At 55.7% G+C, this 121,896-nt stretch overlaps 1 protein-coding gene and 1 long non-coding RNA gene across 5 annotated transcripts; both read right to left on the bottom strand.

Moving 5' to 3' along the window:
* Positions 1–5,785: 5,785 nt before the first annotated feature.
* On the bottom strand, positions 5,786–105,426 carry LOC144945833 (neogenin-like). 4 transcript variants are annotated; one of them, XM_078874383.1, is made up of 28 exons: positions 104,967–105,426; positions 70,051–70,434; positions 64,251–64,538; positions 63,650–63,800; positions 62,794–62,927; positions 58,370–58,524; positions 57,425–57,545; positions 38,502–38,679; positions 37,999–38,153; positions 34,281–34,435; positions 31,970–32,108; positions 31,393–31,442; positions 24,293–24,434; positions 22,597–22,707; positions 20,424–20,618; positions 19,967–20,062; positions 18,369–18,607; positions 17,623–17,761; positions 17,375–17,482; positions 16,644–16,838; positions 15,853–15,936; positions 15,228–15,390; positions 14,515–14,825; positions 13,359–13,466; positions 12,756–12,980; positions 10,632–10,886; positions 9,969–10,096; positions 5,786–7,612 (listed from the first exon to the last, which is right to left on the bottom strand). In XM_078874383.1, the coding sequence occupies exons 1-28, from the start codon at positions 105,112–105,114 to the stop codon at positions 7,505–7,507; spliced, it is 4,665 nt and encodes a 1,554-aa protein (XP_078730509.1). In that variant the 5' UTR covers positions 105,115–105,426; the 3' UTR covers positions 5,786–7,504. The 4 variants fall into 4 exon arrangements, with proteins under 4 accessions (XP_078730509.1, XP_078730511.1, XP_078730512.1 ...); XM_078874385.1 differs by having other exon boundaries at positions 18,369–18,547; XM_078874387.1 differs by having other exon boundaries at positions 7,520–7,739.
* LOC144946015 (uncharacterized) lies at positions 70,791–101,000 on the bottom strand. The gene is made up of 3 exons (XR_013639736.1): positions 100,934–101,000; positions 97,813–97,871; positions 70,791–70,984 (listed from the first exon to the last, which is right to left on the bottom strand). It is a non-coding gene; the product is annotated as an uncharacterized LOC144946015 (long non-coding RNA).
* Positions 105,427–121,896: the final 16,470 nt, after the last annotated feature.

Below are 121,896 nucleotides of genomic sequence, written 5' to 3'. Positions count from 1 at the left end.
CAATTAGCACGGTTGGCTACCTACGGTACAAAATCAGTTCAACGTGCATACGTAACCCAGGAAATGCGTAGAAGTGGTTTTCATTCCACACTTGATAAATGTCCTGATGCATTGTGAAGTCACATCTCTCTTTGGAAGAGTGGATAGCAGCACATCCTGGGCTAACATGAGTGGCGAGCGATATTTGGGGCCATCCATTTAGTACGTACGCATGGAGGAGGGAGGGGGGTTAACCCAAATGCGTACGCTTGCGTATGAGGGTCTACTGACAGTGTACGCATAGGAAACGGAGGGGGGGTGAAGCCTCGATAATAATAATTTGTCTACATTGGCCTTCAAATTAGTTAGATAGTCCGGCGGTGGACTATCTGTTTGCTTAAACACATTAATATTATTCATCCTTGATCGTTTCTGCGTGTATTCAATATCGGCCGTTCTATAGGATTCGGTGGGGGGTGGGTAAAAAGTCCGCGTGTGTCCAGGGAGGGGGGGAAGGGTCAAGTTTTGACAGATTTTTGCTACCTACTCAATGGATGGATAAAATTATGTTCCAGACGAATACAACTTGTTATTGCTAACTATATGATCAGCATAATTGAGATGTGATGTGTATATTACTACAGGGAAGATGTATTGTTTGAAGTTATTGTACTTATTGCAGGTATTATAAAGTTGTTTTTCGCGCAGATATGTGTGCAACTTTCTTACATTTATACAAACAAGGAACCGGAGATATTTTTGGGGGTATTTTAAATACTCTACATAGCAGTTTTAGTATCTTGCATGTAAAATGTTCATGATTCAATACACTAAATAAAACATGTTAAGAAGAACGATTGATTTCCTATTTGTACCATCGATGCAAGTGTAATGAGGGACAGAGTCTGTGTGTAGGGCTTCTCAATGCATTCTCTTTGGTTCTTTCGGTAAAGTCACGTAGGTATAAAATAAAATAAAACATTTTTTAAATAAAAAAAATTATTATTATTTTTATACCGACGTGACTTTACCGAAAGAACCAAAGAGTATGGAACATTGCAGTCACGAAAACTTAGAATCTAAACCTTCTCAATGCAGTTATGACCAAAGTGAACTCCATTGTGTGCAGGTTTCTCATGCTGTGCATGAAATAACAAAGTGGGAAGTTTCACGATCATTTGTCACATCCAAAGATCGGCCAAAATCGGCCACGTTTTTTTTTCATAGCTTCGTATTTCAATACAAGTTAATTTCTATATTGTGTTTAAGCATAGTGCTCTATACATGAAATAAAAAGTGTGAAATTCGCAATCATATATTCACATGGCAAAATTGGCCAAATTTTCATAGGTTATTATTTCAATGAAAAGTTAAGTTCTCCATTGTGTTTGGGCTTATTATGCGATATATTAAATAAAGAAGTGGGAAATATAACGTGAAAAGATATCCATTAACTAACCTATATTAGCCATTGAACTTAGGTTATTATGGCTATTTGGCATATGAGGTAACTCCCGTCCCACGTTTCAACAAATCCCACATCAGTAAAATCATCAGCACGTGTTCTGGCCTTCAGTTGACCGTGCCTTGGTGGAGCGAGTGTCACAAATCATCAAAAACATCCGCACGTCCCCACAGTCCTCTCACCGGTGCTAGAGATAGGTCAGCCGCCTCCGCAAGGCAGAGAAAAATCCACGGACAATTATCTCCCCATTCCTGTTTAGAAATGTAGGGGATTGCCAGGCTAAAACAATGCGCTTACAGGTTACGGGCAAAGGCAAATCCCTGTAGAAACAGCACTCTCATTTCTGTCTCCTCATGTACCATCTCACCGAGTGATGTCAAACCACTTAACTATTGTACCAATTACGCTTGGACAATGGTAGCGGCCCTGGCAGAACGCCCAATCTGAAGGTCAAGAGTTGAAACGACGGGGGAATAAGGTTCATCGCGTCCATCCCACCGCTGAATCAGAACCGCCAGCCGACATCGGCACTGCCCAACGCCCCCAAACCCACACTCGGCGGTGGAGTCGGTCGGTGTCTCGGCCTTGCTGTGCGCTGCGTTGCACCACTATCCGAGTAGTTAACCTCGCATTCAATGAACTTTCAGAGCCAGGGTGAACATCCGACTCCAACGTATTGAATGAATAGAACGAGGTAAAACTCATGGAAAAACACAGCACAAAATACAGCATCTGTTAATACTTGCAATATCAATACAATGAAAGAACACTGCAGCATAACATTGTCTGAGATAACTTTATTCTGAATAATAGGTCCTGGATGGACCAGGCACCTACATTAGCACTGAATAGCTATGCAACGAGAATAATCTACTGTCTTAAATAAGGTCACTTTGTGTAATCACCATACTGCAGCCCAAATGTACAGCACTGCAAGTAACACTGAACTGTGGATGAGATACTTCTTCGTCCTTGCTCTCAAGAACGCATTAAAGTTACATGGGCACAAGTCTGGCTCGACTCATCCAACTACAAATAACATTCACAATAATGCAAGTGGCAGACTTCGTTGTAAACTAGGCCTCATATTTATCATAACAATTTAACAGCATTATAAAGGCATGTACAGCATTATAACAGCAATCCTAACAGTATAACAGCATTCCTAGTATTATAAGAACATAAACGAACTTGCAGACAATGCTTCTTAAAGTCCCACAATGAACAGATGCGCCCATCTTCACTGAGACGCTATTTGTGCCTCCATTTTGTACTCTTTGTAATGGCCGACACCCCTGCCTTGCCTCGTGGCTTCGACACCATTAACTCGTAACTTTCTGGTCACATTACCATCATATCAGGAAGATCCGGTATAAACACACCCCCATGTCTGCCGTAAAACAGAACATTTGGACACTAAATCGTGCAGTGGCCCACCGCCAGGCCTCCGGTGCGGCACATCCAACAACGTTTAACGTCGTATTAAGAATGCAAAACGTCAGGGATGCAGTGACAGTTGAGCTGCGCCACAGACTAACATCTGGAACGTGTCCTGTCGTCTCTTGTGCTCGATTTGGAAATAAAAGCTGCGTGCACAACTGTTTCTTCGCCACGTCGGGCGGGTGTTGGCCTCCTGGGCTTCATGCAGGCCAGGCCGAGCAACCGTTTCTGCTTCAGTGATCCTTATCCACGGCGGGCGGGTTCTTCCCTTTTGCCGAGAGGAAGGCAAGGGTCAGAGTTTACCGGCTAGGGTGGTGTCGGCAAGTCGCTCTACCCATCTACGGTGGTGGTGGGTAAGGGCACGCAGGATGATGGGTTTACATGCCACCGTACTCCGGGACTCCCCAAGTTAATAGTGGGAGTATGAATGCCAGCAAATTAATCCCACATATGCCGGCCACTTGAAATGTATTTAAAATAGCCATGCGTACATACATCGGTACTTGATAATTATCAATCTGCATTTCGACAATATTGCATATAAAGAGTTCAACAATGCACTTCTGTTACGAATAGATTGCCTGCTAACTTTAAATGGATATTTCACATTCCCCAGGGCACGTGACCCAAATTGTACACTCAGATTGCTTCCGAACCGCTCCATTCCTTTGCCAATTTCCCCAAGCTCATTACCATAAACATGATGGGGATTTCATTACTGCAGGACAGATCCATCATGCCCGGCACTCGCCACGTTAGGGTTCGGTCAGTGATGAATGTTAAGTGCCAGGTAATGTCGCGTACGCCTCGAGACAATTACATTCGACCGTCCCCACCGGGACGTGTCGCTTTCGCACAGAGTGGAGCTTCCACCCGGAATAGTGGTTGGATATCCCACACAGCGTGGTGTGTATGATACAACAGTGGTTGGATATCCCACACAGTGTGGTGTGTATGATACAACAGTGGGTGGATATCCCAGTGTCGTGTGTATGATACAATTGTAGGGGATGTCCGAGCCATCCTCACACACTTGCACCACAGACAATCTCCGCACTCAACATAGTACACACCAACCACACGCATGGGAATGCACTCGACGGGGGTCAAGGGTTAAGGGAAACTGACGTCACACGGACTCGGCACGCGAGACAGAGATGTGGATTGAGGAGGGCAGAGATGGAGGGTTTAAAAGGGGCTGCGTGTTCGGGGTTGGTTATGAGGAACGAGTGTGACTGTGGTTTGAAGAATAAAAAAGTGCTTAACCATACTCTTAGGTTTCTTCGGTAAAGTCACGTAGGTAAAAAATAAAATTAATAAAAGTAATAATATAAATAAATCGCGCCGTTTCGGAGGCAACACAAGTCTCCGAAACGTGTTTTATTATTGCTGAAGGTCCGGCTATGGGAGGTCGCTCCTTCTCGGCTTCTGCTCCCGTTGTCTGGAAATCTCTTGGATGCAAACTCCTCCGTGCAGTTTCAGCCTCTGCCCTTTTTCATGTTCATATGGCCACAATGTATGTCGTTTTAAAATGCTTTATTTTCCCCCGGCATAGACGCGGCTGCCATCTATGCCGGTTGTAATTTGCGTCGTGTGTACGATTCATTAACGCCTTCACCCCCAGGGCCGGATTAAGGTTCTTGTAATCCCTCGGCACTATTGATTCGGAGGCGGTCGGTGATAATTTTCTACAAATTGTTACCGCTGCTGCCCCACGTCACTACTACCGCCGCTGTCACTCCGCTCATTCAATGCGGGCTTCGTCCAGCCGCTGGAAAGATGTCGCGACTGATAGGTCCATTATTTGGTCTGTGCCCTAATTCGATGGGAGCGTGCTGTGGTACTGCAGATAAGCATATTTAATTTGAAATTATTTGTAAAAAACAAGGCAAGCCAAAAAATATTACAAGCGTAAATTTCTTCAACTCTTTTTTTTTACTATGATTATCATATCAGATGACGCAGCAGCTTTATAAGGATGCCGTTCATTTTCATCGATAACAAATTAAATGTTCTGACGGGACAACCGCATGGCGAGCGTCATATTGCTTGACTTTCGTTAAAGATTTGACTCTTATTTTCGGTGCAAATATGCCTCACTTCCAACGAGTCAATGACTTGTTACCACTGCAAAGAAATTGCAACGAGCAGCCAACTAATTGTGGCAAAAAATTATTTAAAACACTTCTAAAATACAAACTTTTGTCAAAATTATTGCATCTAAAAATGAGTTGCCATATTCCCCCAGTTTACCTTATATAGATATGGTCAAAGCCCAAATATCTGACAAGATGATCAACATATTTCCGAATGTTTACATTGCTGTAAGTATGTAGCTTGCCATCTTGGGAATGAATTGTGAAGGGGAGCGTTCTTTTTCGAGGCTAAAACTGTCCCCGATCAACCATCGGACAATGTCGCCTTTGTCTTTACTCGCACGACTCTATTGAGAATGTGCGAAAAACACCGTTTTGAAGATGTCCTTGCTAATTTTGCAATGAAAACAATCTCGAAAAGTTCCTCTCCGGTGTTAATTTCTCTCACCTTATGAAAAAAAAAAGATTGACATGACCCTGCCTCTTCGTGTATACACTGTTGCCATCCTTGCTATATTAATATATCTTGGTTATATTTTTTTATCATACAAACGAAAATACACGGTCACATCTTTTTTTCGTAGGCCATTAAGTTTTCGGAGGCCCTAGGCACAGTGCCTACTGAATACGGCCTCGCTCACCCTCATGGTGTGTCCTGGCGGCCCATCAGTTACTAGAGCAAAAGTGGAATGAGGCAAAAAGAACCCCAGCAAAGTGATAAAACAACCGCGCGACGCTCATCGTTCATCTTACCAACACGGGGGAAAAAAACACCTCGGCGTCCATGTCTCTTGCGGAAAGACAATTGCATATTCATTCTTTATTTCGATTTGTGGGGGTGTGTGGTGGGGGCGGTTTGCACGACAACACGTTTGTTTTAAAGCAACTTTTAAACAAAAAAACTAATTATAAATTTAGCACAAACCCCCCTCTCCCCGCCCCCGGTTCGCTCCGCGTTGCGTCTATGCCGCGCGCTCGTGAGCTGGAGATCGCCAATGGCCACGCGGGTCATGACTCCCGGCGTGGCCGGCATGGCAGGGCGACACGAACCCAACACGCTCGGGGTGCGGTCACTCCCTTTAACCGCAAATTTGATTTTTCCAAATATTTTTTGATTGAATCCACCCCGTGGCCACTCCCTTTAACTGCATATTTGATTTTTCCAAATATTGTTTTGATTGAATCCACCCCGTGGTCACTCCCTTTAACCGCAAATTTGATTTTTCCAAATATTGTTTTGATTGAATCCACCCCGTGGTCACTCCCTTTAACTGCATATTTGATTTTTCCAAATATTTTTTGATTGAATCCACCCCGTGGTCACTCCCTTTAACCGCAAATTTGATTTTTCCAAATATTTTTTTATTGAATCCACCCCGTGGTCACTCCCTTTAACCGCAAATTTGATTTTTCCAAATATTTTTTGATTGAATCCACCCTCCGGTTACTCCCTTTAACCGCATATTAAATGTTTCCAAATGGTTTTTTTATTTAATCCACCCTGCGGTCACTCCCTTTAACCGCATATTCAATTTTTCCAAATTTTTGTTGTTTTAAATCCTTTAACAAAAAAAACATGTTTATACAAGTTATTTTAAAACACTTACGTAAAGACTAATTCTATACATAGTATAACTTACAAAAAAAATGATAACAAAAAAAACGAAATATTTCATATGAAAAATCCGTTTCACTGCGTATAAAAAAACACAACAACACGCACGGCGATATTGGGAACACGATCACGGCGGACCTCACGGTACGGCTTTGTACATGCACCGGCGGTGCGCGCGGCGGTAGCGGCGCGACAACGTCGGAGGCGGTAACACCCAAAGCTGCTGGCAAATCCCAACCGTTAGCCTTTATGCAATGTAGCAAAGCACTCGTTGAACAACAACACCCACTGAATAATTATGTACATTTAACAATTTATAAAAACAACAACAACAATAACTGCTATCTACAAGCTTTAAAAATAAAAGTACAAGTATAAACGGGGCTTGAGTAGGAAGCAAAACACCTATTTATAAAATGTCCTCCGACGTATAAAGAAAGTTCACGGCATTATTCCCCATTTGCCGTCGCCCGGGCTTGCCTCCCCGGGGACAGCCGGGGCAGGAGATCGGCCTGGCCCCAGGGGCAGGAGATCGGCCTGGCCCCAGGGCCCCGCTCGGCTCCTTCTTCCGTCGGCGCTCTGCCGCCGCAGCTCGACTTCCTCCCCCGTGGCCGATCGCCCGCGTGCCACCCCCCCCAGCAGGGACGGAAGGCGTCTCTCGAAGGATCTCTCTGAAGACGCTGCTCTCTGAAGACGCTGCTCCGTCGCGCGCGCTACACGCACGCTTGTCGGCGTCGTGAACATCTTGCGGAGCGACGCGATTTCCCGAGTTTTCAAGATCTCCTGGAGAGCGGCGGCTTGCTTTATGGTTCCCAGAGCTATGAAAAACAACGCCGGAACGACGTGCAACGCAAACTATTAACGCGACTCTCGTTCGCTCGCCCAGAGATCCATTTGTAAAGAAATGGGTCAGATTCCCGCGGAGGTTATGGCGTTGAGGTCTTTCATGAGGCCCTCAAGGTTCGCCATCTCAGCGCTGAGGTCGTCTTCGTCGTCGTCGTCGTCGTGCCCGTAGGTCTGCAAGGAAGGAGGATCGCCACCAAAGCCACAGCGTGAGGCGGTTTACGGGTCTCATGGCAATGCCGATTCGCTGCCGTCGGGAGGAACGGGCGACTGGTTCGAGCAATGTGACTCACCAAGCCGGCTATCGTCATTGGCAGCAACAGCGAGAGACAGAGAGAGAGACAGAATCACGGGGAAGAGAGTGAGACAGACAAAAGGGGGCATGGAAAAAAGGGCGTTAAATAAATGTAGGATCAGACAAAAATAAAATAGGTAAACAATGTGAAAAGAGAGAGAGAGACGAGAGAACATGGTTAGAACATGCAGCCTCCACTGCACAGGTTCATGGATCGTAACAGTTTTGTTACCACAAGAAACTTTGATATATTAGCGATGCCAAACGGGAAGTGTGGGGGTGGGGGGAACGAGGCTCGAGATCACACGGCGCAGGAGCGAGCGCCAGAAGCAGGAGCGGAGGGTGCAGAAGCAGGAGAGAGCACCAGAAGCAGGAGCGGAGCGTGCACGGGCGTGAGAAGCAGCAGGAGGAGGATGAGGAGCAGCGGGGGAGATGATGGGGGCAGCTCAGTCCACAACAAGCAGTGCGCAAAGCAGCATAAAAAGATTTAGTTCAACGACAAAAAACGACTGCGTGCTGACGCATTGCCAAACCTTCCAAGAGATGGCAAAGCGGGGAGATTCGTTTTCTAACTGATGAAAATTAAATTTCTTGGCAATCATAAACCATTCCCAGGTACGGAGTTGTGGTGCCGCGGTTAGCGCACTGCGCAATGGAAACCCCCCCCCCCCCCCCGTGAGCCGAGCTTGATTCCCAGTCGTGGCTAGCTGCAGTGTTGATATCTGAACGGGCCATGACCCAGCCCTGGCACTTGACCAATTTTCACTGACCAGCGTGGTGAAGCATGGTCAAGCAGCCCATGTCACTGACGTGGCATGGGGAGACCTTTATCCAATGTTTTGCTTTTATACTCCCATATTTACACGATCTAATCCAAAAGAAAAACCTATATTATGGATGATATTTGTCGCGAAAGCCTACGTGTTAAACTCCCAACTGTAATGTCCACTTGTTTGCTGCGGTCAGATTATTTGGCTGCTATAAATTTCCAGACATGTCAAGACACTTCGTTGCGCTATCATTTGTGGCCAGGTCGCTTCTGAAATAGAAGCTAATAGCTCAGTGGGCTTTATTTGGTAAAATAAACATAGCTATATTTAGTGATTTCCTTATCTTTCCTATACTTTGCACTCCTATCGTATTTTCGTACAGTTTGTTGTTGTAACTTTCTGACCCGCTCCTACTGGACATCTGTGAAAAAAATATCTTTTTAGCCCATCGGATTCCTCCTGCAGTATGAATAAAGATTGAGATTCTGAGCCGCATGCGAACGGGTGGCCACTTCTAGCTCAGCCTGCAAATGCTCAGGGCGCACAGCAGCGCCGACCCACGGACTCTCCCCCTTCCCGCACCTCTCTCCAGGGCAATGTTCACCGCGGCTCAGCTCCGAATACTCTCGCCACGCCGCGAGCGGTCGTACGCAGAAAACATCCCCTGCGAAAGTTTGCTTCAACGCAAACTGGGACCCCGCGAGAGTTCACGACCCGGAGCGAGCGACGGCACGGCAAAAGTCTCGCCGTCGCTGCCGTACGACCACAGGGTTTAACCGCCGTTGGAGGATGTCACAATCGCTTTTATTTTATTTCACCAGGTGATGTCAACGAAGTGGCTTATCATGTGGACATTTATAGCAGCCAATTGATATAAACGCACATTGATTCTAAATGTGGAGGGAAAAACCGGAGGACCCGGAGAAAAACCCACGCGACCACGGGGAGACAGGCATGCAAACTCCAAATATACAGCAGGCATTAGGGTTGGGAGCGAACCCATGCACTCCTGTATACCAGGCTAGGTAGTTAACATTTCGCCACCGTAGTGCTCCACGATCTGTACGATCAGGCGTGTTGCCACCACGACAGATGTATCCCTCCCACTCGCCCCCAAACCCCCCCACTCGTGATGGGGTTCTCCGGACCCACGAGTGGTTTACATGGGGGTCATCTGCTCAGGGTCAGCGCTGGGGGTCAGCGGCAGTGTATGCCGAAACGAAACGCGCACGCGGAACCGCCCATGACGCGCACGCCGAGCGGGGCAAACGAACGCCACTCGACGGCGGTGCCAACAACGCGCCCGTTGCCACGGCCGTACGGGCCGTACGGGACGAGCGGCTCGCGTCGCGAAGCGGACGACAAAAGCGGGCGAAGCGAAGCGGCGGCGAAGCAGGGGGCGGCCGCAAGAGCAAAAAAAATTAGAGCGGCGAAAACGACGCGGCGGCGGCGCGCGGGAACTCACGCTGTCCGAGTCCTCGAAGGTCTGCGAGTCGTGGGCCGACGAGTCTGGGGCGCTGGGCAGGATCACGGGCAGCGGCACGCGCAGCCGTCCCAGGGTTCCGAGCGTCGCCACCTTTGGCGAGCCGCTCCCTGCAACGACGGGGAACGCGTCGCTGCTCACGGCTCTCGGCGTTCGGGGCTCAGAGCGGAGCGCTCTCCGCACGCGGATCGATCGCGGCTCAATGCAACAGCCTTGGGATGCGTAGAGATTATAAATACGGGTGTACAAAATGACATTTACCGTGGAACTCCACTGACAATGTGCAAGAGGAGGTCCCTTATACTGGAGGAATCCGAGGAGCTATAAAGCTCTTTTTCACGGATGTCCAGTGGGGGCGGGTCAGAACGTTACGACAATAATTTCAGCTCGCACAGCATTTAATTTGTTTCTTTATTTTCAGAAATGAGTTGCGTTACTGGAGCGAGACCGCTCTGACAGAGACTGGCAGTGGCAGAGGGCCTGGTTCAGGCACAGGACCCGACTGAGTGACACCACCAGGGACGAGTCTGAGATCCTCACAGCGGGCAGAAAACTACGTCGACTCAGTGAATGGCTCCCAGCAGGTGACGGGAGCGGGCCGTGTTGCACCTGCGTGGTGGGACAGAAGTGGGGGCCGTGTCTCACCTGTGTGGTGGGACAGGAGGGGGCTGTGTCCACCTGCGTGGTGGGACAGGAGGGGGCTGTCGGAGGGGCGTAGCGCCCCGTGGGCCGACACGAGGGGCACCGCGAAGCTACGCAGGGGCTGCGTGGGCCGCACGTGTGCCGTGGGCACGACGGGCCGCGGCTCCTCGTACTCTCCGCTCGACGAGCCCTCCCCCGCCGGCGGGAGGGGGGGCAGCCCCCCGCTCCGTAGCTCCTCCACATCCACTCCCACGATCTCTGCTCGCGCCGAGGGGGGCCACGCGCGGGAGGGGTGGGTGCGACGGGCGTACGTCAGGAGAGCAGGACTCGGATTGGTCAGCCCCCCCCCCCCGCTGCGTCGGACTCAAACGATGCAAACTCACTTACAATTATCGGTGGCTTCCCGGGCGCTGACTAATATCGTTGCTGTTATTCCGCTCGTTGGCTCAGGAAAAGCCTCGCTGAGCCTCGTTACTTTTTTTCCTGCCAAGTTTGCGATCCCAATTGATTAATGTTTCAGCATTGGGAATGTTTGGGCCTACACCAGGTCACGTGGTGTGGTGTTTGTAGCTGATTTAAGGTGTGCAGTTTGAGAACACGAACTGCACACGGAAAGACGCCCGAGTCGGGCATCGAACCCAGGCTCTTTCCTGCTGCGAGGCACGACATGTGTTACCACTGCGCCACTCTGCCGCCCAAAAAACACAATTTACAACGTGGGGGAATTTTGAAGGCAAAGAAAAAAAAACAGTTTGTTGTGGATTCACGAATCTCAATTAACTTTCCTAGGGATATTTGAAAACAATTTGGCCGACGCTTTCACGGAGGTCTCCAAGTAAAACGGTATTTACAAGACTCTATTCACAGCACTGTACGGCACATTTGGATTGTACCGATTCGATGTTGCAAGTCCGATTTACGATAAGATTTACCGTAATTCCAAGCAAATTAGGGCGCTATATGAGGCGTCCGTGAAGCCACGAGAAACGTATGAGTGGTGAGGGCCTCTAGCAGTCACCACAAGTAACAACACCATCATCAACATCAACAACATCAACAACATCAACAACATCAACATCAACAACATCAACACCATCATCAACATCAACAACATCATCAACATCAACACCATCATCAACATCATCAACATCAACAACATCAACCTCGGCCACCAACTGGCTGATGATGTCATGCCGGCCATGTTTGTCTCTTACTGGCAGCGGGAGCGATGATGACGTTTCATCGAGTAACAGCTCTCATGCGCGTGAGAGCCACAATCTCGCTTTGACCCCTCTTCACTTTGACTCACGATCCGTTTTCTCCCACGGCACGTTCGTGATCGCGCTACAACAAGCAGCCTTCTGGATTCACGAGAAATCTTAAGATCGTTTTGTGTACTCGGGCACTGATGCATTTTGTGAATGGTTTAGCGATACCGTAATTAAAGTAAAATTAATAGTGACAGTTGGCCGAAACACACCTCTGTGAAATGGAATGGTCGATTGCTCAAAGTGACCTCTATACACATTACGGGAAATAAGGGAAGACAACATAAAGCCTCTTGCAGATTTTCCATCTTAAGGGGCCACCCTCATGTACCACGCAAACACCACAACACAAAGATCCCACATATCCCCGTATAGCCTTAACAGACTGTTGGGGCAAGTGCTGTTCTCTGGACGCACCTATGAAGGCCGGCACGGTACACAAGGGGGTGGATGGCCAGCACCACGCACGACCTCCTTTGTCTCCCCAGTGGTGATGATTTTACACACCACACCAGGTACTCATTTGAGGCTGAGTCTACGTAGGGGAGGCCCAGGACCGGTTCAGATAATCGTCACTGGTGTTGGCCGTGAGCGGGAATCCAACTCGGGTCGCCGGGTTCGTAGTGCAGCGCGCTAACCGCAACACCACCGCTCTCCGTACACCACAACAGAACAACAAAAAACACAACACGCAACACCACCACCACGAGTCACAGCGCTGCCCTCGTTATCGGCCTCTGCATGCTTCATACCATGCACGGAATGCAACACACACAACACACACAAACACGACGACCACAACACACAAACACGACGACAACACACGCGTGCGCCGCGCCCTCGCTGAGGAAGGCCTCACCGACGAGGTGGCTCCCTCGCTCCTGCGGGGCCCCGGGGGGGGAGCCCGGGTAGTGAGCGCCGTAGTGCGGCGGCTGGCAGGGGGGGTAGTGGTGGCGCAAGGGGGACGCCGGGGGGGACGGCACGGGGGGAGGGGCCGGGCTCGGCAGCAGCGCGGCCGAGTGGCTGAGGTGCGTGTGGTGGTGGTGGTGGTGGTGCTGCTGCTGCTGGTGGTGGTGGTGGTGCGCTGTGAGGGGTTATCAAGTTGGGTCAATTTGACCGTTTGGGTAGTAGGCAACCAATTTTCGAAAGGGGCGTTATTGGTAAAATAATGCACGGTGTTTATACGTATTTGAAGAAGTAGGCGTTGGAAGATTTTGTGGTTTGAAAAGGGTGGCGGTGGAGTATGGATAAAATTAAAAGTAAAAACAGAAAAACATCCGCAGAGACAGAATGAGATGCACAGAGGGAAGGGGGCGAGGGACAGGGGGTGGGGAGAGAGAGAGAGCAGGAAAACACACATATTAATAAAACCAAACATCGACGTGATAAAAATAAAATCAGAAACACAAAGGTGCTCGCGACGATGGGATGGCAAGAAGAGTGGCGGTGTGGGAGTACGTACGCGCCGCGTGTTTGTGCTCGGAGGGCACGGCCAGTTTGAGGCGCATGGCTTGGCGCGCCGCTATCGAGCGCTCCAGAGACGACGAGATGCCGTCCTCGCCTCGCTTGCCTGCGCGAGGGGCACAACACGCGCCGCCCTCAGCCGGGGCCGCCACCGCCTCCACCGCCGCTTCCGGGCGGACCGGCGCCTCGAGGTCGTGCCCGCCCGCACGCCCGCACGCCCACGCGCGGTGACTCGGGACCCCGTCGCTAGCCGGAGACCCTCGCTACGGCCGCCGTCATCGGCGCGCTTGAGCGCAGCGGCACGTGGGCCGAGTGCCACGTGACCGCGTGACCCGCGCCGCGCCTCTGGACAGCCTCTCTGTGCGACGGAGCTCGCCGTGCGGCCGCTGCGTGCGACCCACGACGCTCGCTAATGGGGCGGCAGAACAAAGCTCCGCCCGCGCTCAAGACGAAGCGCATCCTTTGGCCGCGCCGAGTTACCGAAATAAAACCCGCGGTGCCGTCCTGCGGGGCCGACGCGAGCGGCGGCCTGCGCCCTCCGGGCCTTCGAACGTGCAGCCCCCGAAAGTGCGTGAAGCTCTCAGAAGGTGATGACTTAGAACTCGTTCCGTGAGACCATCCACATGAGAACCTGGTCTCATTATCACTGGTGGCTCCTCATATGTATCATCGTTATTCTTGTAAGTGGAGGCTCCCCATTTAAACCAGGGACCTCACCGGTCCACGCTGATTGTCTCCCGGCATTTATTGCAGTGGTTTGCGGTTTGAATCTCACGGGCCGGCCGTGACTAACACTGCGGGTGTGTGTCAACCGCAAAATACAAAGAAGAGCAGGGCCCGTTGGATGTTGGCCTCATCGTCCAAATTTGAGACATTACCTGCAAGTTACTTGAAACATCGGGAATACAAAACCAATCGTCAGTGCCAAGGGCTCCCGAGCCCCGACTCGGTGAGCGCTCCCCTCCGGCTACACGCGGCTAACCGGCTAGAATCTAAATCTACAATAAACAACAAATACACTGGGCCCCCCCCCCGGCCCCCCCCCCCCCGCCCCCCCCCCCACCATCCACTCGACCGCCTCCCCCACCGACGTCGTGCGCGGCGGCCACGGCGCTCGCAGGAGGCCGGGCCCCGGCGGGGGGCGGCTTCCGCACCTGAGTAGGAGCCCCTCTGGTGGTTGGTGTAGGCGTCGCCGCGCTCCACGTCCGGCCCGCCGCCGCCGCCGCACTGCAGAGCCGCCGAGTGCGGGTCGGCCGGGCCGGACGGGCCGGAGGGGCACGGCCCACCGCCGCCGCCGCCGGGCCCGCCGCCGACAGGGCCCCCGCCGGCGCCCGGGCCCTGGGCCTTGTCGAGCGGCTTGAGGGCCACGGTCTCGTGGTGGATCCACAGGTCCGGAGGCTTCAGGTCCTTGGGGCTGCCCTTGCGCTTGCCCGAACCGTTTGGAGACTTTGGCACGGCCCGCTTGCTGTGGAGGAGGAGGGGGGGGACGCGCGAGGGGGTGACGTCGCGTACCGCGGACACGGTGCGGCTTGGGATGGACGACACACCTCAAGACATTCCCTCCCCTCTCCACGTTCACGGCAAAATGTGGAGGCTACGTGGACGGTACAGGGGCAAGGTAGATTCAAATCAGAGCAAGGTGGTTAGACAGTAAGAGCCAGAAAGATCCGATAAGGGCTCAGTGATTACCCAGAAGAAGGCAGAGGGAGGAGGGGAGAGGGGGAGGAGGAGGGAGGGGAGGGATGGAGAGGGAGGGAGGGTCTGACTGGAGCCGTGGTTCTGCTGAGAAGAAGGGAGAGTGACGATGACGAGGTGGAGGGTGAGCACGAGGCCCTGGCTGCAGCCGTGAGTGCGTTGGGGCCCTCACCTCTTGACGGCGGCGGCCGAGCGTCGCGTGCACACCACGGCCACGACGATGGCGCAGATGACGGTGAGGCCGCCCACCGTCACGATCACGATGATGAGGAGGTTGTTGTCCAGCGCCGAGCCGCGGCTGCTCTGCAGGGGGTGCTGCTGCCCCGTGGGGCCGTCTGTGGGGCGGGGCGGGGGAGCGGGCGGGGTGGGGGGGCGCAGCGTCTCGATGACCAGCCTCAACAGACTGTCGGGGCAAGTGCTGTGTTCGCGAGTAGCACCCACGAAGGCCGAGGGGGTGGGTGGCCAGCACCACGCACGGCCGCCTTTGCCTCCCTAGTGGCGACGTATACACAGGTACTCATTTGAGGCTGAGTTGACCCAAGGCAGGGCCCAGGACCGGTTCACAAAATCGTCACCGGTGTTGCCCGTGAGCGGGCATCGAACTCGGGTCCACGGGGTTCACAGCGCAGCGCGCTAACCGCTGCACCACCGCTCCCCAATACACAGCAACGCACGCACAGCGGCACGCACGGCACACGGACTCAAACGCATCGCTCGCACGGCGCGCACACGGTCGCGACGGCGCAACGGCACCGCAGGTTTTTTTGCGCAGAGGAGAGGAGAAGAAGCGAGTTTACCATTAGAAGTGGCACGGTTTAGGAGACTGGGGCTCCCAGCCCAAGCGATGCCACTGCCTGGAGCGCCCCTGCCAGAAGCTGGTGCTATCAGCAGGGACATCCCGGGGGGGGGGGGGGCAGCAGGTCGAGGGGGGAGGGGAGGGTGGGCGGGGGGGCATCCGGGGTACGCGCAGGTGTGGCAGAGCAGGGGGGGCGAGAGGGGAGGGGGCGAGAAAGAGACGATGCCACCGCGTTAAAATGAAGCAAGTCTCCGTGTTAACACCGTGCCGTCAAGCTGCGGGGCTGGGGGGGTTGGGGGGGAGGCGGGGGGGGGGGGCAGGTGGGGGGGCGAAGTGGGGGGAGGTGGGGTGGCAAGCAAACGACACCAGCAGAGCCCAGAAGCAGCAGGTCCTCACCGCCGGTGGCCACGGGGGTTTGAGAGAGGCGCTCGGCCACCCGCGCGCGTCTCTCAAACCTTGTAAATGACGGCTCTGTCGTCATTTACAGATTCGGGACAGCGCAGAAACCCGTGCTGCTCACGTGGGGGAGATTCCCCTCCCTCTCCCGCCCCCCCCCCCACTTCATAATGAGGAACACGCACCAGCCCATCCCTCCTGTGCGCATTATAGGGGTCCACGGCAGACGCTGCGGTCGTAGCCGCCCTGCCGTGACCCCAGATGTGACCCTTGGGCCCCCAGCCCGGCTGCATTCAAGCAGCGGGGCGCCGAGAGGAAGGCTGGAAGCCAGTCGGAGTCACGACGTGCGTGCGTGCGTGCGCGATAGAGAAGAGTGCGGCGGCCGCTGCTGCTGACCTCGCGGCGTGCGGAAGGTGACCGGCTCGCTCATGGGGCCCATGCCCTTGGAGTTGCGCGCCTGGATCTTGAAGAAGTAGAGCGTGTCGAGCGTGAGCTCCTGCACCTGGTGCGAGAGGCGGTCGCCCACCACGGGCTCGATCACCCAGTCGTGCAGCTCCGCGGACTTGTCAGTCGTGTAGTAGATGATGTAGCCTGCAACGTGCGGGTGGGGGGGGGGAGACACGGTCAGCGGTAGAAGACTCCGCCCACCCCCCCCGGGGTCCCCGCGTCGTCGCGACCCAACAACGGTGGCCTCCGCGTGACCGTCGCTCCCCACCACAAGCCGATGGGAGAGGTGGAGATGTTCAAATCCCTTCAGATTCGGTTGCCAATGAGCAGCAAGTCAGCAGTTTGTATAATATCGCCATTGCACACATGTAACGGTATTATATAATATAACACCGTCACAAACACACCACGCTCGCCAGGGCCAGTGCGTCGCTGTCCCAGTTCACAGCGTGCGCCCGTTAAAGCGGCGACCGTGGCGACCCACGGGGGTCGGCGGGCCTGAGCCGAGCCCTGCACCGCGACCCCGACTTGCCTCCCTCCTGTGCCCTGGGACTCACCACCGCACGGCAGGGGACTCGCCGAGAGAGCAGCGTCGCTGGCGCGTGCGCTCGCCCAGGCCCGTCTCGCCCCGGGGGGGGCGCTGTCTGAAGCTCCACCCGTGCGGTGCGTTGCCGGCTCACCTGTGATTTTGCCGTTGGCTTCGGACGGAGGCTGCCAGTTCACGATGACGATGCGCGGCTTCCCTTCCTTGCTGATGATGGTGAGATCCTTCGGTGCGGACGTGGGCACTGGCATACAAATGAAAAGAAAGAACGGCTACATTTCGTACGGGAGGTGAGCGCGCTCGCCCCTCGCGGCCGCCCCCCCCGGCCGCACCCCCCCCCCCCACTGCCCCCTAGTTGCAACCAGATTCCTCGGTGCGACGTACCGGCCTCCAGGGTGGTGCTCTGCGCAGTCATGCTCCAGGTGCTGGATCTGCGTCCGCGCGTCACCATCACGGAGAACTCGTAGAGGGTGCTCGCCTTCAGCCCCGTCACCAGGTAGCTCAGCGTCGTCGAATTTGCCATCTGCGGCGGCAGCACGCGCACAAAGACAAAGATCCCCCGTGGAGCCTTCGCAGAATGTTGGGGCGAGTGCTGTTAGCTCAACAAAGAGGCTTATCATCATGTGGAAGTGTACAGGAGCCAAATCCTCTAAACGCGTGACGTTGATTCTAAACGTTTGGGGAACAAACGGAGGACCCGGAGAAAAGTCCACGCGACCAAGGGGAGAGAGACACCGCAAACTCCAAATATACAGCAGCAGGCGTCAGGTTCGAGATTGCACCCACGACCTCCTGTAAATCAGGCGAGGTGGTTAACATTTCGCCACCGTGGCGCCCTTGGTAAAGAGGAGGATCGCAAGAAGGTGGAGCACAAACGGTGCAGCAACACAGCCGCCGAGAGGATTGCACGCGGGGAAAGAAAAACACGCGAAGGAAAGAATACGTGAAGGAAAGAATACTTTCCTTCAGATTCAAACGTAATCACCGACTCTCGAGCCAACGCCTCTGCAGTAACAGGACCATGAATGGGAAGGAAGCTGAACCCAAACTCCGGGCACAGGAGAGGCCACCCGCCCACCACCCATAGCCCCAGGTTTGCGGAACGCGCCATACCCCCCCGCCCGGCGCACCTTGTATTTGGCGTTGTTGGTGAAGTACGTCTTCCAGCGCGCGGTGTAGTAGCGCGCGTCCGGGATGCGCTGGTTCTTGGGGAGGGAGTTGTCGGCCCAGGTGATGCGGATCGTGTCGGGCCCCAGCACCAGCGCTTGGACGCCCACGGGGGGCAGCATGGGCGTGGGCGGCTCGGGGACTGCCGTGAAAGCGTCCGAGAAAAGGTCAAACGGGTCGGGCTCCGAGGGGTCCATCGAGTCTGAGCGGCGGAGAGCGGTGGGGGGCAGCGGGGGGGGGGGGCAGCGGGGGGGGGGGGGGGGGGCGGGCGCCGCACGGAACAGACGAGCGGGCGGAGAGGCGGCGACAGGACGGACGGAGGCGGGGCCAGAGGAGGCCACGCGGCGGCGGCGACCACGCGGGGTTCGTGCGGGGGGGGGGGGCCACGGAGTGACGCGGTGCGGACGAGGGGCGCGCGGCGCACAGGGGAGATGTGCAGGGCGCAGCAGCGGGAATGCGAGCGGCCAACACGGGCGTTGCGCGTGTGCATGCGGTGTGTGTGCAGGGCGTGTGGTGTGTGTGCAGGGCGTGCGGTGTGTGTGCAGGGTGCGTGCAGGGCGGTCACGGCAGGGGTTGAGGGGCGCGCAGTGCACGGAGGCAGCGCGACGCGGAGCGGGGCGGCCCCGTGGAGACACGTACGTACGCCCGCGTGGGACAGAGGGTGATTCAGATCGCACCAGAATGGATGAAAACGTAAAAAAAAAACCCACAGACAACGAAGGCGACAAAACACAGCAAGGGGCGTAAAGATGGTAAACGAAAAGATGTTAACATGGAAAAAGAGAGAAGTCACAGTTAGTCACGTGTGCAGTTAAACAGTTCACAGCTTGGCGCAGCAGCGCGGGTTAGAACAGTTACAACAATATTCACACAACACTGCACAATCCGCCACACACGGAGGCGCAGAGATTAAGGTGTCATTAGCCTCCCCTTCACTCCCCCTGCCACTCGTCATCCCGACGATGGTCGTGGAGTGAGGAGCCCCAAGTGCTTCTAGCAGGTCCCCTTTCTGAAGGGAGGGGGGGGGTTTCGCCCTCTGAAATGTGACGGGTTCGCGACCTGCGTTTCCCTCGATGATATTTTGTACGTTCTTGAACAATAAAAATTGAAGAAAAGTTGAATACAAATATATTTTGAGCCAATTATTAATGACGACTGTTTATGAATGTGGAAGGAAACTGGAGCACCCGGAAATCAACCCACATGTGCCAGGGGGCGACAGACAGAAGCGACAGATGGAGATTAATCTACACTTTGCTGTACGGCCTTCTAGGGTGAGTGAGTGTACCGTGGAGTGAGTCGATATTGCTGTGAGTGAGTGAATGAGTGGGTGTATCTGATTAGCACCGTTGGCTATGTGTGGTGCAAAAGAAGTCCAACATACATACACACACACACACAAGTGAGTGTCACTGTACGTGAATGTATCTGTAAGTGAGTGTACCTATGAGTGAGTGTATCTATGAGTGAGTGTATCTGTAAGTGAGTGTATCTGTGAGTGAGTGTACCTATGCGTGAGTGTATTTGTGAGTGAGTATCTGCGAGGGGTGAGCGCGCGTACCCGTGATGGAGCGGGTGGTGGCGCTCTCGTAGAGAGGCACTCCCTGGCCCATGTTGTTGAAGGCCCTCAGGGAGATCACGTACTGGTGGTTGGGCTCTGTGACCGCACGGCCGGGCACACAACGGGGGTGGGGGAGGGGTCACGCAGAGTGGGGCCCACGCGGAGCCTGCACCTCGCCCTGCAAACTGGGCCACGGGTCGCAGCGCTCCGACACGCGTTCCCGTCGTGCCGGCGATTTTTTGTTCGGCACGACGTCCGACGTTTCGCTCCGGGCGCTGGGAGCTTATTCAGGAGCTTCATGGACAACGGCAAGCGACGCCGGTTGCTACGGCACGATGTTTTCATTTTGCTGTCAGTTACAAAAGCGAACTATCGGCATCTCTCTCCTATTGGTATCTGTCGCACCCTCAACAGGCCTACGCGTCGCAGCAAGAAGGGTGCGGAGCGAGCCCCGTACCGAGTCCCTCGATGGTGAAGTAGCGCTGCTTGGCATCCACGCGCACCGTGTCGGCATAGGGGCTGCCCACGCCGTAGCCGATGAAGTAGCCGCGCACCATGACGTCGCTGCCGGCCGGCGGGGTCCAGCTCACCACGATGTTCGTCGTGAGGGGGCGCACGTGCAGCGAGCTCGGTTGCTCGGGCACGCGCGACTCTGCCCCCGGGAGAGAGACGCCCGCTGGTGAGCGCGGGACGGCGCAGACGCGCGCGGAGACGCGGGAGTGCGAATACCCGCCTTGTCCAATGTAAAAGCGAATCGATTTTCTTACTTTCAATCCTTACCGAAATTACCTTCCATGAGTGACCCTAAACATCCTTTGCGTTGCCCTCCACCACCTGATCAGTGCTGCCCTCTAGCGGTGGCACACCAACATAGCCGCTCCAGCTTCTCCATGTGCTGGACGTGTCAACGTTGAGCTTCTTTCGCACCCTTACGTAGCCAACCGTACTCATCGGAGGATTCTGTGATGAAGGGCCATTGCCCAACACTTCACCGATTTTATACTTTTAATTTTAAGGTAACAGTGTGATTGACGAATGTGTTGAGTTTCCAATATATTTATTATAATTTTTTTACCGTGGAAGGTTTGTAGACATGTCACGGTCAAATCCCGCCGGTTCATGGTTCCTCCCGTGAGGACTGCTGCTCCTCTCCCACCGAGTACGATGACAATTCCCACGACAAGCATCCGACTATTGGCTTAATAATAATAATAACAACGTATCGAGCACGTTTTGCGCACGGCTATCGCGAAGGCGCAGTCCCTGCTGCAGTTTCACAGTCGGGGAGCGACGTTGCTCGCTCAGTGCCGCGAAAAATGAAAGCAACGCGCCGGTCATTTTTCACCATTTGAGATGGGTTTTTTTGCCAATTCCATTTAAGCTGCGCGTTTCTATTCATTAAGTTATTTAGCAGCTATAGGAGGAAAATCGGAGAAATCCCGTGCGGAACAGGTGGGGAGAGCTTGCCACGCTTTGTGAAATTCTAAACTCACTCGGACCACCCAGACTCTCTGGGTTTCAGAGGACCAATGTTATTTGTGGTCCTAGAGGACCCTCTGCCAATCGTGGCCGCACCATAACGGACCCCTTGCCGTGCGTGCTCAGCCACCGGGCGGGGGACAGCCGAACCGAACCCTGGCCGGTGGGGGGGCGTGGGGTGGAGTTAGAGGTTGCGCCAGACACACAACCGCGGCGGATACGGTCACGGTTTCAAGGGCTCATCACTCGGCAGCTACACGGTAGGGGGGGGGTGGCCTACGCAGTGGAGACGGGGCCACGGCGACTCCCGTCGCGAGATCCTTCAGGAGGGATCGCTCTCGCAGGAGGGATCGCTCGCAGCGGCGGGCAGCAGCGATGACTCAAATGCTCGCGCTCGCACAATGACCCGACGCTGAGCCGCGACAACACGGGAATTCACGAGGAGCAGCTGTGCAAATTGAGTGTAGCGATACGGTTACAGTCTTGACGCTCGGCCCGTGCCCAGTGCCAGTAAGCCTCCATAGCATTTGCAAGGATCAGCAAATCCTCTTGGACTTTGCGGTGTATATTCTGAGATGTGAAACGATGAGTCGTGGAGATCAAACATTAAATATAACAAAGAGGTTTTCTTCGGTCAGATTGGTGCTTTCTCAGCCACACGTGTGTTCATTGCGAACGCTACCCAAGACGCGGAGATAAAACATATTGAAGGAATGGAAATAACCACAAGCAGAGGTGTGCTGTTCACACGCACGACTCCCATCATGCCTTGCATGCATATCATGTGACCAACACATTACATGCACAATGCTCTCAGCCTTGTCTAGACCACTCGCTCAAAGGAGCTGAACAAGTGGTCATATTATTGTTGAGACCACCAAATTCGAATAATAATTGTCGAGTTGCTGGTCTAAACAAAAATACGACAATAGGTGAACGTCGCGCATGCAACGTCTCGGTCACGTGAATGCAAAGCATCATGGGAGTCATGCCTTCCTGCAGTTTACAAGCAGTTTAACACTTCGGCTTTCGCCAAAACACCTTCATGACAGATAAGTCTACGTGTTTCTGGCTTTCTCACTCACGGAACGCGCGTGAGACTGAAATAGCGAGGAGACGTGCGCGGGGAGGGCAGCAGCTTCGGGTCTCACCGTCCAAGTCCTCCTCGAAGGTCTCGCTGGAGACCCAGTCGGAGGAGGGCCCCGTCCCGTTCACCGTAAGCGCCGACACTTTGAAGCTGTACTCGGTGCCGCGCTCCAGGCCTGGCGAGCACGGCGGCCGTCGCAACAAGAGCAGCAGCAGCACATGCAGTCACAGGCAGTCACAGGCAGTCACAGGCAGTCACAGGCAGTCACAGGCAGTCACAGGCAGGCAATTAAACACTGGCGCTGGTCTCACACGTGGTGCGCTTCTGGTTGATCCGCAGCGACTCGTGGTGGCGAGATGTGTTAACTACCTCGCCTGGTATAGAGGAGGTCGTGGGTTCAATCCCAACCCTGATGCCTGTATATTTGGAGTTTGCGTGTCTCTCTCTTTCTCTCCCCATCGTCGCATGGATTTTTCTCCAGGTTCTCCGGTTTTTTCCCTCCACACTTAGAAACACGCGTTTAGAGTATGTGGCCGCTATACATTTCCACGTGATAAGCCACTTCTCGTTGGGCTATCATTTGTGGCCAGGTCGCTTCTGAAAAACAGCAACATAGCTCATAGGGCCTTACCCGGTAAAATAAAAAAAATAGTTGAGTTTAGACTCTGTGAGCGAGCGACCGCCATCAAGTGACAGGAGGCACCCCGTTCGTAGCGATCGGAGCACGTCCGCCAACACCACACGGCACCGCGCCGCGTTGGCCAACGGCTCTGGAAAATGTGTTCCTTCTCCAGCTGCTTCAATTGGCATGTGTCCACTCCTTTACGCCGCCTCTCAGTGGTTCTTGTTGCATGACGACCGAACAGAAATCGGTCTTCCTGAAGAGCTGAAGGGTGGCGAACACCGCCAAAAAAAATAACGTTTTTTTTGTGTGTGTGCAGTCTTTGGTAACTGGATTCTGTAATAATGCTTTTGCTTTGCAATGTGGCTGTACCACATGTGCCTGGCCAGAGTCAAACTCGGCATCTATTGGCCGACATTGCTTTATAACGTCAGGATACCGATAGGCATTGCTTTAACAGGGCAGGCTTCATAGCTAACCATTGCGCCAACGCTCCCCGCCCCCCGTCATGTGTCATGCAGCATTAATGGGAGCTGGCTAACAAGCGTGTGTTCCGAGGGCCTGAAACTCTCAAGGGCAGCATCTTTTTATAAACACGAGAGAACATTGAGTGGGCATATCATCGCACAACGTGCGGGTCTTGTCCTTGCTCGGTCGTGTGAGTTTGCGCGCGTTTCGCTGGAGCGTATATATGTTGCACGTGTGCAGGCGCGTGCGCAGGCGCGCGTGCTTGCGCGCGTGCTTGCGCGCGTGAAACACGACGACCCAAATTCGATTCCCGCTTACGGCCCAACATCGAGTGGCGAATATCCGAAGTGATCTCCGGTTCGTCTGCAGGTCAGGCGAGCCTTAAATGAGCACCTGGTGCCGGAGTGTAAGCTTCACCACCCCTGAGGGGGAGACCAAAGGCGGCCGGGCGTGGTGCCGCGCCGGCTTTCACCGGTGCTCGCTAACAGCGCTCGACCCAAACGGTCTGCTGAGGCTACAGGGTGCGTCAAGGGTCTTGGTCTCTGCAGGCACACGCACGCCCGCACATACACGCACGAACACGCACGAACACGCACGCACGCCTGCACGAACACGCACGCACGAACACGCATGCACGAACACGCACGCGCGTCCTCGCCGAGCATCTCACCGGCGAGCTGGTGCCACAGCTGGCTGCTCTCCGTGACCTCCGCCTCGCTGCGCCGCCCGGTCTTGCGGTGCCGGATGCGGTATCCGACGATGACGCCGTTGTGCGCGCCGGGGGGCGGGGGCTGCCACCGCACCAGGATGGCCTGCGGCACATGGACGGCGGTGAGGTCCCAGCGGGGGGGGGGGGGGGGGGGCTCCTCCGAGGGTGTCCCACCCACAGGGCCGTGGGGCTCGTCACCGAGCGACGCTCTCTCACACACACGCGCTTCGAGAGCGCGGCTCGTGGACTTCTGCGTCTCGTGGATTTGCGCGCACGCGTACACACGTACACGCGTACACACGCATACACGCATACACGCGGCATCCTGTGCCGGCACCACAAACCCACCGGATTGTGAGATGGTATGGAGCGGGCGTAACAGCAAAGTGGGCTTTTGTGACCCTGAGTGAAAACGTTGCGTGGTATCCCACTCATATTGCGGCGTAGGTTTTCTCCGGTTCTTGCAGTTCACGGCACGAGTAGAAAACCACTCAATCAGAATATCTCTTTATACTGGAAGATTCTGTGGCCAGTGACTGGCCACACATCTCAAGGCAGAACTTTCATTGAGTGAGTCGAGGGGGTCTGCCCCATGCTCAAATGAGTGTGGGATAGTGCCCATCCCTGCTGGCAACCTAGAGTGAGTTGTGAATGTTCCACATTTCTTTCGCAAGGGGGCTAAATTACTCGATCTCATGCCCTATGTCACGTGTCAGTTCTGCTCATCATTTATACCAGCACACCGAGTCCAGACCAATAATGTTCTTTCCAAGAAAACTATAGAAACTTTTTTTTTAAACTGGTGTAGGCTAATAAGTTTCAAAGACAATGCATATATTATCAGAGCAGGTTTGTTAGCATGTTGACCACATGTACGTGTGGTTAATGCAAACTTTATTCCTTGAAAAAAGTAGCTATTTGGTGTTTGAACATCTTAACAACTGTTTTATTGCCAGAAAGGGTAAAACCTATTCTTATTATTCATACACCTCGACTTGTTTTTGGGTCACGTTTCACCCACGCAGGCCTCCGTTTTCGCACGGCTTCGCCAACTCTTAAAGACGAAACAACAGCGATTCATTCTTCAATCACCAAGGCTTCCGTTCGGAGAGATTACAATACGAAGCTGCAGGGCAAATCTGAGAACACCGTGGTTTTCGCTCTGTAATATTGACCGCACGGGCAATTCGCCAATTGCCCCGACGTGTTCACAAGTCAGTCAATACCACCCTCGAGAAACCTGCACTTGATGAGAAAACTCTCCTGCCTGCCCCATCGGTCGCGAGGCACGCGTACAACCACGAGGGCAGTGGCCGTGCGCAGGCGGTGCAACTGCACCGACGGAGCCCACGGGCCACGGGGGGCTATGAAGCGGGGGGGAGGGGGGGGCGATTCCTCCCGAAGCGTGCATGCCGCCGATGCAAAATCAACAGTGCTCACCGTTCCGTGAAGCTCAAACACAATAAACAAACGAGAGGCGGCTGATGAAAGGAGAGCGGTGGGAGCCGCTACCACCAATCACGCTCGATCCGCGATTCGAATCGTTTGCACCCTGGAATCTGCGCCGCGCGACGTCGCGCCGTACTTAGTTAGCCCCCCCGCCCCTTCCCACCGAGCCTCGAAAAAAATAAAACCCCTCGGGGTTTCGGACGAGTTCCAACCTCGTCGTGAGCGAAGGCAATCAACGCCGCCATCGTCGTCGCCGCCGGCCCAATGGCGTGCACACAGCGGCGAGGAGCGTCCCCCTCGCCTGCCACGCTCCGCGTCAATCCGTTGGGCAAGACGCCGCGAGGCTGCGGGCGCGCGGGCACGTGGCACCGTCATCCTCAAAACGCCCAGGAAACCCGAACCTCCGCTGGCTGGATTCACTTCCCCCGCAGTTGTAACTCACACGCGGCCCGATGACTTAATAATGCGATTATTAAGCTGCATTTCTTAAGTGGCCTCAGTGCAGGCAGAGCGGGGGTGGGGGGGGCGATGGAATACGGAGCTGTAACAGGAGAACCATCGCGCTATTATTATTACCACTCCGGTGGCTTCCATCACGACGAGGGCAGCGAGGTATTTCCAGGCCGTGTTTCCGCGCAGCAGTCGATGCCGTCCGTAGAATTTTCTTAACCCCGACTGCTTTGAACTGCCCGAATGTCAATCTCCAGAAATTAATTACTTTCTATTGGCTTAATGTACAATGGGCTCGATTTAGCCCCAGTTCATAAAATATTAAAGTGCTGTTCAAAGCAGCTGTGCGGTTACAGGGTCTTCTTCCTCTTCCTCCCGAGATCGCGAAGGTCACGGGGTGGGGGGGAGAGGGCGATCGACCGCCGAGTGCCCAGGCAGAGAGGAGGGTGCCTGGGCGCGCGGTGCGAGCGTCTGTCCCTCTCTCGCCGGCGGCGCTGACGCACAGCGACAGCCACGCTCAAGTCGCGCAGGAGGACGTGGTGCCATGCATCCTTCACGTCGCTCGTCATATTTAAGCCGCACGATCGCCGCGTGTGGCAGAGTGTTAAGTGCCTCGGTGGATCTGACAGGCACGGTCGTCGTCTCTTCTGGAGCGCAGAGCGAGCGGAGCGGACGCGGAGGGCGATGGGCTCCTGCCGAACGCTTTCCCACTGCCAGGTTCCACTGTCCTATCGACACTGGGGCCCTGCTGGACCGTTGGGCCGCTTTGTCAGAATTGCCTCCTCCTCAGAGGGCGCTGCCCCACACCCGTCCCTCACACCTCCACCGACACGAGGCGGCCGCTGAGAACCCGAGACGCCTGCATTATTGATGCACGCTGCTGCCTCAGCAGTTCCGCTTTGATTGGCTGAAAAAAAACACTTTGCGATTCATTTGTTGAACGCTTATCATCACGAGTGCATTGCTAGCTGCACTTTAACTACAATTGACCACGGCGACTTGCGTTGCTTATACAGTAGGTACGATCCATCAGCAATCCAAGGGGAAATATACTCGGAATCCAGTTGATGCCGTAAACAGCACGAGGCTGATAATGCCGTGGTCCACACGGCTCAAGCAGTAACGGCTACAAGAGCGTGGAACGTGAACGTCTCTCGCGCTTGCCCGACGGGGCCACCCTACGGGGCTGAAGCTCAAGGCCCTGAGGGGGGGTGGCAGGAGGAGGTGGGGGTAGGGGGGGGGAGGCCTTGGATGCTGCCTCTGCAGAGCTCGAGGTTTTGGCCTGTGACAGCGGCGATATTAAATATTTATCTTACCCCTCCGAGAAAAATAAGAGGAGGTGAAATGTCACCTTTCAGATTAAATGACGACTTATTTTCCGCTTGGTAAAGCGCCATCTCCCATCGTTCGTTTGGTCCGCGGGCTCCGGCTCCCCCTGGGACCTTTTGGAGCGGTGACCTGCCCGGGCGCTCGCCCGCTTGTTCACCGAGGCTCGTTGGTTCGAGCCCCCGGCCGCCCCCGGTTAATGCCGCGCGGGTGTATTGACCGTTAAAAAAACTACGCGACAGTCTACTTCACGGTGAACACTGAAGATCGCGTGAGGTTATTAGGAAGGAGAGGGGAGGCCGCCACACGTGCCGCCGTTATGATCGAAATGACTTCGTCGGACGGCGCGTCCACGCTCGGCGGCGTTCGCACCCCGTGCAGGTCACGCGCAGCTCACGGAAACACGAGCGGATTCAACCACTCGCAAAGGTGTGCTTTGCGGGTACAAAAGCTCGTGGCCTTACCCAGACCACCAACTCAAAAGAACTCACGTGTTGGGACGGCCACATTTTCTGAATTCTCGAAACGACAAAAATGGCCACCGAGCTGCTGGTCTGGGTGAGGCCGAGAGCCTTTGAACGTGCAATGCCACAACATCCCCGGGTATTGTTTCACCTCGCCGACGATCCCAAAATGAGGACGAAACGTTCATTGCCACATCCACATGCGGTCATCATCCCGGCGACAGTGAAGCATCAGGCGGGCTACGGTCGGCGTCGTTGCGTTTCGCGAGTTGTCTTCAGCGGCTGTCCCGCTCGCGACGGCGGCGCGGCTCTCACTGCCACGGCAAGCGAGGCTCCGGGCGAGCGAGGCTCCGGGCGAGCGAGGCTCCGGGCGAGCGAGGCTCCGGGCGAGCGAGGCTCCGGGCGAGCGAGGCTCCGGGAGCCGCGCTCTCTAACGGCTCGCCGAGCCCGAATGTTAACGAGGGCGGCTCGTGATGCACGAGGAGCGTGGAAACGTTTGTGATTAATAATGCATCGCGGCTGGACAGCGACTCCCCACCCAGACCTCTCGCTTTGCTCCCTCCCCCCCCCCGTCATATCGATTTCTTGCCAGGGCCCGCGTACGCGACGCGTACGCGCCGCCTCGAGATGATTAAATAAAAAAAGTCCCACCACCGATGAACAATAATAAAGTGCAGGGAAAAACGCCTATTGTGTGCGGCTCTCCGGTATTTGGAGTACCGTAATTAGCAAGGAATGGCAGAATATGACTGGCAGGAATGGATTTGCCCTTTGCCCTCCGACCCCAATCTCCAGGGCATCGAAATTCCATCTAAATCAAGGCGGCCTGTTTCCTGTCAGGGCTGCCGACAAGAATCGCATCTCGCGTGAATAAAGTTCATTTCTTCCAGCGACACCCCAAGAGACGCGTGGGGCATGCGGTGTCAATCAATGTGCACGTGAGAGAGTGCGAGGAGAGAGCGAGGGGGAGAGAGCGAGGGGGAGAGAGCGAGGGGGAGAGAGCGAGGTGAGAGAGAGAGGGGAGAGAGAGGGGAGAGAGCGAGGGGGAGAGAGCGAGGAGAGAGCGAGGTGAGAGAGAGAGGGGAGAGAGAGGGGAGAGAGAGGGGAGAGAGCGAGGGGGAGAGAGAGGGGAGAGCGAGGGGGAGAGAGCGAGGGGGAGAGAGCGAGGGGGAGAGTGCGAGGTGAGAGCGAGAGGGGAGAGAGAGGGGAGAGAGAGGGGAGAGAGAGAGGGGAGAGAGCGAGGGGGAGAGAGAGGGGAGAGAGCGAGGGGGAGAGTGCGAGGTGAGAGCGAGAGGGGAGAGAGAGGGGAGAGAGTGGGGAGAGAGAGAGGGGAGAGAGAGAGGGGAGAGAGCGAGGGGGAGAGAGCGAGGGGGAGAGAGAGGGGAGAGAGAGGGGAGAGAGCGAGGGGGAGAGAGCGAGGGGGAGAGAGCGAGGGGGAGAGTGCGAGGGGGAGAGAGCGAGGGGGAGAGTGCGAGGTGAGAGAGAGAGGGGAGAGAGAGGGGAGAGAGAGGGGAGAGAGCGAGGGGGAGAGAGCGAGGGGGAGAGAGCGAGGTGAGAGAGAGAGGGGAGAAAGAGGGGAGAGAGAGGGGAGAGAGCGTGGGGAGAGTGCGAGGTGAGAGAGAGAGGGGAGAGAGAGGGGAGAGAGCGAGGGGGAGAGAGCGAGGGGGAGAGAGCGAGGTGAGAGAGAGAGGGGAGAAAGAGGGGAGAGAGAGGGGAGAGAGCGAGGGGGAGAGTGCGAGGTGAGAGAGAGAGGGGAGAGAGAGGGGAGAGAGCGTGGGGAGAGTGCGAGAGAAAAGAACCCTAAAACGCCACTTTCCTGACACAGTTCAATGTTTATGTTCGATACAAAAGTCACTTAACTACAATCCCTCGCTTTACAGAGATATCCACAAACACTCCCTGGATATTCACAAGATCTTTGTTCAACCAACCCAAGTGAGAGCACACCGAGACAGCAACTGTGCAGCAGCTCTAGGCCCGCGAAACCTGGACACAAACACCACCGATTGAGAGAAGAGGGTCGGTGCAGTCCGGCCGCCGTTCATCTGCAAGCAACCTCGGGGGCAAGCGGAGAGGCACGCATCCTTCTCCAAGCGATGACGGCAGATGCCACCAAGCGTGACACGTTTCTGGCATTTAATTTAAAATATCGCACGTCTCCCCCCCCCCCCCCCCAGCCATCTGTGCTGTCGACTCCCTGCCTCCGCTCAGGTCCAGGCTCGGGACTTTCCTCTCTTCCCCCCCTCCCCGTGCGCGGCCCGTCTCGTCGTCATGATCCGAATGGATACGAAGCCTCCCTCCCGCGCTTTGAGATGCGGCTGCGTTCAATATGCAATGCCGATCAACGTCTTAACTGTTCGGCATAGAACAACAGGTAAAAGTGTGCACGTCACGTGCGTATCGACTGCCATCGCCCTGGTCTATTTAATATCGATTGCTAGGAATCACTGCACCTGGTTAACATGAGCAGCGGCTTGCCAATGTCTCCCGTTTTAAGATGGCGTTGTTCAGCATTTCTCAGCTCACCCTTTCCCGTCGCGACGCCGTGCGTACACGTACGGAAGAAAAAGGCCACGCGCGCGAGGGCGTGGCGCAGTTTGGCGCCAGCTATCGCAGAGTGCGGTCGTGTTGCTACGCTTCTCTGTGGCGAGCGACAACGTCTTGAAAAAAGACGGTGCGGCTTTGCGCGTTCCCAGATTCGGCGTCTCGGAACGGGGAAAGGGCGGCGAAGGTTCACGGCTTCCAACCCCTCTCACGCGGAGCGACGCAAGACTCGCTCTCCGCCACGTTTGGCCGACCACGGCGGGCCCGGCGAGTCCGCGTGAGCGCCGGCCAGTGGCGTCGCGCCCGAGGGGCCACGCTCTCTCACGGTGCCGCAGCGGCCGCGGGCGTCGCTCCGGGCACGGAGCCCGGGGCGGCAGGGCGGTGATTCGAAGCAGCGACCGGATAGCGCATGTTTCAAGTTTATTTCCCTACGCCTCGGTCTTCCCAGAGGTTTTGTATTTTTTTCCACTTTCCATTACAAGGCATCATTATTCCTTCCTTTAAAATGCGGTTTTCAGTGTTACGTAGGAAAGCATAAATCAGAAACCGCCGATAATTGTAGGTTACCGAAACGTTACGCTGCTGTTTTGCCGGCGAGCAAGGCTTACCGCGGGACCGAACGGAAATGAAACGCAGAGGATGTGGAGTGTCTCAAAAGTCTGCACGGTTTATGAGTTGCAGGTTTCCGTGCAGCGCGCACGGAGGAAGTTACTACGCTTGCTGTCGCTCAGACGCATAACCCCGGCCCGAGCCGAGCCCAGCATGAGCCAAGTCTGGTGACAGTGAGTGGTGGAGTGGGGTAGTTGGGGGAGTGTGACCCAAGCTTACCTTGGAGTTGAGCACTTCCACCGTCACGTTCTGGGGGGGTGCGCTCGGCACTGCAAACAAACGCCATCGTTAGAGGCAGCCGAGGAAGGGGTGAAGGGGTGGTGATCAAAACCCTGACTCCACCACCATCGGCGTGATCCAGCAGCCGATGGCTCGCGTGATCCTGGCCTCCATCTCTCCCGTGTCGCTCGTTGCAGTGCGATGATCAACATTGGAGCCAAGGGGACAGAAGCAGCTGGGTGCGCGACTACCCACGTCACCCTCCGTGAGCCTCGCCCGCCGGCCTTGACGGCCGCTCGCTAACAGCGACTGTCCCAAGAGTTTACGGGGATAGACGTGGGACCCCCTCTCCTTGCCAGCGAGCGAACGGAGCTCAGCACCGGACTGGCTCCACATCAGACTGCGCGCGTGCGTACGTGCGTGTTTGTCCGCGCGTACGTCTGCGCTCGTATGCTCGTACCGGAGTGGTGCTGTCCTATGCCGGCCTTCATAGGTGCTCGCTAACAGCACTTACCCCAATAGTCTGTTAAAGGCTACACGGGGGGATCTTTGTTCTTGTGCGTGTGCGCGTGCGTACCATCCGACAGCGTGCGCGCCGTCACGTCTTCGGACGAGAGGCCCGGGCCGTGCCGGTTGAAGGCCACGACGCGGAAGCTGTACTCGGTGAACCTCTTGAGACCGTGGGCGACGAACGAGAGGCCCTCCACGTCCACCTCCTGGGGCGCGTGCGCACGGGGGGCACGAGGGGCGAGCGTTTAGCGGAGACCCAGTCGGTGACGTTTTAAGGTGAAGACAAACACACCGTCACTTACGGCTCTTTGTCCATGGACGAAAGACCACCTCGCACGCAATCTCACGCTTGCTCGACCGCGTTTCACCACCACGTCGTTTGGCGCGATATGTTTTATTTTAGCAGGCTAAGGGCCCACTGAGCTAACAAATGTAGCTCTTTTTTCAGAAGCGATCTTGCCACAAATGATGGCTCAACGAAGCGGCTTATCATCGCGTGGAAATTTACAGCAAGCCAAATATGCTCCAAACGTACGTTTCTTAATGTGGAGTGGAAGAGCCGAAGAACCCCGGATAAATATCCAAGCGACCACGGGAAGAACGTGCAGATTACAAATATAAAGGCGTCGGAATCTAACCAACGACCTCCTGCATAACAGGCGAGGTAGTTAACATCTCCTAGCCACCGTGGCGCCCTCTGCCGATTACTCGTGCTCCTATACACATGGCGGCCGCCGTTTGGGGTTGTGTTACGTGACCTCCTGTTGGCCAGCCTTCCTAAAGGTGCACCTAACCTGGCACAGGAGCTGTGGCGACATCGCCGCCACCTGGTGGCGTACGCCCCTTGTTGTTGTGGACGTGCGTGTGTGTGTGTGTGTGCGTGTGTGCGTGTGTGTGTGCGTGTGTGCGTGTGTGCGTGTGTGCGTGTGTGTGCGTGTGTGTGTGTGTGCGTGTGTGTGCGTGTGTGTGTGTGCGTGTGTGTGTGTGTGTGCGTGTGTGCGTGTGTGTGTGTGCGTGTGTGTGTGTGCCATCCCCTTTGCCTGCAAAGATAATTAATTAACGATCCATTATCGTCCACGGGAGAGGAGCGGTGGGGGTTGAATGGAAACAGCCACTCATCAATCGTAATTCACACTTAACAAATTACTATTTTCAATTTCAAAACTTGTTACGTTCACATTACTGTCCACTTTATTATCCTCGTATTGATGGGGTCTTCCCCGTATTCTTCATGCTCAATAGTCTGGCTCATCAGGGTAACTCACTTATCCATTAGCCTGACGGGAGGAAAACATCCATCAATATCCCGTAAATCAATTTACTCCGTACCTTGTTTTTACCAATTATTATGAAATCATATTATGGAAGGCTATCTAATCACAGAAGCCTACATTTGTACATCAAATTTTAATGATATTAATAAAGACAATTTTGACATGATTAAGCTGCGCATACACTAGAAAATAACAACATTACTTTTGTGGAAATCCACAAACACGACTTAAGAGCGGTTACGTTATTATGCCGAGTTTAAATGCAGGGGGTGGGGTGAGGGATAGTGTTTAAAAACAGGAGCGTGAAACCAAATATAAAACGTTTACCGGAGATGCCCGGCAGACTGAAACACCGACGATCAAAAACCATCCGGAGAGAGCTTTTTGATAACAAAGGTAGCCTGAGGCTACGAGCAGTGCGTTTAGCTCACGGCAAGTGGAGACGACCACTTTGCTCACGAAGGCATCTCAACAGCTGGCGCCACGTCAACACCGCAGGTACGACGAGGACCAGCCTGCACGCCAGGGTGCCGCTATCCCCCCCTACCCAGACTCCGTGGTCGGGCGAGCGCGTGTGGCACAAGAATTCGCTACGCGCGTTCAACTTGCAATCCTGCCGAGACCGGAGGACACCCGCAGGTTGGCAACGACGATCTCGACGGGCTCAGTGTCGTACGAAAACCCTTTCCCGTTCTGAGACGTCTGCAAGATGCGGGGTGGGTGTCCCGTTCACCGCTGAATCTCGGAACGCGCGAGCGGTCCAGCGTTAATTTTAATTAGAGAGGCGTAGCGCCGCTGTTTTTAAAGACATCGTATTCACCGCAGAGAACCGTAGCAACACGACCACACTCTATGATAGCAGGTGCCAAACTGTGCCACACATCCTCCCGCATGGCCTTGCGGGAGCCTCAGTACGTCTTCCGACCTGAAGACGAACCGACAAAGTTATTTGACTTCAGTTTTTCTTCCGATTCCGTTCCATTGACCGTATACGCGTACACGGTGAACGAAAACAGACGATCGCCACGCGGAGCGAAGCGCCGTTGGTGCGCCCGCTTTGGGGCCGCTGAGGCTGCGGCCTGGCGGTGAGGTCGTGACCCCGACCTGCTCGCCGGTGGGGCCCTTGCCACGCTCCACGTGGAGGAGGCGGTAGTTGAGGATGGGCCCGTTGCCCGAGAGCGGCGGCTGCCAGAACACGGACACCGACGTGGGAGACAGCGCCGTCGCCTGCAGGCCCACGGGGGGGCCCGGCACTTGCACTGAGAACCAAGGAAGCGGGGGGGGGGGGGGGGGGGGCACACCGTGAGATCTCCGCACCGTGCCTGACAATCGCAACCGTGCAAGGCTCGCAGCCGTCCCGACTCTACCACTCACAACCATCAGAACACTCGCAACTACTCCTCGAGATGTCAATCAGTCCGTCCACGTTACTTGACCCCCACCGCATCGTTCCACCCAGCAGTAAAACACGGGGTAAGCGCCACGGTTAGACGTGTGGACAGGTCACGTGCGACGGGGTACAGTGTGCTCGTTCGCACCTCCTCCTACACATCTGGTCCGTGCAGACGAGCAGGGGAAGTGCCCGCGAGAGGCGTTCACCACGACTCCCTCGAGTGGAGGCCCTTCTGCCGGCAGCGGTGGGGCCGAGCGAGCAACTACTGGGGCCGCCGCCTTTGCGCCCCTTTCACCTTTACGACGACGCCGACGCAGCGGGCCCTCCGAGGGCCCCAGGTTCCACCCGAGCCCACACCCGGGGCTATGCACTTTCAAATCTAGATGGAAAACTCATTTTTTTAGGACTGCTTTTAGTGTTTAGTTTGTGGTCCATTCCCCACGCCTCCGATTAGCACGGTTGGCGACGTAGAGTGTGAAAGAAGTTCAACGTACGTACGTACACGCATTAAACCTTACCACTACTCCCCGAACAGGGCAGCCTTGCAACCCCCATGCTGTGCCGTGGTAGACGGGCACACATCCCGACAGCGGTTATTGGCCCCATAAATACTCCCCCGCGCCTAACGACGAGTCGGCAGCGAGCCCGCCGAGGACTCGTTCCCTCCGGGCAGTGGAAGACCCCGTGGTCACCTTTCGCGGTTTAGTTTGCAGGTACGTCCCATTTGGGATTTGGGTTTTCGACGCCGGGGTACGTAATTGGCGCCTATTCTGTCCGTGAATTGATGTCGCAGGGTCTGTTCATTTTGCGATTTAAAGCAGATGACACGTTTGTTGTCGATTATGTACGAACTTTAACCCGGTTCTCTCCTCGACTTAACCGCAAATTAATTTGCAACAAAATAATTATAAAATAACAGACCGAACCGGGAAAGGGTCTGTGACATCACCAAAGTAAAATAATTACGAAAAAATTTATTCATGGTTTCCTTTTGAATATGTATCTCAGCAGCAAAACTCTGGGCTGGTTTCAACTTCTTTGAGTCTCATCGGCAGGTTTGCTGGTAACAATCGCTGCTGGATCGCTCAAACTACGGCACTTGGGGCAGAGTGCCGATCCACGTTGCTAATTATCAGACGAGGGTTCTGACAGCTTAGCGCTGCACCTCTTCAGTTCACTCAGACGAGCTTCTGCGGCCGTCTGGAACGCTCTGCTTTCCGATATTAGGAAGTCACTGGGAGCGATGCACTTTCAAATAATGATCTAGATTGACAAACTCATTGCTTTAGAATTGCTTATTGTGCTTAGTTTGTTGTCCTTCCTTCGCGTGGTTGGCTACGCACGATGCACACATACACACAACTCCACATGCCTCGCTTCGGAATCGCTTTACGTGCCTTCGTAGCGTGCGAATGTATTGTAACGTGATATCATTTTAAACTCAGGCAAATGTCCCCTGGTTTCATAATGCATCAGCCGACGTTTTTAATATATTACTCCACCGGCAGTTGCTCCTGAGGCCAAATTGGAACAGCATGCAGCCCAGGAGCATTGAAACAGATTCGGGTGACTCTCGCCCACTTTTAAATGGGAGGCAAATGCGAGAGAACATTAAACATCACCCGGTCGGGCTTTAATCAACCCGCCTCAGCTGGCATCTGCGTTAGAATGAAGCACGATTTGATGGACGCACCGTGGACGGTTAATGAAACCGGCTTAACAGCCCGTAACACAATCATGGGCCGCGCAACGCTGACCAATTCCCGGGAAGGGATCACCGCTAAGTACCGTCTCGGGGGGTTTTTAACGGAGCTTGCGTGGAAACACCACATGTGTATTAAATATTCTCCCCTGCCACATTCACGGGTCGGTTGTTTGTCATTTTTCTGGTATAATTTTTTTTTTTACAACCCTCTGTCGTACTGGCACAAAGGGCTCCGAGATTACGCAAAGGGCAACTGAGACACGTTTGACTGTCCCCCCCCACCCAGCCAACACGAAACACGATGTTCAACAGATCGCGATCCCGCACACGGCGTCTCTTCAGTGCCGGCCCCACGGCCGCACGCACGAAGACACGACGGCAAGGCAGCCGCCGGCTCACGTGGCCGGTGGGGTGTGCCTGCGGGGGGGAGCAGTGGCGAGATGTTAACTACCTCGCCTGGTATGCAGGAAGTCGTGGGTTCGATCCCGACCCTGCCGCCTGTTGTATATTTGGAGTTTGCAAGTTCTCTGGTATTTCCCTCCGCAACATAGAAAACATGCGTTCAGAGTATATGGCTGCTATAAATTTCCATTTCATAAACCACTTCGTTCAGCCATCATTGGTGATGGCCAAGCTGCTTCTGAAACAGAGCTACGTAGCTCAGTGGGCCTTACCTGGTCAAATAAAAATAGTAACTTTTTTTTTAAGTGACCCAGTGGGCTGCGTGGATACATTAAGTGCACCGTTTACGCTGGGAGACGCGTGAGACGCATAATGGGCTAAACAAGCACAGCTGTAAAATCTCCGCGCGACAGCCGTGCACAAACGCTACGTCGTTCCCGCGCGAGAGAGTTTTACACTCAGGAAAAGCAAAGTTTTTGCGGTAACTCATGACGCAACGTCGGCGTGGCTGCCAATGGCTCCGAGCCTCACGGCGGCGAAGCGTCCGCCGTGCGCACACGTCGCTTTGCGCCCACAGTCGATGAAAAAGGTCTCTACATGTTGTGGCTTTGCTCTCCAACACACCGGTGTGCTGTACTGGCAACGAATTGGCCACGTTCTGTTTACGTGACAAACCTTACTAGTTGGCCGTGTCGGGTGGTGGCGGGTTTAACGACACATTTATATATTTAAGCGGTCTAACCCAAGAAAAAACTGTATTATGGAAGGAAGTCTGACTTCTTCAAAGCACGCCTGGGCCCCAGCGAGTCGCACCCCACCCCCCTTGCCCCGTGAGTCACTGCAGGGACTTCGCCCTCGGGGCCGCAGCACGACTACGGGGAGGTCAAAGGCCGTACAGAATTTACAGGCTTTGTGTAAAGCAACACCGGCCTTCTCCACTCTCCGGGAACCTAACGGGGCATTTAAATACCCAGGCATGTACAGTACGTTGAACTTCTTTCGCACCGTACGTAGACAACCATGCTAATCGAAGGTGCGGGGGGGGGGGGGGGGGGACAACAAACTGTGTTTTTTATTTTTTAACAAAACATTTCTAAAAATCTTTTCCGATTAAGTAAAAAAGTCAGTGTTTCTCGCCGTTCAAAACGAGCACTCATCTCCGCCGGCGGCCGCGAGAGACAGCGGAGGCAACTGCGCGATTCTCAAGGCTGCCGGATGTAACAGGTGCTGTTAGCGAGCACCCGTCCAGTGGGACACACAACACAAACACGGCGAGCATTCGGGCCCAGGGCAGCCTTTCCCTTCTCTCATCACCGTCTCACCTTCCGGCTGGGTAGAGATTTTGAGCGGCGCGGAGCTCTCGCCCAGCCCATGCCTGTTGTAGGCCACCACCCGGAAGGCGTACGTGGTCTCGGGTCGGAGGTCAGAAATGGTGATCTGAAGGTCGCCCGTTTTGCTGGTGTTCACGACGCGCTCCCTGCAGCCGCACGCACAAACGGCCGTGAGTCGCCCGTCCGTAGCCTGGGTCCTCATTGTCACCCGTCAGACCAATCGCGAGGGGGAACCTCACAACTTGCGTTCAGCGCTCACACGGACAGAGGAGAACAAGGACTCAAAAAGGGTGCGACGCGTGACAGCAGCAGGACAAACAAGGGGAGAGCTCGCAGGAGGAGTGCGTGAATCATCATGCGATAGTCGGCAAAGCCACGCGGGCTCTCAGAACGCAAACCCCCGGGCTCGTCGAGATCCGTGCCACATCGCCGGTTCTGCGCGAGCGTGTAATTGCGAATGCGCGCGATCGTACGCTCCACAAAACGTCGCGCACCTGCTGGCGCCGTCGCGCGAGTGGAAGATGGCGTAGGCCGTGACGTCGCCACGCGGCTCGGCCGGCGCGCGCCACACGAGGCGCACGAAGCGCGTCGACACCACGGCCGCCACGAGGTCGCGCGGGGCCGACGGCACCGGGGTCGCCCCTCCGGAACCGCCACCGGTCCGAGCTCCAGCTGAACAACGCGATGGCGGGGGAAGGGGGGGGGGTGAGAGGGGGGGGGGGGGAGCACCATGGTCACAGGGTGGAGCAGCAGAGGAGCTGCTGCTGTTGCCGTTGAATGGCGGCGATAGCAAAGTCTCTCATGCGACCGAGACGTCGGCGGGCGACGGAAACTCGCTCGAAGACAAAACCGAAACCACCTCTCGTGCATTTGTACATCGTTGTCGACACAGTTGTGTTGTTTGATATTCTTTCATAAACGGTTAATTTCAGCGAAGGGAGAAATTAAGACGCAGATGCCACATGTTTGTGAAACATCACTTAAAGGTGCGTTGTTAATAAGTAGTCGAGAGAGCGGCTCTGTTCGCTCCGCCAGTAACAACTGTGGAAGCGTTACGCTGCCGGGGCGTGATAAGATCGACACGGCGAAAGATCAGACGGAATCTCTACGCAGAACGGCAGCGACGCCACGTGTGTACACCGCTCGTTAACAAGCAGGGAAAACGTCGGCAGGCGTTTGGCGGAGTGACCGTTTTACTGACTGCCATTCGTTTCTCTTCACGCGCTTATGAAGACCCGCGGCAACTTGTTACTTCTGACGCTCGCGACGCGGCGCTGGACTCGAGTGCAGCGGCGGTCAGCGCACAGCGCGCGCCATCCCAGAGACCGCGGCGATCGTGGAAACGCTGGGACTAACGCGGTAATCCCGCATGTAACCCAAGCCACGCGGGCACGGCCGAGCGCCCGTCCGTGCGGTATCATCACGGCGTGACAAGCAAGGGAGGCGCTCGGTGCTGCCTCCCCACCACTTCAACCCACGCACCCTCGCCCAATCGCTCACTCACTCACCGGCTCACCGAATGTCCCACTCACTCGCTCTCCCATTCAACCACCCACCGAACCTCACCCGCTCGCTCGCCCGCTCTCACGCTTCCAGCGGCATGGCTCGCTGGCTGTGGGCACACCTGTGAGGCGCGCCCGTGCCTGCTGCTCGCTACCGCATCACCGCACTCACGCGGGCACCGTCAGTTCCCCCGTCAATCCCACCCTGCAATTACGCATTCCTCCTGTGATTGTTTTTGCCGACTCTATCCCCCTTAAGGCTCATAGTTCTTGTCACAAACACAAACCGCGGCAGTGTGCGCGCACCCACGCACAAAGGAAATATAGCTGCACATCGTTGCATTTATAAAGCGGCATTGCTTTCACGCTGCAAGATGAAGTGCATTCCGAGCTGAAGTAAAGTAAAACCGGTGCCAGATCTGGAATGGCGCCACAAACACAGCGCTTGCTTTGCTGGATGTGCGTCGGGATACAAGAGACGAGAATCAGAATCAGAATTTGTATTTATCCTGCAGAAATCCGATGAGCTACGCAATTCAGAACCCATTCTCAAAAGAGAATAGAATTTGGATCCTGGGCGCGGTATAAACATGGAATCATGGGGTGGGGGGGGGGGGGCGGCCTGCGTGGAGCCCACCATGGAATTCAGGGAGGGTCCCTGGGGCCTGTGAGGACCAGTACTGCCATTGTAACGTCTGGCCGATGGCTATGTAAAACGGTTAATATCGGCCAAATTACTTAACTGGAATCAATCTGGGTACCAGCTGGCCAGGATCGATTGAAGTGGCTCCCGAAATACATGCTCGAGGCCTCGTACGCGGAACTGGCCAAATCCGATCTCGATTCCGGCGTCGTGATTCGGGCAAGAAGATCGGGCTCCGATGGGCACCGGACGGCCTAGCGGAGGCCCGCTGGCTCTCGCTGGCTCTCGCTGGCTCTCGCTGGCTCCCACTGGCTCTCGCCGGATCACGCCGGATCACGTCAACCATGCGCGGCAGAGATGCATGAGGCTGCTCCGAGGATTTCCGCGAGCGCCGCGCGATGTTCCTGTACCCCCCGGCAACATCCCCATAACAACGAGCTCAACGGCGCCGCTCGGGGTTAAAACTACTCCCAAATTAGGAAACGGAGCAGATCCGTTACCGCGAGCGACGGGAGGACCCGTTACCGCGAGCAACGGGAGGACCCGTTACCGCGAGCGACGGGAGGACCCGTCACCGCGAGCAACGGGAGGACCCGTCACCGCGGGCGACGGGAGGACCCGTTACCGCGGGCGACGGGGGGACCCGCACGTCGCTCGCCACACTTTTGCGCACGAAGGTGGCAACACTGCACGGAGTTCACACATTCGCCAATTAAAGGGGGCACGGGGTTGATGCGGCTCTGGGCTGACAGATGGGACGGCGAGTGTGAGGGGGAGAGGGGGGGGGGCGGTCAGGCGAGCCTGTGAGGAGGCTGCGCTATTATAGGTTTTATGCCCCTTTAAATTGAACCGAGCTCTTCCCAGCTGAGCCGGACGCCACCCTTCCCACCCCCCGCCACCCCCCCCACCCCCCTTATGCATGGCACCCTTGTGGATAGCAGCCTGATTGCTCTGAACTTGCACACAGGGCGCTCTTTATGCTAAATGGCAGGCAGCCGGGGCAGCAGCTGCTTTGCGTTACATGCAAGAGGTGTATTGTTGAAACCACATAAAGACACAAACAAGCAGGTTTTTTTTGGGAGCGTGGGTGGGGCTACGGTGTTTCGGTTCACCTTCGTAAACCACGAGCGGCACAATTACAGCCATCGCGCCGCTGTGAACAAACACCGCAGTGTTTGCTTCAAACACGCCTGACAACAAGCCGTGGCCATGGCGACCAACAAAAAAGCCGTGTGCACGTGGGTAATATCACTGCAGTCATAACGCGACGCGTTCAGAGAGCCTCGATGAATCACCGGGACTCATGCTCGGGAAGAGGTCTCCCCGAGGCGTTTGCGAGGCGAGGAGGGAATAATCGCGGTGGCCCCCGGCGCAAGCGAAAGGAGAAGTAACGGGCCTCTCAGGCTCCGGGCTTCGCTCTCGCGGCCCTGGCAGACGTGGCACTCCGCCCATGCTGGGGGTGGGGGTGGGGGGTGGGGGGTGGGGGGCGTCTCGTGCACCGCGCCTCTCGCCAGCGGTCACCGCTCGTGTACCGCATCGGACCGCTCCAACAGCTCCACGTTGCGTGTTGAACTTCTTTCGCACCGTACGTAGCCAACCGTGCTAATCAGAGGTGTGGGAGGGGGCAAACTAAGTACAAGAAGCAGCTCTTAAGAAATGAGTTTTCAACCTCGATTCAAAAATAGTGAATCGGAAAAGAAGAGCGTTCCAGACGACCGCAAAAGCGCATCTGACAGCGTGCGATGCGGTGCCCGTCTTTGTTCGATGGCGAGCAGCCGAAAGCCGCTGCTGCTGCTGCGAGGATGACCACCGGAGTTGGTGCGATGGTTTACGCTCCTGGACGAGACCAGCGAGGCATTTCGGTTCATTTGTGGCATGCACTTTGTGTGCACATAGCCACGGTGGCCGTTGTGCATTCTGGGTCTCGTTCCTCTAACGCACGAGGCCCCCCTACGCCTGCAGCATCCCGTGCCTCCCGAGAGCACCGCGTTACCACGCCGCCCACCCATCGGGCAGAAGCGGGCAACGCATCGTGACCCAAGTGAGATGATAATGGAGGCACGGTAACGAGAGGGGGGCGGTGAGACGGTGCCGAGGGCTGCGCGCCGAGCGCCCCTCGTGCGAGACGCTCGGGAGCGTTTGTGGCCGTGTTCGGATCTCTGCCGCCTCTCGCAGCGGCGGCGGTAGAGGTGGTAGCGGCAGCTGCCCACCGCGGGCACCCAATTTGTAATGCTCCCTGTAGGCCGGTGCTTCTTAACCTGGGGGTGCACGCCGTACCACCTGGGGGTGAGAGATGCCCTTTCTGGGGGTGCGAGACGTGGCCGTATATTTTTAGAAGGTAAATATCATCTAAACACAAATTAAGCACGGGCACGTAAGTACAGCTACTTTGTTTAATTTTTAACGATTGGGAATCAAAGGGGTGCAAGGCTGCAGTAAAGGTTAAGAACCACTGCTGTAGACTCGTCATTAATTCGCCCAGGGAGGTGAATTGAGCCATCAAGGCCGGTTAAAAGTAAGTCACCCGCCTCTGTGAGCGGTCTGGACACAGATGGGAAATCAGGCAATTGGATCAAAGGCGCAGCAGCATCCGCAGCACCTACACTGCTCATCCTGTTTTACAGAGTCAGCCGGAGGAGTTGCCCAATGCACAGCACCTCTGATTAGCACAGTCGTCTACGTACGGTGCGATAGAAGTTCAACATACATACGCACGAGCACAACCTGTGAATTACACTCCGATCCTACGAAGATAAAAAAGACTTGGCAAACTCAAAAAATCGGGGCCCTGTCAAATCGCCGAGTGCGCCTCCCGCATCACGTAGGGCTGACCGCTGCTATTATTTGAGCTGACAATGAAATGAAATGAACTTTCAGCAGCGGCAGTAACAGCAGCCACACACGTGTCTGCGCTCTGTGGATGTGTAGAACATTCTAGAACATTCTACACATCCACAGAGCAGAAAAATTATGAAACGTCCACTCCGGTCCACTCAAGCACCAAGTCGCATCTTGAGTCGGCAAGGGACCGCTAACACAATGGAGCAACGCGCATTGCCTTTTTTTTTACGTGCAGATGCGATTTGCTCAAATATAATCCTTCACCACCGACACTGGCACCGTCGCGAAGGCCGCAACCACCGTCGCCGACGCCGTCGCGCTCGTCAACCGCGGAGTCGCGCCGCGTTTTCGGCGGGGGAGCGGCAACGGCGGCCACCCCCTGCCCACCCCCCGGGCCATCGCGACCGCCAGGCCGCCCCGAGCGCGAGCCGAGATCGCCGGAGCCAAGACGGCAGCCTGGCAGATGGCTCCACGGGAGCCGAGTGGGGTCCCTCGTGCGAGACCTCCCCGCCACGACCCCCGGGCCAGCTGCCCCACCGCCACCTGCCCCCCCCCCCGATCCCGAGCGCACGCCGCCCCCTATCCCCCGTGCGGCCCCTCGGCCACGCGTGCCCTCCTCCTCCCCCCACCCCTCCCTCCCCCCCCGCTTCTGCATCGCTCTTAATTAAGACGCGTCGAAACCCACACTGGGCCCTCCTCGCTGGGAGGCCGATGGAGGGGTCATCGGTGAGCGGAGCGCAGAGCGAGCGGCAGGAGAAGGGACGCGTCTGTGGGAAAAATGAGCGACGGGGGAGGAGGGAGGAAGCCGCGGAAAGAAGTCGGCTCGCGAGCAGAGAAACGTCACAAAGTGACGCCGCCCCGCACCGACAGCTGCCGAGCGCGGCAGGATGACCACAGAAGCCAGGCTGCCACGGTAAAAACAGAAAAACAAGCATGTTAGCATTAGCTCATTTGACACTTCAAGCAGGAGCTCTCCGGTTGGTTCTGGCGGTGATCTTGGAAGACTTGTTCCAAATGTGCTCTTGCTCTGATAAGACTCGGCAATCGCTAAACAGATATGTCCATAGGCCTACGCGGATTTTCCTGGAGGGTATTTGCTGAACTTCACAGTGAAAGGGTCTTCAATTTTCACGCACCAGTCCGAGGTGAAGACTCACAACCGACCCAAAGGCTTCACGAGATGCGAGCAGGTTGACCCTGTGCGTACCATGTGGTTACCACGTGTTACCAAGTTGTCTGTGGGCAGCTGGCAGTGACACCGACTGCAAGAGCGAGTCACGGTCGCGGGGCCGCGCTCTGAGCGTGGGGCTCTAGGCGGTCTCTCTCTCTCGAGATCCGCCGCCCCGCTGCCACTCGCTAGCGGTGCTTGGGGGGGGGGGGGGGGGCGACGGCGCGGAACAGAATGCAGATCATGACAACGGTCGAGTGCCGAGGTAAACCCAACGGTGACCACCAGATGCACGATCTGTCCCGTTCTGTCCGCTTCTTCCTTCACGCGTCCACCCATGCACGCACGTCGCCCGATCGCTCGCTACGAGATCCAAGCCTCTCGCAGAGAGCGAGTCCCCCTCCCTCGCCAACGCCGCTTCCAGCTCGATAGATCCCTGGCGGAATAAGACACGGCGAGCGGCCGTCTGAAAGGCGACAAAAGTCTTCGTCGCGTGCTGCGGCAAGGGTATCGCTGCACCGACGATGCCTCGTAAGGGCGAGGGTGGTTCAAGGTAGTCACCTCCCGGTATTTTCACTACGTTTAAAAAGCGCCACGCTCCCTCTCACACCCCCCTGCCCCGGGCCGATAACCCACCTGCTCCCATTTTCAAAGCTGCCCCCGTGACCCAGAGTCATTTGTTTTGAATTTGGAGAAATTACCGTGTTCTCTCTGTGCTGTTCAAAGCATGTTAAATGTCACTAAATGCATTTAAGCACCATTCCATTCGTTTTTCTCTCTCACAAGTTTATTCCGCTTGCGCTCTCGGTGCAAAGTCACGACGTGAAGATATTTACGTCACAGAACTCTCGCCAGCGAGCGGTGCACTCCCCCACCTCCCCACCCCGTGTCAGATAATGTACCCAGCATGACGATGCCATCGGCACCATTCGGGCGGCCACTTCGACAAATCCGCACGGGAAGAAGCACACCTTCTAGACGCCCTGCAAAGAGTGTGTGCCACCGCACGGTCATCTTTTGGTCTAATTTATCGAGAGTTGACACGTGGAATTGCGAGGAAGCCGGTTTTTAATTGTGGAGGTTTTTTTTTGTTTCATTGTCTGCGGTCATTGGCGATGAGGGCCGACCCCACCGCCCCTCGCTGCACACGAGAAGCCCAGGTGACTCACGGGGAGGGGGGGTTCCTGGATTCAATCTCACGATCTCAGCAGCGCCGTCTCAGCGCTATGATATCCGCTCGCCGAGCCAACAGGCCACCCCCACCGTGCACGTATAACGCGATAGAGTGCCATGATGATACGTAACATGAGGTTTTGTTACGTTCCATAGGATCCGAAGAATATTCCGGTGAAAGAATCACATTAAAAGGAGCACAACATTGAAAAAGTTAGAGCGATTTTAAATGAACTGTGGTCATTCTCCTGTATTCGCTACTCCCTCTTCTTCACTGTCGCCGCAGTGCCGAGATGTTGACTACCTCACCTGGTATGCAGGAGGTCATGGGTTCGATCCCGACCCTGATGCCTACTGTATATTTGGAGTTTGCGTGTCTCTCTCTTTCTCTCTCCGTGGTCGTGTGGATTCTTCTCCGGGTCCTCCGGTTTTCCCTCCACATTTAGAAACAAGCGTTTAGAGTATTTGGTTGCTATAAATATCCACATGATGAGCCACTTCGTTGCGCTGTCATTTGTGGCCAGGTCACTTCTGAAAAAAAGCTAAAAATCTCAGTGGGCCTTACCTGGTAAAATATTTTTATAGTATTATTATAGCTTCCAAACTTAATTCCAATCAATGTTTATTTGTTTCACGGAAAAAATCCCGTGTAGCCAGTTACCCAGCTAGTTTTGGGAGGCAAAGGCCCGCAGCAGCCACTAACAGTAGAATTATCGTTGGGGTGGTGAGGAGCCCAGCCAGCAGCCAGCCAGGACACTCGAGTACGATGATGCATCATTATAATCGTTCCCAGGAAGTGGCATGGAATTTCTACTGACGGCTCGAGTCCATCACGGGCAGCGATGACATTCGTCTGCGCTCAAATCTGCGAAGTGAAGTCACAGGCGCGGCGGGCGTGTGTCCCGTTGCGTTTCAACGCGGGGGGGACGGGGAGAGGGGTAGACACAAGGCTGCCCCGCTCGTTGCCCAATGCTGCTGCTGCTGATGCCGTCCTTCGTGCGTTGACTCATCCGCATGTAATCAGTACAACACCCGAGGTCAAATCTATTAAAAGTGAAAGGGCATGCGACGCTGATGCAATGCAATATATGTTGCGTGATGAGACACAGTGGGGTTTTTTTTTCCTCTTTGTGCACCCAATGAGAGACATCTGCGTTTGGTGACGATGTCTTCGGTAGAGAGTCACCACGGGAAGTCACACCACTTCAACCGCCAGGTGGTCGGTCTCAGCCACATCAACGCCGAGGCAGAACTGCCATGCTGCGTGTGCGCGCTGCCAGCGAGAGAGAGCCAACGCCGTCGCGATCACATTGGGCACGGCACGACGTACGACAACGCCTCTTCCTACCGATCGCAACACCACGGCGCCGATCGAAATCTTGTTCGCACGGAATCGTTACAGCCCCTCCAGCACGCGCGTGCGTTACCCGCGAGTGAACCTGGCGGGCCCCTGATCACGATTAGCGCAGCGAGCGGCGCCTTTGTCGTGAGCGGCAGCTGCAGTGGAGATGCTGGGGGCGCGCGCCGACGCCCGGAGCAACCTCGACGCGGCTACGTCGCGTTTGTACGCAATCACAATAATCGCCGCGATGAATTATTCACACCCAGGGAAAGCGGCGCGCCCTTACCCTGCACTTAGCGAGCGTTTGCAGAGACAAGCACCAACATCGGCCAGCCAAATTCACCGCGGGATCTTCCTTCCCGCCGGGGAGTGAGCGGGCACGAAGCGTCCGCCGGCAGAGCATCACCCGCGTTGGCCTTTTTTGTGTCGCCACGTCCCTCCTCCCCCCGCCAGCCCGCCCGCTCCCGCATGGAGCACGCCGAGACCCGCAGGCCTCAAGAGAGGTTAAAGTTTAAACCCCGCGCTGACCCCCGGGGGGTTGAAACCGCTTGCCCAAAAAATTACCGCGCCGGCCCTTCAGCGGGCAGGCGGGCACCAGAGAGCCGCCGAGACCCCTGGTGCCGACGGCCACCTTGCCCCTGCGTTGCTCCGCCGCCGCCCGCCGAACGGGGCAACCGCGGACAAAGCGGGCCTCTCGTATCCGCTAACGAGAGGACCGGCTCCGACACTAGTTAGCAGGAAGACGAGCGACGGCGCACTCAACCACGACGTCCCTCGTCGGAGTGAGCGGGAAAGTGCTGCGCTACGGACGGGGCCCCATTTAGCGGGCCGTCGTTAATTAATGCACCGTAATTCATGTCGCAATTGACGCGCCCGAGCCAGACGATACTCAACGATGAAAACAGCAGTGCCACTCGCTAACCCATAACGCCAAACCATCATCTGCTGCCTGACGCATAATTCACAAGCAGCTTTATAGGCCCTTCGAGTAGCACATTAATAATGGATCAGAACAAAGGGGCCTTTGTTGCATTAGATTATTTGTTGATGCAAAATGCCCCGGCCTTATTACCATTCTGTGCGTGTGCATGTGTGTCACCATGCCAGCGAACCAGTCTTGGGCTTCCCCTAGATCGACTCGGCTTCAATGGATGTATACCCACTACCTAATGTAGTGGGTAAACATTAGCACTTTCTAGAACAAAGGTGGTGAGGTATGTTCCTGGCCAACAGCACATCCCTCACGTGCCGTGCCGGGCTTCACAGGTGCTGCTCGCTAACGGCAAATGCCTCAACAATCTGCATTCGGCTATTCGGATTATCTTTGTCGTCTTCCTTTGTTACTCTGTCAGCACACCACCGTGTCTATTTGCCCAGTCCGAATCCATCGCCGTGCGCAACCGTGCCGTGCGTATGCGTGCCATGCCGTGCGTATGTGTGCACGCCCACGTGCTGTGCGAGTCTACTTACCGGTCTGTTTGTGTGCGACGTGACGTGCGTGCGCGCACGCGCCAGTGGACGCGTGCGCCGTGTGTGTGTTTGTCAACGTGTCCGTGTACGTGCGCGCACTTGTGCCTGTAAACGCGCAGGGGTGCGGTAATCGAGAGACGTGTGCAAGGCACGGCGGCGTGGAGCAGGGAATTGTCAGAATGTTTACGTTTGTCGCCTGCGGCCTCCGCAACGACACTCATGATCATATCGTGGAAAGGGCTTCGAGGCCTTTATGCACGCCTCTGCATTGTGCTGTGTGTCTTTGTTAAGCATCTGTGAGCGTGCGTGTGTGTGCGTGTGTGGAGAGGGAGCGGTGGTGCAGCGGTTAGCGCGACGTGCTACGAACCCGGCGACCTGGGTTCTGATTCCCACTTAACCAGTGACGAATATCTAAACCGGTCCTGGGCCTCCCCCGAGGTCGAATGAGCCTTAAATGAGTAGTACCTGGCGTGATGTGTAACATCAGCACTGGTGGCCCGGCATGGTTTTGGCCACTCGCTCAAAGTGTTCACTAACAGCAAATGCCCCAATAGCGCGTTAGGGGCTACGCGGGGGATCTTTGCCTTTGTACCTATATCTCTCGCATCACCTATCGCCCACCCTCCCTTGGTTCCTGCTGGGCTAATCATCTCATGCATAAAACATCGCCGCCTCGTGGTCCTCCTGAAGCGTTGGGGGCTGCTGGGTGGGGGAGGGGAGCCCAGGAGATTAGCTCCCAGGGGCTGTGGGTGAAAATTGATTTGAGCTTCAAGCTGGACAAACAGTCCCCTATGGTGAGCGTGTAAGGGTCTGTGTGTCTGTGTGTCAGCGTCGTGTGTGTATTGGTGGTGTGGCGGTTAGTGTTACGAACCCGGCCATCCCGGGTTCCATTCCCGCTCACGGTCAACACAAGTGACGATAATCTGAACCGGTCCTGGGCCTCCCCTAGGTCGACTCAGCCCCAAATGATGTGTAAATATCGCCACTGAAGAGACAAAGGCGGCCGGGTGTGGTGTTGACCACACACCCCCTCGTGTGCCGTTCCAAACTTGATAGGTGCTCGCTAACAGCAGTTACCCCGACAGCCTATCACGGCTCCAATGGGGATCTTTGTCTTTGTTTGGCCCTTTGTGCGAGGGTCTGTGGGTGTCTGGGCGCGTGTCTGGGTGTCAGCGTGTCAAGTGTCACGTGCGTGGCTGAGACGGCCTCCGTTTGAGTGTGTTCACGAGTGTGAGGCTCTGTTTCAGAAAGCGGCCTGCCTATCACGAATGACAGCCCAACAAAGTGGTTCATCGTCACGTGGACATTGACATCAACAGGCAAATACTCGAAAACACGCAGACTGATTTTCACACGTAGCAGGCTTTCGCGACCAATATCACCCATAAAATAGGTTTTTTGGGTTAGATCGCGTAAATATACGAGAAGGATTTCTCCACAAATCTGGCTGTCGCCTGATGAAGCTAGTTGTAATTACTGACAAAACGTCGTGCTCAGATTGTAAATGTTGTGGATTTGCTCTCCAACACACCGGTGTGCTGTACTAGTAACGAATTGGCACGGAGGGCCCAGAGGAAAAAATCTACGTGACCACGGGGGTCGAGAGAGAGAGTCACACACAAACTCCAAATATACAGCGGGCGTCAGGGGTCGTGATCGAACGTACGACCTCCCGTACACCGGGCGAGGTAGTCAACATCTCGCCACGGCGGACCTGGGCCGCTCGCCCCTCTGCGGCCTGAGAAAATGCGATTATGGCACGGCCAGCAGCAAGCAGCACACGTGGGGTCTGGCAGTGCATACGGAGGAGAGTCTGCTGCTGCTGCTGCTGCTGTTTCCTGTCCCTGGCAAGGCCAGATGCTAGCCATTGCTTGCACGGGCGTGACTAATTAGGCAAAATGAGCGTGTGGGGGCAGGCACCTCTAATTTGAGCAATCCGGCACAACCCCCCCCCACCCTCAACTCCTCCCCTCCCCCCCCAACTATTACAGCCTCATCTCCCCTCCCCCACAGGTACCCCTCCTCCTCACACCCGGCACCCCACCAACACCTCCCCCCCCCCCAATCCATTCTTCCCACTCCCCCCTCCAGGGCTTAGCCGACGCGCCCAGCATCCCAGACTGCACGTCTACCACCCCATTAGCACCCCTTCTTTCCCTTCTTCTCCTCGCCAGATCTCCCCGACAACACCGGCGATGAACGAGTTGCGGATCAGAACCGCACACCCTCTCGTCGGCCTCAACGCGAACGCACGGAGCGGACGCAGGGCGCGCGGGCTGCGCGCGCGGGCGTGGAAATAGGGTCACGGGAGCGCGGCTACGAATGCACAACATTCCGAACTTTAGGCAAAAAAAATATGAAGGCACGATGGGAACGACGCGCGGAGACGTGAACCCACAACAAAGGCGGCGACCGCACACACACACGCGCAAGCGAGGGCGTCCCATCACGACCCCCACGGCGATGCCACACACGCCGCTGGTCATGCACACGCTCAGGACATAGGGGAGCGAGGCCCCCACCATCACTAATAGGGGAGCGAGGCCCCCACCATCACTAATAGGGGAGCGAGGCCCCCACCATCACTAATAGGGGATCGAGGCCCCCACCATCACTAATAGGGGATCGAGGCCCCCACCATCACTAATAGGGGATCGAGGCCCCCACCATCACTAATAGGGGAGCGAGGCCCCCACCATCACTAATAGGGGAGCGAGGCCCCCACCATCACTAATATGGGGGCGAGGCCCCCACCATCACTAATAGGGGGGCGAGGCCCCCACCATCACTAATAGGGGAGCGAGGCCCCCACCATCACTAATAGGGGGGCGAGGCCCCCACCATCACTAATAGGGGAGCGAGGCCCCCACCATCACTAATAGGGGGGCGAGGCCCCCACCATCACTAATAGGGGAGCGAGGCCCCCACCATCACTAATAGGGGAGCGAGGCCCCCACCATCACTAATAGGGGGGCGAGGCCCCCACCGTCACTAATAGGGGGGCGAGGCCCCCACCGTCACTAATAGGGGGGCGAGGCCCCCACCGTCACTAATAGTGGGGCGAGGCCCCCACCGTCACTAATAGGGGGGCGAGGCCCCCACCATCACTAATAGGGGAGCGAGGCCCCCACCATCACTAATAGGGGAGCGAGGCCCCCACCATCACTAATAGGGGGGCGAGGCCCCCACCATCACTAATAGGGGGGCGAGGCCCCCACCATCACTAATAGGGGGGCGAGGCCCCCACCATCACTAATAGGGGGGCGAGGCCCCCACCATCACTAATAGGGGAGCGAGGCCCCCACCATCACTAATAGGGGGGCGAGGCCCCCACCATCACTAATAGGGGAGCGAGGCCCCCACCATCACTAATAGGGGAGCGAGGCCCCCACCATCACTAATAGGGGGGCGAGGCCCCCACCATCACTAATAGGGGGGCGAGGCCCCCACCATCACTAATAGGGGGGCGAGGCCCCCACCATCACTAATAGGGGAGCGAGGCCCCCACCATCACTAATAGGGGGGCGAGGCCCCCACCATCACTAATAGGGGGGCGAGGCCCCCACCATCACTAATAGGGGAGCGAGGCCCCCACCATCACTAATAGGGGGGCGAGGCCCGCACCATCACCAGTTCGGGTTCCATCTTCGACTCAGAGGATGTTCTTCTTAAGATTCCATATTTCCTGCCTTTCTCCCAACAACCTCTTCACAAGTCCGAAATGTTAACCATCCTCCAATGTCATCCATCCCACAGTCGTCGTGATCAACGCCCGTGCTCCGCTTCCCACGATTCCCCACTCCAATGAAATCTCAGCGTACGTTCTGGCGAGTGCCACGTCTCCCCCACGCGGTTCCCGTTATAAAAAGTCACTTCTGTTATTGGCAATTACCTTTCGAACGCTTTTGATTGATTTTTGCCCTCGAGCATATCTCCGGCATTCGCCTCTGGGCCTTTGGCAGCTCGCCGCACGAATTCTGCGCGCGGATATGAATCGCACTGATTACCGTTGCTGTTGATAACGAGAAGGCCTGTCGCTAAAATGAAGAGTCAAGCGATCGGCGCTCGCCGGCGCAACCCTCCATCCACGCTGCGTCTCTCTGCCCCCCGCCCCCCCACAGACAAAGCGTTCAGCTTCTTTTCTTTTTGTGTTCTGTGCGATGTCGCTTTGTGAACGCGTCCATCAGCGTGCACCGAGCGGGCCCTGCTTGCGCGCGCGCGTGTATGTGTGTCGGGTTACGACTGCGCGTCCCCAGGAGAACCGCGGCGATGTTCCCTGGTGATAACTCCCCGCGCGCCCGCGCTTAAAAGTGAGGACTCAAGCCCGGCACTCGGCGTGGAACGACACGGCCAGGGAGTGGGTGGGTGGGTGGGCGAGAACCGGACCCTGCCTTATCAACGAGGATCACAGAAACCCGACACCGGCTCGGGAGAGTCTTAAGAACCTGAAAGGTGCTGGGGTTTTTTTGCACATTTTTGAGAGCACCTCTGTGAGCAACTGCTGCGCATATATATGTACAGTACGTTGAACTTCTTTCGCACCGTACGTAGCCAACCGTGCTAATAGGAGGTGTGGGGGAAGGACAACAAACTAAACACAGAAAGCAGTTATAAATGAGATGAGTTTTCAATCTCGCTGATTTAAAAGTGAATAGCTCCAATGGCTTCCTAATACCGGAAGGCAGAGCGTTCCAGACGTCCGCAAAAGCGCGTCTGAAGGCGCGCGATGCAGTGACCGTCTTAGTTCGATGGTTAGCCAGAAGCCACTGCGAGGATGACCGGAGTTCGTGAGATGGTTTATGCATGCGGAAATCGGGGCCACTGGTGCTACTGGTGCTGCTGTTGCTGCTGCTATCTCAGTAAAAGCAGAGTTGTTACCGTGCGGCGATGGTTTTTGGCACCGCGTTGAGGGGGCGGCGGCGAGTGGAGTGTGGGTGAGAGATGGGGAGTGGGGGGGGTGTTTGTGCCAAACGGACAACTGGCAGCTCACACTCTTTGGCCCGGAGCTCTCAAACTCGCCGCTCCACGGGGGGCTTTAGGCCAGAGCCAGATTTCCACGTCAGCCAGCGCATAGATGCGCCGAGTGCCCCCCCACCCCCCTATGTGCACACGGCTCGTTTGGCACATACGAATTCCGCGTTCAAATAAAATCCACTACTGTCACCTCATCGCTGATGCTATCGCTGGCGCTATCGTTGGCGCTGTTGTTGTTGTTGTTGCCGTTGAACGGAGATTGTTCCGTAGAACTGACGACGTCCTTGTTTGTTATCTTGAGCAGAGCCGCAGGGGGGAGTTGCGAGAGGCGGACGGCACCCACGTCAACAAAGCGGACTGCAGCAGCTGCTCAACCCCAGAGGTGGTTGGGGCGCCACGGTGGCGAGGCGTTAACCACCTCGCCTGGTATACAGGAGGTTGTGGGTTAGGTCCCAACCCTGACGCCTGCTGTATAATTGGAGTTTGCGTGTCTCTCTCTCCCAGTGGTGGCGTGGATTTTTCTCCGGGTCCTCCGGTTTGTTCCCACCACATTCAGAAGCGTGCGTTTCGAGGGTGTTTGGCTGCTATAAATTTCCACGTGATGAGCCACATTTTCGTTCATCAATCATTTGCGATAGCCAGGTCGCTTCTGAAATAAAAGGGCTATTATATAGCTCAGTGGGTCTCACCTGGTTAAATACACATAGTTCATAAAGAGTTTTCGTTAGCTTATAGGTAGATGCTGGGACCAACAGCTGAGAAGCCTCCTCCGGGCGCAGAGCGAGGCTCGCGTTACAAGGCCTACGCCAATATTAGTCTCTCTCTCAGCCTGCCGATGGAACTGCCCCACCATGCCCACTCTACCAATCCCACAAGTAAAAACCCTCGATGCACGCACGCAAGAAACAGCACGAGCGCGGCAACCCGAATCCAAACCGTTCAAAAGAACGTGACGACGGGGAAAGCCGATCGCGGCGGCAGCCGCAAAAAATCGACTCGGACGTTCACGGCCGCGATTTCTACGATCCGCCGTTCGACCTGCGCAGTGAAGGTTCGAGCGCGATGGGGTCGGAGCACGCGTGCCCAACCCGCGGCCACGGGTGGTGCGACGCCTCGGGTGAACGCCTCCCCATGCCACGTCGGTCATGGGGGGAGGGGGGAGAGGAGGGAGTTGTTCGACTACGCGGGCCACGGGTGTTGAAGGAGGGCAAGCAACACGAGTTAGATTCCCGGCCGCGGCTAAGATCAGCGGCGGGGTGATATCTGAACCAGTCCTGAGCCTCCACCCTTCGACCCGCACTGACCAGCGTGGTGAAGTACGGCCAACGCAGCCCTCGTGACCGACAGTTTAGGGGAGGCCTTCATCCGGCAGTGGACTGGAAAAGGGCTGTGAATTATTATGATTCGGTATTTTCTTTCAGGAGACGGTGGCTGAGAAGTGACTCGTCACATCTGTGGACTCAGGAGCTACCTCCCCAGGCTCAGCCCTTTCTCCCCGTGCCCACGCCGCGTCAAAACACCGGCGCGCAACAACCGCGGCACGGCCTGGCCGGGCCGGCGCCGCCACACCGTTACCGCCGCTCCCCACCGCCGGCGTGGAGCCCTGCCAGGGGCCACGGGCGTCAGGGCCTGCACGAGAGATCGGCCCAACGAGCCGGGAAGGCGGCGGCGGCATCTCTCACGGCCGAGAAAGAGGCCGCCTGCCAGCGGAGCCACGCCGTGCGGCACAAGGGAGGCCACATGTTCGAGTGTTTATTTGTATGTGGAACTTGTTTCGTACCGCACGGAGCCAACCGCGCTAATCGGAGGTGGTGGGGTGTGTCGAAACGAGATTTGAGAGGTTTTCTCGTGTAGCTATGAACACATAAGGTTTACGGAAAAAAGTCAAAGCAATTTCCCGCTACAGCGGGCGGAAATTCCACATTCCTTTGGCGGGAGCGAGTTTCTCCACTGGACAACCAGTTGACTTCCCCCAAAAAGCGGTGCTCGTTTTATCATTCTCCGGAAGGGTTATTCGCCGAGTCAACCCTCAACCAGAACGTGAGCTCCCACCGTCCCGAGTGCCGTTCACAACTGCCGAGACGCCGGGGCCGGATCGGATTACCACGAAAGCCGCCACCAACGAACCAGTGAAAAAAGTAAAAAGTACGGCTTTTGCGTCTCGATTGAATTCGTATTCCTTGTAAACAATCCGCCTTCTGGGTCAAACTCGATTTAACTAAAAAATCAATGCAGCCAAGCGGCCTTAGGAACATTAGGGACGACGTGAGGAACACGTGGGGTTGTTGTTGTTTTTGTTGAACACGTGTCGTTGTCGTTGTCGTTGTCGTTTTTAACTGGGTTGGCAAACGACTCGACAACACGAACACCCGCCAGTACCCTTCCACGCACAGGGCGGCGGCGGCGGCGGCGGCGTCGTCGCGTGAGCGCACAACTCTCTGGCGTAGCCCCGGGAACTGGCGCGCGCTCGCGACGAGTGAGGCCGAGTGAACCGTCCCGACGAGGGCTTCGTAATGGGAGCTAATGGGGGCGACTCGGCGTAACCCCCCCCCCCACACAGCCCCCACCCCCCCACACAGCGCCCGCCGCTCCACGAGCAGCAGCAGCGCGGCGGCCAGGAAGCGCCGCCGCATTCCTTCACCGCCGCCGCCACCGCAGGGTTTTTTTTCTTCCCCTTCTTAAAACTGAACACACGGACACGCCGAACACGAGAGCCCGCGCTCAGAAGACAAAGGCTCCCCCCACCCCCCCCACCACCGTGCAGCCTGGAACAAGCGGTTTGGACAAAGTGCCGTTCTTGCGAGCAGCACCTACGAAGGTCGGCGTGGCGCACGAAGGGGGTGTCTCCCCAGTGGCGACGTTTCCCACGCACCACACCGGTTACTCGTTTGAGGGCGAGCGGACCTAGGGGAGGGCCCAGGACCGGTTCAGACAATCGTCACCGGTGTCGGCCGTGAGCAGGAATCGGACTCGAGGTTGCTGGGTTTGCAGCGCGGCGCGCTAACCGCTGCGCCACCGCTCCCCACAACAACAACAACCGCCATTCGCCATTCAGTGGATGTGACGTCACCACGGCGCTTGTGCCAGGCTATGTGCACACCGATCCCCACACGCACACGCAGACACAATCCCAAACACCAAAACAGATCCCGCACGACCATCCAAAAACACGAATCCAAACCGCGACATCGAACGCAAAAGCAGGGGGCACCAACGGCAGAGGGACAAGGAGTCGGGTTTCTCTTTGGGTGCTGGCGTTAAGCGCCGCGATGGATTGGTATTTCTCCGAGCACAGTCAGCTCTCGCGCCATTCCCACGGACAGGACAATTTAACGTCGCGCGATCGCATGTTGAATGCGATCACGCGTTGAACGCCATAACCAGAGAGGGCGTTGTGTCGTTGCGTTCACAGGTAAATACGATCATCGGCGAGCCCGCGAGAGAGAGGGATGCCTGCAAGGACTGCTGGGATGGCCGCAGCTGTGGATTGCACTTTTATTGTTGCCTTTAAAGCAAAGCAGCTGTGCAGTCTGGCTCGCAGTGCTTCTCCCATAACTCTGATTGCTGCCGATAGACTTCCTTAATTTGCTCTCCAAGTTATCGGTCTTGGCCGTTTCCTCCGAATGTAAAGAATTCTAAACGCCTTCACCGGACCGGCTCATGGGGGTGGGGGGGGTGGTGGTGGTGGGGGGACCCACGGCTTGAGTGCAACCGCCGTGAAGAGGCGCTGTTGTTTGCGTTCGTGCCGCACACACCCCCGCGGTAGCCGCAAATGTGGCGAGCGACGGGTCACGTGTTCTTTATTGCGATGTTGTTTTCCTCCTCCCCCCCGTTTTTTTTCGCGAGCCACTTTGTAACGAAGAATTTTAAATGGCTATTTCTTAAAAGCTATTAAGCGCTCGCAATTTGACTTTCCGGGAGGCACAATTACACGCCATTAGCCGCCATTTGTTGCCGCATTTTTTTTTATATAGCAGCAGAAGCAGTGCAGGCCTCATCGTCGAGCAGGCTATTTGAAAGGCAGATATACGCGGCGTCGCGTCCAGATGAACCGCCGTCCGGCGGCACGAAGGGTCGCGGCTAGACTCATCCCTTCTTCGCCCGAGGCGTTGGGCGCCACGCTCCGTACCGCCCAGGTGCCAGGGCCGCGACTTGTGTCTCGACGCCTTGAGTATCTTTACTCTTTGGTTTTTTCGGTAAAGTCACGTAGGTGAAAACAAAATCAAATAAAACAACTAAATTAAATCTTGTGCAGCCCAGCTCTCCCGCGCCGCGCGCTGCAAGGGGGTGGGGGGGTCACTCACCTCTGTCTGCGACGAGGAGCCGCGCGCCCGCCTGCACGTTCCCGTGCTCGTTCTCCGCGACGCACTGGTACATCCCTTCGTCCGACTTGACGACGCCGAGAATCTTGAGCGTGTGCTCCTCCTAGACCGCGGCGGAAAGCGTCAATGCACAGGGCCCGCGTCTCTCTCTCGCACGTTACGCTCGAGTCGTGGGCACAGCCGCGAAAGTATCGGTGCGAGCGGTCGAGCGGTGCGAGCGGGCGAGGGGCTTGCTCCCCTGCTTGCTCCGTCGCCAAGGGCTCTGCGCGGACGATGGGTGGCGAGGGAATTCTGCCCGTGCCTGTCCCTTGTGTGTAATATAATATATAATGATTATGATAATTATTGCTGTTTTCATAATTATTATTTGAATTATTTACGTGGTATTTTCACGGTGTAATCACACTCATTATTATGGTTATATTATTATTGTGGTATAATTAATATATAACAATCGTCAAACGTATGCAAGCGTAAGTGGTCAAAATCGGGGTCGCAAAGGTCTCCACGACATGAGACCGCCCGCTGCGTCAGGAGCGCGTTGCAGCATCGCAAGGGAGCAGGTCGTTAACACCGATAACGAATTGGCCCAGCAGCCCAATTAGAGTCTGTACAATGAGTCAGACTCTCCTGGATTGAGGGCAATTAATATTGATCGCAGTGGAGTGGCGGCGGTGTGGTTGGCACACACGACGCGATGCACCCGGCACCCCGGATTTGCTCCCCTGCGAGCAACATCGAATCCGGTCCCGGGGCTCCCCCCCCACCCCGCCCCCTTCACCAACCTGCAATGACCAGCATGGTGACCAGCGTGATGGTCAAACGAGCCCTCCGACCGACACGTCGTGGGAAGGCCTTCGTCCGGCCGCGGATTGACAAGGGGGGGGGGGGGGGGGGGCCGTGAAGGCCACGGGCCGCGGTTCTCACCGCGATGTGGAAGTAGTCGCCGGGAATGACGGTGTCGCCGTTTTTAAGCCACTTGATGGAGGGCGCGGGGTTCCCCTCCACGCCGCACGCCAGCTCCACATCCGCGCCCTCGTGCGCCAGCACGTCCCGCGGGGGGAACGAGAACCGCGGGGGAGCTGTGGGACAGCAGCGTTCGCATCATTCACCGGCACACCGCGCGCGACCGTTCAGACCCACGCCATCCACCGTGTTATCAGAATCCGCACTTGATGTCAGCCTGCGAGCGAGGCCATTATGCAAAACATTCTCATTTAATGCTTTGCATTGAGCTAATCGCGTCGTGAAAATGTCACTTTATCTACGCTGAATAATAGCGTTCATGGTGAAGCAGTTATAGACATAAGGACATTTACTTACCGTGATGCTCCTGCTCTTAGCTAGTTAAGCGGTGCGTGGCGGGACGCACGCACAGAGCAGCTGACGAGCACGGCAATGCAAGGCCCGGCTCAATGCAGTAATTCACATCAAGAAGGTTGCTCGTTGTACGACTACCCGCTCACCACGCCAGCGCTTGATTATAATTCAGCAACACAGTGAAAGATCTTTCAGTCGACTGCTGCTCATTAGCGCACGCACGAAGCCAGCAGAGGTGCGATCGTAAATGGGCGCATCGACAGAGTTGATTTCAAATGCCCACGGTGCTGTGGCTGGCACGAGGCAGGATGCCAGGGCTGCCCAGATGCACTGGCGCCGTTGAGCCTGTGCCCCGTGCGCACGGGCAGCGCCAGCCACTCCTGAATGGTTGCCGGCCCGCAGAGATTTACCCATAGAGGAGCATGTGCATACATTTACGTACATGTACATACATGTACGTACATGTACATACATGTACGTACATGTACATACATGTACATACATGTACGTAGCCAACCGTGTTAATCAGAGGTGCGGGGGGGTAAGCATTATTTGCAAGGGCCTATTCAAGCCAGTGGAGGAAAATATGGATTTGTGTGGCCAGCACCATGCCCAACCACCTTTGTCTTCCTAGGCCGGGGGGAGGGGGGGGCACGCGTGACACAGGTGTGCCCTTGCGAGAAAGGCCATTTGTTGTTTAAAGCGTCCCAATGTTTCTATTTCATCTCCTGGGTTAAGGGAACAACAACAACAACAACAGTAACATCCCCTTTGTCCTGGAGGCCCCACGAGCAGCACGAGCACCACCCCCTCCACCCCGCATCAACGTTCTCTAATCTTCTCATTAGCCCCGAAGGAATACTGGACAGGAGAATCAATGCATGTCCATCTCCCCCTCCGTAGCCTCACTCGCGACACCGCTCATTTCTTTTCCGCCTTCAAGATTGGCGAGCGAGCTCCACCATCACCAGCAGCGCTAACAAAAACACTCGACCGCGTCACATCTTTAATTCAGGAACCTTTTGGCTCCAGGGCTCATGCTGTGCGACTTAATTAATGACCTTTACTTAAGCGGCAGTAGCGGTAGCAGCGGCTTTCAGGCATCCTGCAGATTCGGGGGCGGTGCGTGGGGGTGGTGGTGGTGGTGCCGCACAACGCGATTGCCAGCTGTGGAATTTAATTTATTGATTTTTATTTTGTTTAAAAAAAAAACAGCGTCTCGCAAAAGCGCACGCACCGCTCGCAAAGTGCTCAGCTGGTTTCCTCCGGAGCGAGCGCGAGGGGGCGGCGGAGGGAGCAGTCCCCAATGAACTCGCGAGGAGTAAATAATTGATGGAGGCAGGGACCCTGGGAGGCCGGCACCGGCCAAGACAACGGCAACGCGGCGGGGTCGGTAACAGAAATGAAAAGCGATCGCTCGGGCCGCGCGGACTCTTTTTTGTTTGTTGTGGGCCTTCCTAGGCAGGCCTCGGAGAGGTGCCCTTGAGCTGGAAACGTGCGGTGGGACGGGGGGATACAGGGTGCTTCAAAAAAATGTTAACACTTATATGGGACTATCGTTTTTAATGGAAAAAGAACGGACAATGCACTGTAACGTGATAACTAATGTATGTTAATATCTTCAAAAAGTCAAAGTCTCCACTTGTTCGCCATCGTTGTCAACGCGTGCCTGGAATCTTCTCCAGGTGGTCTCCAGAGCCCGGTGGCAGCACATTTCTCGTGGTTTTGTTGCTAAGTCTCAGAAGCGTTCAAAACATTTTGAAGCACCACGCTGTGTTTCAGCTGCGATAATGCTAATGGGAGAACGAGCTACTAATGGGCTCTCAGGACACAGGTGATCGAGTGGCTCACGGGAAGTCTCTCCGTGGGACTCTGAGACCCAGAATAATTCGTCACCTTCATCACCAAAACCAAACTCACCAATATCCGTAGCTTCATCTTCACCATGACTCTGCTCCTTATTACCATCATAACAGTTACCTTAATCGCCATCTTCATCATCATCATCAAACCTTCAAACTATTATTCATCGTTGTGCTAATCACAATTATCATCATCATCGTCACAATTATCCTCGTAAGCAATTCCACCTCGTCAATTCCTATAACGGATGAGACCGCACCGCTCACGGGAAGGGGGCCAAAGGATCCCACCGCGGCCACCGGCGTCGACTAAACCCCGTCTGCCACTGCCGTCGCTATCGGCGAACGAGCCGGCGCGCGTGGAGCACCGTCGTGAATGAGAGACTACGAACGGAACTCAAACCTGGATTGCCACGAGAGTACGGTATTTTAAAATGTTTCTCTCAAAACATCGTCTTCGACGGGAGGGACGGGAACCCCCGACTGCGCGAAGCCAGACGTGCGCGCGACAATTTAATTCACGCGATTAAATTCGGCAATATTGAGTGGCAACTTACACCCAATAATTGCGTTTAAATAGATAAAAGCTGCTAACGCACCCACGTAGCGCGCTGTAATATTGGTGAACAATCGAACGCCTAATTGCTCGCGAGCGATTCAATTTGCGCAATGAAATTCAACTGAAATGGCGGTGGAGATAGCCAAGTGACATGCCGGGGGCGAGGTCGCCAACTCACTCAGGGCTTTGTCCACTTGGATTGAGCTCTTCGAAGACTATTGAATAAAAAAAAAATCTTAAATACCCATTATCTACGGGACCTTTTTTGCCAGTATCAAAATGATGAAAATAAAAAATAAAGCAAGGATAGGTTTTTACCCTTTCTGGAAATTAAACAGGAGTAAAATGTTCAAACCCTAAATAGATACCCCTTTGCAAGGCATCAGGTCTGCATTAACCACACATATTTGTGGCAAAACAATGCAAACAAGCATGCTCGTATAAAATATGCATTGTCTTTGAAAGCGATTGGCCTACACCAGAGACAGCCTTCCTTTAATGCGTATATTATCAGAGCATGCTTGTTTGCATGCTTCACCACGACCCCAGACTGTGTCAGCCTCAAATCTAACGACCCCTCGTGTTCTTCACACACGCCCGCGTTTGTTGCGATCAACCCCCCCCCACCCCACGTGTACAACGACGAAGCCGATTAGGACATCGATTGCCGCGATGGACGATTAATGCACCTCGGTCCGCCAAACCCAGCCATGACCGCGTTGCCTGACAAACGGTTCCCTACAAGTTCCCATATAGGCATTATAGCCGCCGGCATGCTGACAAACAAACAGACAGCAGTCACGATTCCACGACTGTCTGTCTTTTTCGATGACGAAGAGGCTAAAATGGGAAATTGGCAACGATCGAATCGGCTGTCCGCGTCACACGAAGCGGCACAACACAAATGGGGGGGGAGAGGTTACAGATCAGGGGTGGGGGAAACCTACGGCCTGCGACCAGTTCAGCGTGGCCACTAACAAGGCCCACCACTTGGAAACAACCCACAGTCACTTCCCTCACCGCGCGGACCTCATGCGGTCACAGAAGTGACCTTGGTGTGTGTGGCTGACCGCTAAGGATATTTGAAAATCCTGTTTTCAACCACAGGACAACGTTCCCCACCGCTGAGGGTGAAGGTCGAGAGGTCATAATGCCAATGATGCCATCACACCGCGCCACCGTTTCCTTCCCCCTGCTGGACTCAGTAGCCACGGTGACGTGTGTGCATGCGCGTGCGTGCGTGCGCATGTGCAGACAATTATCTAAACCAGACTCGGGCCTCCCCTAGCCTCTAATAAGGTCGACTCATCGCCGCTATGGAGACAAAGGCGGGCGGGCATAGTGCTGGCCACCAACCCCCTCGTGTTGCTGTGCCGGCCTTCATAGGTGCTCGCAAACAGCACATGTCCCAACAGCCTGTTCAGGGTATATGGGGAATCTCTGTCTGTGTCTGTGCCTGTTAGTGCGTGCGCAGAGGAGAGAAGAGGCGGCTGTGTGGATGCGAGGGAGGATTGGGCAGTGAGGGTGTGAGAGAAGAGGCTGGGTGAGGAGGAGGTGGAGGCTGGGTGAGGAGGTGGAGGAGGAGGCTGGGTGAAGAGGTGGAGTCTCACCGTGTACGGTGAGCACGGCGCTGGCCTGCATGGTGTCGGCGCCCTCCCCGACGGTGCAGGAGTAGAGCCCCGTGTCCCCCGGGGTCACGACCTCCACGAGCAGGTGGCCCCCGCCCACCACCTTCACGTGCTCGCTGCGGGGGGTGGGGTGGGGGGGTGGGGGGTGGGGTGGGGTGGGGGGATGAGGGGGATGGGGCGTCGAGCGCTTGGCATCAGTGGGCACCGTCGCCAGCCAACATCTCATGAGCTGTGGTGCCATCTCGGCCGCCGGCTACCGAGAACATCTGATGACGGTTCCACGTTGCTATGCCGGGGCCGCGTCTACCCATACGACAGCAGCTGTCGACTTTCCGCCGAGCGGTTATTCCATTGAGCATTCGGCATACCGTGGGTGTTCCATAGAAGGTGTACAAGATACCGCTTCCGACATATTTAGGTGGAAAAAACCGTTCAAGTGACACCAGGATTGATGCTGGACTATCAGGTCAAGGCGAGGGTCATTCTCGGGGTCGCTGTGAATAAAACTAAAAAAATATAATCATTTTACCAGCTAAGGCTAACTGAGCTATATAGCCCAATTAAGTGGCTTATCATGTGCAAATGTATAGCAGCCAAATACTCTACAACGCACTTGATTCTAAATGTGGAGGACCTGGAGAAAAATCCACGCAACCACAGAGAGAACACACAGGCGTCGGGGCCGGGATCGAACCCACGAGCTCTTGCGCACCAGGCGAGGTAGTCAACATCTCGCGTCGCGTGGACCGGGCGTCGCGTGCCCGTGGCCTCGCAGCGCCCAAAGGCAGCGGGCCCTACGAGCGCCGAGTGTGGCCCCCGCCCAGGCTGGGCGTCTCACCTCTCGTGCACGGCCTTGCCTCCCTTCTCCCACCGGACAGTGGGCCGGGGAAACCCACTGGCCGAGCACTCCAGCATGGCGGCCTGGCCCAGCAGCGCCTCCACGTCCTTGGGCACGCGCAGGAAGGCGGCCCGCCGAGCAACCCCCGGCTCTGCGCACACACGCGCACGCGCAAATACACACGCGCACGCATTCAGACGCTGCCTTTCCGACAGACCTGTTCTTCACCTGAGGACGGCTGCTTGCGTTGTGCCGAAACGTCGTGAGAATTGTATTGTTTTATTTTTATTATTTTATTATTTCGCTTCTACGTGACTTTACCGAAAGAACCAAGAAGATGAATCCCTGCAGTAACGAAAGCTTTACATCGAAAAAACACGCGCACCGCGGTGAATACAAAACGTACGTGGTGGGATTTAATGCAACGTTTCAGACAACTTTGTCAGCTTGAGAAGCTGCTGCAAATGCAAACGCTATTGCTGATGCTGCTGCTGCTACTGCTGCTGGTTGTGATTGACGACCGCGGCGATTACGACGATTACGACGATGATGATGACGATGCTGACGGCGACCTCAAACACCACGTCCCCCCGCGTCGTACCAGGCACCACCGTGAGTCGGATGTCGTCGCCCGTCCGGGAGAACGCCGCGTTCTCCGCCACGCATCGGTAGGTGCCGGCGTCGGAGGGCTCGGCGCGGGAGATCTGCAGGGCCCCGTCTGGCAGCGTTACAACTCGGCGCGCCGCGCCCGGCTCCCCGCCCGGCTCCCCGACGTCCTTGATCCACCGCACCGACGGCCGCGGCTCCCCGCTCACCTCGCACGGCAGCACCGCGCCGTCGCCGGCGTGCACCGACACGTGGCCCGGGCCGGCCGCCACGCGCACCGCTCCTGTACGGCAAGGACGCTCGAGCTCAGCACGACACTCACGCACGGCCCTCACGGCGTCACCGAGTACGACTCACGGCACTCAGCCTCACTCAGCAGCCTCAATCAGCCTCACTCAGCAACCTCACTCAGCGTCACTCAGCGTCACTCAGCGTCACTCAGCGTCACTGACGTCACTCAGCGTCACATAACCAAGGTGGATGAGCATACATTGGGCCAACTCCAGCAGTCACCCCGAGGCCGAGCAAGGCACTGGTGCGTGTGTGCTTGCGTCTCATTGACAGAGGGCCCTGATGCGGGGGAGGAGCCCAGCGTCCACGCAGAGTCGTCTGGGGGAGTTGCGGTCGACTTTGCATGTTAAAAGTCCCCGCGCGCGAGCGTCGTCCCCTCCGCCGCGGGACGCCCCCGTTTATCCCGGCACCGAAAGTAATTCCCGAGGGCCGCCCGCACACGGCACAGCCGCGTGCACACCGGCGGTACCTCGAAGACGCACGGAGGTGCGCGTTCGCGGACTCCGGTGGCATATTCTAAGAGCATTCTCACGGCACGCGACTTCAACGCTCCGGCAATCACCGACATATCCGGAGACATTCAACCCTCGGGGGAAGGCGACGCTGCTGCCGCCCCCCTCCCTCAAGATCTCCATCGCCGGCGGCGACACGGGGTGACACGCTCGCAAATTAACTTTGTTAATTAGCAAAATACGTGTCCGCGTTCTACGTCCAAGGTCAATAAAGGAGATTGCGGAGGGGTGGGGGGGGCGGGAGGGCAGTGGAAAGCGAGCGCTCGAAATCGGGCCTCGGGAAAAACGCGGGCGCATTCACACGGCGGGCAGGCGAGAGGGCGGTCGGGGCGGCGAGCGGAAAGGAGGACAGGCGGGCGGGCGAGTCGGGCGCTCATCCATCACGCCGGTCTCTGTGGCATTCCTGAGAGCGAGAGACCAGACGGGCGGGCGGAACGCGTGAGGATGGCGGTTGATGGGAGGTGGGCGCTGAGATGGCTGTGGTGGGGAGCGGTGGGGGGAGGGGAGGGGAGGGGGGGGAGGAGGGGTGGCGACGCAGCGGTGGCTCGAAGGGGAGAAGAGTTTTCACGGCAAAAGGTTGTGTTTGCTCAGTTGAGTGAGATTCCGTTGCTCAGAAAATTCCTGCCCGCCTAATGTAACTCTAGCGCGCGGGGCACATTCATCTTCTCCGCCACTTAAAAAAAAAAACAATAAAAAAGGTCGGGCTCCTGTAAAAGCTTTGGAACGGAGGAGCACGAGGGGTGGCGCAGCGCGCTGTTATTGCAGCCCGGGACTCGAGTTACCGGGGTATTGCATGTCGCTGCTATGCAACTCGGGGGAACCCAACAAAAACACCCGTTTCAACGTTGCATTTCGCTCGACTGTATATAGCTTGCCGATTGCAATCTGCAAAGATCGAAAAGTCACGAATACCGCGGGATACCTAGGCCGGCGCGGCAACGCTCGGCAATGCTCTTGGGACGAACGGTCGCTCTCACCAAGTCGGCGTTGCGGGCCGCCTGACCAGTTTCCTGCCACGCGGCGTCCCAGCGCCTCGGCGCTCATCTTGGTGGACATTCCACAACCCCTCCTGACTCTTTAACAAGGTGGGGGTGGGGTGGGGGGTAGATATTGACGAGCGGGACGCTCGCGAGGGAGACCCTCCTCCGGGACGCTGCCTCGCAACGGCGAGCAGGGGACCCGTCGTCGCCCTCATTGTCGGCGTTGTCGGCGTCGCCATGGTTACTCGGCGGGGCCTTGCGATGGTGGCCTGGGCCCAAAGGAAGCGCCGTGCCAGCTCCACCAGCGCCAGACGGTGGGGGGAGAAGCCTCACCCCCACATAATAATTTTATTATTAACTGCGAACGTCGCGTTTTGAGTGTTCATGCGCACAGGGTGGGAGTTTGTCGGAAACCGAGCGTCTCATAAAGTCACGGTGGCTAGGAGATGTTAACTACCTCGCCTGGTATACAGGAGGTCGTGGGTTCAATCCTGACCCTGACGCCTGCTGTATATTTGGAGTTTGGGTGTCTCTCTCTCATCATCATCACTGTGGCTATGAGATGTTAACTACCTTGCCTGGTATACAGGGGGTCGTGGGTTCAATCCTGACCCTGACGATTGTATACTTGGAGTTTGCGTGTCTCTCTCTCTTCCCGTGGTCGTTATAAACACGCGTTTCGAGTATTTGGCTGCGACAAATCTCCACGTGATTGTGCTATCATTTGTGAGGTCGCTTCTGAAAGAGAGCTACATAAGCTCAGTGGGGCCTTGTATGGTAAAATAAAAACAGTTTGTAGTTTGTTTGTTTGAGTTGCACTGCACCTGCCCTGCACCCACCACTTCCTCCTCCTCCCCATTGTTATCATTGAGGATAACGACCTCCGTGCCGAGGTTTGACGATTTACAATAGAGGTCTCGCACGACTCGCGCGTTCAAATTGTGCACCCCGTGCAAATCCCGCCACAATTAGCCACGCGACCGACTGCGTGTTTCCCGGAAGTGAAACGTAAACGCCGCCACGCTCGCCTCTTTGCTCACTCGCCGAAATGGAAGCCGCCCGCTGGGCGACCGCACGTCGAAGAATCCTCCGCCTCCACGGCAAGTCAATCCCGCACGGCACCGCACCACACCGCCAACTGCAGGACGTGACCTTTCACCTGCCGCACTCACAGACCCCCATCAGCTCTATCGGCAACGTTTTTTTGTTCAACTTTCCCTGCAATGATTATGCAAGCTGCCTTTATTGCTCCTTTCAGGGCCCACGTGTTTCTGCTGCACCCTCCCTCGGCTGTGCCCGGGATTATTATTTTACGATCCCCACGTTGTGCCCTCCCCCCCTCCCCCAGAGCTGCAGAGCGGAGCGGCCCCTCTGCGGGACAAAGGCAGCACTCGGCAGCGGCCAGTCCGCTCTCCTTCTCATCGCCGCACACCCGACTCCCCTTCTCCACAAGTCAGCGTGGCGCGGAAAGCTCGTGCTGGGCCGCCTGACTGCTAGCAGCGGATAGGTCCCGCGGCTTCTCTGGGTGCCTTCGCTGGCCTCTGCGCATCCACTCCACGACCTCCCTGGCCGCCTCCAAACATCCCGCACCGACGTCGACTCGCGCCCGGCGGCTTTGCCCGACTATTGCTCCCCGCGCTCCCTCCTCCCGCTCGCTCTGCTCTCCCAACCTCAGTTGACAGCGCAGCCAGCGGTGGCTGCCCTCGACTGGGCGGTTTGAACGCCCCGATCGGGGGAACACGGCGCCTCGCGAGCCGGCGCCCCGTGCCGATCGTCGCGGCCGCCGCTCCGCTCGTAGCGCCGGGATGCCGCCCCTCCAGCCGCCCGGCCCATCCCCCTCCGACGTCGCCACCGCCGCCCGTCGCTCCGCCGCCACGCGGGGCTGGCGGGGAGATTCTCTCGAGCGTGCGCTCCCTGTTCTGTTTGGCACGCGCAGACCAATCGCGGCTCCGTCAAGCGCTTACGCGACGCTCCGCTGCTCGACTCCGATTCCCCTTTGACCGCCCCGCCTGGGGCGTCTGTCGATCAACCTTTGCTTTTTGTGGGTTTAGTTTCTTGCCCACCCCGCACCTCCGATTAGCACGGTTAGCTACGTACGGTGCAAAAAAAGTTCAACATACGTACATTGGTGTGAGGCAAAGGTGGCCGAGTGTGGTCCTGGTCACACCGTGTTTTATATGCACCACTGCCGGCCTTCACAGCTGCTGTTTGCTAACAGCACTTGCCCCAACAGCGTGTGTAGGCTCCTCGGCGGGTCTTTGTCTTCGTGTCAGGTTGAGGCTCTTGAGCGATATTTTGCTTGGCAGTGAAAAGCACGGAGAGATGATTGCTTGGGATTGCGGCGAGAGTCATAGAGGCAAACGTGGAGCAGAGAACAAACTCCGGTAAATTCGGTTTTCTACCTTGGTTTGCCGAGTGAATGCCGCCCTCTAACAAACAAGTTCGGGGGCGGCAAGCCACGTGGCTAGAAGAGATAATGGTGGCCGGTGTGCGAGAGTCTTGAAAGAGCGGCAGACGGGAGGGGTGGGGAATGCGGGGCCAAGAGCACGCCCACCACGGAGATGGAGTGATGGAATTAGCATTGTGCAGGTGTGCGATGCACATTGTTACATCGCAGGAGTGTGAGAGATGATGACGGATTGGAGGGGTGGGCGGGGGAGGTTGATCATGGCTGATGCTGATGATGATGAATTTGTAATTCTAAAGAAGGCCGGGGTGACGGGGCTGTCCGGACGAGGGCAGCGGTGAATCCGAACGCCCCGCTAACCAACGGGTGTCATTTACACGGCAGCGCACGCGTGCGCGGTGGGGGCCCGCGGGCGATATCGACCGCTCGCGCCCCCTCCCTGGTCTGCAGAATAAGATTAATTATCCGCCAATACAATCAGACGTCATTACCGCAGCTCGGCAGACGGGCGCGGGTGGCACCGACACACGCTGTAAAGCGCGAGGAAATTAACTCATCGATTCTGTTTACACGGATCCGGCGACGCGTTGCCGGCGGCCGGCACCGTGTCCGAACGCGGCACCTGCCGGACGCGGTGCCTGGCTTTGACACCGAGCCGAGGCCGATGGGCGAGCCCAAAACTATCTCCCCCAGCCCCTTCTCTAAAAACCCCAGCAGCAGCGAGTTTGGGCTTCTGTTCAGGTTCGTTACTTTGTGCAGGGCTCTCGTCAAACAAAAACCAAAGCAAAAGGAGAAAGACCTCTTGTGTTTGTCCATCGTTGGCAAAATGCGAGCAACCGGATATTTGTGCCGTCGGCGTTCATTACGGGCGACGAGACCGGCCGCGCTGCATTGCGTCGCCCGACCGTGGCCGTGCAATGCAACAATGCGCGAGGGAAGGAGCGGCACAAGACGCGCGTGAAGACACCATCGCTTGGCACGCGCTGCCGCAGAGTTTAACCGCTCTCCACAGTCTCGAGGTGTGAGCTAATGCAATCAAAACTCCGCCCCCGCCCCCCCGCAATGTTTACCGAGAAGGCAATTACCTGCGCGCAAGTGCTCGAGGCTTCACGAAAGGGCAACCGGGGGCATGGGGAACGACTGCGCTCGTGTTCTCTCGCCCCTCGTTCCTTCCCCCGCGCTCTCGGTGGCTGCTCGAGTTGCCGTGACGCGGTCACCGTGTCGTCCGTTCAGCAACACATCGTGACGTTGTGACTAATGTGACTCGTAAAACTAAATGATAGTTTAATTCCTGAAAAAATATGAATTTAATTCACATTTAATCAACATTCTAAGAAAATAACGATTACACACACACACAATTACAGCCACACAAAGACAAAATTACAACCAAAATGACCCTCATATGGAACTGCACACCCAACGCAATGACACACACGTGTGGATAGTGCAAACTTGCTCGTCCATGCTCGTGCATGCTCATAAGTGGCCCTGTCTGCCTGTGCCCGTGCGTGCCCATGTGCCCGTGTGTGCCCGTGCGTGCCCGTGCGTGCTCATGTGCTCATGTGCCCATGCGTGCCCGTGCGTGCCCGTGCGTGCTCGTACCGGCGATGGAGAGCCGGGCAGCGCGGCTCACGATGGTGCCGATGCCAGGAGCCGTGGCAACGCACTCGTAGCGGCCTTCGTCCGAGCGGCTGCCCCTCCCGTGCTGCACGGAGCGCAGCAGCAGTGCGCCGCTCGCCAGCACCACCCTGCGCTCCTCCTGCTGCTGCTGCTCACCCTCGGCCTGCAGCGGTAGCGCCAGGAAGACCCCGTCGCGCTTCCACTCCACGCGCACGGCGGGCCCCACGTCGTCCTCGCCGGCGGTGCCCGGCGCTCGCTCCGGCCGCGCCGAGCAGTTGAGCCGAGCCGAGGAGGCACGCACCGCCACGGTGTCCGAGGGCTCCGTGACGAAGCGCAGCGCGGTGGCGAATCCCGGCGCCGCCGAGCCTGCGGGAAGGACGCGAGCGCGCCTGCGGTCAGACACCGGGGGCCATCGTCGCCACGCCGTCCACACGGCGGCCGAGCGAGATTCCTGCGCCAATTAAAAGCACGCGACGCTGCCCGTCACCGCACTTTTGAAACAACGGGGCAACGTTTCTTGAATCTCAGCGCCCTGACCACGCATCAGCCCAGCCACCCAGAGACGCTCGCGGTCAGAGAGCCTCCATGCGTCGCGTCACGCTCACGCCCGGCCAGAGTCACGCCACGCGGGACCGTGCGCAGTAACAACGGTCATCGACATTGGCACCTCAAACTTCAAACTCACCGCGCCCCCCCTCGCCTCTGCCTCCCCGGTGCTGTGCTTCACCATCCCCCTCCGCCACTCATTCTCCCGCTTCTGTCTGAGGATCAAGCGTGGCGGCCAGCGGCCTCGCTCGGGCAGCACTCGGGCAGCACTCGGGCGGCTCGCGCGCGTTGCGTTCACGGGGAGGAAGCGACTGCCGCTCGAGCCGACAGACCCTCGATGCATTGGCGGCGGCGTCGAACCCGAGGGCAGCTGGCAAAGCAGGTGAGGGGACGGCAGAGGCAATGGGCAGTGGGCCGTGTCGGCACACATTCGTAGAGGACGGAGAACATTTAAAAAATCATCGGCCAAGCCACCGATGCTGCTACCGCACCTCGCCGCTAGCGACGCTGTCTGCCCTGACGGTCTCCCAGCGCAAAGCGAATGACGTCCCAGAGCTCGAGCTCGTCCGAGTTTCCGATACCGGCTCGTGCAACGGAGCCACAGCCCAGTTCCCCATCTTGCGTCGTTAAAAAAAAAACAGCTATATTTACAGAATGTTCCGGGTATTTGAGAGATCTCTATTTTCTTTACATCGTCGCCACGGTACAGACACCGAATTGATGGCACTTTCGGCACTATTCACCTTGGGGAGGCGGGGGGGGGGGCTCGCTTTCCCATCTCGGTGTCGACCAAGTGCGAGCGTTTCATTAACATCCGTCCATGCTTTCAGATGCGCTTTTTTCCTGCTCTGCATTAAAATTAAACATTGCAAATATTGTTTAAACAATTAAGCTACTGCTAATAAAGCGTTGTCGGTGGTGCCTTGTGCGCACAGATCGCCCCTGCGAGCCCAGCCTTCCGCGAAACGTGTTGCACCAAATCAACACGACTAATACAAACGAATGTATTCACAATCGAGGGATGTACGCACAGTGGCAGGAGGCAGCCCAGACAATTAGGGTCCCGTTGTGAGACCGTGAAATCCCTGGATCTACGAGCGCAGCCTAATGAGCGACAATTAACATCCGGCACGTCCCCGTCGATTCACCCACAATTCTCGGCGGCGGACACAAAAACGACCGCGGTCGCAACGTTACCGACTCTCGCGTCCAGGGGGGACGTCGGGAAGGTGCGTGCTTCAGTTGTATTCCCGTTAAATGCACCCTTTGATTGATTCTATAGCCAGCGGGCACAATCCCCCTTCTCACCACCCTCGTCCCGGCCTAGTGGGCAGGTCAGAGAGGCTTCCTTCCGATCCGAGGATGACAATTTAGTTTCTCCTCGGCACCACCGTTAACGGAGGGGAAACGCGCGTGTGTAGTGTCGGCACGGGCCCCGATCGTCCACGCCGCATCGTCCGCTTGCACGGCAACTCGCGTACCGATCGTGCAGAGCAGCCCGACCCAGCCAGCGCGGAGGCAAAATCTACACCGTCACGGAAAAGGTCAGCCGACCGACGGCACGTGCAAGGCCAAACTTTGAAAAGGTTAACGGCGGCCAACTCCACGGATGAGCACCACCGCGAATTAAACTGTCACTGCGCGTTCAAGAATTAATGAGACCCAAGTTCCACTGTCTCTGAACGACCAGGTGGAGACATCCTGCCAGGCAAAAACGCTCGTCGGCTGACATCCTCATTGAATTCTGGACATGGAGAGTGTTATTCACTTGAGGGCGAATATTTAAAGACATAATGAGGGAACAATGGCCTCTATATCGCATCGCAAACGTGCTCGCACAGAACCCTTTGTTATCGTGCCGCATTCATCACAAACGCCTGGGGCTCTTGGAGTGAATAAACAAAGTCGATGAACTGACAGCGTCTGTGACAGCCGGTGCCTGTGAGCGCGCGCGTGTACGTGTTCGCGCGTGTGTATGTATATTGAACTTCTTTCGCACCAGACGTAGCCAACCATCCTCATCGGAGGTGCGGGGGAAGGACAACTAACTGAACACAACAACAAGCAGTTCCAAAGAAGCGAGTTGTGTCAATCTAGATGGTGATTTAAAAGTGCACAGCTGCTAGTGGCTTCCTAATAACGGAAGGAAAGAGCGTTCTGGGCGGCCGCAGTAGGGCATGGCGCTCTGATCAAGACTCGGGACGGAGGTCTGCGAAATGAACCCGGAGCGGGGCGCGTCGCAGCGACACACACACGCCGGCCCCGACGTGCCCCGGCCAACTTCGCATGACCGGGCCTCGCGCGGGAGGACGATAGCGGGGTGGTCGCACCGACACCCGGCCACGCACGCGAGCGGTGTGCCCGCCGCAAGCACGGAACGCCCCAGCCCCCGCGTCCGCCACCACCCGACCGGGACGACGGACCGATTGTTAAACCGCCGTGCCGTCCGGCGCGAGCGCACGCGTCCGGCCGGGGTGCCGGCTCCCGGTACCCGCCGGGTGCCGTAAACCCTCGAAACAACACCGCGGGCCGCCGTGCGCCAACCGTGTATCGGACAAGCAAGACGCTACTTCCGTGCTCTGAGAGCTTTTTTAAGATGCGCGAGGGCCTTCGCGACCAACACCGTCGTTCATAATGGGTTGTTTTTATTGTGGTTCGGATCGCACAAGTACACAGTGTGTCGTAAACCCTTCTCCACCCGACACCGCTAATTCATAAAGTTGTCACGTGAACCCCCCCCCCCCCCCCGTGAAGCTCTCGCAGTATCCATGCGCATCGATCCAGGACGAAGCTTAACCCTGGGGAAGGCTGGGCCGAGTGGAGCGGGCGTGATTTAGGGGCGAGCGCCACAGCGATGCATACGCACACACGCGCACCCTCCATTAAAAGGCCCAAACGCCCAGGTGCCCCCCACCCCACCGCCACCCTGCCACTCTGCCGAGGTTTTATCACCGTGGGCCTAGAGGGGTTTTAGGGGCGCAGAGAGAGAGGAAATGGCAGGGTCGGCTGTCTATAAAGGGTTTAGGTCGATGCTGCACTTTGGCGTGCGCACACACGGGCGCGCGAAAAAGACGCAGATTGCCCCGTTAATTGTTCAAGGCGTTTCGGGATAAGCGCCGCTCCTAACGGGCGCCTGCCGAGGCTGCCCACTGCACGGGGAGGAGCGGCGTGGGCAGCGTTCGCACCGGGGCAGCCGTCGTCCAGCCAGCGCTGATGCTGACACGCCACCAGGTGCTTCGCCTTAGGCCGAGTCAACCTAAGGAAGGCCCGGTCGGTCAAGGTCCAATAACAATCCCGCCTCGTGCTATTAAACCCGGGGCCACGAGATACGCGGCACCGCCGGTGAACAACGCACCACTGCTCCCCCCTTGCATGCAATGCGCTATACGCACACAAAGACAAAGATCCCCCGTGTAGCCTTAACAGACTGTTGGGGCAAATGCTGTTAGCGAGCGGCACCTATAGAGGCCGGCACGGCACACACCGCACCAGGTACGTATTGGCTGCTGAGTCAACCTAGGGGAGGCCCAGATCGGATTCTGATAATCGCCACTCGTGTAGACCGTGAGCGGCAATCGAACTCAGGTCACCAGGTTTGCATCGTGGAGTGCTAACCGCTGCACCACCGCTCTCCGCAGAAAGAGAAAGACAAGCACACACACGCGTGTGTGTGCGTGTGTGTGTGTGCGTGTGTATGTAAAAGACCACGTGTGTATGTGTGTGCGTGTGTATGTAAAAGACCACGTGTGTATGTGCCCACCCGCACAGGAAAAGCAGCTTGGGAAACGTGTGTAAACACAGTGGGCTAGGGGACACCCCAAGGTGTACAATCATATAGGGAGGAATCGTGTGCTAATGTTGTAAGGGATAAATTAATTGCCGTTGCGGACAGCCTTACGTCGCTTTGTTTACCATCATTAGCAGCTAACCTCGTGAGCCGACGATCTCGAGCATCACGACCCGCGTGCCTCTTCGCCGTTTCATTTAAATTGCACGGCGCTTCCTCCAGATAAGGGCCGCTCGGTTTTCTTGCGCGAGGAGAGGGAGGAGAGGGAGGAGGGCGAGGGAGGGCGAGGAGTAGGGAGGAGGGCGAGGAGGGTGAGGAGAGGGAGGAGAGGGGAGAGGGAGGAGGGTGAGGAGAGGGAGGACGAAGAGAAGGAGGAGAGGGAGGAGGGCGAGGGAGGGCGAGGAGAGGTAGGAGAGGGAGGAGAGGGAGGGAGGGAGGGAGGGAGGGAGGGAGGGAGAGGGAGGAGGGTGAGGAGAGGGAGGAGAGGGGAGAGGGAGGAGAGGGGAGAGGGAGGAGAGGGAGGAGGGTGAGGAGAGGGAGGAGAGGGGAGAGGGAGGAGAGGGGAGAGGGAGGAGAGGGAGGAGGGTGAGGAGAGGGAGGAGAGGGGAGAGGGAGGAGAGGGAGGAGGGTGAGGAGAGGGAGGAGAGGGGAGAGGGAGGAGAGGGAGGAGGACGAAGAGAAGGAGGAGAGGGAGGAGGGCGAGGGAGGGCGAGGAGAGGTAGGAGAGGGAGAAGAGGGAGGAGGGCGAGGAGAGGGAGGGAGGGAGGAGGGTGAGAAGGGCTGCGTGCAGAACGAGAGAGAGCCGAGAGAGTGAGTGAGCGAGAGGTGGGGGTTTACATAAACCAAAGTTATTATTAAAAAAAAATACGAAATGATGAACGAAGCAAAGTGCCGACTACACCGAGCATCTTCTTGTTTCCACTGATCGTAAAAAAGAGAGAGGAGGGCGAGGGAGGGAGGGAGGAGGGAGAGGAGGGCGAGGGAGGGAGGAGGGCGAGGGAGGGAGGGAGGAGAGGAGGGCGAGGAGAGGGAGGGAGCGCCGCCCGTGACAGCCGCCTGATGAAAGGCTTGCGGCTCACCCTGCAATTTGAGCCGATTACCCCTTCAACTGCAGGGGAAGCAGGCGGAGGAGGAAAGCCCTGGCCAGCTCGAAAATACCTCGGAGGCTGCCTGCAAAGGCTTCCTCTCTGCTGGGCCGAACAGGTTCGGTTTACAAAACCTTTTGTAGTCATAAAGGTGATTAATGGACAATGGGGCCCATAAACGATCACCTGGAGCGAAGCGGGGTGGTGGGGAGAAACCCCACCACTCCGCCCAGGTAAAGCACACCGCTTCCCACACTGCTGTGCCACAGCACTCGCGGGCAGGCGGCTCGGGCGTCACCGCCATCGGAGGCACGGGGAGAGGGGGCGACCCCCCCCCCCCCCCCGGGAACTGTGGCAGATGCTTGCAACTTTTTGTTCACGAAGCACCACGTGATTTTTTGTTCCATTTTTTTTGTTCGATTTTTTTTCATACCAAAAATATTCAAACTTACCGGCGCTTCCGCGAGTCGTCAAGATGTCTTGGGCATGCGAACGTATTTGAGGGCTTTCTGCTCCGCGGGTTGGGACCGCTCGCCCTCGCGAGCAGTGGGCTCTTTACTGCAGCCTCGCACCCCTTTGGATTCTCAGTCGGGAAAATAAATTGCATTTCGATGATTTACCTTCTCAAAACTAAATCTGGCCATGTCTGGCACCCCCAGAAAGGGCATCTCGCACCCCCATATAGGGGTGCAGTGCACCCCGGGTGAAGAACCACTCCTCTAGAGCAGCGGAGACGGAGGCGGAGTGGTGAACGGCGACCGGTCGGGAGGAGATTAATTGCGGCTGCGTAAAGCTGGACGGATGTGCACGAGTCCTTTGTCCAGCAGTGGAATGAGCATGGCGAGCGGTATCAATTACTCCGCCCGGCTGTGAGCAATCCTGGAAGGTCAGAAGGCCCTCTTCCCTCAATGCATCACGATGCTAATTTAAAATCCATACGAGCCAATAAGGCGCGGAATGGTGGTGGAGCGGTTATAGCACCCTGCACAATCAACCCGGTCAGCCGAGTTCGATTCCCGGCCATGGCTAAGTGATTTCTGAAGCAGCACCCGGGCTTCTTCCCATTCGCCAACCCACACTGACCAGCATGGTGAAGTATGGTCAACCAACCCCCACAACCGGGAAGGCTTGGGCAAAACGTCGTCCAGCAGTGGAAGAACAGAGGGAGGTGTAAATGATTGTTATCACGAAATGCGTGACCAACTTCTATAGACAGTACTTGAGTTTGCCAAAATCAGATTATATTATCCATGGACAGAATTTGCCTCCAAACAGAATTCTATCCCCACATTGTCTATTTGTCCCCTGGCCAGAACGAGTAGAGGACCAGCGACGATAAATTCAAAGCACCTCTTCTTGCGAAATCGGGAGATCAATGTTTAAATCGCACGCCGATTGAAATGCAAGATCCCAGTAATAAATGTGTCACGCACAACATCACACATGAGTCCCTGTGTTCATTCATTAACCCGACGAACACGTGGTAATGGTTCTTCTCAATTAGTGACCCAGACAGTCAGGCGATTTGAACACACATAAATTATCTTCAACATCTTATCATCTACTCCACGCTCATCATCAGCCACGATCAATCCACTGCTGGAAGAAAAGGCTCCCCAATCTACCCCCTGCGTTCCACCAACTGCACCGAATCGGACTCAAAATAAAGAAATAAGCACAGAGCATTGCCGGCCCTGTGTGTGTGTGAGCACAGAGCCATAAAATTGCGGCTTCAAGAGCTCTGCGAACAATTCACAGTCAACGCACTCGCGCCGGAGTTGAAATTTACAGTCGCAGCAATAAACACAGACGCAATTACTTCAAATCAAATAAACACGGTCCACAAAACGTAAATCGAGGGCCCGCTAGTACCAAAGCCGTCTTTGGCGGTCGGGGCTCTGTGACATCCGTCAAGAAGAGCTTCACAGCTCATCGAATTCCTCCAGTCTAAAGAAAGATTGCGTGAAGGTGGCGCCGTGAACACGTCCTAGCAAAACACAGCCCCATATCGGAGCAGCGCCGCTGTTCACGTCCGTGGCCCGTGCCATGCCGTCATTGTTATTGACGGGCGTTCAGAGAGCCGTGCGGGTTAAGGGAAAGGCGATCGTGTTTTGTGAACCCCGTGGATGTCAGCTCCCGCAACACGACCCCACCTCCCAGCGCGTGGAGCAGAACTTCGGACAACTATTATAATTATTTATTCACCAGGTAAGGTGAGCTATACAGCTCTTTTTCAGAAGCGACCTGGCTATCAAAAATGATAGCTCAACAAAGTGGCTTATCAATGTGGACATTAATAGCAGCCAAATACTCTCACCGCGTGATGTGGATTCTAAATTGTGGAGGGGACCCAAATAAAAATCCACGCGAGCACGGGGAGAGAGAGAGAGACACACGCAAACTCAAAATATACAGCAGCAGGCGTCAGGGTCGGGATCGAACCCACGACCTCCTGCACACCCGGCGAGGGAGTTAACATCTCATAGCCACCGTGATGATGAGAGAGAGACACGCAAACTCAAAATATACAGCAGCAGGCGTCAGGGTCGGGATCGAACCCATGACCTCCTGCACACCCGGCGAGGGAGTTAACATCTCCTAGCCACCGTGATGATGATGAGAGAGAGACACGCAAACTCAAAATATACAGCAGCAGGCATCAGGGTCGGGATCGAACCCACGACCTCCTGCACACCCGGCGAGGGAGTTAACATCTCCTAGCCACCGTGCCGTGACCCTGACACACGCCGAGAGATGCACCGCAGCTCAACCGCGAAAAGCCATGCGGCAGAACCCACGACTTGCTAAAATGTACTTTTAAAATGTCTCAAGGCAGCCCTGGTGAACTCAGGACACGAGGGAATAATAATGCAGATGCGCTTCTGTGGCCGTCTGGAACGCACTCTTCCGATATTATTAGTAAGCCACTGGAGCTATGCACTTTTAAATCATCTAGATTGAAAACTAATTTCCTTAGATCTGCTTTTTTTGTGTTTAGTTTGTGGTCCTTCCCCGCACCTCTGCTACGTGCAGTCGGCTACGTACGATGCGAAAGACCGCCCCCCTCAGTCCCGCTGGATTGCGAGCAGAGCTAAACGCCAGTCAGCTCCTGGAGATGATTGGCTTTGTTGCGATCCCCTGCGCCGGAACACGGTGCACTGTACGGCATCCTCGGTTCATTCCATCACAGACGCGGCGCAGTCTCTGCTTCCTCTCCGTAAGGTCACTCGGCCCCGGCTTGGAGCTGGATAACGATCAGTGCGACGGGGAGCTATGAGGGCTTCCCTGCAAATCTCAACGAAGTAGATTTTTGCTTTAGTCCTATTTTTCGCGTGCACCGTTCGCTTGTCTAATCTCACCGTTCCTCGCCTTCTCGACAGCCGCCACTTATTTTTGACTTTCGGGGCTGCTCGCTAGTTTAAATAAGCATTCCTTCCAAAAGTAAATGAGAAATGAGCTCTCTCTCTCGTTGGAAGCGTGAAGGAGGAGCCTGCGCTCTTGTTTACCCAAAGCCCAAGATGGAAATCATCCCCGCAAGACGAAGACATTTGGTGAAGACAGGAGGGAGAACAATAAAGCAAATGCCTCCACGAACGAACATCGACAGCCCAGACACAAAGCGCAACAATGGACAGAAGAGGTTTGTCTTGGAGGCAAAAGACCACCGACGACTCCCAACAAGCCAAACAGGTAACACGAGCGGATTATTAACTCAAGTTACAGGGGTCCAAGCAAGTGTGACAAAGCCACAAACCAATTCCCATTCCAATTTCCACTGGTACGTGGATCAAAGAAATTACTCCAGACACCTGTGTATGGCAGCAAGAGCAGTTCACGCGATGGGGGAGGGAGGGGGGGAGGGAGGGAGGGAGGGAGGGAGAGGAGGAGGAGGGGGAGGGAGAGAGAGGGGGGGGAAGAGGGAGGGAGAAGAGGGAGGGAGGCGGTGTCGGAGCGCTCGGCCTGCACCGATTGACGCTTCTGGCGAGGCTCCGACAGGAAGGGGCCAGCTGGCTGACTGGCTGGCTCCGATCGGCGTGAGCAAGTCCGAGACGCTCGGCGCTCCTGAAATCGTCGAGGGAATCCCTCCATGGAGGTGACGACGTTCACCGTAGAGCGTTGGAGGTCCTCAGCGCACTCTTGTGACAACTTTTGCAAAGCGTCGACACAAATATCGGGATGTTATCATGAAGAAGAAAAAAAAATACCCCTAAAAAAAAACCCCATACCATGAAACTGGAATTAGCCAAACATCCCAATTATTTTAAATTTTCCTGCAAATTATTCGATTGGGAACGCACGCAGCAGCAGCAGCAGCAACATCGTCCCCGCCTGCTGCAACAACTTGGCAGGAAATTCCGAAAGAAAGTGATAATGATGACGAATTAAGACGAGAACTTCCAAGCCACTGGCCCCAGGTTTGAGCATAAATGAAGCCACTCTTTTTTTAAATAAATGAATAAAATCAATGCGACGTAGCCGTTGAGTGCTGAGGAGAATGCGATCTTTACCAAGTCCTCCTCCTTCTACTGCGGCCGGTGTCCCCGGCTGGCGTGACACCGGCGATCGCAACCAAAACTGTGCCACAATCCTTTCCGCTTCGCCGTTCCCGTCGAGATGCGGCAACGCACCTGCCTCTACGTGCGTACGCACGCACGGATAACTTCTTTCGCACCGTACGTAGCCAACCGCACGTAGCAGAGGTGCGGGGAAGGACCACAAACTAAACACAAAAAAAGCAGATCTAAAGAAATTTGTTTTTAACTAGATGATTTAAAAGTGCATAGCTCCAGTGGCTTCCAAATAATATCGGAAGAGTGCGTTCCAGACGGCCACAGCAGCGCATCAGCAGACAAAAGCCGCTGCTGCGAGAGGATGACCGGAGTTCGCGTGATGATGGTTTATGCTCCTTGACGTGACCAGCCAAGATATTGTGGCTCGTTTGTGGCAAGCACTTTGTGTGTAATGAGTGCAGATTTAGATTTAAACATTTCCGTTTTTGGTTCTTCCGATCTCTAAAGGACAATTTTGGATGATCTTCGGATAATTATCATCGCGTGTTAATGAGCGGCAGAGTGGACACGAAGTGGTGATGCTCGTTGCCTCGCAAACAAGAAGTTCTCCTGCGTTCGAATCCTGACTGGTTTCGTCAGGGTTCGCTGGTTTCCCCCCATAGCTCAAACAAAAATCCATGCGAAACAATGTCAACTGGCATTGCCGAAAACTTCCCAGCGCAAACAAAAAATGTCCTGCAAAAATTACTCAACCGGGGTCGCGCACGGTGCAGTTGTGGGGGTGCGTGTGCGCGCGGTGTGTGGGCACGGAGGGCAGGGACGGGCAGGGTCGGGGTGGCTGGGTGCCCAGCCCACAGGGTTATCATACCCAAGTGATAATACCGTAATGGGTTGTTTTATTCTCACATTCCTGCCTCGCCTGATAAGCCCCCTTCCTTTCAACTCAGGGCTCTACTATTTATCTTGGCCGGTGTGAGGTTTACGTTTAACTCCAGACAGATGTGGGGAATTCTAACCTTTCCCAATCCGAGTGACCCTGTTGGGAACGAGTCACAGGCTGCGCTCACTCAAGAGTTGACCGCGTCGCCGCGGCGGAACGAGCGGTGGAGCGGCGAGGGGGTCCAGTGGCTCGCGCGCTGCGGCCAACGATCGCCGACCGCGGCTAATGTCAGTGGCGGGTGAGATCCGAACCTGTCCCCTGGGTCATCTCCCCATTCGCTTATCCACAACACCGAGCGGCATAGGGGAGCCGTCATCCGGCAGCGAGATGGCACAGCGCTGCAAAAATCAGCACGATTACGCTGTACCACCAGAACGAACTGTTCGTGCAGCAGCTAGACAAACGATCCTACGAACGCATGTACGGTGAACTTCTTTCGCACCGTACGTAGCCAACCCTGCTAGTCGGAGGTGCGCGGGAGGGACAAACAAAACACAACGAGCAGTTCTTAACAAGCGTTTTCAATGTATATGATGATTTAAAAAGTGCCTAGCTCCAGCGGCTTCCAAATATTTGCTAGTATCATCTACTGTGGCGAATAAGGATTCGCTTGTGTCATCTGGCATCGCGTTTTAGTTTGCCTTTATCAATCGTTGTCCTGCGCACGTGGTTGAGCGAAACCTGAGATGGCCCCGCTGTGTGTCGGGATGATCATTACCACGTGGCCGGTGCCGAAGCGACGGCCGCGTTGCGTGACCCTTGCCGAGTTCATGGGCGAGGCGTGCGCAACGCTCGACTCGCCAGTCGGGTTTCTTTTATTTGAAACTTCCAAGGCAGGCGAGAGAAGAACTCATCCCAGATTCGTGGTAATTTGCGGTATTTATTTACCGTGTAACGGTCGTTTTCGCACACTCAATCACCGCAGTTACCTGTGCGGCTAGCCTTCAACTATTTAGAAACATCGTCATCACTGAAATACAATAATAGAAACGAATGAGAAAAACGAGTCCCTTCGATTCAACGATAACGAGTCACAACACAACCGATCACTTCCGCTCCCCTGCGTTAGCCGTGCGGGCGACACGGAGGGCGTTTGTGCTTCGCAAACGGGCTCTGCCTTGCTCCCGTCGCCTCCTCTGGGCAGGGATTCGCAGACGTACGTAGCCAACCGTAGCTAATTGAAGGTGCGGGGAAACCACGACAGACGCGATTGACACCCTTCTCTCTGGCACACTCCTGGCTGCAGCTACTGATGCAGCTGGTCTGCAACGCTCTTCCTTCCGATATTAGGAAGCCACTGAAAGCTCTCCACTTGGAAATAATCGAGATTGAAAACTCATTTCTTTAGAACCGATTTTTCGTGTTGAGTTAGTTGTCCTCCCCCCGCACCTCCGATTATCACGGTTGGCTACGTACGGTACGACAGAAGTTCATCGTACTTCCTTACACACATTGCGTCCGTCACTTGATCTCAACGCACGTCGACCGAGCACGAGTGCTGTCTCTCTCCCTCTGAGCTGCCTTTGCGCCACACGGTGTGGAGGTACAAGATTACATCATCATATTTTTTTTTTGTTCGCCGTGAAAACGAAGCCTTTTGGACATATCTGCCTCGGCAGGTCTCGGGGACGGTCTCCGAGCCGGCTCACGTGCTCAATGCCGTATTGAGCGCCGCAAACGCACACTCGCAAACCGCTGCATGGGCCCGGGCGATCCTGTGAGTCTCCCAGCTATCCACCCCGCGGCCCTCTCTGTCGCGCGTGAACCTGTGGGCAACGGGATTTTCTGTGGCCGACTGCGATTGAAGGACACGACCAAAACCATTGCAACAACGCGGCTTTGCCCTGCGAGGCACGCGCACACCTGGACTGCACATCGGGCCTACTGCACCGTGTGTTCAAAGCTTCGTGAATGACTAAAAAGCATTGAGAGTCATGGTCAGGAGAGATCTAGAACATCTCTGTGATGTCTCTATTTGCTATGGACTTGTTCCTGCCCATATAAAGGCACTGCACTCTGGACCATAACTTTAAAGTCTTTCTTTTTTCTCACTTAGGAATAATTCATCTTTACCCCCCCACCCCAGAAGCGCATTTTCGCTGCGCGGGGCCCTTTGTTTTTGGATCGGTCGGTCGGTCTCTTACGAGCAAGGCCCACCGAGCCAAGAAGCTCCTTCTGCAACGGCGACGCGGCCCGACGCGGCCCAACACGGCCGATTACGGCAACGAACCGTTCATAAGCGCCGCGGACATCTCACGGACGACGTCCCCCCCGGACCGGCGATGTCGCGCCGCAAGCTTCGAGGGGCCTCTACTCCGTGGCCTCTCGGCTCCCGGGAGGAGGCCGAACCGTGGCCGCTTTTGCTTGGCGCAGGAAACGAGGACGGCGCCGGTTCGCCGGAGCGAAGGGGCGGGGTGGGGGTGGACCCGTTTAATCTCCCGCGGCACGGCGCGCCCAGGCTCGCCGCACATGCGGCGAGAGAAATGACCACAGGAAGAAGAGGCGGCCAGTGCCGAATAAATCTTATTCGCGTTACAGAGCAGCCGAGCGAGCGAGTAATTACATGAGAATGGACACGGGAGGACGTAACGAGCGGGGCTGGCGCGGGAAGGGAAGCGGGGCGGAGTGGGGAGGGGACAGGGCGGGGGGGGCACCCTCCACAGTAACGATTACGCGAGCCCCCCCCAAAAGCGTACGCGCCGCACCCATTCACCGCCCGTTCGTCCTTGCGCACGAAGCGACCGTTTGCCGGATCTTTCCACGAATAACAAAAATAAATAGGTACCTGTAAGCGGCCGTCGGGGCTTCGGAAAACATTGCCATTTAATAATCGTGTGCGCTAAACACTGGCGGCCACTTTCCACCCCGGGGGCGGAATATTAATCGTGTGCTACTTACTAAGCAACGCTTCGCAAACTCTATTAAGTCAGTGCCCTGTGGCGATCGGCGTGCGCAGTGAAATGGATACAACGCAAAGCGCTGGCGCTGCCCAGCTCCCCCAACCAGGCCCAGCCCGGCCCAGCCCGGCCCGGCGGTCCGCGGCTCCGGAGGACGTTTGCTTTGTCCTACAAAGGAGGAAAAAGTCATCAAAATATCCATTTCCTGCAATGCAGGAAACTGTTGGGGCTTATCCCCAATGATCCTCGGAAACGGCGATTACGCTGCCGCGAGAAACTTCCCGCCGCACTGCGGCCGCCCCCCGCGGGATCTGCCGCGTTTTACCGGCACGCACGTCGCACCACCGCCCCTCTAGACGAACCAACGGAGCCCGCGGGCGCGGAGGCGCGAGACGGGCACGGCGTCATCCGCACAAGCGGAACAGCCCCACCACCGCTACAGCTTCTCTCTACCATGACCGCCACCACTACATCCACAACATCCACCGCTTTAATATCCACCCACCACTTTCTCTCTACCACCACCACTGCTACATCCACAAAATCCACCGCTTTAATATCCACCACACACCTTCTCTTTACCACAACCACCACTATCTCTCGACCACTACCGCCACCGCCACCTTTTCCGTACCACCACCATCTTCGACAACACGCGAGCAACGCAGTGGAGGCTCGGGGGAGCGAGCCCCCTAACAATCCCGTGAACTCTTAGCGGTAAACCGCGGCGCGCTGCTCTTTGAGACACGGTGGGCGGTGGGCAGGGGTGGGGGGGGCAGCTCGGCTGCACAGGCCCCCGCGTGGCACCACAACGGCCGCCTTTGTGTCCGGGCGCGAACCAACGGGACTCAGCCGGGAGGGGCCGCCTACCCCCCAACGCCCCCAGCCCCGCCCCTCCTCCACCGCCGCCGCCAACCTCCCTGCCACCCATTGTGTTTGCTCATTGAGTGGCTCAGCTGGAAGCCAAGGGCCTTGCTTTCTCCCGCGTGGTGGGGGGGGGGGGTTATCGCGAGCACAAAGACCTGGGGGGGGGGGGCGCCGCTTCACGCTAAATTGTGTCCCCCCCCCACCCACGCACACTCTGACCCCCAGCCACCCCCTCTGCTCCACGACGCGATAACTTTACGATCAGCCACCTCCACCCACCCCCACCCACGCCCCAACAAGAAACTAAATATTTGACTTACTAAGTACCCGCATTAGGTGATTAATAGACTTCGGCTCTCGGCGGTTCAATGCCCGTCGGCGGCGGTCTGAGAGGCACTGGGTGCTCAAAGTGCGCTCGAAATGGATTTCTCTATTTACGGGGATTGTTTGGAAACGATCTGATATGGCTCTCTCTCTCTCTCTCTGGTGGCACTTTCTTTTCCTTAAGCAATTTAATTAACGACAACAAGGATTACAAAAAAATCCGTCGAAGTAATTCCCGAGACTGCTTTTGGGAAGTCATGTACAAATGAAAAGGGGGCATTGACGCTCAATTTATTGGCGCGGTCAAGTGTCAATGGAATCTCGGACGCGCGCGTGTTCACAGCAACACGCAGGCGCTTGTTGTGCTTACGGCGCGCGGGTCGTGGCGAGGCCCCGCCACTCGTCCAAGTAGCCACAGTCGGTCCATTCAGCCGCGTCCCCGCAGCTTCTTGGGGCCCCACGGTGGCTATGAGATGTTAACTACCTCGCCTGGTATGCAGGAGGTCGTGGGTTCGATCCCAAGTTTGCGTGTCTCTCTCCCCGTGATCACGTGGATTTTTCCCCGGGTCCTCATTCAAGAGTCAACATTCGTTTAGAGTGTTTAGCTGCTATACATTTCCACACTATAAGCCACTTCGTTGAGCTATCATTTGTGACCAGGTTGCTTCTGAAAAAGAGTTATGCAGCTCAGTGGGCTTTACCTGGTAATATAAAAACAGTTTAGAGTATCTGGAGGAGTTCGCTTGTTTGACGAGCGCATCTTCGGTTCTGCTTTATGTAACGTAGGAGGGGGGGGGGGGGGCTGTCGGCGGGTTTGGGCAGGACGCCTCGCCCGGCGCGATGATGTGCCGACGCACGGGACTGGTGACGGAACGACGGCAGCAAAAGGAGGGATCGCAGGGCCCCGGAACGAGGGTTCATCCACCGCGGAGACGGAACGATGAGATCGGCTCGGGCGCAGACGTCGGGGCGAAACTGACTGCGGTGTCGCAGGACCGAAAGTGACGGTGAACGTATGGTGGGGGGGGGGGGGGGCGGAGGCCTTCACCCATCAGTGGATAGACCATGGCTGATGATGACGACGATAAAGATAACACCTCTAATAATTCTAGATTTGAAGTTTTCGTGACTGCAAGGACCCATACTCTTTGGTTTTTTCGGTAAAGTCACATAGGTGAAAACAAAATAAAATAAACTAAATTAAATCACGACGTTTTGGAAGCAACACAAGCATCCTTCATCAGGTGTGACTGCTCCAGCAAAATTCATACGCTACAGTGATTTTGCTGGAGCAGTCAACACCTGATGAAGGATGCTTTTGTTGCTTCCGAAACGTCGTGATTTAATTTAGTTGTTTTATTTTATTTTATTTTCACCTACGTGACTTTACTGAAAAATCCAAAGAATATACCTCTAATAATGCACAATTTGTATTACAATAGACCAGGGGGGCTGCCTTAAGTCACTGCAGTAACAGTGACTTAATTTAAGGCAGCGCAAACGCAATTTTTTTAATTCTCCAGTAGTAGTGCGGCGACTGTGGTCATCCAGAACGGACCCATCCAACGTGTAACAACGCAACGCCCCGATCCACAAATACGACGGAGACATCACGGCGATGATACACTCCTCCTCCGCCGCTCCCGACGCGATTATCTTCTGGCTTGACCAGCCGCGTGTGAAATTGTCGTCGTCGTCGCTCTGCATCTACATCAGCAGCCGCACCACAACAAGAAGACTGCAGCGGCAGCTGACGCCCAACATTTCTCCGCTCGCAGCCCCGCAGCACCGCGTGGGGACAGCGGCGGCTCCCGGTGTTTACCGTAAGCACCGCGCAAGTCTCCGAGTGCGCTCGTGACACCGGACGAATATTTTAAAAAAATCTCCGTTGATGTTGTTCATAACAACGCACGCCGTTTACGCGACCCAGTGACCTATCCGCGTAAAATTACACCGATATTCAGAACTCTGCTCAGACATTCACACTTAACCTGGCCCGATTTATACATGTTTTCCTTTTAACGCAAGTGGTTATTGATGAATGGCGATGGGTTTTTTTTTTACGAGCGCCGGTCCTATCGTGCAAAGCTCGCTCGAGCTATTTTTCATTTTACCAGCTAAGCCCCACTGAGTTTTCTAGCTATTTTTCAGCAGCCAACTAAACGCTCCTGCCACGTTAATGCCGAGCAGCCCATACTGGACAACTGTGAAATAAATCTTTGTAGCTCATCGGATTTCTCCTGCAGTCTCAATAAAGATTCTGATTAACAGAGGGGACGACGAAGAGAGTACAAATGCCAAGGTGAAAGCACAGCCCTGCAAACGCTCGCTCATGCCACTGCTGGCGGAAGGGTCTCCACTCGAGGGAGCTCTAGAGAGTCACTCTCGACTGGCCAGATGTCTCGGAAGAGGTGGGAGGAGCTCACACTTGACCTCACCACACGTGACCTGCCAATCAACTGGCCAACACGTGACATTATTATTCTTTTTTTCAAACGTACAAATGAGATGGCCAAAATTAAGGAGAAACAATTTTTGGGACTTTAGTGGCCACCTTGACTTGTGACGACCGAACATCTCTGTGGGAGTGAATCTTTGAATGCCTGACAACAGCCGCCATTCTCCACTAAGTAGCGGTGGACGTCACCACGGTGCCTGTGCCAGGCCAGGTGCATTTTGAGGCCACGTCAAGTGTCGAAGGCTCGCTGACAGGTCACAGACGGACCCACGTGCCATGGGTTGACTGACTGAGATGACTGGCAGATGCACCACCTGTGCCCTGACGCGCACACACACACACACACTGGCATATAAAACACGCGGCTGATGTGATCAGTATCTCTGCGCTGGGGAGACGCCGCGACCCCCGTGAAGGAGAGAAGTAAGCCGATGGTGGCATCCGCCTGACGGAGCGGGCATACCGAGCGCCGCGTCTCCCACGGCCGGCGGGTGACGCGTTACGCACAATAGGGGCCGCCGCCGCCGCGATGAGGGCGACAGCGGAGGAGGCGGCGGCATGAGCGCCCGGTGCACCGTGTTTGTGTAACGCTCGTTTTGTGTAACGCCAACAGCCCCCATGCAGCCGCGGCGGCGGCGGCCTCGCCACCACCAGCAGCCAGCTGCTCCGCCGAGGCTCTGTGTTTGCTCAGGGTCGCAATGACAGCTTCGTCAAGAGGATTAAGTGTTTTACTTTTACGTGAAATTAACAAACAATCGCGCTAGCGCGCCCGCCTTGAGAGCACCAGCGACTGCAAGGCCTCGGCACCCCCCCCCACCCCCCCTTTGTTGGCACGAGCACGGGTTCCACAAAACAGGAATTAGGGCCGCACCTGGGCATGTTTTAGGTGCGACGGAATGTTTATTCGCTACAGTAGTTCTCAACGTAATCTCGCCTCATCTAACTCAAAACACACCTTCCACTTTAAGCTAACCCGCGGCGTCCTTGTATATAAAGCGGCGAATCCTCCGTGTGCCACAAGCGGCCGCCTCCACGTCCCTCACCGCTGGAGAACGTCCGCGCCCCCGTGCGTGGCCCTCCGCGGTGAGCAGCGGCGGTGGTCGGCGGGGGCGAGGGCCGGCGCTGTGGGGCGGCCATGGGAGCCGCTAGGCCAGGGGTCGGCAACCTGAGGCTCCGGAGCCGCATGCGGTGGCCCTCTGGCTTCCTCCCTTGTGGCCCTCTGGCTTGTCCCCTTGAGGGCAGCCGTCTTTGGCTTGTCCCCTTGAGGGCAGCCGTCTTTGGCTGCCCCCCTTGTGGCTCTTTGGCTTGCCCCCCGTACGGGCAGCGGTCTTTAAAAAAACGTAAATCTTAAAAGTAAGTTGACTTTAAGATAATTTATCAAATATGGCAGGGAATGGGTCACTATGGAATATCTTGGTGACAACAAAATGTACAGTTAAACTGTATTGTTAAATAATAATTCAGGGGGAAATACATTAAATACCTAGTTTATTCCATCACCTATTTTGTTTATTTAAATCAGAATTTGTTTGTCATCTGCTGTATACCCGCTGCTGTGTTTGCGTACAAGTGGCATGTGATGCGGCTCTCCAACTATCATGGTGCTAGAACGTTGTGCTCGGGAGCTATTAAGAGGGCGGCAAGGCCCCACCGTGCACACCCAGGAAAGCGCGACGTCAACAACTCCTCTCTCCGAGCTGGGCCTGCGAATTTTTGTACAACGAACGCAGCGAGCAAACGACTTCCCGAGTCCATTCACACGTGGGCCAGCTCAGGTGTACCGCGTTCACCGCGGCCGAATTAAGGGTTTCCTCGGCCCACACCAAAGGCAGCCGGCGTGGTGTCAGTTCAACATAACCCAAGCCTTGCCGTTGCTCCTCACGATTCGTCTCGCCGTTTTGAAACCTCGCAAAAGTGGAAAACGGCTTCACGCCAATCTACCGACGGGGCCCGTCCTCCCCCCAGCCATCGGCTTTTGCCGAATGCCGCACCGCAAATATTCCGCCTCCCCCGACTGCCCGTGAGTCTACGCGGGCTGCCCTTGCAAACGGCCGGTGGAACGAATTCTCGAGCAAAGAACTTGCCACGCGGAGGGAGGATGGTTTAATTTCACGAGACTTTCAATCGGCGGCGGCATTCCCGGTGAGGTGAAGCGAGGGAAGCTGCCCCCAACACCCCCCCCCCCGCTCACCGCCCCCATGCCCCAAGCCGCCCCCCACCGGGGAGTTTGGGCGCCGTGTTTAATGTCCGCAGAAAGGCTGCACGCTCAAGCCCCGGCGTTATGAATGCTCCCACATACGGCCCCGCAAATTGGAATTCTCCGGGGCAATTGTCCTTCCAGAGCGTTTACCGTCAACGCCGGCGTCACGGGCGCGGAGGCGGTGCACAATCGGCACGCGCGCAAAGAGTCGCTTCAAAGCGCCGAGCGCACGGTGCCCCCCCCCCCCCCCGAAGCGGGAGGGGGGGAGATGGAAAATCCTAGGCCCTCTTTGTAAACAAGGCCTGCGCTGCGGAGGCGGTGGCTTAGCAGCGGGGCCACTCTGTGAAGACGTTCAATGGCACAGGGCGCCCTTGTGCAACGCCCCCCCCCCCCCAGTCTGCAACCTAATAGCCCTTCCCTGTACAAACACACTCAATAAATAAATCCGCCGCTGACCAAACAGCAGTGCACGATTTACTATCCGTGTGAACGACTTGCGCGGGGTAGGCAAATGCAGTGTGAAACTGCGGCGGTGGTGGGGGGGGGCGCACAAACCGATCACGATGGAGGCAGCAGACGCAATTTTCGAGCAATAAATTCCGATCGCGCGCGGCTGCTTTTGGCCATTTGAACAACTCGAGCAGTGCGCCGTCGATTCATTTTAGCACTCGCCTTGGCGAGCCGCGGCTTCAACGGGGGCGGCACTGCAGCCGAAGCTATCCACCACTTCCCCCCCCCCCACCCCCACGAACGACACCCGAGTTGCTTCTCCAGCTCCCCGAGCGGCACAGTCCCAACCCGGCCCCCTCGGCGGGCGCAGGAGCGCGTTCAGCGGGGGACGTCGCGAGAGCGGCCGCCCCTCGCGCCGCTCGGCCCTCGGCGCCACCGTCTCCAAGCCGCTCCCCCCCACCCCCCACCCCAGCTCAGCTCCCATCCCCCAGAGCGGCGGGGTAGAGTTTCTCCACCAGAAACCTATAAAGGCTCCGTTCCAGCAAATTAAAGACAAAGCCAGGCAGCACAGTTCCTCAACAATGCAATTACAGCACGCGTTTGTTCAACAACCCCACCACCTTCCCCCTGCCCCCCCCATAGCACGCTTCCACCACCACTGGGAAGCGTGCCCGGGGTGGGGGGAGGGGTCGCGTCTCGAAGCCGCGGGCCAAGCCCCCCCCCCCGGATCCCTGCAGCGGCCTGCGGGCCGTGGCTGTGCCGCGAAGGGGGCGCTGCGCAAACCTCCGGGCGGTCACGGGCCTGAGGGGGGCCGACGCGGAGGACGAGAGCGGCCTCGGCGAGGGCCTCTTGCAGATCGACTTCGTCGGAAACGCGCGGCGAGAATGTGAACCGCCCGGACAGATACGAGCCTGGGAAAGCGAGAGCCAACCCAAACGTTCATTAAACTGAAACAAAAAACGTTCTATTGTTTTACCAGGTAAGACACAACCTATCACAAATTATTGCTCAACGAAATGGCTTATCACGTGGAAATGTATAGCAGCAAAATACTCTAAACGCGTGACCCGGAGAAAAATCCACGCGACCTTGCAGAGAGAGTCACGCAAACTCCAAATATACAACAGGCGTCAGGTTCAGGGGATCCAACCCACGACCTCCTGTATACCAGGCGAGGTAGTTCACATCTCGTATAAAATAAATACGATTGCTTCTCTCCGACCACAGAGCGAAGTGAAGGAAAGTTGGTGCAGGGGACGGACTGAGGGGGGTGGTTGGCGGCTGAGCCGACGGGGGGCTCACTTTGGAGCAGGATCCGAGCCGCCGCGGCTCAGGAACGCCCGTGGGAACGCGGCACGATTTTTTTTAAACACAGTTTTTTTTAAAGATTGCTTCCTGACCCCCACTGCCTGGCTGCAGAGGGCACAGAGAGGGGGCGGCAAGGGGAACAGAGTGGGAGGAGCCGAGCCCGCGGCGCCTCGTGGCTCACGGAGCGCACGGGAGGAGGGGAAGACCCCGGGCCCCGGTGCCATCCGCGAGCTGTTCCTGGGCCCCAGGCGCACGGGCGCGTGGGGAGAGCCACGCGCCCGCGTCGGCCCGTTTATGTGCACAGAGAGCGCGTGTCCATGGCACAGCGAGCGTGTTCATGGCAAAGCGACGTCCGTGCAACGTTCAGCTCCACGTCGCGACGCGCTTGAGCGTCGTCGAGAAGGCGGTCGATGCAACTTCGTGCCGCGCGCACGACTTGATTTGCAAGCTGCTGAACCTCTTGACATTCAGCAGCACTGCACGACCACCACCCCTCCCCATCGCACAAGCGCCCTGGTTACATTAAATACCGGGATCCCTTTCATTAGTGTGTGAACCAAGGCCTGACAGCAGTTACTTTCGATTACTCATTAGCCTCCGGGGGAGATGACGGCGTCCGTGAAAATCAACAACGGAGTTTATTGTACAGCGAGCAACGCCTGCGTGTGCGATGCTTTGAAACCAAGGCCCCTTGCAAGTTGCCTCTCTCCCAGAGACAGCGCTGCAGGAGGGGCTTGGGGTGCCATGCGCTGTGCGGTGGTGCCACGTGCCGTGACCGCTACAGTTGTACCGTCTTTTGAAATGGGGTCCTCGGTTTGCGTGGCCTTTCTTCCGAGTTTCATCGGCCTCTGCTGCCAGGAGAAACAAACCAGAAATTTGTTTGGCCCCCAAACTCGATCTGAAAACTTTTTTTCTCTCTCTCTCCAAAACTCGCGCCCGAGACTTAAGAAATGACCGTGGCAAGGGGAGACGCACGAGGAATGCAGACAGGGAGCCAACGCAGGATCTGGCGCATGACGGCTGAGGATAATGGGGTTTTCTCTCTGAAATTAACTCGGAACTCAAACAATGTTCTGTCCAGACATCGTTGGGTCTCGTTTTTATTCAATTATCGCGTGCCAATCAACCTCCCCAAATAACCTTTGGCAGAGGTGAGAATGCCGAGCCCTTGTGTGCCGCCGACACCCGGGGTTTTGAACGCCGTTCGTCACGCGTGGGGTGTAAACACCTCGTCGGCGGCTCTCCACGCGTGGCAAAGGACACAACGGAGGGTCCCCCCACAGGCCACGGCGGCTGCGGCCCCACGGGTTCACCGATTGCCCTGTGAGCTGCCCCGTGAGCTGCCCCGTGAGCTGCCCCGCACGTTCGACGGAGTCGACGCGCCGACCCACAGCGTCGCGCATTCGTGAACTTTGAGCTCGCACACGAGACGTTCGCACAGAGCCGGTTTATCTTTCACGCCGCACGCAAACTTTCTCCCCCCCTGAGCAAACAAGCGGCACGCACGCCCCGCCGTGCCCCCCCCCTCTCTCTGCGCTCACACAGCACACGCAGCCTGCAGCCCGGCTGGTGAACGCCGTACAGTGCGGCACGGTAACCACGTGTGTGGCCGCGCGCTGCCAAAAGGGAACGGTCGCTCCCCCTCCCAGACCCCCCCCTCGACCCAGCTCCCCCCCCCCCCTAGACCCAGCTCCCCCCCCCCCCCCGAGACCCCCCCCTAGACCCCGCCCCCCCCCAGACCCAGCTCCCCCCCCCCAGACCCCCCTTAGACCCCGCTCGCTCCCCCTCCCCAGACCCCGCTCGCTCCCCCCCCCCCAGACCCCGCTCCCCACCTCACTCTGCACCCCGCGCTTGCACGGCGCGCACTTCACAGACACTCGCTGGAAATGTTTTAGAAGCTGAACAAGCGGTCAAAGTCTCTCCCCCTCTGGGACAGCAGGCACGCCGGTGGATCTCACGCAGCCCAGGCACGAAGAGGCAACAAAGACAAAGATCCCCCGTGCAGCCTTAACAGACTGTTGGGGCAAGTGCTGTTAACGAGTAGCACCTATGAAGGCCGCCACGGCACACACGAGGGAATGGGTTCCCAGCACCACGCCTGGCCGCCTTTGTCTCGCAAGCGACGATGTTTACACACCGCACCAGGTGCTCATTTGAGGCTGAGTCGACATAGCTGAGGCCCACGACCGATTCAGATAATCGTCACGTGTGCACTCACAGCCCGGTCTCTACCCAGGAGGCACCAGCGGGCACGAGGCCGGCAGCAGCAGCACGCAGCAGCAGACTTTGATCACTTGAGGGGTTTTTTTTTTATCTTCGTGTCTTCAAGAAGCAGCCGTGTGCACTTTTTCCAAACGGCGCCCGTACCTCGAAGCCGTTTCCCGCTGGCGTTTCTCCCACCGCCGAGAAACATTCCCAAGAAAACAAACCGCAGCGGGATGGGATATGGGGTGGTGGATACGGCACCGAGATTCGAACAGCCCCCGGTGACCCGGTGACCGCCGGAGCTGAACAACGATGGGAACGATTGCGGCGGCGTTGCCCATAGAAAGCGAAGGTTCGTGCGCAAGGACGACAGCATGTGTCCATACGAAGAGGTTGTTTTGGGTTAGATCGCGTCAATATGTATGTGTCGTTAAACCCGCCGCCACCCGGCACAGCCAATTCGCTAGGTTTGTCACGTAACACAAAACGTGCCAATTCGTTACTGGTACGGCACACCGGTTGTGTTGGAGAGTAAACCCACAACATTTACAATTCGAGGTCAACGTTTTCGCCAGTAATTACAACCAGCATCATCAGGCGACAGCCTTAATTGCCATGTTTTGTGTTACGTCACAAACTTTGTGTCGGGTGGTGTCGGGTTTAACGACACATTTATATTCATGCAGTCTAACCCTAAATCCACCCCGCTTTTTTCACGGACAACATTGGTCGCGAAAGCCCACGTGTTAAACTGACAGCATGTATGTGTGCATGTATGTGCGTGTGGAACTTCTTTCGCACCTTACGTACCCAAACTGTCTTGGGGTGGAACGAAATGGATATCAATTCATAAAAAATGACTTGATAAGAATATCAATCATTGAAATGGATATCAATTGATTGATTTCGATTATCCATTCTTGCGCTCATAAAACTCATCACGTGCGCACTAAATTCCGTGGTTTTTTATCCACCGTGAACAAAGGGCTCGCGTCACGCCTACAGCCACTAGAGGCGCTACCATTCACCGCAATGTTCCCGATCGATCAATCAAACTTTGTTATCGAACATCGCGCCCCTCGCGCTAAAGACTTGCCACGGACAGCGCTTCGCACGTGAACATAATGTGACATCAAAAAAATTTGAGATACACAAAAAGAGGAAACAGCATACGCGGTTCAAGAAATGTATACAAGAGATTCTAAAAATCATGAATCATGGGATTCAGGGTTCAACCGATCCACCACGAAACACCAGAAGACGAGGATATTAAACTCACGTTGCCTCCTAGCCCTGACAATGCCACATTACACACAAACAAGGCGACATTACACACAAACAAAGTCAGCCATTGTGCAGCGACGTCACGGTCAAAATTTCGCCAAATTCGAAAAAGTGGCCGCCAATTACTCAATTGGGATCGCACACACAGCTGCATTCATCACCCCCGGCTCCGTCGTGCCCACCCCCAAGCCCCCCCTTGCTGGCAGACTCATGGCCGGTTGCAGGCCAGGTGTTCAAATCAGCTTGTGCCTAAAGGGGGCAGCTACCACTGGGGGTGCCCTTTCAAATGCGAAGTGGCTTATCGCGTGCAAAGCGCCCAGAGACGACGCTCAGATACAACACACGACCGCGCGGTGTATAAACACACACGGTACTGCACCCTATATACAAACATCAGACGGACAGATCGGTCACCGTTCAAGCAGGTGGGGAGTGCACGGTGCACAATGAAGGATCTGTGCGTCCAATGTCAGTGGGCACGCTCACGACGTTGTTCCGACATTGCGGCTTCCAATTCGGCCACAACGGCGTCCATTCCGTGGGACGGAATGGAACCCATGGCACGTTCGTTTCGGCGCGTGGTGCATTTTGCACGCGCGCAATGTGTACGCGAGTAAAAACGCGACGTGAAACCACGCCGCACGTGTAGGGAGGTGCAGCGGTAAAACACGAAGGCGCCGCGTGAAGAGGGAGCGTTGAACACGCGAAACTGGAACACAAAAAAACAGCACGGCGGACACACAGACACTCCACGTTCAGCAATCGTCGTTCCCATCTATCCCTGGCAGTTCGGGGGAAGGGAGAGGGGGAGTTGTCACCTTAGAACAAACACAGTGGGTGGCAAACACGGCTCCGTAAAGGATCGCAATTGGTCACAACTGAAATGCGGGCACAGCTTCCAAAACATTCTTTCAAGATGTCTCCGCTCCCGCTCATTGCTGACTCGAAGCGAAACCCAGGGGGCCCAATGCAACAACAAGAATCAGCCCCCCCCCCCCTCGAGCACCGGCTTCAGGCCCCCTTCTCTGGAGCACGTTCTTAGCACCGTCCGAGGGCGCCCTCCGCCACAACCACCCCGCGTCCCTCTACTTCACCCAACCCGTCTGTTTTTTTCCTGGATTTTTCTGTTTGCGCAGAGTCACTTTAAGATGTTTCTTGTTCATGTTTTTGTTTGTTGCGGTTGCACCCGATTCAAGAGCCAAATGGCTCACAGGGCTATACCCCGCACAGACTCTCCGCAAATCAAGGCAACTTCTTTCGTCTCCGGCGGTCGTTTCGTATTTGTTGGAGGAAACCAACCACGGTTCCGTGTGGGTTTCCACACGAGGGGAGGGAGGCTTTCTTGAGCAAAAACCGGCCACGGAATTATTAATAAAGCTGCGGTGCATTATCCGTGCTGGAGGAGCCATCTCTACGTGTGCCCCCCCCCCCCACCGTGTGCATTAGTTCGCGTTTGATTTACACGGCGAAAGTGGCGGTGACTTACCCACACACGCATTCCTCAGCGGCGCACTGTAGCCCACTCTGCACGCCCGTTGCGGCTTTGCCAACCTTTCCCGCACACGTTTCACGGGCACGGGCGGAGGGGGAGAGGCAGTCGTGTTGCACCACCGTTTCTCAAAACTCTAATTCGCTTGGCTGTGTCGGTTGGACGGGAACGGTGTTTTTTTTTTGCTCCACGCCATTATCAATTCTATCAGTTGCGAATCTATACACGGGCTACGAAGAGCCGCTGCGCGTTTAAGTGTCTCGGGTTATCCGATCGCGACGCCGCACGCACGCAAGCAAGCATGCGTCTATCTATTTTCCCCGTGAATTTCTGCACAAAGGCCAACTGAGAAATGCAATAGCCGGGCACAAAGACACGGCCGGCTTTGGTACGTTCACGTTTCCTCCTCCTCCTCCTCTGAGTGCACGCACTCCAGGCTGTGTTCTCGAGCCCGCGCCCGTCTCCAAAGCGAGGCTGCCTCTGGAATGCTCGCGGTCATAATCCACTTTCGCCGCTACCGCCGCCACCGCCGCCGCCGCCGCCGCACTTCACCGGTCGCTCAGTTCTCGTTCTCACAGCCTGCCGGTAACCGAACGCTCGCCACAAATGAACCCGCGCGATACCTCGCCGAGCTCGTCAAGGAGCGTGAGAAGCACCGCACGACACTCCGGCGGTCATCCTCGCAGCGGCAGCGGCTTTGGGCTGCTGGCCATCGAACAAAGACGGCCACCGCGTCGCGCCCTTTCAGACGCGCTCCGACGGACGTCTGGAACGCTCTTCCTTCCGATATTAGGAAGCCACTTGAGCAATGCACTTTACAAACATCGAGATTGAAAAGTAATTTCTTTAGAATAACTTTTCGTGTTTAGTTTGTCCTTCCCTGCACCTCCGATTTGCACGTTTGCCTACGTACGATGCGAAAGAAGTTCAACATACGTAACCTGCAGACCCCCCCACCCACCCCCACGCTGGTTACCAGAGCTACTGGGGCCCGACGGACTCAACGTGGGGGCCCCTCCTGAGAGGCGAGGCCCCGACTCACACCGGCAGAAAGACGGCGTTGGCGTACAGCATCTGATGAGAACACGCCAACATGCCAATATGTTTAGACTTATTCGGCTATTTATGCACTGTAATCATTGTTTACCCGGGAAAACTTCACGAGCCCCAAGATTATTTTTCAGCTGTGTGCCATCCCAATTAATTTGCAGGTAATTTTTTTACCAGCAACGAATATATTTTGCCAACGTCGGTTAAGATTGTACGTTCTATTTTCTTTTTGTTGATATGGGAGGAAACCCCATGCAGAACAGGGGGAGTTCATACAAACTCCACCCTTGCCGCCCATGAGACGATACAATAGTTGGCACAACCATCCCAAAAGCATGCTCACCTATTGTTGAGACACACTGAGCGCCCCAATGGTGGAGCATAGATTCACGTGGCCCTGCACTGGTGAGAGACAGGCAGACATCACCATTGGCAGGCTACCAAACATTTTCCAAAAACGATTCACTCGGCACCTTTACGCAGAGGTCAACACGCAGGGTCACCGAGAAGGAAGGGGGGGGAGGGTGAACAGGCAATTTGCCGCAGCCCTCGCACACAAAAGAGGGCCACCCCCACAATGGCCTGGAGATGGTGAAATGAAGGGGGGGGGATCCGTGTGGCCCTCTGCCCCCCAAACCCCACCTCGAGCTGGGGGGGAAAATGACATGCCGGCAGCCACTGGCTGTGTGCGCACAGCCTGGGACCACCGCGGTCTGACCTTCACGAGCATTCACTTCGCCCGGATAACAGCACCACGGCAAGATTGCGAGGATGCGTTGTGAGAGGTAGGGGCGTGTTGTTCTTGAACCACACCCCCTGCTCATCACACCCCCTCCTCATCACACCCCCTCCTCATCACACCCCCTCCTCTCCACACATCCGATTAGCACTATCGGCGACGTACGGTGCCAAAGAAGTTCAACATCCTCTCTGCTATGTGCCTCCATCTCGACACCATCTGCCTCCCCACACATCACACAATCTCATTGCTAACACATCCCAGTCCCCACGTCGCAATGAGCACTGGTAAGAGTTCAGTGAGTGTTAGACACGTTCTAACACACAAAGATCCCCCGTATAGCCTTAACAGACTGTAGGGGCAAGTGCTGTTAGCGAGCACCTATGAAGGCCGGAACAGCACACGAGGAGGTGGGTGGCCAGCACCACGCCCGACCGCTTTTGTCTCCCCAGTGGCGATGTTTACACACCGCACCAGGTACTCATTTGAGGCCGAGTCGACCTAGGCGAGGCCCAGGAGCAGTTCAAATATTCGTCGCCGATATTGGCCGTGAGCGGGAATCGAACTCCGGACGCCATGTTCGTAGCGCAGCGTAGCGCTAACCACGGCGCCACCGCTCCCCACGTTCTAACACACACACACACATGTTCTAACGCACACGCGTGTTCTTAGACACACAAACGCAGCCCTAACGCACACGCGGCACGGCACGGCAAACACTCTCTCTCTTCGAACGGCCGCTGATGAAGACACAGAGCGACAACCGCGACTTCACATGCAGGGGGTCAAGCGCAGAGAAGGACCGCGGCGCGTCAGGAGCGGCACAAGAGCAATATCGCTGCGACGGCGACTCTCCTTCGAGACACTGCAGCACAGAGAGAGACACACCAACTCACTCACTGGTGTCTCTCACACTCCACCACGCCAACTCACTCACTCGTGTCTCTCACACTCACACTCCACCACACCAACTCACTCACTCGTGTCTCTCACACTCACACTCCACCACACCAACTCACTCACTCGTGTCTCTCACACTCCACCACACCAACTCACTCACTGGTGTCACTCACACTCCACCACACCAACTCACTCACTCGTGTCTCTCACACTCCACCACACCAACTCACTCACTGGTGTCTCTCACACTCACACTCCACCACACCAACTCACTCACTCGTGTCTCTCACACTCACACTCCACCACACCAACTCACTCACTCGTGTCTCTCACACTCCACCACACCAACTCACTCACTGGTGTCACTCACACTCCACCACACCAACTCACTCACTGGTGTCTCTCACACTCACACTCCACCACACCAACTCACTCACTCGTGTCTCTCACACTCCACCACACCAACTCACTCACTGGTGTCTCTCACGCGCGTGCACACATTTGCTCATTCGCTGTGATGGTAAATTTAGCCGCGTCTATAAATACCGTATCACGTGTTATTGGAGCATCGTAAATACGGATTTTCAAATGCAGGCCGGAGAGCTTGAGTCGCAGAGACAGACGTGTACGCAGTGACGTGACGTGCACACACAGTGACGTGCACACACAGTGACGTGCACACACAGTGACGTGCACACACAGTGACGTGCACACACAGTGACGTGCACACACAGTGACGTGCACACACAGTGACGTGCACACACAGTGACGTGCACACACAGTGACGTGCACACACAGTGACGTGCACACACAGTGACGTGCACACACAGTGACGTGCACACACAGTGACGTGCACACCATGACGCGTACACAATGACGCGTACACAATGACGCGTATACCGTGACGTGTACACAATGACGCGTACACCGTGACGTGTACACACGTGTACACATACAAAGGCAAGAGATCCCGATGCAAGCCCTGGGCAGACTGCCCGAGCCAAATTCCCGTTCGCGAGACGCAGCCATGAAAGCGAACAGGGCACACGAGGGGGTGGGTGGCCAGCACCACGCCCGGCCGCCTTTGTCTCCCCAGTGCTGATGTTTACACACCGCACGCAAAACACACACACACACAAATATACACAATATAAATACATAGATACACACACAAATATACACAATATAAATACATAGATACACACACAAAGCAAACATTGAGTTTCGGCTGTACACACGGCGTGAACACACACGGCGTGAACACACACAGAACACACATTACACAACGCGGATACACTACTACACAAACACACAACACACAACGCAAAAACACAACACAAACACACTACACTACATAGACACACCTCATAAACATGCACTGGGACACGTGTATGCAGTAGAACGTGAAGGCTGTACCCACGTGGACACAATAGACACACACTAATCAACACGTTCGTACACGCTGCATACACAACACACACAAACATACAGAACAACAACAACACACACAGCTGAAGTGACATGGGGTGTGAACACACAAACAAACACAAATCATCGGCCACGATCGATCCACTGCTGGATGACGTGCTCCCCAACCTGACAACCCACGTGAGCTGACTGTGTCCACCCCCAACCCACCAGTCCCTTGGCCGTGGTGTGGCTGCCACTGCAATTCTTCTCGACTGCTGACAGACGGCCAGAGACAATCGTCCCCAAGCCCAAGCGCCTTCTCTCAGTCAGTCGACACGATGCGTGTGTATGTTGAACTTCTTTCGCACCGTACGTAGCTAATCGGAGGTGCGGTGGAGGTGGGGAAAGAACTTACGACGGTAACACAAAGCCGCAGTTCTAAAGAAATTCGTTTCCAAACTCAGCAGCTCCCAGCGGCTTCCTGATACGTAAAGGGCGATTGTTAAAATGCAGTCCTTGATGTACTAAATCTGCGAGCCGACTTATGCCGCCGTGTTCATTCCAAATGTGTCTCTTGCCTTGTGTGTCCGTGTCTCGGATCGATGTGTGAGGCGGCAGTGGCCACACAATCTGTGTCGTTGTGCCTTCAACAACCACCACGTGGTGGTGGTTGTGCCTTCAACAACAACCATGTGGTGGTGGTGGTGGTTGTGCCTTCAACAACCACGTGGTGGTGGTGGTTGTGCCTTCAACAACCACGTGGTGGTGGTGGTTGTGCCTCCAACAACCGCGTGGTGGTGGTTGTTGTAGTGGTGGTTGTGCCTCCAACCACCACATGGTGGTGGTGGTTGTTGTGGTGGTGGTTGTTGTAGTGGTGGTGGTTGTTGTTGTGGTGGTTGTTGTTGTGGTGGTGGTGGTTGTGGTGGTTGTGTGCCAGTCGAGTCCAGAAGGTGCCTCCGATTGTTTAGCCAGCAGGCAATAACAAAGACAAAGATCCCCCGCTGTAGCCTGTAACAGACTGTCCGGGGCAAGTGCTGTTAGCACTGTGGCACACGAGGGGGCTGGGTGGCCAGCAACCACGCACGACCGCCTTTGTCTCCCCAGTGGCGATGTTTTTACGCACCGCGCCATGTACTCATTTGAGGCCGAGTCGACCTAGGGGAGGGCCCAGGACCGGTTTGGATGATCGTCGCCGGTGGTGGCCGTGAGCGGGAATCCAACTCGGGTCGCCGGGTTCACAGCCTAGCGCGCTAACCACTACCCCACCGCTCCCCACTATTGTAGTTTAGCCAGCAGGCAATACACTCAACACACACACACTACATACAACACACACTACATACAACACACACTACTACACACACACTACACAATACACTCAACGCACACTACAACACACACAACACAATACACTCAACACACTACACACACACCTATATATACACACACACTACATACAGCATACACAACTACACACACACACAACACTCAACACACACTACTACACACACACACTACACAATACACTCAACACACACTACTACACACACTACACAATACACTCAACACACACTACTACACACACACACCTATATATATACACACACTACACACAACTACACACACGACACACAACGACACACACGACACACAACGACACAGCTGTGTACACACAAACACAAAGACACTGCAGCAGCAGCAGCAGCAGTGAGCTTCGACTCGAGGGTCGCAGGCTCGGAGCATCACTGCACAACAACAACGACACCAACAACAACAACAGCACCAACAACAAAAACAACAACAATAACAACAACAATGACACCACCAACAATAACAACGACACCAACAACAATAGCACCACCAACACCACCAACAACAAAGACAACAACAACAGCACCACCACCAACAACAACAGCACCACCAACAGCACCACCACCACCAACAGCACCACCACCAACAACAACAGCACCACCAACAACACCACCAACAATAGCACCACCAACAATAGCACCACCACCAACAACAGAACCACCACCAACAACAGCACCACCAACAACACCACCACCAACAACACCAACACCACCACCACCAACAGCACCACCCCCAACAACACCACCACCAACACCACCAACACCACCACCACCACCAACAGCACCACCACCAACAACACCACCACCAACACCACCACCAACACCACCACCAACACCACCACCAACACCACCACCACCACCAACAGCACCACCACCAACAACACCACCACCAACACCACCACCACCACCAACAGCACCACCACCAACAACACCACCACCAACACCACCACCAACACCACCAACACCACCACCACCAACACCACCAACACCACCACCACCACCAACACCACCACCAACACCACCAACACCACCACCAACACCACCACCAACACCACCACCAACACCACCAACACCACCACCACCAACACCACCACCAACACCACCACCAACACCACCAACACCACCACCACCAACACCACCACCAACACCACCAACACCACCACCACCAACACCACCGCCACCAACAGCACCACCACCAACACCACCACCACCAACACCACCACCAACACCACCAACAACACCACCACCAACACCACCACCAACACCACCAACACCACCACCACCAACACCACCGCCACCAACAGCACCACCACCAACACCACCACCACCAACACCACCACCAACACCACCAACACCACCACCACCAACACCACCACCAACACCACCAACACCACCACCAACACCACCACCACCACCAACAGCACCACCACCAACACCACCACCACCAACACCACCACCAACACCAACACCACCAACAACACCACCACCAACACCACCACCAACACCACCAACACCACCAACAGCCCCGCACGCGATGCCCGAGTCGCCGGTGAACGCGCGCGCGGAAACCTCCACTCGCACAAAGCGCGACGTGCACCGTGTGGTGTGTGGACTGTGTAGTGTGTGTACTGTGTGGTGTGTGTACTGTGTACTGTGTGTACTGTGTGGTGTGTAGTGTGTGGACTGTGTAGTGTGTGGACTGTGTAGTGTGTGTACTGTGTGGTGTGTGTACTGTGTACTGTGTGTACTGTGTGGTGTGTAGTGTGTGGACTGTGTAGTGTGTGGACTGTGTAGTGTGTGTACTGTGTACTGTGTGTACTGTGTGGTGTGTGTACTGTGTAGTGTGTGTACTGTGTAGTGTGTGTACTGTGTAGTGTGTGTACTGTGTGTACTGTGTAGTGTGTGTACTGTGTACTGTGTGTACTGTGTACTGTGTGTACTGTGTAGTGTGTGTACTGTGTAGTGTGTGTACTGTGTGGTGTGTGTACTGTGTAGTGTGTGTACTGTGTAGTGTGTGTACTGTGTACTGTGTGTACTGTGTACTGTGTGTACTGTGTAGTGTGTGTACTGTGTACTGTGTGTACTGTGTGGTGTGTGTACTGTGTAGTGTGTGTACTGTGTGTAGTGTGTACTGTGTGGTGTGCAGTGTGTGTACTGTGTGGACTGTGTAGTGTGTGTACTGTGTAGTGTGTGGACTGTGTAGTGTGTGTACTGTGTACTGTGTGTACTGTGTGGTGTGTGTACTGTGTAGTGTGTGTACTGTGTGTAGTGTGTACTGTGTACTGTGTGTACTGTGTGGTGTGTAGTGTGTGTACTGTGTGGACTGTGTAGTGTGTGTACTGTGTACTGTGTGTACTGTGTGGTGTGTGTACTGTGTAGTGTGTGTACTGTGTAGTGTGTGGACTGTGTACTGTGTGTACTGTGTGGTGTGTAGTGTGTGTACTGTGTGGACTGTGTAGTGTGTGTACTGTGTACTGTGTGTACTGTGTGGTGTGTGTACTGTGTAGTGTGTGTACTGTGTAGTGTGTGGACTGTGTACTGTGTGTACTGTGTGGTGTGTAGTGTGTGTACTGTGTAGTGTGTGTACTGTGTAGTGTGTGTACTGTGTAGTGTGTGTACTGTGTACTGTGTGTACTGTGTGGTGTGTAGTGTGTGTACTGTGTAGTGTGTGGACTGTGTACTGTGTGTACTGTGTGGTGTGTAGTGTGTGTACTGTGTAGTGTGTGTACTGTGTGTAGTTTGTACTGTGTACTGTGTGTACTGTGTGGTGTGTAGTGTGTGTACTGTGTAGTGTGTGGACTGTGTAGTGTGTGTACTGTGTAGTGTGTGTACTGTGTGTACTGTGTGTACTGTGTGGTGTGTGTACTGTGTGTAGTGTGTACTGTGTGGTGTGTAGTGTGTGTACTGTGTAGTGTGTGGACTGTGTAGTGTGTGTACTGTGTGTAGTGTGTACTGTGTGTACTGTGTAGTGTGTGGACTGTGTGTAGTGTATTCGCCTGGATTCACGATGGAGGGTGAATGAGTCTGGGTCCCCGTGTGTAGGGGTCGCGGTGCAGGCTCCCCGTGGGGTTCACTCACCGGGCGTGAACCCGAACGCCGCGAGGGTGACGACGACGACGGCGGCGGCGAGGATGGCGACGGAGCCCGAGGTGTCCCCTGGCCCCCCACTCCTCCTCGTCCTCCTCGCGGGGCCCCCCACGGGGGTCCCCCCTGCGCCGGTCTCCATGTGCCCGGGCCCCCCGCGCGCTCAGCAGCAGCAGCAGGCGGCGGCGCGGACCCCGAACGCGGCTCGCCGCGGCATCGACGGACGGCCTCTCCACTCCGCCGTCGCTAACCAACTCGCTGCCCCCTCCAGCCAGACGCGGCACTCGCCAACTCGCTCACTCGGCGAGAACAACAACAACAAACAACAACGACGACGAGGGCCACCAGCGACCGCTACCGCCACCACTCTCGCCACTAACTCGGTCCGCGCAGCTCACTCGCGCTCGACTCCAAAACGGCGCGGCGGCGACTCGCTGGCTACTGCCCCCTCCCCCTTCCCCCACTGCCACCTCCCCCTACCCCCTCCCCAAACCCCAACCCCCACTTCCCCCTCCCCTAATGCCCCCTCCCACTGCCCCCCCCCTCCCACTGCCCCCCCCCCTTCCACTGCCCCCCCCCTCCCACTGCCCCCCCCCTCCCACTGCCCCCCCCCCCTCCCACTGCCCCCCCCCCTCCCACTGCCTCCCCCCTCCCACTGCCTCCCCTCCCACTGCCCCCTCCCCACTGCCCCCTCCCACTGCCCCCTCCCTGCGCCCTCTGCTCGCTCCACTCTCCCTCCCCCTCGCGCCCTCATCACCCTCCCTCCCTACCTCTCACCCTCCTCTCTCTCTCCCTACCCTGCCCTTCCCCCCTCCCTCCCCTGCCCCCCCTCCCTCCCCTGCCCCCCCTCCCTCCCCTGCCCCCCTCCCTCCCCCCCCTGCCCCCCCTCCCTCCCCCCCTGCCCCCCTCCCTCCCCCCTGCCCCCCCACCCCCCCTGCCCCCCTCCCTCCCACCCTGCCCCTCCCCTCCCTCCCCCCCTGCCCCCCCTCCCTCCCCGCTTCGCCGTGAATCTGCGCCCCCGTCACTCGGGCGCGCTGCTTCAGGGAGGGGGGGAGTGGATGAGGGGGGGAGTGGGGGGTGGATGAGGGGGGGAGTGGGGGGTGGATGTGGGGGGTGGATGAGGGGGGGAGTGGGGGGGTGGATGAGGGGGGGAGTGGGGGGTGGATGAGGGGGGGGGCTGCTGAAGGAGATGGGGGCGGGGATTAGGGGGGCGAAAATGGAGGGGGGAGGAGGGGGGTAGTGGGGGGGGATAGGGGCAGAAGGGGATGAGGAGGGGAGGAGGCTGGAAGAGGGGATGAAGGGAGGAGGGGGAGGGGATTGGAGCAGGGGATGAGGAGGGAGCGAGGGGAGGCAGTGGAGGGGGAGGAGGCCCTGGGCTCCGCGGGGGGAGCTGCAGTGATGAGTTGCGGAGTGGGGGTGGGAGATGGAGGTGAAAGAGGAGCGGGAGGGGGGTGCGGGGCTTGCCCGGAGCGTGGCGGTGAGGTCTGAACCCTCACGCGTGGGGCAGCAGCCGCCTCCACCTGCGACTCGTGATCGAACCTTGACCCGCCGTGGGTCGGGGCTCGGGTCTGGTGGCTTCGTCCTGGGTCTGAGTGAGTCTCCAGGGCGGGCTGCGGTGCTTGAGTTTGCACCTCCCGGCGGAATCGATGTTGGAGTCTGGATTGTGCAATCCGGAGTCTCGGACAGCAGCGATCAGGGACTGGAGCCGCGATGCTGGGCTGGATGTTTGACTCGGGATGAGCTCAGGAGGCCAAGTCGGAGGCGTGAGAGGCAACTCCGGGGGTAGTCACTAGCGAGGGCCAAATCTGAGGAACAGTAAATCCTCTCAAAGCCAGACCACAGTGATTGGGGGGGGGGGGGTCCCGCGTTGGATTACCGACTCATTCGCTTTTCTGCGTAGTGTGTGTGTATGTGTGTGTATATGTGCGTGTATGTGCAGTCGCCCTCCAACAACAACGGCGGGCGGAGGAGCGACGCTCACAACAACGAGCGGACGGCCGGGTGGCTAAAGCACAGTTGGTACAGTAGGGGTCACATGTGGTGCATCAGCTAGTCATCTCGGTCAGTCGACCCGTGGCACCTTCTGGGTCTGCCCCGTGACCTCCTGCCAGCGGGCGTTCGACACTTCACGTGGCCTCAAGGTGCACTTGGCCTGGCACAAGCGTCGTGGTGACGTCACCGCCACTTAGTGGCGAATGGCGGTTGTTGTATGTGTGTGAATGTGTTGGGGGAGCGGTAGTGTAGCGGTTAGCGCTACGCTACGCTGCGCTACGAACCCGGCGACACGAGTTCGATTCCCGCTCACGGCCAACACCAGTGACGATTATCTGAACCGGTCCCGGGCCTCCCCTAGGTCGACTCAGCCTCAAATAAGTACCTGGTGCGGTGTGTAAACATTGCCACTAGGGAGACAAAGGCGGTCGGGCATGGTGCTGGCCACCCACACCCCCTCGTGTACCGTTGCGGCCTTCATAGGTGCTCGCTAACAGCACTTGCCCCTACAATCTGTTAAGGCTACACGGGGGATCTTTGTCTTTTTGTGTGTATGTCCCTTGTTCTTCATGGACTTCCACCGGGGTGTGGGGAGCGGTGGTGCAGTGGTGAGCGCTACACTGCGCGTGTTCCTCCTCTCACTCGAGAGGCGCGTGTTCCCCCCGCAGCGCTTTGTCCCGGTGTAAAGGAAAGGACGCCTTCCACGTGCCATGAAAAATTGATGCCCCCCTCGTAATATAAACGACGGGGATGCCACGTGGTTGCAGTGGGCATCAAAACCGCTGAATATATAATTTTATTATTTCCATTCTACGTGACTTTACCGAAAGAACCAATAATATGAATCCCTGCAGTCACGAAAGCTTTGAATCAAAATTTTAGTTTTTATTTATTTTATTTTACCAGCTAAAGCCCACTGAGCTAAACGGCTCTTTTTCAGAAGCGACCTGGCAATCACGAATGATGGCTAAACCAAGTGGCTTATCGTCATGTGGAAATGTACAGCATCCAGGTACACGAAACGCGTGGTGATGTTGATTCTAAATGTGGAGGGGAAAACCGGAGGACCCGGAGAAAAATCCAGGGATGGCCTGCCGATGTTCTCAGTCGCTGTTGCGACCACTTTGTATGTTGTTGATGTATGTTGAACTTCTTTCGCACCGTACGTAGCCAACCGTGATCATCGGAGATGCCACCTTCTCCCGACTTTGCCCTCTTGGCGTCCGCGACACTCTTATTATCCGTGTGTGCGTGCGTGTGTGCGCCTTTGCAAAAAACGATCATTGAGAACTGCTTTTGGCAACACTGCTCACGAGCTATGGCTCATCGGCTGCCTCATTTACTCGCCATTCATCACGCAGTCGGCCCCGCGGATATGCGATGAGATAGGGGGGCAGGGTGGGGGGGGGAGTCGGCAGCAGGCGCGTGGCCGAGTAGCAGCCGGCGTCTGCCTCTCGGAGGGAGGGGGCCCTGTGCGTGGAGTAGGGAGGGCCACCAAGGATGGGGGTGAGTGCAGAAGTGCCAATCTATTAAAACTAAAAACTAAACTTTTTATTTTATTTTATCCCACTGAGCTATATAGCTCTTTTTCAGAAGCCACCAGCCCACAAATGATAGGCCAACGAAGTTGCTTGTCGTGTGTAAATCATAGCAGCCAAATACTTTAAACGCATGATGTTGATTCTAAGTGTGGAAGTAAACACCAGAGGAAACTCCACGCGTCCACGGAAAAAGGCATGCAAACTCCAAAAATACAGCAGGCGTCAGGGTCGGGATCGAACGCACGACTTCCTGCATACCAGGCGAGGTAGTTAACATCTCATGAGAGAGGACCACACGACGGACCAGTGGATTACAAACAATAATATCGGCGTGGACTTGTAAAGGAGCCGCCACTGCGCAGTGTTCGCTCGCTCTCGCCTGCAGAGGACGACTCGAGAGGCACGAGGGGGAACCACAGACAAGTGGGAGGGCAGCTGTCACGCGGTAAGCCAGCGCCATCAATTGGCCAAGCTTTGCGATCCTCTATATGTTAAGGTGTTATCGGCCAATGAATGAGAGTTTACATTCGGCAGGAAACCGAAGCACCCAGATAATTAACCCACGCGTGCGAGGGGGAAACGCTCTATCCCATACAGACAGAACAGGTGGAGTCTACATTATTTGCTGCACTGCCCTCTACTGGCATGCCTTGGTATAGCACCTCTTGGACGCTTTTGGGGAGTTTCGCAACATTTGTGCGGTGATCTACCAACCCTCACTGCCTCCACAGTGCTGGATTAAAGGCGGTGTGCATAGCCACCACAGCCCGGTTTGGATTTGGACGTAATATATAAACAATTATAGGCAAGGAAGGATCTCATCAAGAAGGTGCTTCTCCAACCGTAACAGTTTAATCTCCGGACGTGAATGGTGGAATAATGGGGCAGGCACCACGTGGTGTTCCACCCCGGGCAACCAGGAACCTCGGGGTGTCCCTGACGTGCCAGGATTCGCCGTGCCACTAAACTATTTGTTTATTTTACCAGGTAAGCTACATTCGCTCTTTTTTTAGAGGCGACCTGGCCACAAATGATAGCTCAAAGAAACGGCTCATAGCGTGGAAATGTATAGTTGGCAAATAATAACGCGCGATGTTGATTCTAAGTGTGGAAGAGAAAACCGGAGGACCCAGAGAAAAATCCACGCGACCACGGATAGTCTGGATCGAACCCACGACCTCCTGTATACCAGGCGAGGTAGTTAACATCTCTCCACCGTGGCGCCCAATTCGATAGTTCAGGCCTCCCTCAACCTCACCGTGCCGCGAGCATCTTCACGGCAGCAAAGGAGACACGAATTAAATATATAATTTTAAATTAAACAGCGCCGTAGACTTGTGTCGGGTTCTCCATGCTAATTAAATTCGCAGCTCTCCCAATTTACAAATCGCAATTAGGGCCGATGGCAGTGGAGCACCGGAGTGGATCGTATCGCTCGAGGGGGCTCGGCTCAAGGATGGGCAAGTCAGTTGCGTTCAAAGATACACGAGCGGCTCAACCGTGGCTCAGGCTCGGCTCCATACAAATTCCGAGCACGCTCAGAGCCGGCTCATGCGCGCGCACTCTGTGTGTGTGCGCGTGTGGATGAAGGTGCTGTCCGCTGGTTTCCACGGAGGCCCTAATCACACTGAGGCGGCCCTCTCTGGGAGTCCTGGGGGTCATTAAAGCTGCCAAACCTTGGGACAAATGTCACAGTGGCTCCTGCTGCCTGACAGCCTGTGCACAATGCACACGTGCATGGGTGAACACATTCAAGAGCACGTGCAAGCACAGACACAAACCTTCACAATGCCGTGCGCACTATAGACAAAGGTCCCCCCCGTGTAGCCTTAACATACAGTAAGGGCAAGTGCTGTAAGCGAGCACCTATGAAGGCCAACACGACCGCGTGTGGCCAGCACCACGCCCGGCTGCCATTGTCTGTCTCGTGGCGATGTTACACGTGACGCCAGCTCACTCACTCGAAGCTGAGTCGACCTCGGGGAAGCCCAGGACGGGTTCAGGTAATCGACACCGGTGCAGGCCATGAGCGGGAATCGAACTCGGCTCGCTCCCACAGACACAACCACCCGCACGCCGACGGTGGCACACCACCGTACAAGCCACCCGGGTGGATGGCATCCACACGGTACCGAACGCGCGTGGGAAATGCACGCAAGGTTCGCACAAATTATCGGAACACCTTCGTCAGCATACGCAGACTACACCGACAAAGATCCCCCGTATAGCCTGCCACAGATTGTCGGAGCAAGTGCTGTTAGCGACTACACTGACACACACGCTAACAAAGACACGCACAGACACACACAGACAAAATACAAAGATTCACCGTATAGCCTAAACAGACTGTTGGGGCAAGTGCTGTTAGCGAGCACCTATGAAGGCCAGAATGGCACACGAGGGGGTCGGTGGCCAACACCACGCCTGGCCGCCTTTGTCTCCCCAGTGGCAATATTTTTTACACACCGTCCCAACTACTCATTTAAGGCTGAGTCGACCTTGGGGAGGCGCAGGACCGCTTCAAATAATCGGCACTGGTGCTAGCCGTGAGCGGGAATCGAACTCGGGACGCCGGGTTCGCATACCTGTCAACCCCTTATCAGTGCCCTACCTTCTTACAGACCAACTCAGACCTTACTGGTCACCCCGTGGGGAGAAACACAAACAAATAGATACAAAACTGTGGCCGTATTTAAACGGCTGTACGCCGTACGGACCTGAAAATTCAATTTCCCTGTACACGAACACGGGGTAAACCGTACGGATTGACAGCTATGGATGTGTAGTGCTGCGCCCTACGCCACTACACCACCACCGCTCCCCCACTCACACGAGCGGGTGTGTACTTTGACACGAACAACAACACGCCCAGGATTTCGACACCGAAGGCAAAAGGAGGAGAGTCACACAGCGTCGTGGTGGTCACCACCGCGTGCTGTCCGGCAAAGGGGCATTGTGAGCGACTGGGGGTGGCGAGTGGGTGGTGTACAGCGCCATCCCAACTCGCAGAAGACTTCCTCCAGCCGGTGACCTTTTCTTATCGAACGAGTTGGTTGAAATCACAGCTGTCAATCCGTACGGTTTTTAATCCCGTGTTCCTGTACAGGGAAATTGATTTTCAGGTCCATACAGAGTAGAACAGCCGTTTCAATGCGGGCAAAAATGTTTGTGTCTTTGTTTGTGTTTCTCCCTTGCGATGGGACTTTGTAGGATGAACGTTGAGATGTATAAGGGGCACGGGGTGACCAGTAAGGTCTGAGTTGGTCTGTAAGAAGGGGTTGACAGGATTGTGAAATGCTCTCGACTCCTGCTGTCACACCAATACCAATATACCAGCACCCGGCCATTCGTCACGAAGTGACGGTGACGTCACCACGGCGTCCGTGCCAGGCCAGGTGCACTTTGAGGCCCACGTGAAGTGTCGATGGTTCGCTGCCGGCAGGAGGCCTCGGGACAGACCCCTCTGGACGAGCACCCATGTTAACGTCTCGTCGACGCACGAAGGGCCTTGTGTGTTCATAGTGTTGTTGATATCTTTGTGTTTTCATATCCATTGATTAAATATGATCGAGTACGTTGTTTTGAGTGAGAAGGAGTAACTTTGGATGCTATCGGAACGAATTAAGCCTTTTACGCGTATTCCCTATACTCGCTTAACGAGCAAATTACTTAACCGGTTTCGTTGAACCAATAACCGTCGTTAAGAGGGGCTTCTATTGTATAACGATTCGATTCACAAATTAATCATCGCGGCGTTACGCTCGGCTACTCCTGACGCGATTATCGGGCTCAACCACCTCAATTGAAACGTATGGTCGCTTTGCATCGCCATTAGCCCACGCGAAGAAGAAGATGATTATATGGCCCCGCGTACAATCGAGCTGCTAGTGTTTGTTCAAGGTCAAGAGGTCGCCGAGGCTACGTCTGTGGACGCCACTCGTGTCTCACCTTTTCCAGGTCCCTACGGTTGTAGGGTCGATCAATGTTCGTCCCCCACAATCTGTTCTCACATCTTGCAACTCGTCTTGCCAACCGTAGAATAAATATTCACTCTTAATATTTGGCTGAGACAGGAACAAATATGCTTCACCCACAACACATCCTGGCCCAGATGCTCGGCCAATAGATCTCATTCAATCCAAGACATTTAGACGTAGCATCATCATCAACCAATGTTTATCCTTACTGACCCGCCCAAGCTGGACATCCGTGAAAAAAGGGCCTCATAGCTAATCGGATTCCTCCACGATGGATAAAGATTCTGACACAATCTCAACGCTCCTCCGGCGACAAGGCTGCGACCCCCTGCGTGGCGGCCACAGCAAGGAGCGCAGAAACTCCACGTCGTCGAGGCTTGGAGAGAAAGGAAAAAAAGTGACATCGAAAAGCAACTTCGCGGACGACATTTCTGGCAACTGTTGGTGGCAACCAGCAAAGCCACTGCCATGGCCACGCTGACCAGCAAGCGACTTTAAGAGGGCCCCTTGTGAAGCCAATGGCAATTCCCGCAATTCGCCACCAAGTGACGGTGACGTCACCTTTGTCTCATCAAACACACACACAACGTAACATTGCCCAGTGAGCAGCAATAATTTTGTCCCCCCCCCCCCCACCCCCCTTCATCAGCCATTGCGGTGAAACATTGTCCATGTCTTTCACACGTGGGATGACTGCATTCAGAGTGCCTCTTACATCGCGTGATGCACGAAGCACGGACAATCCTAAATCACGCGTTCGCAACCGACGCAAACTGCCCGATGATGCGGTCTGCTGCTGCTTCTCCTGCTGCTGCTGCTGCTGCAAGCTTCTCCTGCTGCTGCTGCAAGCTTCTCCTGGACAGACACCGCTCCGTTAGTGGGGGACGATGGGAGGAGGGCATGGGTCCCTGTGAACCCGGAATGTTGGTGAGCAGGCAAAGTGATTCGTGAGAAGGGACCTCTTGTCCCACTGGGCCTCACACTTCTGCTCACTCCGCTTACCAAACCTACCGGGCCTGTGGCAAGGCCAAACTATACAAAGCTATTTTTTAAACTACTTTTTATGTTACTAGTTAAGGCCCACTGAGCTATGTAGCTCTTTTTTCAGAAGCGGCCTGGCCACAACTGTTAGCTCGACGAAGCGGCTTGCCGTGTGGAAATGTGGAGCAGCCAAACGCTAGATACGCGTGCTTCTTAATTGTGGAGGGGAAAACTGGAAGACCCCAAGAAAAATCCATGCGACCACTGCGAGGACACTGAAAACTCCAAATATACAGCAGCAGGCGTCAGGGTCGAACCCACGACCTCGTGCGCACCAGGCGAGGTAGTTAACGTCTCGCCACAGCGGCGTCCAAACTTTTTGGCTGTGCGTGACTCCTTTAGGTGAAGTGAACCCATCGAGAAACGCGAATCAGCATCGCCCCTCTTGCAAGGGCAACCTGCGTTGTTCCATCGAGAACAATTAAAGAACACGATATTTAAAATAAATCGAAATTATATTTAACAAGCGTAGACTAAACGTCACAATAGATGAATGCAGTGCGATTTAAATGCGAAAGAGGCAAAGCAAATTCCACCCTCTTTGTGACCTGTCAGCTGCCCATAGTGTAGTTGCCCAATAATGACGTCCACTTCTGTGTACCTATGATACTGCGACGTACACACAGGTAAGCGTGCACGCGGGCAGAATAGCGACGGAGCAGTGGCACAGTGAATAGCGCACATTCACTTTGACCCGCCTAATTCCGGGGGCCACGGCTATCATCAGCGGCGTTGAGATATCTGAACTGGTCCCGGGTTCCCCCCACCACCACCCTCCTTCATGAGCCATTGTGGTGAAGTATGGTTGAACAGCTGCTCACACCTAAGGGGGTGGGGTGGTGGCCTTCATCTGCGCAGTGGTTTGACAATGGGCCGTAAATCATCATCTCGATTTGGCACAACGAGCGAGCGTTTCGCCGGTCCCCCCCCGCCGCCGCCGCCCTTGAAACTCCCCGCTGCCCCTGCGTGCGTGCCGACTAATCAACACGGACACGTGCCCACTAACCAACACGGACACGTGCCGACTAATCAACACGGACACGTGCCCACTAACCAACACGGACACGTGCCCACTAACCAACACAGACACGTGCCCACTAACCAACACGGACACGTGCCCACTAACCAACACGGACACGTGCCCACTAACCAACACGGACACGTGCCCACTAACCAACACGGACACGTGCCCACTAACCAACACGGACACGTGCCCACTAACCAACACAGACACGTGCCCACTAATCAACATAGACACGTGCCCACTAACCAACACAGACACGTGCCCACTAACCAACACGGACACGTGCCCACTAATCAACATAGACACGTGCCCACTAACCAACACGGACACGTGCCCACTAACCAACACAGACACGTGCCCACTAATCAACATAGACACGTGCCCACTAACCAACACGGACACGTGCCCACTAACCAACACAGACACGTGCCCACTAACCAACACAGACACGTGCCCACTAATCAACATAGACACGTGCCCACTAACCAACACGGACACGTGCCCACTAACCAACACAGACACGTGCCCACTAATCAACATAGACACGTGCCCACTAACCAACACGGACACGTGCCCACTAATCAACATAGACACGTGCCCACTAACCAACACAGACACGTGCCCACTAACCAACACGGACACGTGCCCACTAACCAACACGGACACGTGCCCACTAACCAACACGGACACGTGCCCACTAATCAACACAGACACGTGCCCACTAACCAACACGGACACGTGCCCACTAACCAACACGGACACGTGCCCACTAATCAACACGCGGTTTCAATTCCCCTTGCCACCGTAGACGCGAGAGACGTCAGCGGCCGCACGATGAGATTTTTTTGTTCGAATTTAAGCAGATAATCCGATTAATTAAACGCTTAATGGGACGTTGGGGCCTATTTACATAAGGGAAGGGCAATTTCAGTAATTGGACACAGATGACGGCGTTTGTCACGGAGGGGGGGGAGATGTAGGCGCATCCTTAATTAGTCGCGTTTGTAAACAAATCATACACCTCCGAGTGCAGGCGCGTAGCAGCGCTGATAACATTAAACAATAACTGCGTATTCATAATGGGAATTATATGGATACTTACGCCGCAATTACTCTCTCCGTTAATGTCACCGGCTTTCAAACTTAACAGCCACGGTGAGGAGGGCCCCCTCTGTCGCAATGGGACCTCTGACTGAGACGGCACCTTCGACGGAGAGACCACGTGCTCGCCACGAGAGTCGAGACGCAGCTACTCATTTGAGGCTGAGTCGACCTAGGGGAGGCCTAGGAACCGGTTCAGATCATCGTCACCGGTGTTGGCCGTGAGCGGGAATCGAAGCCGGGTCGCCAGGTGCGTACGCAGCATAGCGCTAACCGCTGCACCACCGCTCCCCACACCCACGCACGTGCGTTTACCAAACACCGTGGCCAGCACGCGGTGTGGGCAACTCGTTTCTATGCAAATTGGGCCGAGTGCGTTGGACACGCATCTCCGTTTATTGCGCAACGTGCAACGACGAGCAGATGTGGCCACAGACGCGACGACACGACAAACACGTGCACGAAAGCGAACCGGCCGGACGCATTGTGCAAAACCACCAGTTCAGAAGAACTGCATTGTGCTCATTTTGTTCTTGGCCAAGTCGCCTTTGGAAAATAAGTTAATACCTCAGATGGCTTGTAAGATAAACGAATATGTATTGTTTTATTGTATATTTTTAAGTGATTTATTTTGCCTTTCCTCTTCTTTGCACTCCTATCGTGTTTTTATATTGTTTGTTGTTGAGGCGTTCTGACCCCGTGGCCCTACTGGACATCTGTGGGGGAAAAGAGCTTTATAGCTCATCGGATTCCTCCAGTGTAAATACATTTTCTGATTATGATAAGTGGACATTGTGTCCAACCGAAAGGAGCGCGTCTTGTTCGTTCCTCGCCAACATAAACCCTCCCACGTGAGCCGATCCTATCTCCTCTCGGGGTTTCCTGAGGGCAGCTACAACGATATTTAACTTTTTTTTTATTTTACCAGGGTAAGGCCCACATAGCTATTGTAGGTATTTCTCAGAAGCCACCTGGCCAACATCAAGGATAGCTCAACGAAGTGGCTCGCCATCGCCATCATCATCATCACTTGGCAATTTATCGCAGCCAAATATCATAAACGCGCGACGTTCAGTCTAAATGTGGAGGCAAATCCCGGAGGGCCCGGAGAAAAATCCACGCGACCACGGAGGGAGATAGAAACACGAAAAGCTCCACATATACCGCAGGCGTCAGGGTCGGGATCGAGCCCACGACCTCCTGCATACCAGGCGAGGGATTTAACATCTCACTGGTCGTACCCACCGAGGCTGAGCGTGGGCCGCATTTCCCCCAAAATCGCTTCATCTCGCGTGAGTTTTATTTTCATTTTCCATTGTCCATGTAAATATCTGAAGTCTGGTTTTGGGCAGAATCCTAACACATTGCATGTTGATGACCTCTCGTTTTCAGGTGAGGCAATGCGGAAAGCCTGTTGCTTGGCAACGCAACAGCCCCTTAGAAAACACGAGAACCGCACGAGTGCCGGCGTTGTGACCAAGTCCCACTGGTTAACCACTCCGCGAGGACTGCCAGGCATTCTTCAGCGTGGCAGTCAGAACGCAACATCTGAGAGTGGGATCACAACGGTCTGCAAATGGATGTTTAAAAAATAAAATCTATTGATTCGAAAGCAAAATTCTGCTTTAAACGTTCAGGGTGGGGGGGGGGTATCGTGCCATTTAGATGGCGATGAGGCAGAGGGCATCCGACAAACAATAATTATAGGAATAATAATGCATTGTATTTATATAAGCGCTTTTCCCACGCTTAAAGCATATTTAATGTTATACATAAGAAAAACTATTACATAAAAAAACAATGGCATATGTATACGACATAAGAGCAGCATAGAAAGCATTCAAGGGACGGAACGTACAAGGTGGGAGAGTGGAGGAGGGAATTCAAGCCAGATTGTTGAACAGATGAGTTTTTAATTGAGATTTGAAGGTGGAGATTGCCTCAGCGGATCTCATCTCAGCAGGCGGTGTGTTCCACAGCAGAGGGGCGACCGAGGAAAAGGCCCCCTGTCACCCATGGAGTGGAGTTTGGTGTGAAAGAACCAAGAAGATGAGTTGATGGGTGTCGGAGGATCGTAGGGCGCAGGCCGGCGTGTAACAGTGAAGGAGTTGGCGGACGTGTGTTGTCGAGAGGAGGCGGGAGCCCAAGGTTACCCTGCACTCTCCTCTGCCGAACAGGCACGAAATGCGAGCGACATCGCTGCTGGGCCCAGTGCCGGATTATCCCAGTAGCACAAGTAGCTACACGCGTAGCACAAGTAGCTACACGCGTGGCACGAGTAGCTACACGTGTAGCTACGGGCCCCGCACTTTCAAGGGCCCCGCGCTAAATGCTTTCAAGCTATCAATTCCGGTTCAGTGATTTTGCACTTGCTCTATTACTATAGTATTATACTGCCTTCAACTTTTATGAACGACTGGGTGTTTAAGGTTAGCGATTTGTCGTATTATCTGGATGTATAGCAAATGAAAAAATAGAATTACTTTACTATGCAAGTTAAAATTTGGTGTTTATTATTTACGTGTTTTTTTTTTATTTAATTTACAAGCTCGCACGACAATATTTTATTTTATACTCCAGGAGGAGCGAATCCGATGAGCTGTAAAGCTCTTTTTTCACAGCTGTTCCAGTAAGGGGGCGCATGGTCAGAAGGTTTACAACAACAAACGATACAAAAAAACACGATAGGAGTGCAAAGTATAGGAAGGTAAATAAATCATTTACAAATATACGTCTATATAATGAGTTCAAACATGCGGCGAAAGTTTCTCTCCCAGCTGATCCCATCATCATCATCGTCGTCATCATTATCGTCGTCGTCATCATCATCGTCGTCGTCGTCATCATCGTCATCATTATCGTTGTGACAGGGGGTGACACTGTCCCATGCCACACGTGGAGACGAGGGAGGGGAATCTGAACGGAAATTGGAGACAAAGAACCCCCGTGTAGCCTTAGCAGACTATTGGGGCAAGTGCCGATAGCGAGTGGCACCTACGAAGGCCGGCACCACACACGAGGGTGTCGGTGGACGGCACCACGCCCGGCCCCCTTTGTCTCTCCAGTGCTCAAGTTTACCACGCACCGCACCAGGTACTCATTTGAGGCTGCGTCGACCTAGGTGAGGCCCAGGACCGGTTCAGATAATCGTCACCGGTGTTGGTGGCCGTGAGCGGTAATCGGATTTGTCGCGGCAGTGCGCTAACCGCTGCGCCACCGCTCCTCACCACACTCCCGCATGTTTACATACTTGAGCTATCTGCCATGATTGTACCCTTGGCCATTCACAAAAACAAGGCGCCCGGTGGCACTTGAACGTCGTTCATAACTTCAAAACTATTTTCGAGTTGTGCCGGGTGACCCAGAGGTCAGCGCCCTGAGCCGGCCCTGCTGAGAACCTGGGTTCGAATCCACGCAGCCGCTCGCGATTGGTTCTCAGGCGCAATGAGTTGGTCTCAGCTCGCAGACACACACACACATTCCCCATCACGTTGAATTCGGTACTGTATTACACTTGGCTTGGCTAAATTACAGCATTTAGAATTAAACAAGAATTATATCGGGTGGAACAATCAAGCAATGCGTATACTCAGAGCAGAGTGTGTGGAAAAGTGTCCCCCATAACTGTAAATGATAGAAAAAAGATAACTTCCGACTACCAATTACATGGGGCACAAATGATTATGATGATTGTGTATACCCAGAGAAGCAGCGTGGAGGAGTAGGCCAAATATCCCCCAAAAGTGCTCTCAAGAGCCCCCTCGGGTGGACACTCTTCCACCAGCAGGGGCGTGAGCGAGCAATTGCAGGGCTGCGCATTACCTTTTCAGCACCACACCTAGAACCACGACCATCACGGTGGCTAGGAGATGTTAACTACCTCGCCTGGTATACCGGAGATCATCGGTTCGATACCGACCCCGACGCCTGCTGCTGTATATTTGGAGTTCGCGTCTTCTCCCCGTGCTGGCGTGGATTTTTATCCGGGTCCTCCGTGTTTACCTTCCACGTTGAGAATCAACATCGCGTTTTAGGTGTTTGGCTGCTGTACGTTTCCACACGACGATGAGGAGCCGCTTCGTTGAGCTCTAATCATTTGCTGCGGCCAGGCCGCTTCTGAAAATGAGCCATTTATCTCAGTGGGCCTTACCTGGTAAAATAAAACATTGTTTATAGTTTCATAGTTTAAATATAAACGCCACTCGCTATTTCCCCTCTCCGTGTGCTGGGCCCTCAGACCACGTGTCACTGCCACGATGTTTGTGTCGTTCCGCACGACGCCGCTCTGTCTACCCATTCCGCACGTTCCGCTGCGAGCCCAGCCGGCGGAAGTGGCGGTGGTTTTGATTGGTGGTAGTAGTGGTGGTGGTGGTTGCGGTGGCGGTGGTGGCGATTGGTGGTGGTGGTGGTGGTTGCGGTGGCGGTGGTAGCGATTGGTTGTGGTGGTGGTTGCGATGGCGGTGGTGGCGAGTGGTGGTGGTGGTGGTTGCGATGGCGGTGGTGGCGAGTGGTGGTGGTGGTGGTGGTTGCGATGGCGGTGGTGGCGGGCACATTTGCTGCGCCTCCATCTCTGCCTCCGTGGCCGCCTCTGTCCCGTTGCTCTGTAAAAGTTGTTGTTTGAGACGCGCTCGGCTGACTTTGATTTAAACAAAACGAGAACCCAGAAATGGCTTTCTTACAGAACCAAAAACATGGATTAGGGGGCGACGGCCAATTGGGATACATTCTTGTCTAAGACCAAATTATTGCGAGCCGTCTGATTTTTGGAAAGCAATGAAGTATGGTCGCTTAAAAAACCCCCCACGGGCTTCCAGAGCAATAACACGTTACGGAAAGATGCCCATCTCAGTTCAATTGCAGTGAAATATGATGACGCGCATTGCATTTTCACCACCCACGCACAGGCAGAAGTCGAGTGGACAGCGCAGTGTGGGGGGCCACTGGCACCAAAATGACATCGAGTCTCGGCGAGTAGCCGATGTTGGTTCCGACTCGACGCAAGATTCTGTACTTTTCCGACACCCAAGCGCGATGCTGCTGCTGCTGACGTCCTCACGATTCACGAGTGCGGGTGTACAACGTGGACACCCGCACACCTGCCACTGTACGCATGTTGAACTTCTTTCGCGCCATACGTAGCCAACCGTGCTAATCGGCGGCGAAGTAGCGGCCAAGCGGTGGCGCTTTTGCCGCTTGTTGTAGATGTGCCCGGTTTGAATCAGGCAGGCCGCCCTGTGTATTCCTCCTTGTTTTGTGTGTGTATGTCGGATGTACGCAAACTCCAAATATGCAAGCGTCAGGGTCTGGATGGAACCCACGACCTCCTGTATACCAGGCAATGTAGTTAACATCTTACCACCGTGCCGCCCAAATAGTAACCATCGTAATCCCTCGACTTCTTGAGCGACGCGTTGTACAATCTCAGCGGCCTCGTGTGCCTGGCAAAACGCTCGACTCGAGTCGTGTGTTCACACCGACTGCTACAACTGACCAAACCCAACAGCTGAACCGATCATTAAACGTTGTGTTTCATCGGCACGTCTGACAGTCAAGTCAAGTACACAACACTGAATATTCCATTACAAATTTGTGAACACATAAAAAAACGCAAACCCTTGTCATTTCGCTACATCCTTGAGCTGGCCCAGAGGTGGCAATGCCCCGGTGTTTAATGGTCAGCACGCTGGACTCGCAATCCAGAGGTCACCAGTTGGATTTCATTGCGCGACAGTTGAGGCAATGGTCGAGTTTCTTACAGCACCCGCGTGCCTTCCACCCAGCGGCCTGAGCGGGTTCAACCGCAGTCAGTCGATCGGCAAGGTCTGTGAAAAACTGGACATCTGTGAAAAAAATAACTATTTGGCTATCAAAAAAAAGCTTTATAGCTTATCGGATTCCTCCAGTTTCAATCAATATTCTGATTCTGAAATATTCCGAGGTCACGTGTGTGGGGGGAGGTAAAGTGTGAGTACGCCCACCCCTTCCAAGACGTCAGGTCAGCGTGAAGGAGTCGGCCAACAAAGAAGGAAAAAACAAACGCCAAGACAAATTCTCTCGAGCTCGGTCCAGTGGGGAGGGCCTTCCACCAGCAGTGGCGCAAAGGAGCAATTGCAGGGCTGCGCCTCTGCCTCGTACCTGTCTGTGACAATTAAACCGTTCGGGCTCATTTCCCAGACGGACAGTCCAGCCGCGGGCTCCCGTCTCGGCGAGTCTCGTCCATCAGCCGAGTCCATCTCTGCTCAGCCCCA

Source organism: Lampetra fluviatilis, chromosome 39 (assembly GCF_964198595.1).
Source record: "Lampetra fluviatilis chromosome 39, kcLamFluv1.1, whole genome shotgun sequence".
NCBI lineage: Eukaryota > Metazoa > Chordata > Hyperoartia > Petromyzontiformes > Petromyzontidae > Lampetra > Lampetra fluviatilis.
This window is presented reverse-complemented; position numbering and strand designations above follow the sequence as displayed.

What these genes read in the sequence shown, in the direction of transcription:
- LOC144945833 (XM_078874383.1), bottom strand. Translation starts at nt 105,114, where the DNA reads ATGGAGACCGGCGCAGGGGGGACCCCCGTGGGGGGCCCCGCGAGGAGG. An exon ending in TGGAAGTGCTCAACTCCAAG is followed by an intron (nt 24,435 to 31,392) that starts GTAAGCTTGGGT and finishes CATGTGCCGCAG; the next exon opens with GCCATCCTGGTGCGGTGGCA. An exon ending in CACCTTCCGCACGCCGCGAG is followed by an intron (nt 15,937 to 16,643) that starts GTCAGCAGCAGC and finishes CCCTGCTGATAG; the next exon opens with CACCAGCTTCTGGCAGGGGC.